This window comes from Cygnus olor, chromosome 1 (genome assembly GCF_009769625.2).
Source record: "Cygnus olor isolate bCygOlo1 chromosome 1, bCygOlo1.pri.v2, whole genome shotgun sequence".
Classification (NCBI taxonomy): domain Eukaryota; kingdom Metazoa; phylum Chordata; class Aves; order Anseriformes; family Anatidae; genus Cygnus; species Cygnus olor.
The window spans coordinates 4015940-4160118 of record NC_049169.1 but is presented as its reverse complement, the minus strand read 5'-3'; the positions used below and the strand labels follow the sequence as shown (position 1 = coordinate 4160118).

Sequence of the window (144179 nt, the reverse complement as noted above, 5' to 3'; positions counted from 1 at the left end):
TCTACTACCATGTATATTATACAGGTAGTCTAGTCTAAAGGCCTAACTCTTAGACAAATAAAGTGAGAAGAATCTGACACAACCTACAAATTGGTGAGCTTTTTCAACTCATTCTTAACCCTAACTTTTCACAAATCTGCTGATTCTCTTTCATTTCTTTTCCTTTTATCTCTTAGAGAAACGAGAGTTGGAGACAACAAATGAAGAGCATAGAATACAAGATAACACCCAAACAAAAGAATGAGAACAGCAAAAGACCTTTATCTGAAAAATGGGGCTATTTTAGATCAATATTTCACTTGAATTGGGGCCATCTCTATGTAGTTACAGCTTTGATATTGAGCGACAAGTGGAAATTCCTTTGGCCATCCTGCTGCAGTAATAACACAGAGTGAGGAGACCTTAGATGATGATGGTTTATCATCCTCACCAGGCCCAGCAAGGATTTTGGCCCCTGGTTCTGAGACCTCATTCTAACCTGATTTTCACCACTGCGTAGTGCACAATGCTTCTCCTCAAAAGAAAAATGAAGAACAAGGCCAGATAAACATGCATAAACATGCTTTTTTCCCTGGATAAACACAGTGCAGAGCATAATCCAACTGAAGCCCATAAAATAAAATAAAATAAAATAAAATAAAATAAAATAAAATAAAATAAAACAAAACAAAATAAAATAAATAAAATAAAATAAAATAAAATAAAATAAAATAAAAACAAGCAGAGCTATGCAAATCATTTCAAAGGAGTTGCACCAAGAGCAAACATCACTCTCTGGGACTGGTGCCACCTGCCAAGGTGTAAAGATCAGCAAGCGTCAGATAGCAGAAAGAGCTAAAGCTTTGGAGCATAGGCAGTCAATCCAAGTGCTGGCCTTACCAAGCTTGACTTCCCATGCATCTACTGATGTACATCAGTAGGCACATGCCTTTCCTCTGCTCAGTGATGGAGAGATCTTGATCTACAACATTTTTGGCTTCCAGCTGAGAGAAATAGGAAATTGTAATACTTGCTATACATCACAGAGAGATGTTTAGGGCAGGGGTGGTGAGTTGTGCTGATGCTGAAGGCCTCTGGAAGTCAGGTAAGATGCTTCCTTAGCTTCACTGGGGCAGTATTTTGCTGGTGCAAGAACTGATGCATTGCCAGGCTTTCAGGCTGATAAGTGATTAGCAAAGGATTATTTCTAGATCATTATACTAGGCATAGGCATCTAATTTCCACTGAAATTTTCACCTTTTCCCACTTCCTTTTACACCTTTAGAAATCCTTGGACATGTTTAAAGATCTCACATGGCATACTGTCTTGTTCTGAGATTAGTCTCAGTGACCTAGTGGGTTAGAGGAAATTATGTTAAAGGAAATCAGGTAATTAAGACCCCAATCCGCTGAGGATTATTTACTCATTAGCTGTCCAAAGCCTAATGTAGCATTTAACATCATATTCCCAATGTCAGTTTGAGTAAACCATGCCAGATATTTTAAAATACTAACACTGTTCGTGTATTCTGGCACCCCCAGACTCCATATTTTTGTTACAGGAGGTGAACTCCCCAAATCAGAATTCATAGCTTTGGGCTGAAATTGTGTGACAAAAGGCAGGATAAAACTTTCAGATAAGCAAAATCCCCAATCATATTTGTTGCTGTGAAATCACAGCTGGACAATGTCTGGGTTTTGCTTGGTCAGGCTTTCTCTTTTTCTATGTTTTGTCTTAGTAGATTCCTGTGATATAAGACAGCCTCATTCCACACGGTATCTCTCATAATCCCAGTCCCTAAAGACATTATCGTATTAAAGATTACAGCAATAGGCAGCGTGAATATTTCATACAATTTCAGTCATTTTCCCACAATGGATTCTGACACATTTTGTTTTTGATGGGATTGCTCTGTGTTTGTAAGGATGTTAAATCTCATAGAGTGAATGATTACTCTTAGTGGATTTAACCAGGATGCAGAATTATCATCACGAGTTTATTGATATCACCTTGGGCAGTTTGTTTGACTCTGTTTTTCTTTTAAGCACAGAAATTCCAAATACCATTCATTTCAGTGTCCCAAAGCCACAAAAAAAAAAAAAAATCGGACTTTTGGGGGTTGGATTACTCTATTTAATTTTAATTTTAAGTGCTTGCTTGAGGGTGTGGTTTTCTGAGATTCCTCTCTACTTCTGAAGAACACAGCTATTTTCAGAGGGCAATGCAAACTACTCAAGAGATCAGTCTCCTTGCTCTGTGAAGGTGCTTTGTACCCCAGACTTTTACCCTCAGTCTGGTGTACAAAAAAAAGGAAATAAAATGGGTCTTTGTGCCTGTATTCATCTAGCCTAATTTTAGATGTCTGCAATTAGGATGTATGAGAGTGGCTAGTCACCCTTGGCTCCCCTTATAGGCAGTGAGGAGACTCTGGAAGGTAGCTCATCTGACCTTAGACACCTACACTGGACTCCTTTTGGACATCTGAAGGGAATTCAACTACATGGCAATTAACATTATAATTAGAATCAGCCAAAGCAAATTTGTAGGCAAAATATATTGATATACCTGAAAGTCTTCAGCCTGAGTGGGTATCAATATAAACATACAAAATTGCTTGCGCTAGACAATGGGCAAATTTACCAAGAAGCCAAAGTCAAAGCAATGAATGTAGTGGGGCAGAGAGCAGGAACGAGGCAGTGGGTGTATTTGCTGGCTAAAGAAAATTGCTTTAATTGTACCCACTTAAAAATAATGAGAAGTGTGTCTGAGACACTCTCTTGCAGGCCTTTATTTTCAAAACCCAGATAATGATTTTCATATTCATTTACAAGCTTCATTTGCTGGAACTACAGCATATTTTTAACACATTTCCTTCTTCCCCCACCCCCAATATACTCTCCATCAGGAAACAAGGAAAGCAAACACATTTGAATAGCCTGTGTCAGCACTTTGATGGGAAGAATACAAGTGTAATTTCCCTGGAGAATGAACAACACTGCAAAATTTACACAAACAATAGCAAACACCCTATAAAACTGAAGCAGGGAGAAGAAAGGACTATCCAGAGACAATCTGTTGGAGTGTGAACTTAGCCCAACAACAGGAGAAAATCTAAGACAATCTAAATGTGTCTAATTACGGTCAGTTGTATTATTGTTATTGTTGCTTGTTGTTGTTGTTGTTGTTGTTGTTGTTGTTATTATTATACTATTTAGTGAGCATCCACTCGTGATGCTGGACAGTTTACGTTATCCTAACACCATCTATTTATGGCAAGGGTTAGAGAGAGAAAGAGATGCGGTGCCAACGCTGAGTAAATGTTTGCTGCCCTCCTGTGTACAACTGCAAAAAGACACGTGCAACGATGCAAGAGCCCTGGATTTGCTGCTCAAGACTTTCGGCTCCTGGGGCTGTGGCTGGCGTGGAGCGCCTGCTATGTATTTACCCTGGATTTGAGTTGGTGAATCATTCGCGAGTTGATCCAGATTTCTGCTAATGGCTCTGGGCCCTTGTTCTCCCACCATCTGCTTGTTGTATCCATCGCTTGTCATATATTTAGATACCATTTGTTGCTCCATGTGTGCAGTGGAGAAAAGGGCTGCGGGTGGGAGGCTGTTCTTTGATTGCGCTCTGTGAGAGCAGCCACAAGGCTACGGGTTTGGGGCCAGCACCGGCAGCCTTCACGTTGGCCAGACAGCACTGCGTTGTGGCTCACTCCCTGTGTGTAACACTGAGGGAGTAGTTAGTAATTTCAAACAGGAGAGTGATACACCAAAGAAACGACCTGCCCAAGGGAGTCGTGGTCTCTCCGTCACTGGAGGTGCTTTCTAAAAATACCTTAAGTACCTATTTTCAGGAACAGCTTAAGTGGAGTTCCTCGTCCCTAGGGGCAGAAGATTCACTGACTCACAACCTTATTCCCTGAGGTTCTTCTGTGATTTTGTTTGCAACATATTTGAATGAAAACCAAACATTTCCCATGTTCTTTTCTGACTGTGAATTATTACACAAAGTTACATGCTTGCCTAAGTACAAATCAAAGGGTAGGGTAATCATTTGGCATATTTGTCTTAGCACTGCATGGCAGTGAGAAGATAACGTCATCCAGAAACACTATGCCAGGTAAAATGCCAAACCTAACCTTACGCACACCTTTTAGACTTTATTTAATTTACAGTCCCTGTTCACTTTCTGTATTTCTTCATCACATTAGTTATTACATTTAAATGTCATTCTCAGCGGCTATGCAAGTTACTTTTATGAAACATATCTGTTCTTCATGTGCTAAGGTAATATTAAAAACAAATTTCTTAATACACACACACAAAACCAAGCCAAACCAATAAATAAATAAATAAATAAATACAATTTAAAAAAAAACAAACAACAACAAAATAATCAAAGCAGAAAGATATTGGAGCACACTAGCAAAAAGTCATTATAAACTTTCTAGTTAATAAATGAACTTTTCTTTATTGGTGAACTTGTAACTCAGTGCAAGCAAATTTCCTAAGTCTAAATTCCCGTGCTTACATTCTGCCAAAATGGGAACAGGAGAGTAAACACAAAAAATATGTTCCAGTACGGCATGCAAAGCAAATCTCTTCAGCCCATGCTTTGTAGAGGATGAATCCTCCCCCTTTTGTTTACTGAACATGTGGAGAATTTATTTTATTCAAGCCAGCTCCTTTCTGCATGGTTTCAACTTTGGAAAGTGAGCAAATTTTGAAGTGCTAGTTCACAAAGTCCTATCTGGGGAACATAAGCCCAAATCCTCTTCTCAACTGTGCCATCCTCCTTGGCTCCAGATTTCTGATTTCAGTAGGAAATCCAGTCATATAGGTGTAATCAGGGGAAAAGAATAGCCCAGTCCAAAGATTCAAAAGTCCCCAAATTATCTTAACAAGGATGATTGTTAAAAAATCACTGTATCTGGGAGCTGGGTTTTCCTGCTTGTTTCTGCATGGTTAAGCTCAATGTGAGTGCTTTACCACAAATGTACCTAAAATAAAAATAAAAATAAAAATAAAGCGAAACCTGTATGTGCGTTTGTTTTTCCACTGGTTTCCAAAGCCCTGGGGCTGAGGGCTTTCTTTTTCAAAACAATCACTTGTATGGCAGAGCTCTGCAAAGCAGCAAAATCTGGCAGTCTGACCTGGGAATTTCCTTAGCCAAAAAACCACTCTGTGGAATTATCTCAGGACAGAGCAACATGATGTTTCACAACTGTTGTGCAGAGTTAAATAAACAATCAGGGATCTGAACGACATTTCTCAGATAGGAGTAAGCTATAACAGCCCTGGCTGTTTTCACATCAGGGTTTTTATGAGTTGCTGGGTGGAGAACCCAGCTGACAAGGAGATGTTTCCAGCTCCATCACATTTCCTATTCAGCTGCTTTGGCTGGGGAAGTTTGTGGGGCTCTGCTGGGGCAGAGTTATGCAGTTGACACTTTCTTGGCTGCGTGTCCCTGCAGAGGGAAATAAAGAGAGTAGGATTCTTATGCCAAGCCTGTCACATCGTACTGGCACCTCTGCAGAGGAGACACTGAGGGTGGCAGGGTGAACAGAGGGACCAAGGGAAAGCATGGTGCTAAACTCTTCCTCCAAGACCTGCATGTCCATGCTGGGAGGTGAGGATGTGCTATGAAGAAGCCTGTTGTGAAACCTTCCCTGCCAGTTCTCAGCTTCTCATCCCTCAATCCCTAGCATATGCCCAAAAGGCACAGTGCCACCTTGGTGGGTTCAGGGTTTGCCTCCATGTGAGGAGCCCTCTGCCCCATGGAAGGGGCTTCAGAGAGCCCGGGGGGCTGGCCAACAAGGGAACAAACAGCCAAATCCCTACAGCTAATTTAAAGCTCCTTGGGTAATGTGTTCAATGTGTAATTAAAGGACTGAAGGCTTCAGGGAAACTGAAGCCACAGTAAAATTGTCACCATCCTGAGATGGTTCTAGCTCTGCAAGATCAAGCCTGGAGTCCTAGAAGGCTTCTCCAAGGGATTGCCATGTCACCTGCACTCCCCTGAGCCCCGGTGCCCTTCTGATATCAGCTTCTCCCCTTACCTTTTCACCCCCCCAGACACCGTGCATGGCAGACCAGGGAGCTGGAATCTGCAAGGGCTGAAGAAGGGGGACCAGTTTCTGCCTTCAGCCACAGCTCCATCTCCTTCTGTGCAGCCCAAAAGCTCTGCTCTGACCTGCCAGCACTTCGTTGGTGCATCTCTGGACAGAAGGTTGGTCTCACATACTCGTGGATGAGGTAAATGGAGGAACCTTTGGGTGCATGCCTTTCAGCTCTCAAGATGATGCTTATCACAGTCCACTGTGGCACAGGTCTTAGTTTCAAGGTTAATAAGGTCTTAAATTAGATCTTATTTGCATGTTGGGCAGTTGTCTTCATGTAAAAATCCCCTTCCTTCACTTTTCTGGAGAAGACTGAGCAAAACTGCCCTGATGTGCAGTAGTTCACTGCTGGCTGCTAACCAGCCCTGTGAGCAGCATCTCTTGGAAAAAAAATCTGCACCAACTGCCAGCCTGTGGACTGCCTTTGCTACAAGACGAACCCAGCTGGTAGTGTTGTTCTAGTCAAGCTTTTGTTTGTAGCATGGACAGAAAATGATCACAGCACAGGCACACAAATAATGTAAATGAGCCCTTTGCTGTAGCAGCCAGCAGAACAATACCCATCGAGAGGCTGTGTGTCCTCAGAGGGCTTGTTTCATTTTGGACTTGGAGTTGCCTGCAGGTTGAAAGGACCTTTTTGGAGACAGTCAGCAGACAGGGAGGGGAAAGGGATGTGTCTGTGCTGCCATCTTCTCTTTATGGTCACAGTCCTTCAGAAACTGCTATTTCACAACCCTTTATCTGAATTCCCAATTCTTTGTTCTCTTATATGTCAGGGTCACAGCTCTGTTCCCACTGTTGCTGCCCATGTAGGGAATAACTTGGGATCTCCACTCCTCATTTGGGAATCCTCATGGTGATATGTGCTTTGACAGGTGATGTCATTTGGCATAAATGTGGGTTGCTGCTGAAAAGGGCCAAGCCACGCCTTGCTGCCCCTCATTCCATCACTGCACAAAGGCATGGAAAATGGGAAAAGTGGGGCTAAGAGAGGTGAGATTCCAGTGGTTATCTGCCTGTAGCCACAGTGCACATACAGAGAGACGGATGTGAGCTTGACCCCACCATTCCCTTTCTAGGTGATCTTGGGCAAGCTACATCACTTTGTCAGACTTTTCCCCTCTCTTCTGTCGTCTCTTCATTGAACAGCCACAGAGATAGAGAGAAGCTTTCCCATGGATATGAAATGGTGGGAGAAGAACAACTTCAGCACTCAGCCCTCTTAAAGAAATCTGTGTCAGTCTGAGCAGGAAACATAAAAGAACATTTGGAGTGGTGGGAATAGTAAAAATTGAACTCGATCCCAACCATAGGGAGAACTCAAATTACAACCATGAGAGGTGCAAGCCATCCAGATGGATTTTCCGCTTGTGTCTACAAAAAAGAAATGCAGCGGCAAAATTTTATTGGATGTTTCTCTCCGCTTTTGCTAAGCTGTTTACATAACACTGCTTGCCACGTTTTCTCCCTGCTTTGTGGAGTGCTTTCCCCATGGCTTTTTCTCCAAGGCACCAGTGTTTCCATTCCTCTTCATAGGCGCTCAGCATCTTTGCACACAGTTGTAAATATCTTTCCAGCAGAAACCTGCTTGTATTGAACAATGCAACAGAGTGAGGCAGGCTTGAAATTTCCAATTTGTTTTTATGTGCAGCAGTGCTCAGATTGCAATTCTGTTTTGAGGGAACCTGTCCTCCTATAGGACTACTGCTCTGTACCGGGCGTGCAGACTTGTACAAGGGAGGAATTAAAGCACTTCTTTTCTTTATCTCAAGTACAGCAAAAAAGTCCATGGGAAGTCTTCTTCCCTGGGAAATATCAGCAAATGAACTCCAGGGAATAAAACACTGTCTTCAGCGTGCCAGAGCATGCAATGGAAACCAGGGGGTTCATCAAGATGTTAGTACTGGTGATAGTATTTAAGCCCTGTTCTCCATTTGTCATCAAATTTGGGATAACTGTGAATGGGAGTGAGGGGAGTCGCATCAGGAATTTGTTAAATGACTCGAAACTGTTGACACAGCTACAGAAATAAGGAAGTTAGTTGGACATCAGAGGTATTAAATTTTATCTCTTTCTCTCCTGCCTACCCAGGAAGAAAACATTCCAGTTCTGTCTCCCTCTCTTGCTTGTTCTGATGGTCCACACGTTGCTTCTCTCTCTATATTGTTTTTGGTTTTGGTTCGTTGGTTGGTTTTGGTTTTGTTTGGTTGGTTTTGTGGGGTGTAATTTAGCACCCACAGTGTAAGGGACCTCAATCTTTTTCTTTAAAATTGATTTTCAACCACGGCAAAGACACTCCTTAACCGTTGGAAACTGTGGTGTTTCCCAGCACAGCAGGTAGAGGTTTACCACCTGGAGAGTGATGGAGCAAGGGGTGAGCAACTCATGGAAGGAGGAAGAGAGAAAAGCAGTGATAAAAAGCTTGGACAAGCTTTGAAGAAATGGGTGATGGGCACAACAAGTGCTGCTGGGGGAGGCCACACTTCGGCAATGGACACGAGCCCAAAGATCCTGGCCCTGCATTCATCACTGGCTGCTTTCCTTCTTTCTTTGCCCTATAAAAAAAAAATTAAAAAAAAAAAAAGTCCTCCTAACATTTGTTATTTCTGGCTCCCTTTAATTTTGATAGAGCTGGAAGAAGGTGTATGGGACTCTCTGATATCCACTGTTTGGATGCTTTGTGTGTAGGCTGTAGCTGGAGGTAATTCAGATAAGGCCAGGGTCAGTAGATGGCCCAGTCACTTGGAAACAATTCTACACATATATTTTCTTAGGCTATCTCCTGCCTTTTTTATCTCTACTCTGGGCTGAATGAGAGAAAAACAACAACAACAACAACAACAACAAAAAATCTGAACAAGAGCCATAGGGGGGTGATATACCCCACAACTGATGGAAAGCAATTCCAGCATCTTCCCAGCAAATGTTTTTTCCTACACACACAGCTCTTTCTTCCAACAACCAGTTGCAAATAGGCTTTATTGCCCAATGGCCAGATCAAGTAGACATTTAACAGGCTTTAATTCTTCATCAAGCTTCAGATTTTCCACCCAGGAAATCTTCCGCCTTTTCACCCTCTCTCTTTTCTTTTCCTTTGTTAAAGGCAAGACATGACAGCCTGCAGGGTGATGTCTATTGTTATAAGTTGAAAGATCTAGCACACTCCGGAGTCTGAGAGCAGGAATGAATTATTAACATCCTTCCCCACTGTTCCTGGTAATGTATGCAACACTTGAAAAGGCTTTTCTTTTAGCTTAAAGAAGCATAGATATTAGTGGCTATTCAAAACAGCTTGACAGACGCTGTATTAATATTGCTTAGCCAGGGCTTGACGGGGCTGAACTTTGGATCTTCCTGGTTGAACGGGAGTAAGGATGTAGTCCGGGAACAGGGACAGCAGCTTTACAGCAGCAACTAACCAGCTTGTCCCAACAGCCACGGTAATTTGGTCGAGGGGAGGAACACTACTCAGTTTTCAACCAGAAAGGTGTGCCTTCTGCTATCTAGCTTTTTTTTAATATAACCAAGGAAGGTAACTTGTAAACAGTCACCTGCAGATCACTCTGTGGCCAAAAGGGGTTAGAAATACATCCCCAAAAGTGCTTTAAATGATTTTTCTGTAGTGCTTGCCTCATCCTCTGAGTGTATGGAGCATCACTGTCCCAGTCTGTCTCCTCCTTTGTGGCATTTTCCTGCATCACATCCCCAGATACCTGAGGATGCTGTGCCCCAGCTGTGGAGTTGTCCCTTGTGGTACCCCTCTGCCAAACAGCCCTGCCTGTGGTGATGCTGATTCTGGAGCCTGAGATGGAAATCCTTTCTGTTAGTAGTGTTGTGAAGGCTACCAAGCTCATTCATATGGGCACTTTTGTAAGGCTGCCACGTCTTGCTTGCTGGGGACAGAGCTAACACGATGGAGCCTTTCTGACCTCAGGCAGGTTTTACCTCTGCCCCATCTTCTCTCTGGCCTTGTGGCCAGGCACAGTCAGTACTATACATAGCAGGAGGGATTGTCAAACATTGGGACCCCCAGTCACAGACCCCCAGTCCCAATCTTCAGAACAACAGAAGAAGCTCTTAAAGCCAGTGGGACCACTTAGCACTATGGGTGAGCTTTATCCAACACACCGAGAGCATCTTCTGACTCATATTTTGACATTTTGAGTTCACCACATGACAACTTTCTCATATATTAAAAAAAAAAAAAAAGAGGAATTTGAGAAGGTTGAGAAGGGATGGACAATATTTCTAATCTGTTCCTAGCTAAAGAAAGTGTCATGAGAGAAAAAATCCCATGGGTTCTTATTTGTTCCTGAGTTACTATGTAAACACGAAAAACAACAGAGTGGCAATCAGGATCCATTCAGGGATAATTATTCTGGTCAATGAAGTCTGATGCCTTATGATTTTGTGTCATCAGCCTCCCACATACACCCCATCTTTCTGCCCAATTCTCTGTAAGCCTCACATCACAGAAGTATTTTGCCCACCCTACTTTCAGTTTCCTCTTAAGTCACGACATCCTTGCCTTGAAATATCTCAGCTATCTTCTCTGCATCCAACTGTGAATGTCTGTGGGCAAACTTCTGATGCTGCAATCCCAGCGTTAAGCTTCAGCTCACCTTGCTGGTGGGCTCAGATGTTAGCAGGGGAGGATGGACAGCAGATCAGTGCTCAGACCAGCAGGATGTGCTCTCAACCATATTTCCATCAGAAACCAGAAAAATAACTAAAGGGAGTGGAATTCCTCTAATTTGTGCGTTTGCAAAAGACAGTGATAGCTGAGCTGCTGGGCCATAAAGTTTCATTCTTCAGATCTCCAGCATTTCAGCTGGCTACCTGGTGGGAAAAGCTTCTGCTCCCAAGCTTTCCTTGTACATGGGAAACATTTCAACAGTTTGTCAAAAGAAGTGGCTGTGAGGAGGAAAGGAAGCAATAACAAACTAGAAACATTTAAATTTTTTCTTCCTGGGCAATTTTTCATGCTGAAAACAAAAGTGACTCAGCAAGGCTGGGCTCCTGCTCTCATTTCTGTACTTTCAAAAGCAGCCAGCTTCCACAGCACAGGCAGGAAAACCCTTTGCTAAAGCAGCTGAGTGTCAGTGTGCAGGTGTTTTCACCTCAATTTCACCTTAAGTGTTGAATTTTTCAAGGCCCCATGAGGGCAATGCATCAGACTTCAGCTATTGTGGCAGCAGAAGGAGCATGGTGATGGACAACAGCTGAGTGGGGAATTTCTAGAAGGTTTCTTATGTCCACAGCTTCATATACCACAGTTTTGAAGTGCAATGCATGGACCATCTCTCCCATGGCATGAGTAACTTTTTATTAGTGATTTCTTTTGCCAGATGCATCCAGTGCACTTGGCTGGAGACACATGGGTCAGGACGAGCCTTGGTGCCAGGCACAGGAGGTCACAAAGGAGAGCAGTGAGGTTTCCCTAAGAGCCAGGCATCTGCCTGTGAGTCATGCCCCATGCCTACAAAACGCTTCCCATGCCTGCAGCTCGTTAGAGATTCCCTCAGCAGAAAAAAAAAAAAAAAAAAAAAAAAAAAAAAAAACGAGCTCTCCTGGGCTCAGTCATGGCCAAGCAAGGGATCCCAATCCAGCTATGCTTAAGCAGAGACAAAGTGACTCCTGTCCTCTTCAACATCCCTGAAACCCATCTCCTTTGTGCTGAAGCAGAACAACACTAGGTGGCACTGACTTCATTACGTGGAAGAGCCCAAAGCCACAAAGCTGGACAGAGCTGAAAGGGGGAACCTCATAAACCCCACTTTGGAGGGTCTTCAGCCATGTGGGGACTTCTGCACCTTGTGGACATTTGGATTCCCATCCTCACGGTATAGTTACAGCAGTGCCAAGAGAAGCTAAGTAGACAGCACTGCCACAAGAAGTTACGAGCTTCCTCCTCTTCCTAAAGAGGACAGAAAAAATGAAGAGAAATTAGAGCTTTTGTTTTTCAGACATGCTCATTCTTAAATGCTTGGCACAGTCCCACAAATGCCCCTCCTACGTGCCCTGTGTCATTAAAGCTAATAACACACAAGTACATTGTGAATCAATGCCTCGCCCTGGCTACAAAAGGAGACAGGTTTCCTGAAGTCATAGAATCCCAGAATCCCAGAATGGTTTGGGTTGGAAGGGACCTCAAAGCCCATCTCATTCCACTCCCTGCCATGGCAGGGACACCTCCCAGCAGCCCAGGCTGTTGCCAGCCCCATCCAGCCTGGCCTTGGGCACTGCCAGGGATGGGGCAGCCACAGCTCCTCTGGGCAGCCTAGGCCAGGGCCTCACCACCCTCAAAATGAAGAATTTCATCCTAATATCTTATCTAAATCTACCTTTTTTTTTTTAGTTTAAAACCATCACCCCTTGTCTTATCTCTACACCCCCAGCAAAGGGTCCCTCCCCAGCTCTCCTGCAGCCCCTTCAGGCCCTGACAGACTGCTGTAAGGCCTCCCCGGAGCCTTCTCTTCTCCAAGCTGAACAACCCCAGCTCCCTCAGCCTGTCTTCATAGGAGAGATGCTCCAGCCTCTTGATAATCTTCATGGCCCTCCTCTGGACTTGTCCTAGTCCTTTGGGGTTTTGCATCAAGAACTTTGATATTGTCTCCTAGATGCAACCTTCTTCCACAGCATCAGATGAAATGGTTGTGAAAGGGCATAGCCAGTGACTGCTGCAGGTCAGGGTAAACCACTTGGTGGACACCACTGCTTCAAGAGGACTCCTTCAGAGTGCATAAGCATCATCTGCGCTCAGGTGCTGTGGGTACAGACTACATGTCATGAAGTAGCACGAAGCTGAATGAGGTCAAAGTAGAGGTCTGTTTAATCAAGCTTTGTCACCAGAAATGAGTGGGATTCCACTCCAGACAATCAAATCTAAGTGCCTGACTATGTCCCAGACTGTAGAGATGTCCTCACATACATTTGGTAGTTAAGCTTATTTTGTAGATAAGAGTGATGAAGTGATCTTAATGCAGAGGCAACAAATTCCTTAGGTTATCTTATTGCTGGGGTCACCGTGTTTAGGTAACTCGGTTGAGACAATATACTCAGTGGTGACCAGCTGACCATGCATTGGGATACAAGTTAATTGCCTAAATGAAGGCATCTTGGGCATCTGAGATACCCTGAGTTATCCAAGATGTCAGCACAGGGCTGATAGATATAGTATAAGACTTAGAGGAGACCAGTAACCATCCAGACCAATAGCTGGAGACCAAATGGGATGTGTCTAAAATGGTATTGGCCTTGTGTGACCTTTGTCATCTGCTTCAGGATGATGTTGAGTTGTTCTTTAGGCTCTGCTTGCTACCTGCACTAAATCTCGATGGACTGTAGTGGATGCTGAGCATCCATCAAACTGATAGGTTGGCACTTGTGCTCTAGATCACTTAAGTTGAACGTAAACTAGGGTACCAAAAAGATAGATAGGTATTATCTCCTTTTTTTCTCGGTATTACATTTGTTTGTTTTTCCAGCCCAGGTGGTTTGATCTTATTTCAAGACTTCTAAGGGAAAAAAACAAAACAAAACAAAACAAAAAAACAGTCTTCCCTGAAGCAAGAGAACCTCCCTCCAAGACACAGACACGTCTCAGTGCTGATGTGTTTTATGTCAAGCAGTAAAATTCTCATGTGTCACTGTTTACACATTAATGTGAAGTACAGGATTAGGCTATAAAATGAACGTGCTGATTTCAGTTCATTTGTCAACAGGGATAAATTACACCATATGTCAAGTAGTGGTAGAGACTCAGTGTAGAGCATTAATGGAACTATCTTTTAATAGCTAGGTACCACAGCCAAAAGAGAATAAACATTTGTTTCCTGATCGTAGTGCATGCTTCTCAAAAAGCAACAGCTGGAAATTAGCAGAATTAATAGCACTCAGAGTAAGAAATGTTAAAGGAAACCAAAGAGGCAAGATTCAGACTGAGATTTTAATAGTAATCTCAGCTAATTTTTTATTTTTATTTATATTTTTACTGTAGGAAATGCAATCGAGAACCAATCCAAGCTGGACTTGACATCAATCCTTCTCTAAGCTGGCCTTGAGCCACTGTCTCTTATCCACAGTCATATATACACACTCTAGACTAGTTCTCACACAGTTCTGGTTAGGAGTGGATAAGTCCCTTTGAATACAAGAGCTTTTCAACAACAGTGAGCTACAATGGGAAAAATAGACATACTATTCTGAGAAGTGGGGTAAATTTACTGGGGTAAAATACTACCACAAATTTACTATGGATGGCCATAGGATAAAAACATGTGCACTTACTGTGAATCAGTTTACAAGAGCTAACTTATTATTCACAGCCTCCAGCTCCAAATGGACAGAACCACGAGGCCAAATTCTCCCTTCACTGTGCACCATTGTGAATGTGACAATACCTCCACAACTGAAAGTTTAATGAAGCTGACTTGGCTAGATTGTGGTCTTACCTTCATCAATACGCAGGTCCAACATGTGGGTTTGGTTCCAGCATCATGGACTTTCTATTACAAAATTGTCCTTTTCCATCCTAACGAAACTTTAAGTCCACATCTCAGACTTATTTCCACTATTTTTTGGCTGCCTAACAGCTATTTCATTTCTTCCTGGAAATCTGAGAATAATGCTGGGATAATGTTAGGGGGATTCATTCACCCAAGTGAAGATGAAGGTAATAGACCAAAGGATATAAAGGTGTATAAAAAATGAAATTAAGTGTTCCTATTTGCTACTAGGAAAATCAGTCTTTAAGGGAAAGCAAATCACACATACTATTAGTATTCAATTAGAGAAAAAGTAAAGCTAGCATATATTTAAGAAAATTAGGCAGCATTGAGGAAGAAAGTATTCTTTTTTTCCAGTCTGAAGAGGTAACTTCAGATTTTGATGGTAGAATTTTTCGACTTATGAAGCACAGTGTATCAGATTTGTCATACAGCTTTCTCAACAAAGCTCTCATTTCATGTGATGATCTCTAATATTCCATAATGTTCTTCATATTATAATTAAATACATATCAATGCTAGGGGCACAACAACTTTAAAGTTATCACAGGCCTAACCTGAAGCCTACGGATCTCTAGTTCGTACTTTTGCTTCTACTTATATAAGAAAACATGACAGTACACAAAGGAATTTAGCTATGATGTCTTGCCATGGCATCTGTATTGTTGTTGTTGTTGTTGTTGTTATTATTACTATTATTATTATTGTTGTTATTATTATTATTATTATTTTCTTCAACAGTGGGTTTATGCAACTGAATTGAACAGATGGAGAAAAATCAAGGAGGTCATCTTAAGTTAAGAAACAACTGTTATGGGAAACAGACTCTTCTTGCTAACGCTCAAATTAGTTCCAGACTCAATTTTGCACTCTGAACCTCTTTTATTTTGGGGAGCATCACTCAGCAACATTGCAAATACCACCATAGACAGAACAAAGATGATCTATGTGAGGACAAAAGATGTCTTTCACTGAATGATGTTATAAAAAAATGGAATCTTCTACCTTGAAGATTACAGGTGGTGACTGAGGCCATCAGCACCCCAACTGCAGACCCGGATCCTCCACAAGTCCCTTTGGTCTGCGGCTGGAGCTGCTATTCCTGTGCACACACTGCACCAGGTGATCCACATTCAACTCGAATAACAGCTGAAGCCAGGCAGCCCCTGGGGCCAAAAGTACTTCAGGTAAATCGAGTCCTGATGCTGCTTTCCTTTGCTCTTCTCTTTCTGTTTTCTCTGTAGCATCTTTAAGAATTCAAATGCTTCTATTTGACTTGATCCTTTCATCTTTTAGCGGGTAAGGCCCTGCTATTACAATCCTCTGCATGTTGTATAATTATTGTAACAGCTCCCTTAGGGCTCAAGTCATTATAACTGTCATTTGATTAGCTTTTTGTCACTGGTTCTTTTAAAGAATAACTGCACCCTTCACACATAACATATGTTAATTTATTTCCGTAAACATCCAAGTGTCTCTGCTCAGCTTCACAGTGACTTGATAAGAGCTTGTTTCTTTTGCACATACTCCCTTCTAACTGACTGATGGTGACCAGATGGAAACCATGATCCCATGTCTGATCACATTTTTATTTATAATTTGGGCTTATCAACAAATCTAACACACACACACATTTAACCTACACATCCTAATCAGCATTGGTTCTTCAGGCATCTGTATATCATAAGGTTATCATTTAACAATTAACAGTTTTCCTATAAATTTTTGCTTTGGAGGACAAAGAAATTCCTCTTGCTCATTCTAAGCCACTTCAATGGCCTTTTGCAGGTTGCTTGTTAAACTTTCCATCAACTTCAGGAAGGGTCTAACTTCCTCAGCTGTGTCTGCCAGCTCTGGTGGAGCCAGACCAAGAACATCTGTAAGCAAAGCACACTCCACAAGGCTTCCTCGTGGTGATATTGCAGTGGTCTGTGGTTCCATCTCGGCTTGGTGACACACTGACATGTCCAATGTGCTTGCACTTTACAGTCCCATATGCTTCAGATGGGTCTGAGCCCAGGCTTGCAGGCTCACAATGCACACACAAGGACAAGAAGAAGGAGTTTATCACTGTAAGTTGTAATATAAGTTATTATCTGTTATCATTAGCCAACGGCGGAGATTCAGCCCTAGGAAAGGACCCATAACCCATATAACCAATAGTTTAGGGTAGTGATTCACCAAGCCATCTAGAATAGGATGCATTTTTATTACAATGAGATGCTTCTTCCACCACCCTGAAAAGAAATACTGACAGCTCCCATCCTGCAACAAAGCATCTGTGCAGAATTGTTTTTCACCAGATTCTTTTCTTCATGGATGGCACCTGCCATGAAAAAGAGACAGTGTCTTGTGATATTAAAAGAAGTCAGCATTTCTAGTTCACCAGACATGGCCAACTGTAGAAATACCTGCTGGGTACAAGCCCAGAAACTATTCCTACATCTATCATGGATGGTTTTGAAGAGATTCATATGTTTGAGAAATGCAGATATCTCTTATTTTGTATTGGTAATGGTTAATCCACTCCACTCTGAAAGCAATATTAGTCACTTAAAGGATGTGTAATATTCCTTTATCCCTGTTTGATCCTACTTGTTAAGCTAGGACCAGCCAGCCCATCGCAGATTTTTGGTTGCTCTAGGCTGTTGTCAAAAGATCTTTCAAGTCAGTTCATATTCATATTTGCTCTTCATATATTATTGTCTGATAAAGGTCAGAAGAACATCTCAGAAAGACCCAGAATTAGCATCCCAAACTTCCCAAGAGACCACAGAAACGGTTCAACTCTCAGTCCCGGGCTGCTGGATTGGAATCTTTTTGCACCCTACATCAGCAGTGCCATGCTGAGCCGTGCTGTGTGATGCACACATCCAGGCTGGGCTGAGCCTGGAAATCCCTGCATGGTGACCCACTTCCTTCCCTACAAACACAAGTGATTGACCTGTGGGAAACAATTGCCAGGTCTGGCCTGAGCAATTGCAGTCACTCAATTTTATATAACATTTTCTATTTGAGCAGCTGTTACCAAAGAACAATCTAGATTAGTTCTCTGATGGAAAATAATAATAACAATAAAAGAAACAGCATTAATATTCTCCAGTTGTCACTGCTCAGCTTTGCAGTCTATGTCCCACACAATGTCCCACACTGACAATCACAGTTTGGTAGAAAGATGATGCGAAACTAGCCAGACGTTTTGGAAGTCTCACCAAATGTGAGTAAGACTCCTCAGAGCTCACAAGTGACTCAGTGATTTGGGGAGTCATAGAATCATAGAATCATTAAGGTTGGAAAAGACCTACAAGACCATCTGGTCCAACCATCACCCTACTACCAATGTCACCCACAAAACCATGTCCCCAAGCATCACGTCCAACCTTTCCTTGAACACCCCCAGGGACGGTGACTCCACCACCTCCCTGGGCAACCTGTTCCAATGCCTGACCACTCTTTCTAAGAAGAAATGTCTCATATTTTCCAACCTAAACATCCCCTGGTGCAACTTCAGGCCATTCCCTCCAGTCCTATCGCTAGTTATCTGTGGGAAGAGGCTGACCCCCAGCTCCCCACACCTTCCTTTCAGATAGTTGTAAAGAGCAATAAGGTCTCCCCTGAGCCTTCTCTTCTCAGTAACTGTCCAGCCACTAAAACGTTGGTGTTTCCCTCACAAATGACCAGAATACATATGCTGCTTTTCTATGTCCCATGATGCCGATGCCAAAACCCCCAACATCCAAAAATACTCGCATCTCAGGTGCATTTGATATCGGCTCCACTGTGTGCAAGCACACTGCATCAGAAAGGGGGAGATGCAACAGAGACTTACAAAATGGTCCACGATGAATTTTCTAGCCCCCAAAAAGCTGAAGAAAATGGTTCCTTTAGCTTTGCTCACTGACGCGGATGAGTGAGGCGGCAGTGGGGAGGGCTTTTGTGATCTGTTCTGCTACAGAACAAAAATTGTGGCTGTTTCCTGTAAAGGAACCATCTGCTGAGGCAAAATGTGATGATTCGTGCCCACTTCAAACATTGTGCGCTCTGTCCTCCAGTTTTTGTTTCAGTGGCAACGGTAAGTCTGGGTGGAAATAATTTTTTTTCTGAAAGTGTCAATTTTATTCTCATCGACATATTTAGGAGCAAACCTTGTCTGTGCATTAGACATCTCAACCAGTAACCACCCTGTGCTGTCTAAAGCAAACTTTGGGGGTAAAAACATTATTTCCCTGTGTGTCCTGGGTCACGTAGAGCCCCAGTAACGGAAACAAGTACAAGGAATGACCTAAAAGAGGCCCTAGAAAGACAAGAAGACATGCAAAGCTATGCCTGTATTAGTCAGTTAAATGGGTCAGGACATTTTCTCTGTCCCCATGCCCTTTGCCATAGCCCACCTGGTGTCTGAGGCAAGAAATACACACATAGACATACCAACACAATTCTTGTGTGCTAGGTCAGCATGGAAAAGGTGCTTTTGGGACAGTGCATAGGTCTATGCAGAGGTGGAGGTTAGGGACTCTTGTCAGAAGGATGCTTTTCTAGTCCATGTGTAGAAATAAATGTGAAGAGTACCCGTGGAAAACGATCATAGAATGAAACATACTTATTTATCAGCACAGAGCAATTGAACTTTACATACATTGATCAAAGAGTTGAATTTCACCCATGAACAAAGAGAAAAAAAAAGAAAAAAGAAAAAAAAAGGAAAAAAAAAAGACTGAACATTCATTTTTCTTAGAAAGAAAGCAAGAAAGCAAGAAAGCAAGCAAGCAAGAAAGAAAGATGGAAAGAGGAAAAAAAAGAAAAAAAGAAAAAAAGAAAAAAAAAGTCTAATTTTCAGGCAGTTGCTTTGGTCCTCTTGTCTATCTTTCTCCTCTGGAGCCACAGGCCACGCTGTAAGAAAGGCTGATGCTCAGCCTCTGCTCTGCCCTGACCGAGGAGAGACCCCTGAAACCCTTGAGACAGAAAAACTTGTAAGTCTCTCTGTCTGCACGGAACAAAGAGCTGCATTTGGGTGTCACATTTTTCCACCTCAAACCAGTCTTTGGTGGGCCCAGCAGATAAAGCACTGCCGCAAGCTGTGATACAGCTCGTATGACAATTTGTTTCTTCCGAGGACTTGAACACAAGCGTTTGACACGTGTCTGGTTTTCTAACCACAGAGACAATATCTTCTTCCTCTGGGCTCCATGGGGAGGCAAAGGCTGGAGGGTTTCTCACTCTTCCTTCACCTCCCCTGACTCATTCACCATCAGAGATTCGTGGGCAACAGGAAGATACATCAGAGTAGAAACCTCATGAGCAGTTAGCCTGTGGTCTCCCAGCCTGTCCCATCTATTTCTTGGGGCTTTTGTCCATGGGGGTCTGCAATTTTCCCAGGCACAGCTGCTCCAAGTCCTGCCGAATCCACAGCTAGCCTCTAGCCACCAGTTCCCATCTTCCCTCCCATGCCTTCACCCCAGAGAAAAAAAAAAAAAAACACAGATCAGGGGAAGCTATTGGGGTCTGACAGGTGCTACTGAATCATCAAAACCAGGGTAAAAGAAAAACTATAAAAATATGTACCCGTACATCTGTGTTTTTTTTTCTGACTTGCCACAGGAAATAGGCATCAAAAGGCTGTTCTGAGGCACCCAGAGTGAAAGGTGAAACAGAACTGCTCTCATAACCAACATACTGCATGATTCATGATCTTTTGCTTTTCCTAGAAGGAAAATTGAAGATTATGGTACTTGTTTATGAGGAGGATAAAGAGGAACTACCCTAGTGGAAGCCTGATTGGAGGATTTCAAATTGGTGGAAAACTTTGTGATTCAGAGCCTTCTTGAGATCTGGGGAGATCCAAATCCATTGCTTCAGAGGTACAGGAGAGGGACTGGCCTGGCAGGCTAAATCAACATAGGGGAAGAGGGTCAGGATGCTTTCCTGACCCCACAGCACGGTAGCAGCACAGCATCTCATCTCTGACTCTTCAATGGAGAGCAGGAGTAGCTTAAACTCCCTCTGGCTAGCAAAGCAGCCCAGAGCATTTATAGCCTGGGAGGTCTCACTGACCATTAAGCTGTTATGCCCAAATCAGCTATCACATAACCAGCTCCTGCAGACTCCTTGCAAAAAGATGTCAGATGTTTAATTTGACCAAAGGGAGATATTTTCATTGCTCCCAGATATTTTAATTGCTCCCAAGGGGGTGTGCAGAGTAAAATGAGAAGTCATCATCATGGTAGGGATGCTGTCTCTGAACCTCAGACCGAGGTCTTTCCAGATCTTTGCAGCCACCATCCCAGGTGGTGCTGGTTCAGTTAAATGTGGGGTTAGAATGAGAAATGGTGAGTGAGAGTGGTGGGGTGGGTAGACTGAAGACAGAGGTACTCTGTCTGATAATTGGAAGTTTGCAAGGCAGAGAATGACAGGAAAATTGAGATGGACAGAAGTACTCAGCAACTTGGGCAGAATTCAACAAAGAAACTCACTGAAAATAGAGAGAAAAAAGTTAGGATGCTATGTTTCTGATTCCAAAATGACCCAGCAGGACTTCAAGCAGCCTGTTTCTTCTGAAAAGTGGAGCTAGCTGTGAGACTAACAAACAGGGGGTTAAACACAGGGGAAATAAAAGAAACCACTGAACCTGAGTTGGAAGAAAACAATTCAGTCTGACTTAAAGTGACCTCCTTCCGGTTACTTTGCTAATTTCCAGAGAATACCCCTCAACATCTTCCTCCTCCAAAATCTTCTCTCATTCGCACATTTTTTTTTCTTCTTTTCAGCCGCCAAACCTAGAAACTAACGACTGCCCCAGCTCTGTCCATGCATTCTCTCAGCTTGAGCTCCTGCTCCTCGCTGATGGGGAGGCAGGAGAACAGCCGAGAGGTTGCACCTGCAACCAAACCTCGGTTCTCAGAGAGCACAGGGGGGGGAACAGCCCCTCAGCACTTGTTTGGGTGGAGGGATGGGTGGTGGTGTTTCATGGTTTCATTCGGTGGGGCATAGGGCACAGCATCCTGCTCCTCAATGCTGCACCACATTGCCACGAGCTGTGCGATGTGGAGATGCTTTGGAGGGTGTCAGTTAGCCCAGGATGCTTCAGCAAAAGTAATAACTTTGGAAATTGATTGCTGAAACCAAAAGGAACCAGGGACATGACATCTCTGAGAGGTCCCTTTGTTCAGTAGTGACTCAGAGCTAAGTAATCCAGCAAAGGTCTACATACTTCAGGTCCTGGTTTCATCTACAGTCCTGGGTCCACCAGGCTTGTAAAAAAAACCTCTTACAAATATAGTTCTGCACGTATTCTTTTGCCAGACCCCCATGTCTGTAATAACCACAGTAGAGTGATAACAGTAACAACAGTCAACATTAACAGAAAGCCAAGCTCAAACAATGAGAGGCAAGCACTAACTATCAAGGTTTGGTTAAACAGTTCAGTGAGATTCCTGAGTCAGTGGCTTTTCAGATCTCCCATGCGATAATCACATTGTTGGTGGTGATGCTGGAAAGTAGATTAATTGCATGAGGCCAAAGCAGTCATTCTCATTGTGGGATGCAGTGAATATGGAAAGGTCACTAGTATTCAAATAAGCAACGAAATAAATTGGTGAAAGAATAATCAATGAAAGGGTATTAAATATAAAGCTACAACTACAGGAAGTCTCCGAACACCATCTGTTGCTCTGACCTAGTACTGGTTTGAGTTGAACTCTTATTCTCATGCATCTTCTTGGAAGTGTTTATGGGCGTCTTAGCCCATACTTCTTGACAGGTAATACTAGACCTCTGTGATGAGCCTTTCCATTTTCTGAAAAGTTTTGCAAAGGCTTGCATCCCATCTTGGTTAGACGCTGCTACAGAGTGACACTCCAGTTGGTTGTTCCAGTTGACGGATCGTGTTCATGGAGATATTCTGGATACGGCCTCAAGAATGAGGTGATGGACAGCTGTTCCACAGGATTTATGTAGGCATGTGTTATACTCTTGAGATCAAATAGCTTTCTGCATAAACCCAGTAGTGCCCATGCACAGGCTGCTTCTACGTCGTACCAGCCCGTGCAGACAGCCTGAAACTGCAGGCAGGGACGGAAACATGGGTTACCACCAGCGTTGATGATGCTAGAAACCCCTCACTACACCCTCAGCTGCACATGGGGTTTAATGATGTCAAGTAGTTCAGGTGCAAATTCAGCCCTAGTTGTGCTCTGAGAGAACCTTCTCCCACTTTTTGCTTACTGAATCCTAACTGTTGTCAAGGGTAAATTCTTAATCTGCCAATACTTTCTGACTTTTTAGTTTCTGATTACCACCACACTCTGATCTCCTATCAAGGTATCTAGCTTCCCACAAAGCAAGAATTTCTCTTCAATCTCAGATTGGTCATAAAGTCTTCTATGTTTCCAGCTTCTTTTGATAATAGTTGTTTTAAAACATCATTCTCATACGCCTCGTCTTGATGTGGAGTTCTGTACTCCTTCCATTCCTGCTGCACACTTTCATAGTTAACTTCCTCTGCCTGAGTTAGCTGAAAAACCTTAAAAGCATAAAGCATTTTACAGGCAGCTGCTGTCAGAAATAGAGCAACTTTCTGACTGTCTTCCTTTTAGTGCCATGCTTAACGTGGTGATACAAAACGAGGCAGTGGCTCTCCTCTCTCCCTGATGTTCTCTTAGGGTTTATAACCAGGTTTGTCTTCCAGGCAGTATATTGCTACTTTTTATTAGTTCAGTTTACTCCTCATACCATGAAATGTTCATTAATCACTCCCAAGGAATGTGGCAGGGTCCTGCTTTCTTCAGGGTTTGAGTCTCAGTTATTTTGCGTTGTATAATCAAGGTGCTTGCACACATGAAACATACTGTTTAGTAGAATAGTGTTATCATACACTAGCTGTTCCTGAGCTTCTGTGTTTCTTTTTTTTTTTTTTACTTCATGTTATCTTGCCATGAGAGCAAAGCTCTTTGTTCCCTGTACTTAGGGGTAAGCTAACTTGAAGCTACCTGACGTGTCATGCTCTTGGCTGGTGGTTTTCAGTAAATGTGATGTTGCTATGTCTCTGTGTTCATCCTAGGATACAAAGAATATTTTTCTCCAAAATAATGGCTTCCATTGTTTCTGAAAAAATATATTCTGAACACCTGACATATTGATTAGCTCTTTACTATTTTGTGAAATGAGATACATGACCTGATTTTTGCTCCTATCTACAATACACATGTATGTAAGATTGCCACAAGAATAATGTTTAAGCTGCCTGCCAGCCTTGTCAGTCAATAACTCAAAGCCTGAAAGTTTCTTAAAAGTTTGCAAAGCTAAGGAGGAGAGAGTTTCATTCCTTAAAACATTTTCCAGTTACTCAATCCCTGCAAAATTAATGTTCACAAGGATTCACCTCCATCACATTGCCTCAGTGATTTGGGAAGCTTCCCTTTAGGGTGCTCAGCACAGGAATTTTAATAAAGCATCACTTTCAGGGGATGACACTCAGCCTTTTTATAAATATTTCACTATAAGGAACTTTTCACGAGGGCATAACAGTCCATCAGCAGCTCCAAAGGGTTTCTGGAAGCCTCGTCCAAAGAGGACTGCTTGAATTTCCTTCTTCTTGGCTTGAATTTCTAGGGTTTGAACTCTGGTTCTCCAGACATGTTGAGCATGAATTATTTTGACTTCAAGTAAACATATCTCTGACATTTCATGGCTTATCTATTTCAAAGTCAATTTAAATATGACCTCAGTGTTGGCGATCATGTCTATTAAATGTTGCTATTTCCTCTTTAGTGCCCACTTTTCTGAAACAGAAAAACACCCACAACATTAAGATCAAAAAGGAGAAACTCTTTCCTATCATCAGGAAGGAAACCTTAAAAAGTTCAACATGTAAATCAGTAGTTTGCATGCTTAAAGGGATTTTTCATGCACTGTCCCATTACACTGTTGTAAATGCACATTTTAACTAGTCTTAGGAATTTAAACTCAGGAATAACTGCTTACAAGCTAACAGCAAAGTTTTGCTAAGCTAGCCATAATTAAAACCTTTTTTCTACAACATCCAAATGTACAGACAGTCCTCTAACACCTTTTGTTTTCTATGGCGTTGTTTGGTCTGTGACTCAGATGCGTAATTTCCATTAAATACAATGTGGGCTGAAACCCTGCGTAGTCCATTGAAATGCACTGTGCTTCTCATCTACAGTAATTGCTCTTATTTGTGTCGTACAAAAATATTTACAGAAAAAAAAATAGGCTAGATTTATAGGTGATGTAGGTCCAGGTTCGGAGAAATCATAAAGTCACAGTAAAATACGATCTTGAGAGGGTATCTCCTCCATCATCTGTCCCAGGGTACGATCAGCTCTACGTGTTTCAGTTCTCTGTATTAGTTTGCTTAATTCCTCATTAAAAATGTCCACACAACTTTTTGTACACATGTAAATTTGCCCGAGGTTCTTAAAACCTCCCATGATGGAGCCTCCGCAACACACCTGCAGAAAGTTGTTCAGAGCTTCTCATCACAGCTGATGAAACATTATCCCCAATATCTGTTCTAATTTCCCCTACTTGTGATCTAATCCCATTATTGCCAGTCCTATTCCTACCAACAGAGCCACTGAACACACAATACAGCAAACACTCTTTGGAGTTTTAGGGTTATAATTGCCTAGAGTGTAAATCCTTTTTTACAGAGTATATATAATATAATAAGGCACCACTTTTTCCCCATAAGTGCTTATTATCAAGTAGGAAATGGAAGGAGAAAGACACGTAAGAAGTGCTAGAACATTAAAAGAGAACAAGGTAGTTTACTATAGCATAGCCCATACTACTTCTTGTTTTATTAATAGCTCCATCCTTCAAACACTTGAAAAAATTTATTCCAGTAAGCTTGTGGACATATAAATATTGGCAACGTTCATTCATAGAGACATCTTTCTTCCCATTTAACGATTATCAGATGTTCATGGGCTTTGGCCGTGATTTATAAGCCCAAACATCTGCAGCCTGAATTGATCCTCACACTTCTGTAGAAATTAATGGTAAAACAGCCTTTCCTTGAATTATTGCATAAAAATAGAAGAATATCTGCATTCATTCAAAAACTTACATGAGTAATAGGTTACCAGAATGTGTCATTGTCTAGTGAATTTTAGAAATTCCATCATCAGTTTTGTTTCAGCATATTATGTTGTCAAGCAATCTTTAGAAATTTCACATGTGAGATTTGCTTCAAACACCATTTCTCTTTAAGCAGTGCATTTCAGGATCCTGTCCAAAAAAACAGCATCCAATATGTTCAGGTGAAATTCAAAAGAACGTACACATAACTATATATGTATACACTCACATACACACACACATACATAATTTTTACTGTTTGAAAGCCAGGTTAAACCATTAAAACTCTATTTTTTAATTTTTTTTTTATTTTATTTTTTTTCCGTAATGGAAATGATGAGTCAATCATTAACCCAGTGCTTGGGCCTGAACCTCCCCTCCCCAAACCTGGCACAATACTAGAGTAACTCCAGTGAATTATCTGGAATTACACCAGCATGAAACATGCAACTGGGGGAAGAATAAGTCTCCTCTGTGCATGAAACTGAGGAGGCTTATTTTAGTTTTATTTATTCCCAAGCTTTTCAGCTGGGAACATTATTTTTTTTAACTTCATATGGTGCAACATGAGGCTGCTATAAAAACTCCCCTATTCTTTTGAAAGTCAGGCTTCCTTCTGCTTTGTAGCATCCGTAACCCTTGACTGTCTCACAGAAAATGCATTCCTCAAAGACTTATTGCAAGGGTGATTGATTTGAGGTTGGTTTTTAACTTCATTGTATAATACGTAATGGGGAATATAAACATTGACCTAAACTTTTCACCTGAGGCACAAAACATCAAATAAATTAAAGTGAATGATTTGCATTTGCTGCAAGCATCCAAGATTGATTTTGAGGACCCATGGGCCCATACCCTGCAGGATCTGGGAGTTATATCTATATGGAGTCTGCATAAACCCAGCTCTGATTTATCCAACCTGTTTGGATTCAATGCAGCCAGACTGTGGCAGCTCAGTCTACCAGCAGATATTCAGAGCTCAACTCAACCTGAGCACTGTGCATTAGCAATCCCCAAAATGGTTATTTTCACCTTCCTCCAATTTCATCCCTACATCATTCAACGCTTTTCTAGCAGGGCTGAGGAATACCTACTGTGTGGACCATATCTAGCACCACATAGGGGTGATTCAGGGAGGACAGGTATCATACAAATATTTGCTGTGCACCTTTAGCACTCATATCATGTAGGATTTATTGGTGTCATGATGACTTTATCATATTTAACTCTACTGTCTATTCCCCATCACAGTCCATTAATGATCCCCATCAATCTCATCATCTCAACATACATGGGCCAGCTGATACCAGTTGCAAAATCAAAGAAGAAAAAAAAAAAAAGCTGGGAGGTGACCTAAGCACATCCAGAACTGTAAGTCAGCTTAACTGGTGGACAAAATTCAAGCCTTGTGATTCATACATGTGGCAGTTGTGAAGCCAAAGGTTGGTTGTCCTTGGGAGCTCACTTCCAGGACAAGTGTCTGGCCTGAGCCAAGGAGATAGAGATGCTGGGACTGGCCAGCTGCAGCCCTTCCACCTCATTTCAGTTCAGACATGTACAGCAGACACAGGAAATTGCTACTCATGAACACAAACCAAAATATGCACTGATCTTTAGTTTCATTTTAGCCAAAAGGCACATGATTCTCATTAAAAGTGTGATATCTGAAAGGCTGAAAAGATGAAGGCACAATTGCAGGAGACTGAGCTGGCAGGAGCCCTGTAAATCATCTTCTCTAACCATCTTTCACAAGGCAAGATCAGCCCTACTCAACACCTTCTCAGTAAAATTTTTGTGTAAATTATTTTGAAAATAAAAAGAAATAAAGGAGTTTCCATTTATTTTCCATTAAACGAATTCCAATATATCACCAGTCCTACCATTAAAAAGCTTTTTCAACATTTAAACTAACAATTCAAGATGAAAAGCTCAATATGATTTCTCAGTCACAAATGCTACAGATGTTTCTCTGTAAACATGCTCACCAAAATATCATTTTTACTATCATTATTATTATCACATTATTAGGATTATTTCACTTGCAGTGCAATCTACATATCTCAGGACAAAACTGAACAAAGACATCAGGTCAAACCATTGGTCAAAGTTATCAGTCTACCACAGGCAAACCTGGGCTTCCTGGAATACCTTACACAACTAAAGGCAAGAGGAGACAGGGAGGCTACTGGCACCATTTGCAAGCTGGGGACTTCTTTTCTAAAGATCAATGATTCAGAGGGGTATTAGAAAGTACATCCAAACGTCGAACCCATACAGTCCTGCACTTTCAGGCCAAGATGTTCTCAGCAGACTTGGAGAAAAGATACACTTTTTCTTTGTCACTATTATTGGCATATTTGAAAGCCGTTGGTATATCCTGCTTTGCTGCTTGCTTTTCTGGATCTCGACATCCCCATTTGCTTCCATCCTTTGCCATAGCCATGTTATCTACACCCTTATCCTTGTTACCATCTTCTGGTCTCCTTCTCAAGAAACCTCAGAGCTCATCAGGCACACATTGCTGCTAAAGAGATGACATCTAGGTGGTCAGGCCTTTCAATACAAGTTTCCCAGGCTGCACTCAAACAGCAAACTCTCAGTTTTCATGGGCCCTGTGTGTTCAATGGGACTTGTCCATTACATCCAGTCTGGCTGTATTTTTACTGTTTAAACAACAAATGAAATTTCAGTTGAAAGTATGAAAGTATTTCTTTGGTTTCCTCTTTAGTTCCTGTTCCCCTAGTTTTGTTCCTTTGCTTTGGTTGTTTTGTTTTGGTTTGGTTTGGTTTTATTTCGTTTTTAATGTAACATCTCAGGATAATTCAGAAACTCACAGGAACCCAAGAGGACTGCAGCCACCAGGATTTATTTCCTCCAGCACCCCTGTAATAAGGACAAAGGATCAAGCTATGTCCAGTGCTGTGTTTCAGATGTTGTTATCTCTTCCTGCCTCTTTCCACCAGATATTCCCAGCCCTGGAGCAGAGGTGGCAAAACAAATGGCCAGTCCTGTTCCTCTTCCTGAAAAATCTCTCTTCTGTACTGCTTTCAACTATTCTAGGAAACTCTGTAGTGAAAGCCACTGGTCAGGTGTGGGAGGGGGTGGTAAAACCACGAGTACGAACTTCTAAATTATTTACAGTTCAGACACACAGGCCTAAACTTTGTCAGCATGAGGAAGCCACTATGATATTGTTGAAGGTGTGAAGTGAAATTCATAAAGCAAAGTAAGTATAAATCTTCAAATGGACACTTATTTTGATGCAGGTAATTAATCTTCTCTTGTAGAGTAAGTTCAGGGAAACAGATTAAAGGCAAACCAAAACATATCAGTCTGTCCATGAAAGAAATGCATCTTCCCAGCAATTTGTATTGACAGAACTGTATTGGGATAATTAGCTTGGTAGTCAACGGCAACGCACATCTTTTAACCTTTCCATTGAGCTTCTCAGATATGTTTCTTTCTCTCTTAAAAAATAGAAAAAGCAAAGTTGAGGAAAGATGTTAAATCTTGTATGACTCCAGATAGCAGCTGGAAAATAGATAAGTTCATACTTATGAAAAACCACCTTTCTCTAAAACAAACAAACCTTTTAAAATTGGCTTTTATGCCCATATCTTGGTCTATTTTTTTTCCTCCCTAAACCTAACCATTGCTCAAATATAAACATTACCTCTCTTGTGTTACTTATATCCTCAGGACATCAGGGCTACAGCAACTCTCTATTAAAAAGTCAGATGAATAATACATTACAAAGAATTTCTCTGTAAACATGTCTTTCATGTCTTGTGTTTACTTGTAAAAATAACATGAAAGAGAAAGCTTTGCTTTACAGCTCAAAAGAAAAATGTAGAGAAGGATGACAGGGATGATCAAAAAGTGTGGAACAGCAACCCAAGGAATAACAATTAAATAACCTCGGACTCATTTCCAGGCTGAAGAGGTGGCTGAGAGAGCACGAGAAAGGTTTATCACATTCTTGTCTCTCTTCAAAACGGTTTTCAGTTGTTTGACATCAAACTGGCAGACTGCAAGGAGCATTCCCATAGTGGTTCTCCCCTCTCTGCATATGTTGTAAAACGAAAGAGGGACCAGGAATAAGCTTAAAGGGTGGGCTGCTGCCTTCAGGCTTCGTGACGCATCTTAAGGTATAAAATATTAGCCCTCAGGTTCCTGCTATGGAACATCACTCTAGCAGCCTCCTCTGCAGCATTATTTTTGTGACCTTGACCTGAAAACAAAATAATAAAGTATGCAGATAATAAAGATAATGCAGATAACGAATCTGTCTCAGGACCATGGGAAGACAAGACATGGCATACGGAAGACCTAGGGCCAAGTGCAATGAAATGTGGACATAGCCTGGAACCATCCCCAGGTCACTTCTATTTTTCAGATGTTATTCTCCTGTGTTTCTAGACACATTTGACTATCTGAAAACACTGTGCAAACATTTCAGTGCTTCAAGGACGGTCAGTGTGTTAGGCTATGTGGAGTGTGATCCTGTTTATTCTTCGAAGGAAAATTGTCTGACTAAGGGATTCACACACAAATAAAATAAAATAAAATAAAATATCATAAAACAAAGTAGGAGGGAGGAAAACCAAACATTTACAGGCAGAGAACCTGATCCATTAGTGGAAACAAAGACAATGACCAGGTATAGTTGTACTATAAAATAAGAGACAAAATGTGTTATTGTTTATTCCAGCAAGGTTGCCTGAACACGGACTTCTAAATCACGGTAAGAAGAGAAAACAAAGGAGGACCAACAAGCAAAACACTGAGACACAGACCTAACAAAGCAAAACTGGAGACAATGACAAGAAACAAACCTCCCAGCCACACCAATGATGAGCTATCAAAGTACTGTTGCCACTTGTAGGAAGATCAACCTGGACTGTGCAACTGGTAAGACTGTGAACCAGCAGTAGGAATGAAGGAGAGGGGTGCCTGGACTGGGAAGGGTGCAGGAAACTGCAGAGCTCAGCAAACCCATGGAGGGTAGATGTGCAGGGGGATATGGGAACTGCAGGAGGAATGAAGAGGAGCGAAGTAAAAAGGGAGTATAAAAAGGGACAATCACGTGTTAAATAGCACTGGTCAGTACCCTTGTCTGGCTAAGCTCTGTGCCTGATCCCCACAGTCTGTCCTATCTCATGTTTTTTCATTAAATCTTTTCTTAACTCTCTGTGTATTCTCAATTTCTCTCCCTTGTGTATGTGTCTTGCAAGGACTATGTGCCAGCTACTGGCAAGAGCTGTGTGTGTGAGTGAAACTGGTGCCAGCTACTGTAGTAAGGCCAGGGGAGCAGGCAGCCCTGGCCTGTGGTGCCAGCTACTGGAGTGAGCGCTGCATGGCTTCTCTGCCAGTCACTGCTGAGACCTGTGTGTGTGTGAGTGCAACTGGTGCCAGCTGGGAGTCAATCACAGAATTCCCTCAGGTCCTGTCGCTGTCCCCATAGAGCAGAGCTCAGCGCCTGCCCCTCCGCTCCCCTCGTGAGAGAGCTGCAGGCCGCCATGAGGCCTCCCGTCGGCCTGCTTTGCTCTGAGCTGAACACACCAAGGGCCCTCAGCTGCTCCTCATACATCTTGCCCTCCAGACCCTTCATCATCTTTATAGCCCTCCTTTGGATGCTCTATAATAGTTTTATGTCCTTCTTATATTGTAGCACCCAAAACCACGGACAGTACTCAAAGTGAGGCAGCACCAGCGCAGAGCAGAGCAACACAGTCACTCCCCTCACTCAGCTGGCCATGCTGTGCCTTAGGCACCCCAGGATGCAGCTAGCCCTCCTGGCACCCAGGGCACTCTGTTGACTCATATTCAACTTGGTGTCAACCATAGCACCCCGATCCCTTCCTGTGGGGCTGCTCTCCAGCCTCTCATCCCCCAGTCTGTACCCATAGCCAGCAAGAGCAGTCCTAGGCCAGAACAGCTGGAGGAGGCAGCCATGTTCCTCACCACAATGGACCTGCCTAGCTGATTTTTCTTTCAGGACCAAGCACACTGTGCCCAGTGCCTAAAAGGGACCCATAACCCTGCAGCAATGGGAACAATTTATTCTACTAATTAGATCAGTGTTTCTTTTCTCAGTGTGGTCTTATTCTGCCAGCCTCTTGGCCTAGAGGGCACCTCTGGGATTTACTGCAGTGCTGCACATTACTGAAGGCAGTATCTTTGCTTTCTTCCAGTTATACAAGGAAATACTTTCTCTGGAGGACATGCTCAGTGCCATGTCTCAACCTCAGTTCACATAGCAATACTGCTTAGGGAGCCAGGACCTATGTCTGCCCCTTGTCCCATACCTTTTGGACAGCTTCAGGAGGGCCAGACTGAGGGCTCTGAGCATTTCACATTTCACCAAAAGAGACAGGGGCGGGAGGAAAAGGAGACCTGTCACCTACTTGCAAAGGAAGCAGTGAAAACATAACCTTCGTTAGACCTTGAAGAATCTACCCAGGAGAAACCCCTTTGTTGTCAAATCCTGCAAGTGGGTGAAAGAAGCCAGTCCTCTGCAGCAAATCCGCAGGAAATTCATCAAATTATTTCTTTCTTCTTTAAACTATGAGCCTGGAAATAGCCCACCACAGCACTGCATTCTCCTGTGGGAAAGAGGGAAACTAAAACAGGGAATTTGCTCTGTGCTGTTGAAGGGAAGAAGACCCGAGTTTTCCTGAGCTAGGTGCTTTATCACCCACACTATGCTACCATGCAACAATTTAAAGCCACACAAGTGCCAGCTCTGCTTTCATGGGACAGGTAGATGCAGGGGACAGTTAAGAGAAGGAGACCCAAAATCCACCTCAGAAGCTCTTGTGTATTCTGCTAGCATTTGGACAGCCTACGGTTTCCCCAGTCTAAAATGATTCCCCCACCAACACCAAATATTTCATTTCCTTGATGAGGAGGAGGCCAGTCAATGTGGGGAGAGGAAGAAACCAGTGTACTTGACTGGAACGTGGGAGGTGGATAATCATGAAAAACCATGGTAGGAATCATCGTATTTAAGAACATTTTTCGGATGCCAGAGAATGGGTCAGTGAAATTTTTGCCTTCCAGGAAAATTATGCTGCAAGATTTTAGTTTCTGTCTGAGAAAGCAATTTTATTTCTACCTACAAGTTTAAGATTTGAAAGTGGGAGAGACATATGAACCGAAGCCATATCCTGTATTTTCAATGAGCATCAGACAGCCTTCAGTGGGGGAATTCCCTTGCCATAGCATGTTAACTCTGAAAACTAGTGGTGAAACAGGTACCATAGGCTAGAGGCCAAAAGTGTAAAGAAACACCTGGAGATGAGCATTTCAATGAAGAACACAGTACATGTTTTTATTGCTTATTTATTTCTGTATTTCAATGGAATGCTCCAACATCAGCAATTAATCAATTGAATTTCCATTGAAAAAAAGCTGGGGCTTGTTTCACTTACCCATGCATAGATACCTGGTGCCATCTGAGATACCCGGAGTACCTGAGACATTCAGATAAAGCTGGCTTTATCTGGACCCATTCCTTTCCAGACCTGTGGCTAGAGGCTGAGTGTGATAGCATGGTACCGAGTCACATCTAAAATGCCACTGGATACCTACAACAGAGCAACCGTATGGCATCTCCAGGTCCAGGCACTCTGCTACGAAATCAGTTCAATTTTCTGCAGCAAATGTGACATTTAAGTGCAATCCAGCAAGTGAGAAGCCAGTAAATGCTGAGAAAAGTTAAAGAGCAGTCTGGCACTTCACAGCCAACCGGCTAGTCCCATACTACCATATTTTACTAACTTTCATTTTAAGCTTTTCTTTAACAAATGTAGCATGTCTGAATACAAATTATCACAAAGATCAAGATGTTCAGATCTGAAAATACCTCACGACAACTGTCTGCTTTAACCTTTGCATATTTTACATAGTTTTTTCCTTATAATCACATTCCACCCACTATTGGATTTCAGAAGCACTGGAAGGCAAAGCTTCTATAGGGGGTATTTGTTAGATTATAATATCTGCTATAAAATGTAGCTGGGAATTATTAGAAAGCATCCTGAAATAAATGTTCTTCATTAGACCTATGCTAATTTAGAGGATCATATCATTTTGAAGCAAGAAAGTATATGCGAATAACATCTGTCTCATAAGTAGGAAATGGCCCCAAGCCTAAAGGTTTGAGTCTGGCACTGGATCTTACAACTTGCAAAGTGTCAGGAGCTCCAGGCTTGTGATCTTGCTGAATAAAACATCAGAAACAAATTAGGAATAAGACTAACAGCAACACAGAGAGGTCTCAGCATCCAGGGTCACTCACAATCCCAACAGGCAAGGCAGGTGTGAAGACACAGGCACCAGCTAAATTCAGGCATCAGGAGATGGAGATCATACAGTAAGTCGATCAAGTAGATTAAAGAAATAAGTGTGGATGTCCTATAACCATGCACTGGGCCTTTAACAATGTATAACAGGCATTTCTCTCCCAGCTGCTCAGAATACCAGCCACATTTACCAGGGACATGGCAGTACATAGTGAGAACAACTACAGGTGGATAGCTACATCTTCAAAGGAATGGATTATTTATTGGATATTTATGGATATTTATTTATCCGGAAAGTTCAAAGGACTTTAAATCCTTCCCTTTCTTTACCCTATGAGCATGCTGGCAGATGTTCTTATGTCACATAGATTTGCATACCATAGATTTACACCAGCACACATCTGTTTGTAAGAGATATTTATACTCAAAGGAAACAGCATTTTGGGGCAATTGGGAAATGACAGCAGTGATTGGGAAAAAAAAAAAAAAAAGAGAGAGAGAAAGAAAAATTAGTTAAATATTTTGTATTTGGTGTCAGCTTGGTACCTGTGGAGGATGTGGTTCACTCTGGAGCCTACTCTTCAGGAAAAGTGTGGAACAGAAAAGGGTGGCAAGAAAGACCCCAGAGACTGAGAAAACATCATCTACAGGGAAACAATGGACTAAACTGGAGTAATTTAGCACTAAGACAAGACAAACAATGCAGACAAGCAGGTGCCCAGTTCCTGAGATTTACTAACAACAAATGACTAATGAAAAGCATAATAGGCCAAACATACAGCTATACTTCCTGCAATATTCCCATTCTTCACCAATTTGTGTTTCCAGGGTTTCATAAGCCAGAAAGGGTCTATTGGAATGTAATTTCAAGGGATTTTTATCCATATATATGTCTAGGTGCTTTTTGAACGCATCTAAGCTTTCAGTGGCTGCAACATCCTCCAGTAAGATGTTCCTTGGTTTAATTACAGATCTTGCGCATTGCATGAAGAACTACATCCACATGTTTACTTGAACCTACTTTTATCTTTTGATTTGATGCTGCATAGTTCTTGTACTGAAAAAGACCGGGCAGTTCTCTCTTACATGTTAAGAAAAACAAGCTTGATTGAAGATGTGTAAGGAAGGCAAGCAATCAATGCTGTTCATGGTGCAGTTCATCCTACTCTGATGTAGGTGTCCACATTCAGTTAACTAAATTGCATTTTAAACTTACTGACTATTGACTAGATCTCCAATGACAACCGTGGAGCCTCAGCAACCTCCTTACGGGAGAGTAACTGAAGTTAGAGAAGAATTCCACTCATCTGAGTCAAACAAGGCAAAGCAGAGCTTCCATCCTTAGCAAAACTAGCGATCATTAGCAATCAGTATATTGGTATGCTGTGACAATGGTTTGAGCTATTGCCTTCAAATACTTGCTTTTCCAATGCGTTCTTTGATGCCAAGCACACATAACACCAGTTCAATTTCCATATATTCTTCTGACTATGCAAACAGTGTAACAAAGCTGCAGACAGTGCCTGTGCTGTGCAAAACCATGGAGTAGAAATGAAGACGAGACACTGCACTGTGGTAGGAAAGGAACTCAGGAGCATCACCCGAGTTCCCCTGTGCTCAGTAGAGCCCTGTAACAGATGCTTTTCCCATCAATATCTAATACTGCTGCTCTGCTCACCAGGATGCTCCCTCCTGTCCCAAGCTTATAAGAACTTGAAGGATCCACAGCAGGCTCCCTCCTTGCCCTTCAGCACCCTTTCTGTCTGAGTGTTGTCCTTCAGACCTCATTTAGGCCCTGACCCTAAGCAAGCCCTTGTTGTCCGTGAAGGGACATCTACTGACTTGGGGGGGCCTGGTTCACCCAAAATAACTTCCATGGTGGCGATGACTAAAAAATGGATCTTGATTTTGACAGGCGTCACCAACTCAGTTAACACACAGCCATCCTCAGCACCAAGCATCTACCCAGATTCCACAGCCCACATCCACACAAGTATTCAGGCTCCTAAATCCTACTTTAGTATCCATTAAAAGCAGTAGGAAGATGAAACCTCAACAGGAGTTCAGTGTCCAAGATCCATTGCGGAGCTGACTCTTCAGTCAGTGCAACCACTATGGCTAATTCCATATCAGATGGCTAATTCACCACTTCTCCATTCCTTCCAGGTAGCTTTCATTATTCCTACCTCTAATGAGCTAGGAAGGCTAAAATAAAATTCATTGTGAATAATGGTTCCTCTTAAATGTATGTACCATAATAATAATGGCAATTAATTTGAACAGGCCATTTAAAAGCTATTGTATTGAGCTCAGCACAAGCCCAATTGACATGCAAAAGCCTTTTATAACTTGGTACTCTTTGCACTATAATCAATTATCTCCTAATTAAACAACAAAGTCCCCTTGCAATGCCCCAATTAGACATCATTACTAAACATTTTGCCATCGCTTACCGGATTAATGTGACTAATTAAAGAACTTGTTGCATGGAGTCAGGACCATGTCAAGACACTTGAAATGAGGTGTGCAAATCTCCCTATAAATTGTTTGAAGTCAAAACCTGCTTGGATTTTATTGACAGAAGTGATTACTTTAAATGTCAATAACAATAACAATTCTTCTGCTTTTTTTTTTTTTTTTTTTTCTGTCCTGAGGGAATAAAAACCAAAAACTGCCCACAAATTTCAGTGACAAGTTGCACTGGAAATGTTGGCTTTTCCATGCTCAAAGAAGAGACTGCTCATTTGCTCAAAGTTTGCAGGGGGTTGGTAGGTGAGGGTTTCAAAACAAGGGTGTGATCAGAAATCCCCCAATAGGTTTTTCATCAGTGATTAAACATGAATCCTTCAGCTTCACCTATGCATCCACTGGGATGACCTTTCTCCATATTGGAGCTCAATTTCAGCTATAACTGGGAACTCCTGCTGGAAATGTTTGTATCCCACTATATCCAGTAGAAGGAGTTTAGCTGGGGTTAGGTGTGTGACATTCATATGGAAAAAAAATCAGAAAGGGAAGTTTCTTACTGATCACAGCACCAGGAACACAGGGTTTCTAATTCACGATGAGGAGCACATCAATAATGAAATACTAATAATCTTTAAAGAAAGAGCCTCACCCAGCATGGTAAAGTATTGCTATATTCTATCTACAACAGCTTAGAGTGTGGCCTCTAGGTTTGTTCTTAAGTGTAAAAGCTCTTTTAGGATGTTTAGGATTCCTCACTGGAGTTGCACCAGGAACAGTTTTCGTGTCCCGTGACCATGATGGCTACGTAGATGCTCAAATCCATGACAGCAAACAGTAAATTCAAATTGCTGTGTTTCAACCATAGGAAGTAGTAAGCCAACAACCTTTCAGTGAAAAAAATATCTTAGAAAAACATGATTTGGTGGTACAGCAGTAAACAGCTCGCTAGATATTTTCATGTCCTAAGTGATATCTAACAGTGTGTGCAGTGTTCAGATTTGTATCCAGATAAGGCAATCACAGTGAAACTGAAACTCTCTGCATGATACCTAGCTTTTACAAATGTCAAGGATGTTGCCTGAATTATTATAAAATCTGATGAACCTAGCAAAAGCAAACATGCCCAATAACATGTTGTCCAGTGGCACTCCAAAAATACCCATGAAAGAGTTGGCTTATGCACTGTCCACCAGGAGGCAGTCATTAAATCAGTTTTCATTTGCAAGTGAAGCCCTTGGTTTTTCATTTCGCCTGCTGGGCTGTGCTGAGCAGTAGTAGTTGCTTTACTCTTCTCTTTGTGTCAAATTGAACGCGGAAGGATTCAAAGCGAAAACCACACACACACCCCTATGAAAATGAACCCTTTAGCTTTTCTGTCTTCTACAGTTTGATCGCTGAGCTGCCTAGAAAGACTGATTGACACTTGTCTGGGTCTCTGGCAGGTCAGACGGAGCTGTTTGCCCATTTCTATTCTGCTTTGGCATTCAGTGTGCTCACCACACTAGGATGTCACTGCCTGACCCCAGACTAACACAGTCAGATGTCACATGAATTAGAATAAAACCTACTCATGTAAGAATGAGCACTTCCTGCCTTCTTTTCAGCCTCACATGTATCATCACCCTCTGCTTATTATAGTGCCCAGTGCCCAGCCACAAGTGATCACTTCCCCTTTCTCCCTTGGTCTTGCTGAACATTGCACAAATGCAGAAAACCAACCCCTGCCCAAACCGATCACATCTGAACAAAGCGGTTGCAGAGGTTATTTGACCAGGGGATGCAAATGGTTGTTAATGGGCTCAGCAGAGCAGCCTGAGGAAGAACAGGCAAATAGATGTGCAATTATAAAAGTGACACCTCAAAACTTAGGCAGCAGGAGGAAGGTCAGATCCAGATCATGGTTAGTGAGTGGACTGGCAGCGTAAGTTAGTACAACTCCTCCAGCAGATTGGTGGCAGCCCTCTTCTTGGTCACCTGGGGAGCTAGTGTCATCTTTGCTGGAACCTGGAGAACAAGATGTGATGTGTGGGGACACCTGGCCATGTTAGACAGGAGCAGCTCTCTTGTCCACAGCCTCACAGTCCCCATCAGGAAAACCATAAAATAAAATTGCATCAGCTTTTTATATGACAAGCACATGGTTGTGCAACATCAGCCTGGGCCAGTGCCGTAGTTCCCAAGCATCTCCCACTCCTGCTCCATTTATTCCAGATTGACGCCCCAAATACAGACGTGCATCCTCTGAAAGCTCACCTACACTGACTCTACCTGTGAGTGCCTGTGACCATCTTTGCAATTTTTCTCAGTTTCCCTTGTGTCCATACATCTCTGCTGAGAGACTGATGGCAACTCAGACACTGCACTGAGGCACTGAAGCATGGATTAAAGGTTCAAGCATGGAAGAGTCAGTCTGTCTACGTCCATACATTAGAGAGGGAAAATGGTATAATGGCCTGAAACGGCTTCCCTGGCTCAGTCACATTATTGTTATTGCAAATACGTCCCCTCTATTCTCCACAACTGCTCTTATTTCTCACACCTTCCAACATCTGGACATGTGCAGTAAGAATATTTGCAAAAACGATGGCAAGACTGGTGGAGAATGCAAATATACTCAAGTATAAATAGTCACATTGGCAGATGGGACACAAGACTGTTCTACTACTACAGCATTTTTTGTCCTCTGGGCATCTCTTTTTATATCTCTAAGCTGCTGGCACCTCCTGCTTGCCCTGCTGCTACAGACAGCAAGACCCTCTTCTTGGATGCAGACGCAAACACCTATGGGTATATCCTGGGGTGTCTACGGTTGTTGTTTATATATACAGGCTCTTTTGGTATCCTACATAGGCAATGCCGTTGCTGCAACCCTACATTTAGATGTTTCTGCAGGTTACACGTGGATATGTATGCATGGGGGTTTGAATGCATGAACACAATTGCTTTTGTTGTTTATATGCCTTCAGATGATTGCACTGCTCTTTCACTTTTCAAAGTTTACTGGCTGTTAAAAAGCATGTTTTTCCTCTTAAACTAATCTCTCAGCCTGCATCTCGCATTAGACTCCTGGTAAACCCCAACACAAACCAGTTCTTCATTTAACTTCTGGTTCCCACTACTCTTTCTCCTAAAATCACACCCCTCTCCCTAGAGGCTCAGAAGTGACAAGTCATTTCACTGACACTGAACTAAAATCATGGGAGCGTTTCTATTGATCCAACTGTTTAAAACGACTAGAGGTGTGCTTACCATGGAGCTGTCACTTTGACTTTACCATCTTGACAAGTTGTCTGTGAATCGGACTGGCAGTTTTTCATTAAAGTCAAATTCGACACGAATTTCAGAAGCCAAGGGTATAGGGCTAAAAGGAATATATACTGCCTTATGATCACAGTTATTATTTAGCATTCATCTTTCACTAGCATCTTGACACGTGCCAAGGTGAAAAGATATCGTGCTAGAACTTGTCCAGACCTGTAGAAGTAACAATTGCTGTCCTAAAGATCTTAAGGATTGAAATCAAAAGGAACTGGGGAAAGGGAGGACACCACGAGAATGAAATTACAAAACCACCTGCATAGTCTTCAGTGCTAAGTGTATTGACATTACAAAGAGTCACGTCCCTGTACGTAATGTGACCTTCCAATTGCAAGACGGAGCTGATTCCCTGTTACTGAACATGCAATGGCTTAGGATGAATTGAGAGTTTGTGCAGTGACATTTTTAAACGTGCTCTGACTTTTAGGGAAAGCCCACAATGAATATTAAACAAGCGCCTGCACTTCCTAGGGTTGGTGTGTAGGACCTGAATTTCCTTTCTCGGTTATGTGTCGTGATCTTATAAGATCATTTTTGGCACTGCATGATTCCTGTGGTTCTTTAGCAACGTTCATTCTGGGACTTCAAGAGAATTAAATCACTTCTGTTGCTAATAAATGGAGACCTGGATTCCCTCATCTGGAAGAGGACTTTTGACTAATGCTACTGTGCATGGGAGAGTGCTCAGCAATTATTAGAGAGTATTTGAGTACAAACTAGAGGCACAAATGAAAAAAAAAGTTGTTTTCAATCGTTACTTTTGAGATGTTTAGTGTTATTGCACCTTGATGCCTTTCACAGCACTCAGATTAAGTCCAAATCTGCAAGGCTGTACTGAAAGATAAAACAGAAAGCCTACTTATTACCTTATATCCCACTTAAACTTTCGGAATAGACTTCAACTAGAGTGCTGCATTTGCCCCCTGCATGCGGGACCTTCTATGATATAGTCTTTTAATTTCAGAGTCTGATTGAGGTTTTTCTTCTGTATCCTAAAGGAAATCACAGGCCTGGATAAATACTTTGGATCGGACAGCAGAAAAGCAGCTGTAGTTTTGTTCTTCCTTTCCATCTTTTGTTTTTACTTTCATTAGCAGGCACTGGCAAGCAGGCTTCAGCTATCCAGGCTTTGTAAGAATCAAATGAAGCTGTAGGTAAAAAGATTCATATGCAGTCATGTTTATCATTGGAAAGCAAAGTGCTTCAAACCAACTCCACCAGAGACAAAATAGCCCCAGCTGCTACCATGATGACCTACTTTTAATAACAAGCTCCAGAACTGGGTGGGTGGAATAAATGTGTAAGGCCCCTGAAGCATGACTAGAAGAAACCCTAAGGGAAAGGATGCTGGTGGATCTTTTCACCCTCCTGTTCCTCACCCCCTCAAAACAGAGGTGTGACTACGTCATGAAGTTCTACCACTGGTTGCATCTGTCACCGGCACACAAGAGCAGCGAAGATGCAGCGGCACAAGCTTTATTGCATGCCAAGGGTCCAGAGGATTTGCAGCCAGCTATTAGGTTATTATTAGGCATTTTCACTGCCATAGCGTTAAGGGCAATTTATGAAGAAGACCATGATCTAATGCGCAGATCCTGAATTCTCAGTACGATCAATCAACCCTTCCTCCCCCACATCTGTACTGTCACAGAGCAACTGCTTGAAATAGCTTCAAGAGCGTGTTTCAAATGAGCTCAGGTATTTCCGCACTGTACTGCAAGGCAGGCAGTGGCCCCGGCATCCTCGAAACCAACACAAGTGAGGCAACATCCTTTGTGTTCTTACCTACCTAAAGCCAGCGTCCTCACAGCATGTTACCCTGAGTCACCATCACAGTGAGTGTGTGCTCTTCTTGTCCCCTCCATCACAACCCTCTTGGCTTCCCATGTTTAGACAGGGCCCCAAAGGCCACCTACAGCACTAATTTGTCCTTAATTTCTTTCTGTTCTCCTCTGGTCTCCTAACTTGACTGTGGAGGGTTTGGTGCTTCTCTCTACCCTGCCAGACCCCTTGACCACAGCATACACAAGGATCGCACAAAGCAGAGGCATGTTTCTGAAGGGTTAGTGGGGTGATCCTCAGCCATTCCTAGGAAAGCCATAAAGAACAGCGAGCACATATCCAAGCCACAGCCATGAAATGCTTGGGGATCTCCCTTTTGCTTCTTCCCTCACTGAAACCACATTTCTGCTCCTGCTAGCAATGCTGCAGACAGTTGGCTACCTAAGTTGGTTAAAAAACACTGGATGTTGACAGTGATAGAAATACAGGATCATTTCTACTAGGGCTGTCCATGTCCCTTCCTAATGTTGCAATTGCTTAGGACATTGCTCCAAGTTTCCCTTCCTGATCCTAGCTGAGATCTTGGTAGCATCTACCTCTGAGGACCAGTTTCCTGGCTGCCAGAGTTGGCACTGGGGTTTCAGAGGGAGGCTGATGTGTTCCTGCATCTGGTCTTGCTCTCTTTCATGCTGCAGAAAATACAGTCCGTCATGCCTCTTGCTGACTGTCCCAAAGCTGATGTCACTGATGAAAAAAAGCATCCAGAACACATAGCCTCCTCTTGTGAACAGCGGCTACCATGAAAAGCCATCATTTTGAGATTTCTGTGGCCCTAATAGAAAGGATGTGACAGTGGTTCCCTTAATCAGAGCCTGACATGTTTCCATCAACCGGCACTGATGGTAAATGCGCTCACACCAGACGTTTTCGTAGCGCTAAGAAGAAAAAGTTTTGACCTTTCACCTTAACCACTAAAAGAAACAAAGGCAGCAAACCCACTCCTCACCCAAAATATTCACCACAAGGAGGTCATGTCAGAAATGTTACTGTCAGCAGCCTCTGCTCACCCCAACTTACGTTAACTCTGCAGTGGAGAAAACAGATTTCTGGGAAATTTAGAAGGAGCACACACACCACAGAACTCAACTGAATAAATAACTCATAACTAGCAAAATTTCAACACCGCCTGCTGGCCTTCTTGTTTATTTTGAATAGGTCAATTCAAAAGAATTAGCAGGTCCATTCACAAGACAGACATGGAGAATTCAGAGAAATTAAACAAAAACTTCACAGATCATCTTTGGTTCATACTAAAGTGATTGGTTTTTTGTTTGTTCATTTGTTTGTGTTTTGTTTGTTTTACTGTTTGTCTATTTTTTGTTGTTGTTTTTGTTTTCTTTTGCTGGCTGCTCCCAGGTAGGAGCTGATGCTGGTGCAAACCAAACACAGGGGTTAGATCAGAGCTCATTTTGCATGACCAAGAGGGTGGCAGTGTGGTCTCAGCACGCATCTGAGAGAAGAAGAATGACAGCAGAGCAAGGGGCTGCTCAGCATCCTCATTTTGTGTCTGGAGGGAGGCAGAGTGAGCTGAGTAAGCAGGATTTGGCCACCATGCCTTTGGAGCTGTCTCAGCTTCACAGCACAATCTGCACAACCACTGATGGCTTTTCTCAAAACCTTTCTTGGAAAAAGCACCACTGAGATTGTGAAGACCACTAATGACTATCCGCTCATGCTTTTGGTGATGGAGTCCCCTTGGTGCTTATGTTCCCAGCAGTGGCTGTGTGCACATCTACTGGATATCACAGCTTCTGAAGTCGTGCACCAGAAATCCAACACCAAATCAGTTCTTTCCTTGGCTAAGCCTTCACCACCTTGAACTGCCTCTGACATTAATTCATACCATGCCTTGCAAAGGACTCTCCAGTGGGACAGGTCTCTGTCTTCTCCCCTACCAGGCCTGACCCATCAGTTCTCACCCTGTGCCTTCCAGATGGATCCAGGCACAAAACACTCTTTGAAACAAGACGTTTGGGACTTTATAGTGTTGGGATGTATCTGTATATTCTCAAGCCATTCAGTTGAAAAAATGGCTTTTGGACTTATGATCAGAAATAGGGCTTTGCAGCTGTATCCTTGTGTGAAACAAGTTCCCTAAGGACCAGGTCCCTCTTAGCCCCGAGATCAGTGCCAGTGTAACTAGTTAGAGGGCAATAGCTGAAAAGGGCTTCCCACCAACAGGATAACAATCTGGTCATTCTCCAGCAGTGCGGGAGACCTTCATCCATGTCCTTCTCCAAATGGGAATGAGTGTATGTTGAAAAAGGATTTCACATTATCTAGGGAAAGCCTGTAACTGCAGGGCTGTATCTGGGGAGAAGATGACTGACTCTGAGATCTGAATTTCTGCACTGGGATAAGAAGCCCCAGCAGGGAGTGACAGGGTTATTTAACTTTACTTGCTTGTTCTCTCCCTGGGAGCACCCTACTTCTCTCCCATGAAATTGCAAACTTCACTGGGTGACTGCTTACCCAAGAGCCAGACATGGCCCTTCTCTGTCTCTAGGCTTCAGCCCCGTGTATATAAAAAGGGAAAAGCTGCTCCTTTTTAGGGCACACATTAAAATCCATGAGGTGCTAATAAACGGGATATGAGAGACTTTGATCCTGCCTAGACAACCTATTGTTCTGGGCTTTCCTCCTCTAGACTTCCCTGCGTAAAGGAGGCGATTTGCTGTTAGGAGATGGTCCCTTTTTGGGTTTTGTACAGCACTTAGAAGAAGAGGTTTCTGTGCTGGACATGCAGAACTTCTGAAATGCTAGATAATGATATAAATGCTGAAATGATAAACTGCTTTGAGTTATTGTAGTGTGTAAGCCAGAAACAAAGTTATCAGCCAAAAAGCCTCTCAGCTCCTCATCATTATGAAACAGTATTTAAGACCCAAATTTGTATTAAACTTACAATGTCTTATTGCTCTTTCTGACAAACCATTTTATTTGAAAAAAAAAAAAAAAAAGGAAAAAAAAGGAATCTGTGACTGTCTACTGAAAGTGTGTGAGTAGTGCAAAAAAAATATATAATAAAAAAAATCTGGAAGGCTCAAGCCTGTAATGAGTGCAAGATCACTAGATGAACTGCAAGAATCCTACCAACTGGGCTGCTGGAGCCCATTCATTTGAAGAAGGTAATTATGCCTCCAAGGAGAACATCTGCCCCCCCTTGGCAGGCATCATGCGCATCATCTAGGTATGATGCTCATTTCCCATTTCATTTATGCTGCAGCTTAAATCTTGATACAGACATCAGGCGTGGGAGGACACCATGGAGCGAGCTGTCGGCAGCAAGGCTCAAAACCCAGACATCCAGATATAAAACTGGAAAAGCTTCCATGTTGAAAACAAAAAGCACAGCTTTTTTGTTGTTGTTAGCACAGCGACAGCAGAAGACTGATCAACTTCCCAGTGTTCTTGTCTTTAGAATACTCTCTAAGGAGGTGCAAATTTCTATCGTAAAAACTAATATGATTTACAGACAAATGTGGCTACACTTGAAATCCTGCTCAGCTCTTAACCTCTGTAACCCTTCCTGGGCAGTGAGTTCTGCTAATCCTGCTGAATTTAAACTGAAGTTCATTTAATTGGGAAAACAATACATACAGAAGATATATAAACACATTACAAAACATGTCCAATATAATTTGGTTGCCCAGACAGGTTGTGGAGTCGCCTGCCTCAGAGATCTTCAAAAGCCACCTAGACATGGTCCTGGGCAACCTGCTGTGGGTGGCCCTGGGGTTGGACAAGATGATCCCCAGATGTCCTTTCCAAGCTCAACCATTCCATGATTCTGTGATTTCAGAGATGGCTACTGTAGACTCTGCTTCTGATATCCCAAGAGTTTCCAAGAGTGGTGAACAGCTAATGGCCGGGGAGGGGCATAGGGACATGTCAAGCTTCACTCTGGCCTTCAGTGATGTCCATTTCAAGGAGACTTACTAGCTGCGGTGCAGAATTGAGTGAAGGGTTATTTTTGCAATGGGACACTGCTCTCTGGGAAAAAAAGAGCAGCTTTTGCTCACAAATGACTTCGTGCCTTTTCTGGCAGTTTCAAAGCACCACACCTCTGCTGCAGCGTAAACTGGAGCATGCCGTCCCACACCACAAACCTTTTGGCTATCAAGCTGTCTGGGGAAGTTTTCACCCACTCCCACACCCAGCTCACCTCCACCCCACCACACTGTGCCCTTCATGTGGCCATGCCCTGTGAAAACAATCCCCGTTGCCGTTTTGCTGCTCTGGCTCAGAGCACGGTGATCGGTTGAGTCAGCAAAGCGAGGGGTGGCAGGGCGCAGGCATTTGGGGAGGCAGAGTGGCAACCAGCAGGCAAGGGCTAGAAGTGGCTTTCCCCTTTTCCCGTGCCCTTATCATGCTTCTTATGTAGCTGCTTAAATTCATTATTTCAAATGCCAGCAGCTCTCGGTGTCTAAGAACCCATAGCATCCCTCCCAAGATGAAACTTTACAAAATTACAACTGAGCAAACTTTATGGACAGGGACTACAATTTGTTCAGGTTGTCCTTGGTGCTAACAATTTTTGGGAACCCACACTGTAGACGATTTATTTCCCTTTACAGCTTGAAGGGGATAATGCATGCCCAAGGAAGCAAAATCAGACCGTACCCTGTAGAAAGGTTCTCCCAGAATTACCCAATCTTTTCTGGTGAAGTGCCTGCAAGATGTGCACCGTCACACAGTATTTTGCAAGTGGTTTGATTTGCTCACTGCATTTCCTGTCCTCTTCTGTGGAGGCCAGGGAGCTCCCGGGCTGGAAGTGTGTAATGATGGCAGGGCAGGGGCAGACAGACCTCACGGGAACCTCCCTGGTTTGGGGAGTGCTGGACCCACCGTATAGCAGAAGGGACAAAGTGACCTCCCTGGTTCTTTCCAAACCTGTTTTTGTATGACTGAGATAATGAGACTGAAATATAAACCTCATATTAACATGCAGCGCATGCTGAGCATAAATGGAAAGCTTAAGGGAGAAAGGAAAAGGGGAAAAAAAGTGAAAAAAAAAAGCTCAGTTTTAGTATTATTTTAACATTGAAAATGACCTAGCCTGCTATATTTTCTTCCTCTTTTTATTTTCATGTGCATTAGCTCATTAACCGAGCTTCAATAAATTCAAAGCAAAGGCAAAGAGGAATATTTTGCCTTCTTTCAGAGAAGTTATTACATGCGTCCCCTAATTATTTTTTTTCCCACACTTCTTTTAAATTAACAAAGAACTGTAAATAACCGTCCTTAAAAAACAAACAACAGAGACCAAATATTTTGAGAATGAAACTCTTCAGAAAGGCCCACTGCCTGGGCAAAATGCTCAATCAGTTTAATTTTTTTTTGTTTAATTTTTTTTTTCTTACTGAAAATGTGGGTGGTTTTCAAATACAGGAAAGAAAACACGATGGCTTGTGGTGATATTTTCCACCAGAAAGATGCAGCTTTAAGGGCTTTTGGTTTCCAAATACCTACACCCACAGGAGTGGCCTCGTCTGTTGTAAAAGGCAATGCCTGATTAGTTGTGCAAGTCAAATTAAATGACAATAATAACATACAGCAGTTGATGTGTGTTTCAGTGGAAGCTCTGTGTCATCTGGGTAATTAATATGGTAGCTACCTCCCAGACTATGGCGCTGCCATTTTTAAATATGCAAAACGCTTTTGTGAAAAAGGGAAAAATCTGTTCTCCCCGTCCCTGGTGGACAAGACAAGAAGTGGGCTTAAATCTCAGCATGGATGGTTTAGTTTACACGTGAAGGAAATGCTGTTTGACATTAAAGGAGAGCTCCTGCCAGGGGCAGGTGTGGAGATCTGGAGGGACGAGGTGGGTGAATGCCCCATAGAAAGGGCTTATGTGGATTTTTTCTTGGGGCAGGGGATAGAAGATGTCCTACTGAGGACTTTTTCCTGCTCTGAGACCTTGTCATTGCAGAGCCAAATGTTTTACTAGGACATGATGCTAGTCTTTTTGGGGGGCTTGATGTCCCAGTGCACTGTGCTGTGTGTGATATCCAAAAGCTAACCCTGAGCCTCCGTGGTTGCAGACCTGCAGAATCTCCTAGAAGAAGAGCAATCCTTGTATAAGGTACTGCTGGGTCCCCTGATAGGATCTGGTACGTGTGTGTTGGGAATGTCAAAGGGGTCAGGGAATGGGAGAGAGACCACGGGGCTTCATCGCAGTTGGGGATATGCCACCACAAAGCTTGTGCTCATCCAGTCTACATGCAGGCAGATATGACGGTCCTTCACTCATCATGCTACTGTCCAAACTGTAGCAACAGCATCAGCAACCAGTGGATCTGCAAAATTAAACTTGGGGTGGGATTACGTGGGATTTTAATTATCTGCAGCTTGCCTTCACTTAGGTGAAAGAACTTCTGCATGCTAGCAGTATCAAACCCCCCCGTATAATGCTTTCCTATGCAGACAGGAAGGATGGGTATGTAAGTTAATGGCATGTGAGCAATTAAAATGCAAGATCATCTGCCTCACAAAATGCCTTTTCCTCTCCCGCTGGTAACAGGGATGTGTATTATACTCAGCTCAGATTGCTCCAGCGAATAGAAGAGAAATGATCTTTGAAAACAACTCATTTACCTCAATTTCCAAAAAGCAACCTTTCTGTTTGCCTTGCTCTACCTTCCCTTACTTTATTTTAATGGGTAGCTTGCATTTTAGGAATTACCATCAAGGGCAAAACAATCACATCTTCCCTTTTCACAGCAGTATTCAAAGAACCATCCCAGCCTTTCAAAGTGAGCACTTATGGCTCCTAAATTTTCTAAGAACTTCATCTGTATGATCTCAAAGAAAACATCCCTTTTGCAGCTCTGGCAAGTGGCATGTTCTGCATGTTTGATGGTGCACTGACATTTAGGAACCAGCATTTGAGATACTTCACCAAGGTGTTGGGACTCAGAGATGGTACCTATGTATTAGAGCTCTATTTAGCTCTGTAGGTCTGTATGCTAGACCTTCCTGTCTTCTATGGGTACTTCTTGCCCATGGTCAGGGGAGTGAAGGACATCCATCAGTCTGTGACACATCTGTAATAATATTTGGATGACCATTACCGACAGAGACATCCACTAGTCTCACGGCTGGCGTGTTCCTGCAGGATAGAGGGGATTCTCGATGATCTTCTCCAAAACCCTTTCATGCCCACATTTCTGGGTTTCCTTTCCTTCTTTTTGCTCCTCTCCCAGGATCCCAGGCCAGTGTCCCTCCTTCAGAACCACCTGCCAGCAATCCCCAACACCACACCTTCCAGTACAGGAGGAGGCCGTAAGAATGGAGCTGAGAAGGTCCCTAAAGGGATGTCCTGGTCAAAACCCATCTCTGATACCCTCAAGCCCCAAAAAGGCTGCACCAAATGGGGACCACCCATCCTTTTTTTCGGCTAAAAACCTGGTCCAAGGTTGGGCCTGCCTGGAAGAGCTGCATCTCAAAGACCAATGACCGAGAATGCAAGACGGTGGGACAAACTGACGAGGAGCATGAGCACCTCTTTTGCTGCCATGGTTCATGTGCATATTCATCTGGATAGGATGCTCACCTCAATACTCACCTCGATGCTCACCTTGCAGCCTGCTCCAAGACCCCGGGGATGGGGTCCTTTGGGGGCAAGCCCGGGGGGAGGCAGGGGGAGCCGGGTGGCGCCGACGACGAGGAGGAGGAGGAGGAGGAGGAGGAGGAGAAGAGGAGGAAGAGGCAGCGAGGGCAGCCCCGGGGGGCGGGGGCGGCCAGGGCTGCTCTCAGCCGAGCCGAGCCGAACCGGATCGGGCTCAGCCACGCCGAGTCCAGCCGGGCGGAGTCCAGCCAAACCGTGCCAAGCCGAGCCGGGGCGAGCTGCGCTCAAGCCGTGCCAAGCCGAGCCAAAGCAGGCTGCGCCGAGCCGTGCCAATCCGAGCCAAACCAGGCTGCGCCGAGCCGTGCCAAGCTAAACCAGGCTGCGCGGAGCCAAGCGGAGTTTCCCCGAGCCGAGCCGAGCCGTGCCGTGCGGGCAGCAGGTATCCCCGGGCCGGGCATCCATCCATCTCCGGGCGCGGGCAGTGCGCGGTGCTTGCGCGGTGTTTGCGCGCTGGATGCAGGCAGCAGGGAGGAAAAAAAAAAAAAAAGCTGGCTAGCAGCGGGCCCGGAGGAGGCTACCCAGGCACCGGCAAAAAGAAAGTTTGGGGCGCTGTTGGTGCTGTTGGTACCCGGGATGCTGCTCAGGATGCTCCGCTTCAGCAATCAGTTTTGGTTCTGGTGCAGCATTTAGAGCCTGACAACTTGAAATCTAGCCAGAGTTTTTTTTTTTCTTTCTTTCTTTCTTTCTTTCTCTTTCTTTCTTTCTTTCTTTCTTTCGTTCTTTTCTTTTGTTCTTTCGTTCTCTCTCTTTCGTTCTTTCGTTCTTTCGTTCTTTCGTTCTTTCTTTCTTTTTTTCTTTCTATTTCTTAAATAACAGTTTATATTACTTTCAGGTCCTACACCTGATGTCTGTTGCAAGTGTTTGTGGTTTCATAATCACATTTTCCTCCCTTTAAAAAGTGTTGTTTTCTCCCTTGTGACTTCATGCAATACAAAGAAGAGGGGAAAATCGGAAAAACAATGAAAACTGATTATAACCAGAGTGTTATTCAACACACACACACAGTAAACAAAGAGGGAAAAAAAAAAAAAGAGAGGGAAAATAATTTCCTCTGCTAGCGTCTTTGATGTATTTTAGGTGTTTCTTGGCTGCAGCAGTATGTAGTAAGACAGCTACGAAGAAGTTGAGTTTTACTGTGGATGATGTATCTCACTTGCTGGGTAAATCTTTTTTGGATCAAAATTGCAATATTCAACAAACTAGAACTGCGATAAGTTTGAAAGCAGATTTGAGCGGTAAAGAGAAAGGAGCGGCGTCCGTCCCTCCTCTGCTGCGTAGTGTTGTGAGCTGCATTTCCTTCTGAAGGAGGGGACTCGAAAACCCAGCCCGGCTGCTCGGTCTCGAGACTCGGGTTATGTTCCCTCCATGCACGTTGAATGCTAATGAAGTTAAACTCTTGGGTGTAATCGGATCCTTTTTAATGAGCCCTTATCGCTGTATTGCAACTAACTTCTCAGCTGTACTTTTCTCCAGTCTCCAGTACTGTGATACTTTGCCAGGGCAGAAAGCTTTTTACGGGCCCTTTTTTTAATTTCCACCAATGAAATGGCAGTGGCAAAGAAAAGGACATGAGCAGCTGAAAGCCACTCAATTGAGTCATGCTAATAGCAGATTATTTAGTAAGGTTACTAGGGCAGGAAGAGATAAAGTTTCACTGAACTCGCTATTTTAAAAAAAAAATGGTGGGGGGAGGGAGAAGCAGAACTGTTTGAAGCAAATAGGTCAATGTTCTGACTCTCGTATTTTTGAACAGACAAATCCTTGAGATCTTGGACCTGTCCTTCGATATTTCTTCTTTGTTTGTTTCTGATTGGGGAAAAAAAAAAAAAAAAAATGACCCCACATCCCAGCTGAGGCCACACAGCATTTGGGGGTTTCTGGGGAACGCATGCGAGGAGCCCAGTGGAGGGACCAGCAAGGAGCAGCTGCTCCAAGGAGGTTCCTGTCCCACCTGGTTGTGGTGGAGCAGGGCTGCACGGAGCTGGAGGCATCAGAGGGGCTCCTTGGACAGTCGCTTGCCTGAAGCTCAGCGACCCACCGAGCTGTGCACCTGACATCGGTTGAATCTGGAACCCAGTGGGGGCTCTGGGTACCTGCTTCTGTTTCTTTGTCGGTGTTTAGGCTGATCATGAGACTTTGACGTCCACCAGCCCTCACTTTCCCCAAGCTCCCCGAGCCGTGCTGCACCTCTTAGTTTCCTTCCATGACTTTCTGGCCGGCTCCTAGGACACAGGATGAATGAAGCACGTCATGCTTCAGAGGTTTCAGAGTTTGAAGACTCCCCACTTTAAGCCGGTGGCACAGCTGCACTGGCATAGGTGATGCAAAGCTTAGCTGGGCTTTCTCCCCGCTTCTACATATCCTTTGGGATTTTTTCCAAAGCCCCGTCAAGGCTTCAGATCTCTGTCCTGAACCTCCACCCTGCATCTCAGCACTCCCCCTCTGCTCAGGCTGTTTTTGTAATCACCCTGCTGCACTGGGCAAAACTTTTTTTTTTTTTTTTTTTTCGCAGCAAGGAGAGCTATGAACAGAGGGTTGTTCCACAGCCTGGGTGGAGCTAACACTTTTTTTTTTTTTTTTCTGCCTCAAGGGTGCTTCCTTTCAAAGAAAGTCACTCAGTTGGCTCTCAGAGCTTCTCACGGATGCACTGTGCGCCTCAGCATCACGTCAGAGGTGGAGGGCCTCAAAAGAAAAGCTTAGAGGGAGAGACAAGGAAGAAGGGATGGAGGAAAGGAGAGCCCCAGCAGCTTAGTTTCCCAGCATGACAAGTTCTTGCTTTTCCTCCTTTGAAACTTTTCCAGGTTAGTCCCTCTGTTATCCTCTCACTTCGCTTGTTCCGAAGGAAGTGATACGGTGAATGTAACTTTTGGTGGCAACTTTTTGGTTCCTTCTCTTACTGCCTGGGTTTAATTGCAAAGAATAGGCAGCTCTGTAGCAGCCTAGGAAGGAGGAGAAACATTAACTATCTTCCAGGGCTTTGTCAGAAGGGCTGCTCTAAAAGCTGCTCTTGGCTTTTTGCATATATGTTTATAGATCTAAGTTTAAAAACCTGGCTGCAAATTCTGCTGTTGCTTCCCATTGCTGAGACCAGGATTTGAGTAAGTGGAGTGTTGTTGTTTGCCTAAGCTTTGAAAAAGGGATTCTTGAAATAGAAAAGGAAGAGAAAGTCAATACAGCGGTATGAACGCCCAAAACCTGTGTGCATGAAAGTGTTTATAGGACTAGCCAGGACTTTGATCCTGTTATCATAGGTATGTGCATCTTACAAATGCATGAACAGTTCCTTTGCAGGGTTACTCACGTGCCACCTGCCAACCCTCACACAGAAATGTTCACGGGATCATATTCTTGCTGCACACCAGAAGGCAGTCTGTGAGATCCTACAAGCTCATCTGGAGTTTCTGTTCTGCCGTATTGTTTTCTGTCTGTACTTGCATCCTAACCAGAGCATCTGACTCCTGCTTGTAGGCCTGCCTAGAAGGAGAGCACTGACAACTGCAGAATGCTTCCCGTATCATTGCTTGTTTGTGTTCATTTTGTGATTTATTAGGCCTGCTGGAAGTTTTTATTTTGTCGTCACCTACCAGATCACATCCAGCAGAAGAGAGAGCATTTATTAACTATGATGTGTGAAGAACAAACCCAGACTGATTTTTAAATTATGCACAGGTGTCTTAGGAACAGATAATTCCTCTGGTTTGTATGGTACCTTACAGCAACACCACTACTTTGAGGCAGCTTGCTGGGGCAGAGTTGTGCCATCCCATTTGGGGATATTTTTAGTTCCACCTATGTGTAAAAATACTTTCCTGTGTTTGGTCTTTTGGGGTAGAAATGCTGAATGGAAGAAGTATGTGGTGGTATAGGATGTATTCAGGATGAGATGAAAGGAAAATGGTGCAGCTTTCACAGAGCCGTACCTTGTCTCTCTCACCCCGTCAGCATGGTGCCGTGTGGTACAGATGTAGGGTTCAGTTATCTCTAAAATGAATTTATTGATATTCATTTGAGCTGTAAAGAGCCCTGAGATTTACAGATGATAAACTCTATGTAACTTTTTCATGGGTTTTGTGAATGGTCATTGCCTTATTGACCTATTTTGGGATGCTTCTCAGTAGTTAGCTGCCTCAATTTTTATATCTTTAAATTTGTTTGGCTTTCATTCAAAAGATGCTCTTCCCCTTTTTGCTATCATTGTCAAGTACAAATGCCCTGCTTATCTCCAATAGATGCAACAATGTAGTCAGAGCATATGCATAGGAAATACCAACCTCAAAAGACAAAAATTTTCTATCGATAAATGACAGAGAACTGGGACATGGTTAATCTTGTGGCCATCTGAGCATAGTACTCAATCTGATTCTGTTCCTCCTGTGACTCCTGTTTTGCCTGCATCAGGGAAGTGCAGGGGGTCCTAATGCTGCACCCAGTTTAGGGCATCCTCACTCTGCCAGTTCTACAGGGATAGAAGGGCTGCTGCATACAGCTCATCATGTCAGAGCTTCATGCTGCATCCTCTGCAATGCATTTCCTGCATGACCAAGTGTTTTAACCTACAAGCGTTTGACTCACACCATCGCTAAGCTGTTGAGGACCTAAGCTGTGTGTCAGTCTGGACCTGGATATAAAACAGAAATAAAACTTTCGTGTTTTGCACAAAGATTACAGAGAAAGTAGCTCTGAACTGCCTGGGAGGTTATGTAAGCAAAGAGGAGCCTCAGCCACCAGAACAGTGTGAAAAACCTCAGCATATCTACAAAACCAGGCCATGAACTTCACTGAGCAGTGTTACTGGGGCTGTGTGTAGACATCAGATGAAACAGGACAGAAAAGTTCATTCTGCCCCATTCTGCCCAAGGCCAGGGAACTTTTACCCTTCCATCAGGAGATGACTCCACTTCTCCAGGAGCTCTTCTGCTATCTATTTCTAGAGAAACCGTATCTTTCACTGCATAATTTTTTGATTTGTATCTCATCAGGAATGCCTGATGAATACCCGAGATTAGAAAAACTAAAAAGCCCTGCATGTTATCCGTATTAGTTATGAACTAGAAAACAGAAAGCATAATTGTGTCAGATTTTTCATGAGAAATATGTATTTTAGCAAATTATTGCTATGTTGAAATAATCTCCAAGCATAAACAAGGCAGCTACAGTGATGAAAAAATTCAGACAGTTTTCATTCAGGGTTGCCAGACAATAAACAGTTAAAGGAAAGAATGTGATGTGACATCAAAAAGAGGTGCCTATAGGAGATGGTTGAAAGTCTTCCACAGTGTGTAAAGGCATTCAAAGACAGCAATAACGACACTTCTGTACTTAGCACATCATAATTGCCAGCAAACATGACAGTAGAAGGACTCCGTAATTACTACAGCCCTGATCAGGAGACGAGGATGAAATAGTGCAGGAGGAAAGCATTAGAAAAGATCGTCGTAATAAGTTTAAAATATACGTAGGAGCAAAGGTACATTATAGCAGCAGTAGCAAAACCATTATACGTATGGAAGTAGAAATCATGAGTGAAGTTGGTGGAAGGAAAAAGGAAGCTTCAGGGTTACAGCCTTGGTTGGTTTTAATGGACAAGAGAAACAAATAGTAAGAATAAAAATGTTTTCCTTTCCAATGTACAGAAATTATTTTTTTTGTTGTTTTTTTAGTGGAAATATTTTGGTCCAGAAAAAAAACATTTTGATTCTGAGTGCTGTTATTGTGTGACACAGGAATTTAGTTAGGGATGGTGTGCACTCCTCTGTTCAGCTGGTCTCCTGGATGCACTGTGACCTCTGTTATGTGGTGCAGAAAGATGCTGGCCCTGTCCCAGCACCCCTGGAAATAGTGCTCATGGGAGACGTGATCCTCTGGATGAACCTGCCTGGCAGAAAGAAGGAGGATATGAGGGAACCATATCTATAGTTTCAGCCATGAGGCTGGCTGAATCAAAACATTTGACTTCGCACCATCAGTTTCCTAGAGCAAAAGCTAACTTTTCTTCAGAAAATACTTCTTTTTTTTTTTTAGTTGAAAAAGTGGTTCTGTATCAAAAAATTTGACAGAATTTTCTATGACAACAAAAACCACTGCCTCACCACCAGCTGTCCATGGAGAGTTTTATTATTTAAAAGGAAAAGGGTTGAAAAGGTCATTTGAGGTGCTGGGGGTAGCATGGGAAAAGATGTGAGCCTGCCTGCAGAAGTAGATCACTGAGTGGAGGAGATAGGGTAAACCTCAGACCCAACACAACAGCAATCTGGGACAGGAAAATCCCTGTATAGACAGACTAAGAAGAAGGAGATGGTTATGAGATGGGTGGAGGATAGATAGGTATATGGTGAGCGGTGACTATGGGGCTGGAGGTGGCTAATAGGTTTCTCCCTGCTGCCAAAAGGTGACGGTTTAAGCTGGAGAATCATGTATTTAGGTCTAGCATGCAGTAGGGAAGTACTGTTCAGTTTCCTCTGCTCTTTCCTTGGCTTCATTAGCATCGTTCCCTGGCATGAGGATTGATGCCTACACACCTTACCAGAATGGCTAAGACTAAAGCACTCTTGTTCCTTGCTCCTTGTAAAAAAAGAAAGATATTTTAGTCCAGCCTAGGCACATTTTCTGGAGGTAACTGCATCCTCTTAGGTGATATACAAGACAAAAGACATTTTTGCCTGTTACTTCTTCACAGAAAGGAGGTCTTGTAGCCCCACTACTACAGCAAAGCCATTCAGACTCTGCAGCAATGCAAGCATTCCTTTTCCTCAAACTCCCAATTTGTAGAGAACATGGAGCCATTGTTTATTTTCAGGGTGGTCCCTAGAGATAAACCTGAATTTAGTAAACTCATATGTTCATCTTATATTGTCCAAAGCAAATCCCAGTCCCAAAATAAAACACCGATCTCTTAACATGTCTGCAGCAATACTGCTCCTTGCTGGCATATCTTTGGTGTTAAGCAAAGGATTGGGACCTGCTACCCACCCTTTCCTGCTGAGCCACTAGATTAGGGCAAATGTGTCCAGTTCTTTATCACATGTCTGGATTTACTGACAACGCTAATAAAATAGGAGGCTTGAGCACTGTGCCGCAGTCAGTGAGAACATGTATGTGTTAGCACGGTCCCTGGTTGTGGTCTGCTTGAGCAGCACTCTGGCAGGTCTGCTTTAAGTCACAGCATACAATAGGAACTATTCCCTATAGGCAGGATGGACAAGGATCTTCCAAGGAAGGAAAATATACCCAAGGAATGGATGTGCTTTTACCCTCAGGACCAGAGGAAGCATCTTGGTCCACTCAGTGTAGGACATATGTGCCCACGCACTGCTAATCCCAATGATATTAGCTTTACTTCACGTGCTCAAACTGCCCAGTTTGGGTTCAGTGGGACCTTAATGACCTCGAATGGCCAGGCTTATGGTACATGTGCCAGTCAGGACAGAAAAGAGATATGCCCTTGCTCTCAGGAAGGGCTGTGGCCAGAAAGGGGTAATGAATCTGATGAACTGCCCTTGCGTGGCAAGTTTTGGACCTCAGCAAGGAAGGTAAAAAATGTCTCTTCCTGGTTGTAGTCTAAAGCATGGCCCTAAAAAGTCATCTATGAGGATAGGGCTGTGGATGGAATACTCTGTTTGCTTGTGTGAGGCATTTGAAAGATCCAATAACACAGTAGAGGAGAAAACTTTTAATCCAAACTGTAGCTCTAAGTCAAACACATTTTTCTGTCGTCACATCTAGATATCTCATTCCAGAGCAGACACCCACCCAGGCCAGGAAGTGCAATTCCTCCCCTACGTGTCACTGTACCAGATGTTTTCTGGAAACAAACAAAGACAAAATAAGCACAGCCCATCCCAGTGAGCATAAGTGCTGTTGCACCACTACAAATGCACACATTAGCTGAGAGCATGGATTTGAGGCAGTTCATCCTAGGGGTGCATGGATCAAGAGCGATATATTTTCAAAGCAGACTGGCTGTAGGGCTTTTGTTAACTAGCTGTTTTGTGGAATTATTCTGGTGTTTTGTGGGAAAAGAACCCCTCTTAAAAATGTACCTGTAGCTTTGGACTGACAGTAAGGCTTTTTTTTTGGTTTGGTAGATGTATACTTTGTCTGTGTTGTCAATTAATGCAGCAGCTCAAAACTTCAGAACAAATTCTGTCCTCAGCACCAAACAGACAGCAGCAGTAGCCTCACTGTGTGCTGAATGTGTGAGTCTGAGAGGACAAATTTAGCCTGTAATCTAAATAAACTGCCCATGTATGTGGCTTTAATACTATTTTTAAGAGAGAGAGAGAGAGGGAGATGCTAGTGGCAGTAGGATTATTTGCAAATACACAAGTGTAAGTAACTTTCTGAAGCCTGCAGACTTGTTGCAGCTTTGCTTTAGCACAAGTGAAGCAGTAATACAGCTTAGTCTTTTAGTGACCCCATGACTTTATGAAGTAGCAGACAATCTTCAGGGATACCCAAGGACACCACAGCCAGAGACAGGATGGCTGTCACAATAATGAGGAGGCCAAGCTTTAAAGTCACCTAGTGCCAAGATTCCCTGGGAACCTCACTCCAGACTTCTGTGAGCATTTTGGGAGCAGAAACCTAACTTCAATATTGTTTCAAAAGTAAAATTAATGTTTAATTTTTCACTTGCATTCAAGCCTTTTCTTTTCAGGAGGTTTTTGATGTGGTCATTTGAATTTGCTGTGAAGTTTCTGTATGTTGGTGAGCATATAACACAAGTCAGGAATAGTTACAGTGGGAGAAGAATCCATCTAAGTGAAAGCGGACGCATTTTGGACTTGATATGTTGAGAACAGATAGAACAGCTGAGGCTTACAGACATTTGTTCTGTTTTGTGAATGGGATTTAGGCAAGGTTGTACCCTACTTATCCATGGAAACCAGAGAGACAAATGCTGATGTGGGAGTCACCATTATTTCTCTTGAAGCACTGTACACCTACTAAGAGCTGAATTTAGCCAGGTTTTCCCCTCCCACTGTTGCTTTCTGCAACAGAGCAGTGACAGTTGCTATTTATGTTCTGATTTATAACATGGGTAAAACAGTAAAGAACATGCATCCCCCAGCTTCCGTTTTCAGCTCTTCTGTCCCCTCCTTCCCTTCCTACAAGGGGAGGGTGTTTGTCAAGGCAACCGTAGCCATTGTTACTAAAACTTTTGAGTAAATTATTTCCAATATACAAAGTATCTGAAAAACAACCCTCTTTCTCCCTGTCCCCCCTCCAAAGCAAGGTGATTCTCTGTAATGTATTTTCTAGCAAGACTTGAAAGGATGGTGCATGTACCAAATCTCATCATTAGAAAACTGAGTTATACAGTTTTAGCTCAGTTTTTCCAGTTTCTAGTTTCTAGCAGTGTCCTTTTCATTATTTACAGACAAGATTCAAAACCCATAGAAAGTTAAACAAAGATTTCAGTGAGTTTTGTTTCAGAGTCTACTGCACTTAGGTGAAGCTGTAGACCAGCATCATGTCCTCGGTTTGTTCATCTCTATTTGGAAAATGTGTGTTAATTCATTTGGGTCTGCATGCAAACAAACTAAGATGATCTAAGATGATCTCTGATTTTGTTTAATTGCTGACTGGTGAGACACAGCTGGGAGCCATGTGCTCATGTCTCCAAAGCCACAGACAAACATCTCCACCTGAACTAACTGCCTGGTCTCTGCTGTGGGCAGAAGGGCATTCAAGGTGGGCAGGCATTTTGCCCATATTAGACAGCCACATTGGGAAGAGAGGAATTGAAAACCCAGGAGTCCTCTTTCTTTCTGTGTGGCGTAATGACCACATGGACGCCAGGGTTCTTTTAGGATCAGTAACTGCTGCTACTTTATTGATGACATAACTTCAGCTGTCTCTTACTGAGGGCCTAACTTTATCTCATATTGAGGACATACCTTCATTATCCTTGTTGCATCCCCATATTGAGGACAGGCTCCCTTCTTATACCATTCACCCCACAGCAGTACTTTTCCACTAATTATTCATTGGTCAACAACTTTGCCCGGGCAACAGTAAACACCCAGCAACTTCCATGCCTTAACGGCTGGAGAACAAGCAACCTGAGACAGCAAGGCATCTCCTGTCACCCTTCTTTGTTCCCTCTAAACTCTTTACATTCCTGATGGTCTCAGCGTTAAGAGTCCGATGCTATCACCAACCATGGGGCTTGTCGACCCCCATGGCCACACTCCCACATTTCTGCTGTTCCTGAAGGGAACCTGGGATGACTAGTCCGTAAGCAGATTCATACGGAGTAGACAGTAGTGTGACGTCAAGTGTCAGGAATCCCAGACGTACAAAATCATACAATGGCCTGAGTTGGAAAGAACTCACAAGGATCATTGAGTCCAATTGGCTCCACACAGGACCACCCCAAAACCACACCCTCTGTCTGAGAGCATTGTCCAAATGCTTCTTGAATGCCGGCAGGCTCTGTGCCGTGACCACATCCCTGGGGAGCCTGTCCCAGTGCCCGATCACCTCTGGGTGCAGAACCTTTCCCTAACCCCCAGCCTGACCCTCCCCTGTCCCAGCTCCATGCCGTTCCCTCGGGTCCTGTCGCTGTCCCCATAGAGCAGAGCTCAGCGCCTGCCCCTCCTCTCCCCTCGGGAGGGAGCTGCAGGCCGCCATGAGGCCTCCCCTTGGCCTGCTCTGCTCTGGGCTGAACACACCAAGGTTCCTCAGCCGCTCCTCATACGTCTTGCCCTCTAGACCCTTCCCCTTTGTAGACTTCCTTTGGACACATTCTAATACTTTTATGTCCTTCTTACATTGTGGCAACCAAAACCACACACAGTGCTCAAGGTGAGGCAGCACCAGTGCAGAGCAGAGCGGGACAGTCACTCCCCTCACCCAGCGACACGATAGACAGCAATAAACAGTCCAGTGACACGATAGAGGAACAGGACACAGAGTTGGCTCAATGTGCTTTAGACTATGGTACTGATCTGAGCCTCAGAGATTACTCCTTTTAGGTGTAATGCCTGAGGTTCTTGCTAAAATTTCAGTGATACTGGTCAGCCTCTTCATGGTGTAGCTCCCAGTTGCACAACACCTCTGAAAACTCTGGTTCTGCAGCTATACATTAGACATGAGCTTTGCTTTCACCTCAGAAACAGGGATTATTTTACCTTTGGGACTGTGATGAGGAAAGGTCATAACTGATTACAGCCTTTGTATTCTCTTTTTGTCAACCTTGGAGCAAAACACCTCCATGATTTCTTTGGTCAGACCTTTCTTTTCTGATCATAGTAAAAGGTACCTCATTTGACTGCAAGAAACAATTGCTTGTTGTATCTTTGCAGTCACTGCCATGGCTGTAACTCATACCATTGTACAGAGGTGACATGGCTTTGTTCTGGATTTTGTGAATGTATCAAGGGTACCTCTGTACAGCCCTTGAATATCCATTGCCAAGATGCAATATATGAAAAAAAAAAAAAAAAAAAAAAAAGATTCTCAGCACTTTGGTCTAAAATAAATTTTGTTTGAGATTTGTATTCCTTTCTTCCATGCACTGTGCCTCCCATATCCCCCCCGAGTTGGGGAGATAACTGAGGGCAGAAGCACAGAAATAAACTGCTGTAGAAATGACCTCTCAGAGTTGGTGTGAGCTAAATGTTAAGTGGAGTGAAAAGGTACAGAGGGAGAGAGAGAGAGAGATGGAAGGTCTCTCAAGAACCCTCATGAGTCTCTGATGCTGAGGAAAGGACACCAAACTCTAAGTGGGAAGAGGGTTTTCAGCCCAGCTGGAGCCAGAGCTACTTTGTTTAAATAGAAATGTGGTTTTAAACTGAGCTCTGGTATGACTGCAGAAGAGGGAATAACGTGTCTTATGAGTTTCATCAAGAAGGTGTCTGGAGTCCAGAGCCATTGGGAGTAGGAAAGGCATACAGGTTGGTCCTGCTGTTGTATTGAGAAGAGAGGGCATAAGTGTGGCATCTACAGAAAGAGCCCTGAGACTGATGGAAATTAAAAACTCATAGGGGGTGATTTTGGTGAAACCTTTGTGGCAAAGATTGACAGAGCAAAGAATGAAGGCAGAAAGTGCAGGTCTGCCAGGTTCTGTCATGCAAAAGGTATTCTGCTTTTAAGGCATTTAGCAGAGTAAACTTGAAATATGTGGAAAAATCTGAATTATTTGAAATATCCATGGTGGTGTTCATTTTAAAGTGTGAGCTGGGCCAGGTGTTCACGGGAGTAAAGCCCAAGTTGTTGGTGTGCCTAAAATGTAGAGATCTGGCAACCAGGCAGCTTCTTGCAATTCCTGTCCACTGAACCTGAGAGGACATGTCCAGTGCTGGAGAGAAGCAGGAAGAAAATGCTAATTTGCTTTAAAATAATAGAGCAATCTGTAGAGAAAACGGGGACAATCCTAGATCAAAATTAATTTTCTAAAATGTTTCTGAAGTCCTTTGTGTCACACACAAGTAAGGTGTGGTTGTTTAACATGGATTCCAGTTACAACTTGAGGCTCCTCTGTGACAAATTTGGCCACGTTTTTGAGGAATATGTGATAACACTAAGCACATAAGCTTCGTTCCTGACAGATGGCTAGACAGATACATCAAGGATGATGTAGACATAGTCTGCCAGGAGGCAGAGGGATGAGCAAAATGCTCTTTTCCAGCCCAATATTTCCATGATTCTAGGTCCAAATACCTTTAGCAGATTTCCAGATTAAATAAATACATGAAATACCTCTACCGCTGAACAAGGTTGAACACAGGCGTGAAACTCTGCCTGCAAAAGGAAGGATGTTAATATGTTCCATTATGGTCTTGCCCTTTCCTCTGGACTTTATTTTATTTTATTTTATTTTATTTTATTTTATTTTATTTTAAGGGAAAAAAGTGAAAAAAAGAAGTGCAGACTGGCAGGAAGGTCAGAACATTACTAACAATTCTGGTACATGATGGTGAAGTATTTCAGGAAAATGCCACTTGTGTCATTTAAAAACACACACACAAATAATACACAGCAAGAGGTCTGTTAACTAGTATCAAAATCTTACAAGAAATACAGGAACTGCTGGGCTAACGAACAAGAGAACAAAGGAAAGGCGATAGTGACATAGGAAAGGAGATAGCTACATCTCGTTCAATATATTTTTATTTCCCTCATTACACTGGATAGCTCTTTGAAAGTGTTTTGTGTGCAGTGTTTGAAAAGCTAGGCACTGTCATTTCAAGTTTTGCCTGTGTTTGTTAGAAGACAGATAAAGCCGGAAAGAAAATTCAGTATTAAAAATTATAAATAAATAAAATGGGGATAGTTATTTTTTAAATGTTTCTTTGGTGTTTGTGTGGCTTAAATGTTGCAGAATTGAAGCAATGCAGGAAATTAAACTAGCCAGAGCTATCTAGGAAAATAAGAAAGTAAAACCAGTAAGTTGCTTTTAATAATCTGGGCCCAAAAGCAAAAACAAACAAACAAACAAAAAGAAAAACCACACACAAAGAAAAGATATACAAAGGAGAGTCAACTGAACAATTGTGCTTCTTTCAGATAGGACAGGTAAGGGTGCAAGTTTGCTTTGTTTCAGGAGCATATATGACAAACATCTACTAAAGGTGGAGTTAAAAGGGTTCAGACCTAGCTTCAGTGATGGAAAGCTATTGCCAATAGAGGTTTGGCTTTCTCTTTTTGGTTGGTCTGCTCTGCTCCTCTTTCTAGTTTACAGAAATAACAAGGGCTTTAGCTTTTAAAATCTTGCCTCTCCAGAGAGAGAGAAATTCACTGTCTCCTGGAAAACAAAAGGTGTATCTGAAAGAGACTGTCCTTTTGATGGGAGAATTTGGCTCTTTTACATGAGAAAATTAAGAAGCGCTGAGGAGCGTTGCTCCGGACCCTCTTTACATTTTTAGCTTGCCTCTCAGAGCGGATGGTTTTGGCTCAGCCAAGCAGAAAGAGTGGGGTCCCCACCCAGCTGTATTTCACTGTTCTTTCAGGCTATTACAACTGTTAGGCATGAATGCACCTGCTCCCAGATCAAGCCCTAAGGTCTGTGCCCTCTACACTAGACATCAGAAGTAGGACTTGTCTGATGTTGGGCTTCTTTGGGGTAGATGTAATCATACTGGCTAGCAGGGAAATGGTGATTACAGGATGGGATTGGCCTAACTTATTTTAGATGTCTTCTTCAGGAGGGCATGAAGCATGCCCTACAAGTACTTATATCTCTTTAATGGGTAATCATAGAATGAGATGGGAGTTGGGTTGATGAGCTCTTCAGTTGTCTGCATATATTCATGTGGATCCACTCTTCACCAGCAGAGAGGCCACAGTTTCCCAGTCTCTATATCCCTACCAACACACAGTTGCTGCATGCCTTCCCACACCGTCATTTCTGCTTCGTGCAGTCCCCCATGTCTGCACAGCTGCAGGATCAGTCAGATCAAGGAACTGATCCAGCTGCAAACTCACTGGTCAAGTAAAGAAAAGAAGAAGGGCTTTTAGAGAAACCTGTTCCCTGGTCCCATGCGCTACACCGACAGCTGACACAGTGCTGGAGGAGGTTTGGGAACCTGCCCTCTGAGATAGGGTGGAAGGCTTAACAGTATCTTGGGACACAGCCTGCATTTAGGTGTGCTTAAAGCAATTGTCAAGTGGTAACGTAAGGATAACAAAGCACAAACTTCCTGTTTTTAAGACCCACCCATACAAGTATCTGCCTCAAGTGTTGTAGATCCCATTCTAGAGTCCATGCAGTGACCACTGGCACTACCAGCATCCTGTTTTCTGTGGGATGAAATACCAACCTTCACACAACTGTAAATCTGTTCACCTGCTTAAACTCTGCCTTAGCTAAATTACTCGTAAGGAAATATATCTAAGGCTCCTGTCTTGTCTTGTGCACAATGAATGCAACAGGAAGAAACCATGTGAATTCAGCGGAGTCCAAACAGCTTTGTTTTAAGGCTATGTATAGGATACCATGGCCAGTTAGCAATACACTCAGCTTGCCCTAAACATAGCATCACAAGATGGTTCGCAGGCATTTAAAGGGAAATCCCCCATTCACATGCCTGCTGTGGGGGCCCCAGAAAAGTCTGGAAGCCTGATTTTCGCATGCCAGAAGAAATGCTTTGCCTGGCTCTGCCAGCCATGGGGAAGTGTTTGCATGGTGAGCATCACCTGTGTGTTGAAATCAAGTCATTCCAAGAAGTTTTGGGAGGCTCTTTAGTTGGACAGGGACTGGTACTGTACCGATCCCATCAGGGATGGCAGTTGGTCCTGCCTTTTCTCATCCACTCCCTCCACTGACTGTGAGCCTGGCTGCAAATGGGGTAGCTGACTTTGGAGAGCAGGGAAATTTAACAGCTACTTACATTTCCCTCCCTTTCTTCCTCCCCTGATCCAAAACCATTGTAAAAGGAAAGTGTGAGAAATACTAAGTGCAACCCAGAGGGCGTCTGAACTTCCTCCTTTGCAAACGGGCTGTTTTGATTTCCACTGAAATAACAGATGGTACAGTCACACAAAATGAAAGTCACTCAAGGGAGTTATATGCCTGTTCCTACTGCATGGGGTATAGAAGCACAGAATAACAGAATATCCTGAGTTGGAAGGGACCCACAACTGAATCCAACTCCTGGCTCCACACAGGACCACCCAAAACCAAACCCTATGTCTGAGAGCATTGTCCAAATGCTTCTTGAACTCTGTCAGGCTCGGTGCTGTGCCCAATGCCCTGGGGTGCCTGTCCCAGTGCCTGACCACCTCTGGGTGCAGAGCCTTTCCCTAACCCCCAGCCTGACCCTCCCCTGTCCCAGTTCCATGCCATTCCCTCGGGTCTGTATGTACAGCCAGTGTTGCCCCATCCCAGGTGTAGAATCTGGCACTTGCTTTTGTTAAAATTCATGTGGCTGGCGATTGCCAAGCCTTCTAATTTGTCAGGATCTCTCTGCAAGGCCTCCCTGTCCTCAAGGGTGTCAACAGCTCCTCCCAATTTAGTGTCATTTGCAAACTTACTTAGTGTACATTCTAGTCCTACACCCAAGTCATAGAATCATAGAATTATTAAGGTTGGAAGAGACCTCCAAGATCATCTGGTCCAACCATCATCCTACTACCAATGTCACCCACTAAACCATGTCCCTAAGCCCCAGCTCATTTATGAAAGTTTTGAAAAGAACAATGGTTATGGGATATCCAGAGTCAGGGGCATAGGCAGGGACCATATCCATCAATGATGGCATCCAGTATCACTGATGCGGAGCTTCCTTGAAACCTGAAAGAAGACCTTGATGTGTGTTGAGTTATGCTGATGTGCAGGTCTCCACCATCCATACAAACTGATCTTTGCAGGGTCAGGATATTCTTTTTTGGTTGGCAAATGTCTGTTGGGAGGTGGAGACAAGTTCATAGCCTTCAGCTGTAACTCCTGGCTCCTTTGCCTCTTGGTGATGCTGATTCTCGGATAATGAATTCATTTTGCATGCACAGCTTTGCCTCAAAAAAAAAAATTTAAAAAAAAAAAATGGAAAGAGCTGAAATTATTCCCTCTGACTTCTAGAAAATGAGAGTTTGATGACATTAGCAAAACAGCATCTCAAATCCAAAAGTATTTCCACTCCCCTCTCAGTTGGCTCTCATTCAGTAAATTGCCATCTTTCCTGCATCATGCGTGCATCCATTTTCATTCAGTGAAGCACAGAAACATCAATCCCACTAAAGACAGCTGTCTTCAATGCAGTTCTGCTGACTTGGAGCAGCAGCTCAGTTCTTCCTCTCTCCTTAACCACAATTGATTAAGGATATCAAGGAGTTTATTACTTCTTAATATCATCTGAGAAGGGTTTCCATATGTTGCATTATTCTCCAGAGTGGGCAAAACTCCCTTGTGCCGATGATGCAAGGTGCAGCATTGATGAACCCCAAGTAAGCTTCATTGGGTAGTTTATTGGAAGAGAGGTTTCAGGTGGCCCTTTATAAAAAGATGTATTTCATTCTTAATTTTCAGATACCTTATAGTATCTTTTCCACTGGGAAATTAAGCAGACACTCTCCATATCCATTGCAGCTGCTTCTAGTGTTAAATTAAACTGCTGCTATTACAGTGAGCCATTGCTGGAGCTGAGTGTGTTGTTCCTTAATTGTTTATGGCTGTGGATTTGAGCCAAGTAGCAGTTCTGCAGTGGCAAACGCTGGAGAGATGACCTGGAAAACAGATGTTTGGGCCAAAGCCAAGGTGGTTTCAGGAAAGACAGTGAGAGAGAAGCAGGAAGCCAGTTATCTGTCTGATTTATTGGACAGGGTGAAGAAATTCACTACAGGGCAGAGTGCTCACACAAAGCTGGTACAACACAAAACGCTGATTCTGGCCAGTTTTTGCAAGGTTTATGTGGGCAGCTATTGGTTTTCTAGTGCTAGCACTAGGTGAGCCAAACCTACATGCTTTCATGGTGGCTGCAGAACATTTCATGTGATAGAATGGTGTATATGAGGTCCCAGCACCAGTCTTTCAGATCTGATACAATGCAATGGATTTTTTGAAAGCTATACTGGCTTTGGGAACCTGATAATAGTTGGGGCAGTGACATTGGTATTTCACAGGACGAGGTGTTTTCACAATTTTATCTGTGTTGCAACTACATTGACTTCATGGAAATATGACGAATGCCAGGCTCAAACTCTGCTTCCAGAGACATTTTGATTTGCTTTTCCTTTTGTCTTTAGACTAAGTAGGCTTCTCATATTTTGAAAAAAAGGAAATGTCTAAATAATTGCAGAAGGGGAATAAAATTATATATAAAATATATGTGATATGTATTATATATGGTGTTATATATTATTATATACCTAAATAGTAATATACTTTTAATTCCTGTTAAAGAGATTTTTCCCCACATAATTTGATCAGATTTCTCTGCTTCTGTCAGTACAGACAAAAATTTGAGCCTTTGTGCCATAGACCACTCATAATCCATTCACTGTATTACTGTGCAATGCCACAAATGCCCTGTCTCACAAAGCTGCCCGTACTTGAATATCTAAATACAAGTGGTTTTCCAGAGCAAGTTCTTCAGAAACTTGGCTAATGTCTGTCTGCAATCCCCTTCAAAGAGATGCTGCCCTCACCCTGAGAAGAATGTGACTATACAAATCTCCGACATCCAGCCTCAGATGGAGCTTTGCTTTACCCAATAGTTTTCTTCTCTTTTCAAGTACATTACCAAAGAGGGTATATGAGTCCCTGCTATTTTCCTGCAAACTCAGTCCAGTTTTTAGTTAATTTAACTCAGGAGCTCAAATGGGAAGTAGAGTCTTCCTATGTTGCTCATTGCATGGATTGGCCTTACGTAAGGCAACAAATTTAGGGAATCTCCTGAAAAACATTCCCTACTAAAATCTCTGTCCGAATATACTTGCAGTTTGCTGCACAGACCACCTGTTTGCAAAAGTCTCAGAAAGCGTGGCAGTGTGATTGCTCAGCACTTGTGAACATTCAAGCCAGAATAGCTGGCGGTTCAGTCCCAGTGCTAACTGTAGCCATTTCTCTTCATTTTATAAAACAGGAAGAAGAAGAAGGTCTCACAGTATCCAAGAGACAAGTGGAACAACCACCTGCTGAGACCTGACCATGTGCTAACAGAAAGTTTTTCTGACTTTTACTCTCACACTAGACTTTTGCACAGGGGGCTGATGGAAACTCATCACTCCACACTGCTGGGTAAGAGGGGAGAAGCTTAAGTGAGGGATTATGTCTTGGTTTCTCCACTTTTCCTCTCTCTTTGATGGTCCTGTCTCCTGTTTCTTTGAACAGAGAGTCCAAGTTTTAAAGTCAGACCGGCCAGGGGAGCTCGTACCCTCATTCTTTCAGCTGAGAAAATCCTTTCCATGTTGCCCGCAACTGTGATGACCAGAGAAGCCCCTCTAGCCAAAGACTGAGCTTCTATATCAGGAAATACGATTTACAGGTAAGAAAATGTCATTCCCAGTAATGAACGTGGATCATCTGACATGTAAAGCTGTCTTTAGGATAGAGCATTTCATGTGTAAAAGGGAGAAAAGGATTGTGCTGCATCCCACCCCACACGTCATTCAACTTTTTGCTTTTGTAGTTGAACAATTTATTTGATTGTTAACAGCTGGTGGTAGGACTCATGTCATTTAACTATGGTGGTGCAAGACACAGACATCTAAAGATGACTTCAAAGTGCCTCTTGCTCCCTGTTGACTAGAAGGGGAGCCAAGAATAACAAGCTCAGGAATTTACACAAAAGTTGTTTGGTAAATGCCAGTCCTTGGGTCCAGATGGCACAAAGATGGGCACCAACTACAGCGGTTAATAGTTGTTGACTTCACTAAATCTTCTCACTAGGAGCTCTGAAAGAGCCTGCAGAGAAGACCAACCCAAAGGCTTTGTTGTGTTTCCTGGCATCTTGCTTTTATGTGTTTCTGTTTTCAGCTGCTTAAAATTATCCTGAGATCCTTTTTTTTTTTTTGCTCCACCCCCTACACAGTGTGGTTCATACGAGCTGAATTTTCTCTTTATAGCTTCACTGATGAATATGGGTCAGCACCCAGTCAGCTGGATGCCTGAGATCATTTCCATGCTGTATATAAATAGTGTGCAGTTATTTCACGGTTTCGTGTTCAGCATGCAGGCTTCCAACAGCCTTGTATTCCCGAAACCCTTTCTATTCTCATAGCATTCAGCTTCGTGAATGCGTGACTCAACATCAATTACAGCAGAGGTTGTCCCAGCCAAGAAAGTCCTGATTTGGCTTCTATGTATTGTTGTTCTCATTTCTGGCAGCTGGTGTCGAGTCACTAGTCCTCAGAGCTTCTACTGCGGGTCTTTCCAGCCTTGCAATGAGTTCAGCTACATGGTTAAGCTGACAGCTACATTACATTACCTTGTGCACATTAAGCAGTGCTTGGTCAGTCCATCATCTCGCTAGACAGTGGAGGAAGTCAGAGAGTCTCCAGTTGGATGGATAACTAACGGCTGGCATACCCCTGTCCAGTGGAGATAAGACGCTGGTTAAAACCAAGGGAATTTTTAGACTCTTCCCAAATATCGCCTGTCTTTTGTTTGACACAGGACTTGTCATGTCTCCCTTTCTGCGTATTGGTTTATCCAACTATGACAGTGGCCCTTACCTGCCATCCCAGGGGGAGGTGATTAATCCTTACTGTGCTGTGATGGTTAAAGAAGCCGTGGAGTCAGGTAAGTGGGGAGGTGTTAAACGTGCATGTGAACTTTTATAGAAACGTGTGCGCTTTACTTTGCAATTGCTGGTGCGTAGGAAACACGTGGTAAATCTTTATAAGAGTTTGTGAAGTGCTTTTTGAGTCTAAACACAATGCAAGTTTGGGTTCAGAACTGCCTGCAAAAAGTCTGATTTGAAGATGAAGCCTAACAAAGTCTCTGTCTTCAGTGTGAGGTTATTATCAACTGAATTACAGGTCCGAGCATATGACACAGCTGACAAGCAGGGATATATTCAGTTTCACTTTTATATGAGCAGTTGCTGTTTTGTCAGCTGGGGCTCTAGACAGATAAAGTCTGTGTGTCCTAGAAATATCCTGGGAGGGCTGTCCTTGTTTATCACATTTTTTGAGGAACAGACAGGTCCAGTAACTTCCAGCCTAAACAAACAAACAAACAAACAAACAAAAAGTAAAAATAGATAGATAAATAAGAGCTTTCAAACATCCCCAGGCTTTGCAGAGGGAGTTAATTTCCCCACATAATTGCTGTACTGTGTGATATGCTTGGAGGTGAAACCTTCTGCTAAGCTGTTTTTTTTTTGTTGTTGTTGTTTGTTTTTTTCTGTGTCTGGATATATGGATTGTTGTACACTTTTCCTAGTTGAACAGGAATGATGAATCCTCATTGGGAAAACATTTTGTATATGTCTTATGCACGAAAACAGTCTCAGTGAGAGGATGAAAAGTTTTTCAATTCTGCTTTTCAACAGTCATTGAGATCAAGACCTTCAATGTTAGGGAATTTCTCATATTGGCTGTTATTTATCTTAAATCTTGGATAAATTCCTAACACGACTGTTGTGATACTTTTAAAGATTAAATTGACTCAGAAATCCCTTTTTATGTCTTGACCCTCCCTCACCACCATCACCCCGACTCAAACCTCCAGGGGATGTCAAAGTAATTTAAAAGAATAAATTTTAGAATTTTAAAATAATTTGGTATTTCATTGTTTTTTGGTGGTGGTAGTAGTGTTTTTGTTGTTGTTTTATTTTGTTTTTAAAGAGTCAACGTTTATCACATTGAACTTTGGCTTTGTTTAAATTACACTTTCAATGATTCTGAAAGATGTGGTGATTGGTAAATTCAGAAGGAAAGAAAATGTTGCATGACAAGATATCACTAACATTTCACTTTTCAGTGAAAATGTGACATTTCACCTCTTTGCTGTGCTTGGTTGTTTGCTTTAATGAGACCTTTGAAAGAGCCATAACTCAAACTGAAGCCTCTGTCAGTTCAAAAGTGAATAAAATCAATTTGGGCAGAACAAACCTATATTTATTCATCTTACACAAAGCTGAAAGTGTTTTCTGGCACCTAACAAACAAAAATGTACTAACTAGTGGCTATAATTTCTGTGGTTTGGAGAACCTTTAATAATAATAATAATAATAATAAATAATAATAATACTCTACCACTGAGAAATGAAAAATGTGTTTGGAAAAACTTTTTTTTCTTTTTCCATTAGTGAGGGTCAAATACAGAAAACAAAATGACATGCCTCTGTTAGGTGGGGTGTAATTGCAGTTTTCTGACAGTTGCTCAGAGCATATTGAAACAGCCAGAGGGATTCTTCTCTTGAGAATTTGGTCTCTGGTCCTCGTCATGTCCATGATAGCAGCAGAATCCTCACAAGACTGATTCATCTTAGAGTCTTGGGGAATCACCCTTGGAAGCTGTTGCTCTTAGACACCCTCTGTCACTACTAAATTGTGTCCATGTCTAACCTCACCTGAAGGTGATTAAGCCAAGATGGTGGGATCCATCTCCCCTATTTCCAGCCTTCTGCAAGGATATTAATATCTGAGCAAGTTGGCCACCCTTGCATTACAGCCCAGGGGAGCAACCAGATATAGTGGATTCATCTCATCTTAAGGAAGACACCTAGAATGGATCTGGTGAATCACACCCTAGAAAAGCCCAGTGCTCTCCGCTGACTCTGCGGGTAGTTTAGACAGTCTGCTCATGCCTGATATTCAGTGAGATGAGTCTAGTGTTAAATGCAAGAAATGGTCTCAACATGACCATCCACAAGGGTTGTGCTCAAACAGGCTCAGAGAAGGCAAAAGGCAATGAGGATCACAGGACGAACGTTAGTTGAGGATATCTGAAATAGCTGCATTTTGGTTTGTGATTTTTTTGTTCACTATTTACTCTCCAATTCCCAGATTTCACAGAGCACTTGTGGCCCAGTAGTGATGAAATTCAAAACATTTTTATTGTGATGCCTCGTTACGCAAATTTTGGCTGAATTGGCATGTCCAGGAAGCAGAAATGTGTCTGCTGCAAAGGCTTTAAGAGATACAAACAACCCTGACTGCCAGACTTGTGCTCTGTCTAATACATGCCAAGTATTTCTTCAGATCAAATGATTGCTATACAATAGTAAGAGCTGAATCCATGATGGATCCAATCCCAATTTCCTGCATTTTTTTTTCTGGAACTATTTTGGTAGATGTGTCTACTCTGGCTTTTGCAAAGTCCTTCTATGGACTGGATATACTGTGCATGGCACTAGGAAAGTAAGGGTATTGGTATTTGTTTGTTTGTTTGTTTGCAAAGGGATAAGTGATAGATGATGAGTATGTTAGGTTCCCAACAAAAGGAGTTTGATTCATTTTGTGTTTATGCCATAAGTTGCCTCATGTGCACCAGCTGTTATAATTAAGTCACGGGGGCAGAAGACACAAGGTCTGGGAGTAATGCCCATCATCTGTGGACACAAGGATGTCACAAAAAAGGGCACCCTAAAGAATTTCAGGAGCCCAAGAAGGATCTTAGACTGTTTTACCTGTTTTATTTTTTTGCCACCTACTTATGTCATAAAAAAGATCTTGGCAATTTGCGATATCATCTAAAAAAAAAAAAAAAAAGGAAAAAAGAGAGAAAGAAACAACTCCACATAGCTAGAAGTATTATAGCAATTTATTACTGATGACAAACCATTCTAGAGATCATAGGCACCTCTGAGGTGTAAAAATATCTGTCCTTTAAAAACGGCTTCTGCCTTCCCAAGCCACCTGGCCTGGTGCCATTTTGACACCTGTCTTGGTGACATTTACTTCGTGAAAGATCCTGCTCTGTGTTTGAACTCAGCAGGCCTGCAGGAGAAGTGCTTCCAGCTACAGTGGGAGCTGCTCCCCGTTAAAGACAGATGCTATTTCATTATTCAGGAGCCAAGGGTTAGACTAATCCTTGGCAGGACTCCACAGACGTCAGTGGGGTTGCTCTGGGGATGCGTGTCTGATCCCATGCACTGGCCAGTTCATTCGCATTCTAGGGTTTGTTTGTTTGAGCTGTACGTTTTGGAGTGCAATGCTAACCAAAGCACTTGTTTTGCAGGTGGTGCGTTTCACATCCTTGGAGTGGTTTGCTGAGGTGGCAAGGGAATAATGGTCCTTACTGAGATTTCTGTCCTCTGTTGCACATTTTCTGCCTTATTTTGGTTGCTTTCATTGAAAGAGTGGCTTAAATATGTATTTGCAAGTTTGATGGGAATGAGTTATGCCTCTGAACAATGGTATTAGACTGCTTAAATCTTCATACTTGAAAAGTCAGCCCCACTTAACTGATGAAGATTGATTCACCTTAGATTGAGGTGCTCTAAAATTCGAGGGCACTGAGTTTGAACATAAGATTTAGCTGCACAGCTATTTGTCATACCAGAAAGTGATTTTCTGTTGTGGGAGTGACCTCTGCTTAGCTTTGTGTTACAAGCCAATGGTGATGGTCGGAGCGTCCTGCAACTCAAATCAAGTTTATGTGGTTAAAACAAGCATAAAACTGATCCATGAGAGTCAAGTGCTGGGCTGTGGAGGGAAATTTCAGCAAGTTGGTATTGATTGTAGGATCATCCATAACTTCTTGGCAAGTTGCTTTCTCAAATTATAACTATCTAGTGGTGGCGAGACATTTTTGTTATGGTCTCACAGCCCTGATGTTTGTTTTATCCCCAATAAATGTTCTCTCATTTCCTGAGAAGAATGTTGCACAACTTTAATCCATCCTGTAGGTGCACGACAAGCCTCAAAAATCCCTGAGTTCCTGCCTGGGGAAATCAAAGCTGATTAGAGGAAAGAAACCTGAATTAGTTCTCCCATGAAGGGAAAAGTAGATAAAGATTTCTTCCACCACATGTCATATTCCAGGCTATCGGCTGCATGTGCTTTTCCAGCTGGTGGGTTAAGGGAAAGGGCTGGGATTGTTGGAAATAGGAGCAGGGTCTTGAGGAGACAGGAGTCACAGCTCTACTGCTCACACAACTGTTTTTTATTCTCTTGTTCCATCAGCTTTGACATTTGATAGACTGAAAGTTTGCAGAGGGTAACTGTGAAGTAGAATTTTCCTTAATTTCCAAGCCTTTTACAGAGTATAAAGCTGGTCATGTGAAATGAAGCAAGCTGGCTGAGAAGCTTTTAATTTGACATATCAAAGTAAAGAGATGACTCTTTGCCACCTAATGCTAGGGCTCTGAGACACCTTACATCATTTTAAGATGTGTCTGTTGTAAAAGAAGAGGAATGAGTGCATGAAGAGGTGCAAGAAAGGTCTGCTAGGTCAACAGCTCTACCTTGCTGTGGATATGATTGCAGGTTTGCAAGAGAGTAATTTATTATTAACAGACCTGAGGTATCAGAGAAGTAACATCTGACTGGTTGTGTACTGCAGCTGAACCTAATCACAAAGCTTTTTGGGGCATTTAAGTAAACCCATTCATTTTGCATTGCAGTGGGCCAGATGACACATGTAACTTGTTATCTGTGATGAGATTCATGTAATTAGATGTGGGAATCTTATGGTGTCAGATTCTACATTTGAGATCTACTCAATAAAGTTAATGTAGTCAGGGTTGGAAATTGTGTTTCTCTAAGATAGATGCCTATATTTGGTCAAATAAATGCACCCTAACTCCATTGATGTATATATACTAAATTCCTTTCACTATCTCTGAAGGCAGCCGATATTCAAATAGATCAGATATTGACTTACACATTGTAGACACCTAAAGTTAAGTGAGATGAATCCTTTCCCAGCTTTCACTTCACACAGTAACTTCTTCAGACACTCTAACATCATCCATTACACACCTTTCCTGGAGAGAGAGCTTAAAGTGTGTAAATAACACAAATCTGTCTCAGGGATTGTAGAATGGTGGCCTTAATGGAGACGAGAAAAAAATCTAGTTAATCCAAACCACTTCTTGTTGACAGAAAATGGCCAAGTGTACGTGCAGAAGAAGCCCACCATGTACCCACCGTGGAACAGCACTTTCGATGCCCACATCAACAACGGCAGGGTCATGCACATTGTCGTCAAGGACAAAAGTGCTGAAATGGTCTCAGAGACCACAGTGGAACTCAAGGTGCTGGCGGAGAGGTGTAAAAAGAGCAATGGGAAGACAGAAATATGGGTGAGCATCATTATCTCTTCTTGCAGCATGTGATGGGAAGCTGAGGAATAATGTTTTGAGTCTGCTTGGGTTTATCTTGAGGGAAAGACCTCCATGCATATCACAAAAGAAGGAGCACAGCACATTTGTATTACCCACTGCTGTTATATTGAAACATATGCTCTCTATTAGCAAAGATTCTGGTTCATGTGAGCTGTGCCCATGTATTAATTTTTGCTTAAGGAACCCACTGGAGACAAATGGTAATTTAAGTGGCTAAATGTGAATTATTTTATGTGCTCTGGGGAAACAGCTTTAAAAATTTAATCTAATATCAAGTAACTGATTCACAGCTACCTGATATCAGAATTGTGCCAGAGAAACTCCTTTAAAATCACTGGAGTTACAGTGGAGTAAATTTGAAGTATCAGTCTTCATAAGGATGCTAAGTGTAAGGTTGTATTCCCTGACAGTCCAAGCAAGAAAGCTGCTGCTAACAGTCTTTAACATGTAGTATTCAGGAGCCATGTCATGAATAACTAAGAAGTGGAAAGACATTTGGAGAGAAAGTGATTTCCTGGAATTGTTTTGTTTTCCCTGCCAGTTATCAAGTTAAGCTGCTTGAGTTAAGCAGTGAGTAGAAACGTCAAAAAGGCCTTGGCTTCTTAAAAGACTTAAGGGCATGATTTGGTAGAGAACTGCACTTTTAACACAACACTTGGAAGGAATGAAGATACTTAGGGTTGAAACTGAAAACTGGAGGGCCTTGCTCAGCATCACTCCAACTCCAACCCAAGGCTTCAAAGGTTTGTGAGGCAGGAGTGTGGTGAAAAGGAGAGGGGGCACACAGGTGGAGTACTGCTTGCTCATAGCAAGAGTAACTAATCTGAGACCAAATAAAGTTGTGAGACTACAGTCCTGTTTTTTCCTAGCCTGGGAGCATCTCCTGAGGTCTTCACTCACTCCCAGATACAAGTTATGACCTAAGGAGGTTGGTCCCAGATATCCCATCCCTCAAAGATCAGGATGGGAATGAAAAACGTTTTTCTCACCTTTCTGTACAATGTCACTGCTTCACCTGGAGCATAGAGAGGTAGCCCAGCTCAGACTGTGCTGGAGATGGGTGGGAAAGACACTGCTGTAGTTTTCAGCCTGAAGAAATCCTTGAATTACTGCTTCCTAGACAAGTGGACCCAGATTTGAAAAAGGCACATATGGATGATAGGTGGGTCCAGTAGGAAGACCTAAAAAATACCTGAGAAAGTTTGTAGTATCACTCACATTGACTAATGAAAGTTAGAATTCCAGGTGCAAGTTTCTAAAGATTTCAGAGATTTCAGTGTTCTTTTAGCACCTGTCTGAAGCTGGCTGGATATTTAGAGGACTTCCCCCTAGTATAATCCACTGGGAATGACAAGTTTTCTCTATAGATGTGTTGGTCCTGACCTGCTGTCTAAAAACTTGCTTATACTTTCTGTTTTAGTCACTTTTATCTGTTCAGTCATGCAGCTCTGAGAGTTTGATAAGAGGTGATCGATCTACAGTTGCTCCCCACTCACCATATACCCCCACATCAATATGAACAACTCAACTATTAGCATTCATTGACATTCATCAGTTCCCACTGGGAAATGGAGGTAGCTTGAGCCATCTGAAGTGACAGTTGTTTCTTTGAATGTCTGTTTAACGATCACACTTGTCTTTTTTTTTCTTCTTTTTTTTTTTTTCTTTCACTTATCACAACCAGCTAGAACTGAAACCTCAAGGGCGAATGCTGATGAATGCAAGATACTTCCTGGAAATCAGTGGCAAGTGATTTTATTTGCTAATTGATAGATGTGATTTCTGGTTACGTGGGGCAGATGTGGTGTCTTCACTGAAAGCAGAGCATACTTTATTACTGATTTATTCATAGGAACTATCATAATGTTTTGAAATGAAAACCACAGAAAAGCAATTACTATTGCATGGTGGGGATGAAGACTGACTGTTCATCTGTGATTTGCAAGGCAAATTTTTGGTAGTTTTGTCACTGAAACAGTATGTTTTTCTTATTATACAAAGTAAGATGGAATAGATACATAAGGAGCCTACTCCCTCTGAAATCATTGTACATGTATGTATGCATACAACATGTACCATGGTGTGCATGATAGTGCAGTCATAAAGGATAGGTTATGTTTTACAGCTGACAACACCTAAATACATGTGAGTTGGGTGCCTAAGAACAAGAGCAATCTAGGCAAAACAGGAAAAGAACCTAGAGAGTGATTCATCGGATCAGATGTAGGTGCCTGCTGCATGGTGAGCTGAGTCATTTGCTAGGCTCCATTGCCTGCACCAGCTGGACCTCCAGGGATGTAGCAGGGCCTTAGTCACCCTGCACAGGACACACCTTTGTTTAGGTGTCTTCACTGAGAACTGGATCTCATCTGCTGAGCTCAATGTCCATGGGAAATGTATTTGCTTTTCTGAAAGAAATGGGTTGCAATCAAAATGGTCAGTCATGATCTCCTTTCTTTGATGCTAAAGTTCTTACAGTCTTTCATGGATGTGGGATGAAGCTATAGGTTGTAGATATCTACAAGGACCTTTTATTTCCAGAATCACGGAAGTAGTGAAAGCAGCTAATAGAATGTGTATACCAATATTCTCCTCATCAATTCCCAACTTTAAAATAGAATAGATTCTTTTTGCCTCCTTGTGTGTTATAAAGCACTAGAGAGTCCAAAGCATAGAAAATGCAAGTTGCGTTTGTATTACAAATAGCAGGATCATCATCAGATCAGTCAGGAGGGCAGTTTCCACAGAATATCTAAGTAATTTGCTGTGTAATGCATGACTAAATCAAGACAGAAATTGAGAGTTAGATGTTGTGTGCATATCAAGATTTGTAGACATGAGCATGTACTTAAGTGCACATGCATATATGCATGAGTAGCCAGAGTTGGTGTGTTTTCTGTTCTTAAAAGTTTAAATGTGAACTGTGAATAATGACATGCACACAGGAAACAGCAAAGCAACTGTTGGCATGGAAAAATAACAACAACAAAAAGAATATCATAAAAGCATACATAAATGTTTACTCACAACCATATACACGCACACATTACAGATTCAGTTAAATACCCATGTTTCAGTTCAGTATCCACGTATCTATCCATCTATCTATGCATGTGTGTGTGCATTTATAAATAGATATTCTTACGTAATTTATCTTTTTTATTGTTCTTCAGTGCTATATAAAGTTCAAATGTAATATTTAGCTGCAAATTACCTCTCCTTGGGAAATTTCTGGTCTATATTTCAAAATAACATTACGAATATTCAAGGGAGCTTAAAATCCTCAGTTTGAAGTCATTTTAGTGTCCCTGTAGGAATGGTAGATAAAAACATCCAAACAAGCGTTGTGTAGATTTCAGAAAGCAGTATTTCCTTAAAATATTCATTCCCGTGAGTGAATCATCAGCTTCAGTCAGTTAGTATCTTTGGCAAATGCATTTTCTCAAGGTGCCTGACCAGGACAGTGTACCATAACAAATCTTCTGCTTCCTTTCAGATGCAAAGGACCTAGCTGACTGTGAGACCGAAGGCTTTTTCTCCTTGCATCAGCGCAGGGGAGCCATCAAACAGGCCAAAATCCATAATGTCAAGTGTCACGAGTTCACAGCCACCTTCTTTCCACAACCTACCTTCTGCTCCGTCTGTCATGAGTTTGTCTGGTAAATGAAAATAGATCTGTGCACATTTTCCCCTTTCTACTTGAAGGAGCAGCTCTGCTTGTATAGTGAATATCTGTGTTCCTGCTGTCAGCAGGACTGGAGGCTTGGCATCCTGCATGTAGGAGTTATTGCATCACTTCAAGGATGTGGCTCACAGTTGTAATTCCAGCTGTGAAAATTCCTTTCATTTTTAGTGTATTATTGTTACAAATACTTTTTTCTTTGGCCAAATGCATGGACGTTTCTAATCAGCCTAGTTTGCCATTTAGATATTGCAAAATTCAATATGTAACTGTGGACTGGAAGGGCTGTGAAAACCAGTTTCCAGCAGTTAGAGTGCATGAAGACAGTTAAATTAGAGAAACTCTGTAAAGATGGATAAAAAGCAAGACTGTTTTATTCTGTTTCTTTCGTAAGTGTTGCTTTTCTTTCAAGTGTAGAGGCAATTTCAGAAAATTCAGAATTAACCATTTCTCTGTTTATTTTAGGGGTCTGAATAAACAAGGCTATCAATGCAGACGTAAGTTTTTGTGTTTGTTTTTTTGTTGCTGTTTTGTGTTTTTTTCCTTTTTTTTTTTTTTTTTTTTTTGTTACTATCATTATTTACCTAGTCTTTTCTTAAGGGATTTTTTCATGAATGCCATGACACACTTGTTCTTTCAGAGTGTAATGCTGCCATTCATAAGAAGTGCATTGATAAAGTAATAGCCAAGTGTACAGGATCAGCAGTCAATAGCAGAGAAACAATGGTATGTGTTATTATTTGGTTGCTTTTAAAACACTTGAGTGTCATTCATATCTCTCCTGCATTGCTGGAGAAGCAATGCAATAGAAGCAAAGCATGCTACTGAACTAAAAATCTGTGTGATCTGATCTGCATCCTTTGTTTTTTGTATGCCCAGTGGCTTCATTACCTCCTACTTGTGATTTACTTGAATCTGCCACTGAATAAGCAGTCACTGAATCAGGACTGATGTTTTCCTGATGTATGAAGTATAGCTCAGGGAAAAGTCATGGACATGAGGTGGAGAATTGCTAGAGGAAATTCTTCACTATCCAGTGTTAGGCAGGATGTCATACTGAATTTTCAGAGCAGTACTTTAACATCCCAGTCTGTGTCATCTGAGATTTCCAAACCATTAGCGGAAGATCTAACATCTCCAATATTATTTATTTTATTTTTCTTTTATCAGTTTATAATAAAACTTCTTTTTTGGTGGGCAAAATTAGAGTTTATACTCTTGATATTACCTTTTTCTTAATTGTGTTCTACAGCTTATGTTTTTCTCCAGTCCCTGGTACCTGTTATCTTTTTAAAGTCTTTAGAGATGAGAATCATCTCTCCTGTCTTCTGACACCTCCAGTGTAAATGTATCCGGCTTTGTCATCACATTTAAGTCCCTATATACCAAAAGAAGAAAAATAGGCTTTTCTAAGGAGTTATTCATGGCAACAAATGTAGACATCCATTTTCAGGATGAGACGAATATTTTTTTGAATTCCCTCTGTTTTTCCATTGAGCATTAGAAAGTCTGGGTGAGTAGCTGAGATGCAGACAGCTACCTGATCAGATAAATCAAGCCCAAGGATTAAATTACCCAACTTCCAATGAATTACACAGATATTACGTATCAAAATTTGGCTTTGTATATCTGAATGTTAGAGTTTCTTCTTGATGATTATACCCAAGAATAAAGCAGCAGTACATACCCCACCTTCTTTGGTACAAGGTTGGGGGCTGTTGATTTTTCATGCTGAGCTGAGGCAGAGAGAAGTGAATTGCCAACATGGCTTTTCTGTTACAGTTCCACAAGGAGAGGTTCAAGATTGACGTGCCTCACCGCTTCAAAGTCTACAACTACAAGAGCCCAACGTTCTGTGAGCACTGTGGCACGCTGCTCTGGGGCCTTGCACGGCAAGGACTGAAGTGTGATGGTGAGTCCCTGGTGTATGTGGCACAGGCTGAGCATGGGAGCAAGCTGCTGTCTTTAGAGAGCTACAGTTTCTGAAGAGCCAAATCTTATTTCTCTCTGAAACCTGGATGAGACAGTGTTAGGGATGGTGAAGGTGTGGTCAAGAGGACCATCCTTTAATGAGGATCTATAGAAGAATCTGTGGTCCACGAGTCTGAGGAGTGAATTCCCAGAGAGACAAAGGAGTATCTCAGTGCCCACATCTGATCTTCCAAAATCACTCCTAGAATCAACTTCCATACTCCATTTTCACTATCAGACAGACCCAAGACACTTCTCCTTCATGATCCTATTCCAAAAGGGAGATCCTGTTCTGTGACCACAGATATCTCTCAGCTGAAATGCATTGTAGAGTTTTGGTAGTCTGTAGTTGCCAAGGCTGATGAATGTGGAAATGCCCAGAAGTAATTATAAAAGTCCCCTCATCTCTGCAGACTAACCAAAAAGCAACATGAGCGCAGTCTAATGAGACATAAGCCATGCTGTGGAGCCCAGGCTTTGAGGTGTTTATGTGGTTGGTCTTTGCCATTGGCCAAAGCACATTCCTTCCCAACCTGAAGTTAAATTCTTTATAGCCCAGAAACCTTCTGTTGTCCTGACACCTCTGTTCTTTCTTTCAGCATGTGACATGAACGTCCATCACAAGTGCCAGACAAAAGTAGCAAACCTTTGCGGAGTTAACCAGAAACTAATGGCTGAAGCTCTGGCAATGATAGAGAGCACCCAACAGGTATGTACTTCAATCCATGAGTGACCTACAGAATGGAGGATCAATTGTTCAATGTTTGTCTCAGTACAAGAAATAAAGGCATTGAGTGGAGCACTGTGGGTAGCTAGTTCAAAACAGAGAATGGAAAATGGGTCCCCATGGGCAGGGACACCTCCCACTAGCCCAGGCTGCCCCCAGCCCCATCCAGCCTGGCCTTGGGCACTGCCAGGGATGGGGCAGCCACAGCTCCTCTGGGCAGCCTGGGCCAGAGCCTCACCGTGCTCTGAGTGAAGAATTTCCTCCTGATACCTTGTCTAAATCTACCCTCTTTTAGTTTAAAGCCATCCCCCCCGTCCTATCCCTACACCCCTGACACGGAGTTCCTCTCCAGCTCTCCTGCAGCCCCTTCAGGCCCTGGCAGGCCGCTGGGAGCTCTGCCCGGAGCCTTCTCTTCTCCAGGCTGAACAAACCCAACTCTCTCAGCTTCTCTTCATAGAAGACATGCTAATTAATTATGTTAATGGAAAAGCATTGTCTTTGAATCAGGAATTCTCTGAGCCACATATCTCTGGAGATAGGGAGAATCATTTGAGGAGCTGGCCTGGCATGCTTACACTCTCCTTACATCTTTACAGGGTGTCTGCTTGATGCCTGTCTCAGAAAGGACATGACCTGGATGGACTCTCTGATTCAGTACAGCTGTAGTTACATTATGTTTGTAGCTTAAGTTGTGTAACAGGGTCCGAGAAACAGGGAGAGGAACTTGGTTTGGGTCCTTTGGTGTCATGACCTTGCTCTGCGGTTGTCACTCAGCAGTTTCTCCTGTGTCTCTCTGACCTGTTTGTTGTGAAACTCACCAGAGCAGGAACTCTCCTGAAGAGACCTGGACCTTGAAGAGAGGATCTAGATAATACTATCATGTAAATAACACTGAGCGAACACAGCAAATTGACTTAAAAGAAGGAAAAATAGACTGTCACAAGCCCCAAACTTCTAGAGAAGATTCTAGTTCCAAATCAGGATTGTTAGGATGCCTCTCAGCTCTTGAATAGCCTCAGAGGGGGACAAAATCTGTAGGTTCACAGTCCTGCATATTTAGGTTCTTCCAGTATACCAAGGCAAAATCTTCATACACACAGCAGGTGTTTTTCCATCTGTAACTTCCTGAGAGTCTACCTACAAGGTTTAACTCTGCATACAGCTCACCTTTATTCAATAGGTGGTGTTGCCAAACCTTCAAAGAGGAATTTTTTCTGCTTTTACTTCTCCATTTCCTATCTGCTGGCTGTCTGCAGCTCCTTGCACTATATACAGGTTTCTTTGAGTCACCATTGAAAGGTGAAGAGGGCAAACGCTAGATACTTCCCCCCAAGTATTCTTCTTATCTCCAAAAATTTAGGCCATGGGAACTTCCTGAGCTGTAGATGGGGCCTTAAGGTTTTAATAGCCCTCACTTGATTTCTCTTCCATGCTTTTGTCTCATTACACTTGAATCCAGATGAACTCTTACCCTCTGCAACATGAGGAACAGGAGTTCCTCAAAATGACATCCAGGCAGTGTGCAGAGATAAGACTGCAGTATGATCCCGCCTACAGTGTTTTTCCAGGTTCCCCTTCAAAGAGAACTATTAGGAAGGAAGATGTTAATGAAAATGTCCTTTGTGAGGATAGCCAGGGACACAGACCCCTGTGCAGAATAGGGTATCTCTGTATTGGCAGTACAAACACCTAGTAACACACAGAGACACATAAGAAGCCTTGCTGAAGGTTGTGGGTCCTCTAGGTCATCAAACCCCGAAACATTGGGTACAGTTATGCTCCTTTCATAAACAAAGACCTCTTCCATATTTTGGCTTGTGTGACAGTCACAGTCAAGAAGCAACAGTGTCCATAAGCTCAGAACATAACATTTGGCTTAAAAGTCATTTTCTGTTTTCTGTAATCCAGGCTCGATCTCAGCGTGACACGGAACAGATCTCCAGAGATGGACCTCTCGAAATTGGCCTCCCAGTTCTTGTGAAGGATATAACACCTCTTCAGGCAATTCCAACATCTACAACAGGAAAAAAAGGTAGTTTCCCCTAGTGGTATGGTACAGCAGGCTTTTTTTTTTCTTCCTATTGTACACAGTTTGGTGGGGGTTGCAAGGGCAGAGAATGTATTAGCCAATGAATCTTTCATGCATCTTACCTACCTAGAGCCAGACATATCCTTCCTCATCCCTGGATATCTTCAGCTCTTTCCAAGTCACTTAGGCTAGGCAGAGACCCTAGATCTCAGCCTGGTTCCTTTCTTCGCTGTAAACTTGCACTTTCCCTGTTCCATCCCAGCCTCTAGCAACATAAGACACCAACCACTACTCATCCGGCTAGTCCCTAAACTCTCTGATCCAGTACTTCAGCATAACTCTTACCTCCACTGGCAATAATGTGTTTATTCTTCTCCTGGGACTCATAGACCATAATATATGAGCAATTTAAAGAAAATTCCAGCTTGAAACAGGAGGTTGGGAGACATTCTGATCACCATGGCTAATTCTCTTTCTGATTTCTGATTTGTGGTTAGAGGTTGATGTCCAGTCCTTTTGAAAAACATTGACAGATCCCCACTTCATTCACCCAAGGAAAATTACCCTCCTGGGAAGATCTCTTGTTTGTCTGCTTTATGCTCAGGTCAGAGAACTCTGGATTTTAGGATCAGAAATGTCACGATTCTTTCATAAGACCCACATAGGTCTTTTCAGGACCAGATTCATGGTTTATGGTGCCGCTCCAAGCACCATACTGAAAGTGCATCAGACCTATGATGGTACTGACACAATGTTTTTGCAGACTCCCACAAGCTTTAAAATACCAGAAAGGGGAGAAAAAAAGAAAAGTACAGGTGAATCAATACTTAAAACAAAGGACTAAGACAGTAGGTCTTTAGCTCTATCCCTAAACAAAGCTCAAGCTCACCATCATCGTCTTTCTCAATGCAAGTACTGCCCTATGTGGAGTTAACATCCTGAAACCACTCAGAAACAGAAACTAGAGAGAAAGCCACATGGCACAGGCTAAAGCATGTCAGAGCTACATTACACAAGCGCTCTGGGTTTGATCCAGGCTATCGAGACTCAGAGGCTGGTTTTGGTACCATATATGTTGTTAGACCCCTGAGAGAAAATTAATGATGTCCCCATCTATTCTTATTTTCTGTGGGTTGTAAGTAGAACTGACTATGTTGATGTGAATAGTAAAGCCCAAATGGATTCACATCTGGTTTACGTATAAGTCTGTTTGTCTGATGAGTAGTGTTCTTGCTGGTCAGTGATTTAGGACAGTACAACAAGTGTGCATTTGAGTGTGTGGGATAAATCCAGTAAGGGACAGGCCCTTTTAGAAGTTCACGTACATCCAAGTGAATGGAGTATTGAAGAAACTCAGTAATTCCACTCCAGAACAGCTGGAGTATTTGATCAGAACATCACAACCAGAGCAGGGACCCAATATGAAGATGCTGTCCCTCCCATCTGTTTCACATGCTAGTTTTGCCAAGGGCCTTGAAGAGGTCTTAGAAGAAATCATAACCCCATCATACCAGCAACCAGCAAGAAGGAATAAAGAACACAGGCTGCTAGAAATGAAGGATTTGGTCATATTTTGCTGCTATGAAGCAGACAGACAGATGAAGAAGTTTGTAAAGTGGCAGTAATGCCACTGAAGAAGGTGCGTTTACACTGGAGTAAAATTTCCTGTGGAGAGAAGGCAATGTGAGAGCAGAGACAATCTATTCACCTGACATGGCCACCACATTTCCATGTGTTTGAAAAGACCTTTTTAAAATTCTATTCAAAATACCTTGTAAGTATTCTGGGGATTTTCTCCTTACTTCCAGGGGTTTATCTGAATGCTTTGATGTGTGTTGCAGAGCCACAGGGCATCTCGTGGGAGACTCCAGTGGAGGGCACAGGGAAGGGAGAGACTCTAACAGAATCAGACCTGGGAGGAGAGCAGCGCCAGGTACAGCAAGAGGACCAAGTGCAGCTAAAACTAACCATTGAAGATTTTGTCCTGCACAAGATGCTGGGGAAGGGCAGTTTTGGCAAGGTAAGCATTAGGAGACTGCAAAGCCACTGCGCAGGTGTGCATATTGCTTGTTATGACACTAAATTACATGAGGTTTCAAGGCCACTTAGGGAAAAACAAACATCTCTATGCCCTCAAAGAACCCTTGTTCCAGCATGGCTGAGTCTTGAACCCAGTCTTCTCCTCACCTGTTCCTCTGCCCTATGCATTGCTCTCTCATGAGCACCCATGATAGGAGAGAAATGACTCCTTCCATGCAGGTTGTTAGGCCCTGGGCATCCACAGAGAGATGGTGAGAAAAGTCTTTTTGCTGTCCTCCCTCATGCAGCTAATCCCACCAGTTTAGCCAAGTAACCTTGGTGGGAGGCAGAAGCATGAGCCAGAAAGGTGAGTGGGGATCACCTCCCTCCCCCAGAGCAGCAGGTCCCAGCTGGGAACACTGATTTCCCTTTCCCAGCTCTGATCTGTGCTGGAGCATAATGCAAATTTCACAAAAGCCAAGAATGTGTGCTTTTGAAACAAGAGCCACCTGTTTTCAGTAGTTTCACTAAATCTTGATGAATGGTGGATTGTTCCTCCTTCTTGCAGATGTCCCCTGGAAGGGGACTCCTGTTATTCAGTGCCAGCGCAGAGCTGCATGAAATAATTTCAGAGGAACTCTCATTGTGTTTTCACATACAATAAGGAGAAAAAGAATTGTTATGTATCACATTGCTCAAATCCCAAACCTTTCCAAGGTGAAAGCTGCCTTAAAGAAGGCCTGCTTTTTGCCTGCTGAGTTGGAGCAACTGCTGCAACCAGTTCTTAAACTGGGAAGATATTTGCTGTGTTGGCTTTCCATACTTGAAAACACTCGGCACGTCTACATTTTGCATGTGAAGCAGAGCTGAGACATCTGAATTGGAGCTAAGTCACAATACCCCAAATTCGACAGCCCGAACTAACCTGGACTCAAGAACATAGATGTGATAGAAGCATTTACATTGAAGGAAAAGACCTCTGTAGGTCATCTAGTCCAGCCCCCTGCCCAAAACAGGTCTCCTCAGATGAGCTTACTCAGGAGCTTGATTAGTTGAGTCCTGAACATCTCCACAGAAGCAGATTCTGCACCTTGCTTCAGGCCCCTGTGCTAACATGGACTCTCCAGCCTTGCAAGCATCTGCGTTTCTCTGCTATGCACCATGTGGGTGTGGAGAGAATGGGCTAGTTCATGCCTTTTTGCAACAAACCTCACCCACAAGTTTCCTGTGTAGGTATCGCTCCCGGTGCTCTGATCTATTTGGAGTGAGATTCACTTCCTCATAGAGGAGACGGGGTGTGCAGATCTCCACGCCTGAGGGATCTCTCCAGTTCTGCATGGACCTGGGGAGGTTGAGGGCCATACCCATGAGAAATCACCCTCTGCATCAAGTCTAACATTGCCTACCTGTGCCTTGGAAGTCACAGCACGAGTCACACATGTATTGCGCTCCCCAGTTTGCTTGGGAGAGCAGAGCCCTGCACAGAAAGAAAGTTTAAAAGGGTCCCTGCAGCATCTGCAGTGTTAGCATTTCTGGTCATTCACTGCAGAGACAGAGGGAGGCTCTAGGCTCTGTCTACTGCAGAAAAGTGAAATATAACAGTAGCCAAAAAGGTAAGTAAAATCTTTGTGAGTGTTAAAAAACATCTGAGCCTGTTCAGTAAATAGTGTCTGGTAGAGAATTTCAAAGGTCTCTCTGATGAATCTTAGATATTTATTCAGTCTATGGGAAACACTGTTGACAGTCTGTTAGCATCAAGGTCAGGACTGGTACTGCCTTCCAGCAGAGTCTGTCTTGATTTGTGGCCTCTAGAAATCCCTTCCCTGCTGCTTCACCTCTCAGTTTCCCTGCCCACAGAAAATAGAGTGATGTCTCCTCTGTGATGTGTTTTGCTCTTCTCAGAGAAGTCCTGCAGAAACACAGGGGGCCCGGTTTTTCTGTTCAGACTTCCTGCCAACAGGGAGGAACCACTACTGGTGGACACTGGTTTACACCTACTGAGGATCTGGTGCAGGGTATTTGCATTTCACATGTTGACAAAGCAATATTTTATGATTTGTTATTTAAAGTCAGAAAACAGGAAATGTATCTCATGAGCATTTGCATAAAGTTGGTTTCTGTTGTCAGAAGCGCTCAGCTTTCTGACAAGTCCTGTCCACATGAGCATGTAGCCCATGCTCTTGTAATTACCCAGACCTACTCATTCTTCCCCAGAGTCCAACTTCATAAAACTGTTCTGGATATGGAGAACAAGGTCAAAGTCTTAATAGCAGAATCCAGACTTAAATATCAACCTTTTTAAGGTCTTCCCTCATGAATCCCTCAGAGATGTTTACCCATGCAAAATTTTCTTCTCAATGCTGCATTTCAACCCATCTCACTCAGCTCCCGTGGCTGTGTTGCCAGCTAAGAGAGAAGAATGTTGGTCTTTCTGAGCAGCTGTTTCCATCCTAGGTGTTTCTTGCTGAGCTGAAGAGCACAGACCAGTATTTTGCCGTGAAAGCCCTGAAGAAGGATGTGGTGCTGATGGATGATGATGTTGAATGCACAATGGTGGAGAAGAGAGTCCTCTCCTTAGCTTGGGAGCACCCGTTCCTGACTCATGTCTTCTGTACATTCCAGACCAAGGTAAGACAAGGATTTGTCACCTTCCTCCATGATGCCTGGCTAAGATAGGGAAATTTGGTGAAGTGCTTAATCTGCTAGATGTTAGGAAATAGCTTGGACATGAAGAGGTGCTAAGGGAAGGGATCTTCCAATGGAAGAAGTGGCTCCAGAAGGAAGGAACTCAGGAAGTGGCCCCAGAAATTTTGTCTACCTTTCCTATATTAACCTGGAGGGGAGGACTTTTGAGAATTATGGCATCCAAGACTCATTGAAGCTGCTATGCAGAGCCAAACTATTAACATCTGCATTCTGGTACCCTGGCCAAGGATGTGCAAAGGCCACATGCACAGCCAGGGTACAGATGTGCCCACACTGGTGTTATCTGAACCTCTTGGACCATGAGGCAGTACCATTATGCTGCAGTGATTAGTGTGGATCAGAACTAGCTCAAGAAGTTCTGGTTATAGAGAATAAACATGCTACCACTCACTTTGGGACTCTTCTTTGACCTCAGTTACTGTTAAATTGCATCAGATGCTTCCTACTTCATCCAGGACCACTGGTGATGAAGGCTGCAGTTCAGAGGGGCGGCACACAGTATCTTCACCTGAAATCCCTCTTAATACTCCAAACCAAAATTGAAGTAGCATTTAAATAATGTATAAATCTGGCCCTAAATGACAACGAACCACAAACTGATTATCTTTCCAGAGCCTTTTCTACAGACACAGCCAATCATCTTAGTGCTGAAGCACACACATTGGAATAGGAAAAAATAATAATGGAAGGAAATCTGAGAGACTGTTTGCCTGTCTAAGCTACCAAAACAACTCCTGATAGACATTTGCTATCCCAGAGCTCAAATTCAGAGCAACATCACTCTCACAAGGCTGCTTTTTCAGGATTTTGCTAGTGTGCTCCCAGCTCTCACTCAACACCAGGATTTAGTGACACAAATTACTGCTGGGTGTGAGGTTAGGACCTGCTCAGCAAGCAGCTCGCTGCTTCTGCAGGGTCAGGAGAAATATAACCTCTGCCATATACCCCAGTTGCCCAAGAGATGAGGCACCTGTTTAAAGACAGATTAAATTTATAACAGGGAATGTCTGGGAAATGCTGTAAGGGGTGTGACACTGAGGCCAGGCATTTGTGTTTAACCCCACCATGGCTGTTGGTGAAGAGGACAGCAGGTCCCGGGAATTGCAGGTCCCGGGAATTGATCCTTGCCTGGAGAGGAAAGGAATTAATTCTCTTTTTTTTTTTTTTTTTTTTTTTCCCTAGCTTTTAGTGGAAAAATTAAATTACCCAGCAAAGCAAAGAAAATCAAGACTTAATTAAAAATACAAAATACTCGCCACTATCACAGCTTTATGAGGGAATTATACTCCAGGGAGAACTGCTTGGGCTGGTGGTCACTCCAGGTGCCCAAGGGGTGGCTGGCTGATACCAGTGGCTGATGAACAACCCTTGCATGCAGCAACTGAGCCCTGTTGTCTGCCATCCAGCTTGGTGCAACCCTGTTCTGGAGGACAGATTAGGGTTGGATGTAGAACGGGCAGCCTGCAGATCTGTTTTTTGTTAAGCACACATGCAAAAGTCCATTTGCCTTGTGAGACCACAGCAAGAAAATCACAGACCGAATGGGGTCAAGCCAGGAGCCAGGTGGGATTTTCTGACTGTTTGGGGAGGGCTGAGATGGGGCTGAGTCAAGGAAAATCTTCAGGATGGAAAAGCAATGAGTGCCTGAAAAATTTGTGGGTGCCAAGTGCTCTTTTCCCAAGTGATCTTTTCCTGCTCTCTCTCCTGGGCAGTGTCACAGCATTGCCCTCTTGACATATAGAAAGAATCTCCATCCATCTCATCCCAAGTCAACATTGCCACATTAAAAATATTGGATCTCTCCATTTTGCCCTCAAGTTCACAAACACAGAAGGTGAAAGGTGTCTGTCCAGGCCAAAGCTGCTCTGGGCTATGATTGATTTCTGGCTTACGTTTTTCTCCTCTGACCTTTGCAAGCCAAGCGATCCTCGCTCAACACGTGGGAGTCATTCAGAGCAGGAGAGCTGTGACAAGCCATGGACTGTCTTTCATGGCTCAATGGAGAGCATGGTTCATTCGTAATATCTTTTAGAGCAATCATTTTAGAAGCTGGGGCAATGCTGTTTAAGGCCCTTCTCTGGACTTTAATATCAAAAACTTCTTTTCTTTGGAAGGCTCCACAGGACAGATAAGTAGTTTCAAACAGAAATGCATGTGTCAGTGACTTTCTGAATCCCCAGTGCTTTGGTTTGCAATGTTTCTGAGCTGCTTCGGGTACTGAAGCTGTCCTTTACAGTGAAAACAGGAAAATTCCTACACTGAAACAAGAGCCTCAGCGGTCCCCATGTCTCCAGAGGGGAAAAAAAAAAAGTCATATAATCTGTTGACAGTTCTCTGAGCTCTAGGTTGAATTTCTTCCTGGCCTCAACCCAGGTAATCAGTGAATGCTCAAATATATAAAGCTTGACAGCCTTTCAGACAGGTTTTTGTAGGCACCAGGCACCTAATGCCCCTTTGTATTTCTATGGAGGCTCAATGATCAGTGCTTTCAGAACTCAGAATACTTGTCGTGTTTTGCTACATTAGAATAGATTCAAACACATGTTGTTGTTTTGTTGTGTTTTTTTTTTCCAATCTGTTTTTGAACTTGACTCTTTTACTTTGCTTCAGTCGTCTTTATATCCCGATATTCAGCTGACATAATTATATGGTGTGAATTTTAACAGCAAGCTCAGAGAGTTGTCCTGTTTTATTACGTTTAAAGAGACACTGTTATGTTAAAGAGAAGGAAAAGCATGTTTATAATTCTGCAATATCCCAAAATGTTAATGTGTAAACACAGTGAATAGCACTCCAGTGCTTGCAACTTATTCTTTTTACATTTCACTAACACTCTGTGATAAGAATAGTCTTTCCCTTTTTGAAAGTCACTTTCATTTCTAACTGTTTCTTTACTTCATTGACCAGGCTTTTATTCACACTCTTCACCTAAATGCAAATTAAACCCATAGGTTTTTTGGCTGGTAGTACAAAATAGCAACATAAAAGACTATCTCAACCCAGAACATAAGTAATCTTTATTGTAATTTAGAAGCAAATGTTACAGAAACATTTCTATTCTGCTGAAGTGGTATATTATAACTTTCCAAAATCCTAGTGGTGAGACATTTTCACATGCTTTGTTGTTTTAATATACTTCATACTGACTTTAAAATCTCTTACATCGTCAGGAGGGAGAAAAGGATTGTAAATAAAGAGCATAGTCTTAATTTACAAATTCTTAGACTTTGAAGTGTTTTACCTGAGTATTTCCAGGGGGATCTCATCAAAATGTCTCGTCAGACAAAATTATAATTCCTGCAAAATTTTCCAAGGGCAATTTTGGTTCTCTCCTCTCTTTGTCTTGCCATTAAAGAAACAGGGCTGAATTATCTGACATGAATCAAAGCATGCGGGTTTGGCCCTTGTGTGTATAAAACCCACTGGATGTTCATTCCCATTGCCTGGCTGTGCCACAGACCCTCTGAAAAGTCCTCATCACAAGATGAGATGTCCTGTGAGGTCAGACCAGATATCTTTCTAACCAGCATCTTTATTTTAGTACTGACCAGCAAGGAAGGCTGGAGAAGAGAGTACAGGGTCAGGCAGTGATTTTTACCATGCACAAACCATCCCTGGCTTTGGTGTTCAGCCATTTAGGAGACAAGATCAAGGTTTCTAAGTGTCCACCTTCCTGGTCCTATGCTGGGGATAAGTCATCTTGGAAATTTCTGATTCAGGTCTCGTCAGCCAAATGTTAGCCAGTTGATGGAAAAGTTGGGGAAAAACTGGGAAGTTTAGGGAGGCTTTGGGGATCTTACGTCTTGCAACCTGCAAAGCAGGCAGGAAAACTGGCAAGGTCTTGTTCGATCCTGGCCAGAATTTCAACATGGTACAGTAGAAATAGCAGCATCTCAGCAGAGCTTTGGGATTTCAACAAGATTCTGCCAAAGTACATGTGAGCAGCTGTAATTATAACGTCAAAAATCTGAAGTCTTTAAAAGACACTTCTAGGTGGTGTCAGCCTATATGGAGGGAACAGGTGGATTGTCTTGGGAAGGAAAAGAGGGGGCAAGCTCACATACAGGCTTTTAGGTGATAGAAGATCGATCTATTAAATATACATATTCTAATTGCCTTTCTGTTACCCAGATCTGAGGTTTTCCTGGTCCCAAAAGCATTCAGCTTTGACTGGGATTTCTAAAAGCCTGCAGTATAGCTGCTCAGTTCTTTGTCCCAAAAACAATCAACTTCTTAAAATAAAAATATTATTTTTTCTCCCTATTTTTCAGCTGACAAAATATTCAGGGTTTCATGAAGTTTGCTACTTTTTGCTTAGTATTTGGTCTGGAAATTTTTTATCCCCCTAATTTTCACAGAAATTTGTATCCAGACTGAGAAAATCAGTGTCTTTCCAAGCTCCCACCCTATACTGATAGGAGAAGCTACTTTCTCTTGCAAGATGGGGCTGACAGTGACTCAGTTTACCACTGCAAGTGATGTACTCTGTTTGCTCTGAACCATGAAGAAGGGTCCTGGCATACCAGAACTTGAGTGAAAGGAGCTATTGCCAGCCATGTCTGCACCCTTACGTATACCTATATGTCTTTATATCTGTATATAAAAATATTCATATGCTTTATAGTAAGAAGATGGCCACATATAACTAAGCATCCCAAATAGCAGTTTAGTGTGCAGTCAAAAATGCTGGCAGTGCAGAGATTAGAACAAAAAAGAAATCATGAGATGAGGGACTGGACTGAATTACCTGACAGCTGAAAGAAATGCTGCCATCTCCAGAAGGTAGACTGATACTACACAGGGAGAAAAAGAAACAGTCTTTAGACCAGAGAACAAAATTAAACCTGGGGTTGCTTTAATCTGTAACAATTTGGCATTGCTAATCCAGATGATGAAAATAGCAAGGACAATACCTCTCTTGGTCACCTACTAGCAAGGAGCAACCCTGAATTAGCTGTTCCTCATGGGAGCAGATGCGACAGGGACTTTGTGCATTGCTTGCTTTCCTATGGGATGGGATGCTGTGAATGAGACAGCAACAGTCACTGGGTGAAGTGATGGAGAAGGGCTGAGAGATTGTCATTTATCCCATGAAATAAAATAGATCCAAAGCATGGATGAGTACCCAGAGGACTGAATTGTTAGGGTGCTCCTCAGCGTGGTTGTAGCCAGTGATAACTAGCAATCCAATGTGCAGGCACGGTTCATGAACAACATGGACTGGGGATTCAATACGCATTTTGGACATGACTATTATGTTGCCTATTTAAATAAATCCTAGAGACTCAACCTAAGCAGGACCTGCTTTTCTGCAGCACAGCATCACAACCTCTTCTGGTGTCCCCATCTCCCCGCAGCTTGCTGGGATGGGAGCCCAGGTCACAGCACCCCTTGGAGTCAGACATGGGGGGGTCCCAGGGCAGGGGAGAGACCACTCAGGAGGGCTGGGCTGAGCTGATGGAAAATGTGAGACGAGAAGCAGCTGCAGGAGCTGCATCATGACAAACCTTTGTCTTGCAAGGGCCAACCTAATTCAACAGGCATGCAGTGGAGTGAGGGCACTTAGTCTGCACTAAGGAGCCTTATCCACAGGGTAAGGGTAATGCTACACTGTCCTGCAACATTAATTATTCCAATATTCATCCCCCTGGGAGCCCTGGGAAGAAGAATTTTGCTCTGCAGTAAACGGTGTTAAATAGTATATTTGTATGTGTGCAAGTGCTTTCAAATGCAAAGAAAACAGAATCTGAGAGTCCCCACAGAAAAGTGCTCTGGAGGGCTTCCAGCTGCTTTGAGGATTTTAAGAGCCTGTTCTAGGCTGTACCTTCAAAAGATCGATTTAAATGCTGCCTGCTTTGTACTCATTGTTTATAAAGTTGAAAGCGTTTCTGATGGTGACTATTCATTCTCACAGTTGCGTGCAGAACAGAAGCAGGTTGGTTTAACTCCTTCCCTGCCACATCCTGGGAAGATCAGGTGGCTCTGCAGAGAGATCAGCTCAGCGCAGGCACTGAGGGACTTATAGGTCAAGAAATTAAATTCCTGCAGTAATCAAGTCTTTCAGCACCTGGTGGGATGGAGTTTATCAGGGCACCGTGTTATTTTGCGTTCAGGATGCGTGCTTGTATATGTCTGTGTTGGACGGCACCGTGTTGTACAGTTCTGTCTGCTGTAGGAGCAGAACTTCATCCTCCCACAGAGGGGTTTGTCATGTTTCCTCTGCAGCAATGGAGAAGGTCTCTAGAAGATGACCTGCCTGTAGGGAAGAATTGACACATTGATGTCCTCAAGGCAGTGCCAACTATCCTGGGGCAGCACCCATTGCAGAGTGTAGGAAATTCCCTTCCAGTCTACCTTGAACTCCGTGGTTATAAAAGATGGCCCGAAACTCTGCCGTAAGAGCAGACTTGTTCTGTTCTATCATGAGTTTGGAACAGTGACCAGAAGTTTAGCTTGAGTGTTTCTACCCAAGGATGCTCTCAAAGGGGGTCAGCAAGCTGTCCATGGTCTGTCTGCAAGGCAGCCAGCAAGGGTGAAGGAGGGACTCCCCCCAAGGCTCCTTCAGAGCTTTGTAGGTCTCATCGCTGAGGGACAGCATTCATGTTTTCTTGCTTAGCACCTCTGACTTGGGGCCATCACAGGGGATACGGGCGTCTTATCTTCTTGTCAGTCTTGCCATCCCAGCTGCAACTTCAGACGTACCTTCTCAACTCTCTCCCACCTGCTCTAGACACTAGCAGACTTCAGAGCCTTGTAGAAGCAGACTCTTGAGAAGGAGCCATCAGAAAACTTTCCCAGGACAAGAGGAAGTGTAGGTTGCAGCCTGTTTACAAACACGTCCTCCGTGCCATTCTAACCCTTTTTGCCCTCTAGCACACTGTTAAATTTTCAGTGGTTTCAAGCATGTTTTTTTCCACTTTCCATTTTTAAGCTGTTCTATGGCTCCACAGATCTCAGGCTTAGGAAACTGTCTCTAATAGTGCACTGCAGTTTGCACTGCTTAATTACATCTTACTCCTCATAACTGTGTACTTAAGGTTGATCTCAAGCAGTTTTTCTCCATAGGCCATGCCAGACAATGGACCTTTGTAAGAAGAAAGGGGAACTCCCCATTTCAGATTAAAAAGCTCAGAGTTATGCCATCTTTCTTTTCATCAGCATTTAAGTAACATCCCTAGCACCCTATAGACCATGAACTTCAGTAGTAATCATGCCCAAATCAGGTTTGTAGTCTTCAGCTTCATATCTTTAGACAGTTCAGAGGCTGAGCTCACATAATGATTTTTGAATGCCAATTAATCTGAGATGTTGTCCGCTTTTTCTTTCCCATCATGGTAGAAGGATGTAATAAGAGTCCCCAGTTCAATTAAATGCGTACATTAGATGGTTGCTCAAATCCATGAGCAAGCAGAATGACTCCTCGTTCTGCTAGGTGTGGACTTCAATTTATGCTTAAAGAGGAGCGATAAGATGTAGCCAAACTCAGTGAACCTCCCAGGAAAACCCAGGGTTTTGTCCTTCCCAGTCCACTGAGGCTGAATCTGGCCAAATGAAGACCCATGAGGTTCCTCCTGTCTCAGTGTGATCCATGCAGCTTCTGGTTTGTTGTTAGCTAAACCTCATCATCTCCCTGTGTATCTTCACAATGAACAGCAGTTAAGTGTTTTAACTGGCTCCTGAACTCATGTTTCCAAGATTTGTGCATTTCTGTACTGAATTGCCCATCTCCATTTGGTCTTCTTACTTCCTTAAGCTGACTTATTGTGCACAGACCTCTACAGATGCCAGACCTTCAAAATGAAAAACCTGCACCCAGTTGTTTATTGGAAAAAATGTGTATTCTTACCCTGGGAGACTAGCTCTGGCCCTGTGCTTTTTGGATGACAGGTGGGGTTTCCAGCCAGACTTCCATTTAAATAAGAGTACTGTAATTAAAAGGAGCTGGCTAAAGAAATTGCACAAATTAGAGCAGACAGCTGTTATTTGAAAAGAACAAATGCTGTGTGTTTTGTTGTTGTTGTTTTGTTTGGTTTTAAATGACCAGCTCTTGGCTTGCTGCCAGAGATGCTTACATTGGATTTTATGGACAAAAATCTTCCTTCAACTGTTAAAAATATACATGAAAAGATCTCTCCCCCCTGCTCCAAATTGTGATGGGTGCTAGGCAACAAAAGGAGCATATTCATAAACTTTAGCGTAGCCTGGAGATAACTAACTTCAGATGTTTAATAAACAGAGAAAATAAGGCATCCATTTATTTTATTCATGCATTTATGCACAGAAGCTGAGATTACTGAAATAGAAGTTTAGACTGGGAGCATAGCTCATTGCACAGATACAGAGAATGGAGCCCCTCCTGCTTTATAGGTAAAGTGATTGGTTTGAATGAAAAAAAAAATATCTGATATCTCCGTGGTGGTGAAGGCAGTGAGGGGATCAGTATGGCATGCACCAAGGGCTGGAAGGGAGACCTAGGTGACATTTTCTGCTTTTTTTTTCAGTTCAGAGATCTCCCCCATCCCTCTTATGTACCAGGAAGAGAGTTTTCCACTGCCCTGGTAGAATAGCTGATGGTTGCAAGTGATTGGGAAGGAGGGCTGGATATTTTCTCAGTCTTCTCTGGCATGCAAGCACCCAATGAGCAGCCAGAAATATGAGTAGTTCATGAGTATTCCCACTAGCACGTTAAATCCTGCCTTATTTAACAGAGCAGCTCCCAGGCTTAAAATCAAACTTGCTTCATTTGGCCAGTGTCTCTGGTAACTTGAAAAGGGCAAACCCTTGTTCACCTATAAAAGATATGTGGGAATGCAGGTAACACCAGCCTGAGATCACTCCACTGGATGGGTGATGCCCAGGGCTGGGATCAGAGGAGACCTGGGTTTTGCTTCTGCCTAGTCCCCCAGTGAACTTGTCCCTCTGTCCTTGCATTAAACAAGCACTCTACAGTCACTCATCCCCTTTTAGTGACCCTTGAGCTCTGATGGTTAAAAACCAATGGCACTGACTGGTTATTAAGTGGATTCACAATGTTTGCTAATGCTGTTTATACAAATTAAAGCACAGAGGGTGAGTACAGGCTTGGAGAACAAAGAACAGAAATGAGGAATTTGTAGAAGAAACTGCTTTCTCTCCAAAACCTTGGCTGTAATCTTTTCCTTCCTCTTTTTGAGTGATTGCTGGGTGTGCTTTTTCAACTTTATTTCCCCCTTCCCCACCCCTAATGTTCATCTTGTCTTATTCTCTAGGAAAATCTCTTCTTTGTGATGGAGTATCTCAACGGAGGAGACCTCATGTTCCATATCCAGAATTGTCATAAGTTCGACCTTCCCAGAGCCACGTAAGATGTTATGATTACCTTTTGGCTTGCAGCTCTCACACATGGTAGACGCAAAGGCAGCAGCTGGAGACACCAGGGCTCTTAGTTTTATTCCCAGCTCTGCCACTGCCCCGTGAGGGTAACCCCGGGCACATCCCTTGACCTCTCTGTGTCTTATCCCTGTCTTCAAAATGCTCTCAGCTGGATTTTAGTCTGGAAACAGAACCACTTCCAATCCCAGCTGTCTCCAAAATGAACAAAACAGACGCACAGGTCATCACCCCAACTCACTGGCTGACTTGGATCAAGTCACTTCCTCTCCCTGTCATTTTTCCCCGCCTACAGAAGGCTTTTTAGAGCACATCCACGCAGTTCATTGCAGTCAGATGTGAACTCGTTTTGCATTCTTGGTCAACCAGGGAAGCTATTTCTGTCTGGAAGCATTACAGATGCTGCTACACCCTCGTCAGCATTACATCTGCTGGCAGTCTCATCCTTTAGCTTACAAATAATGGGCCTCCTTCCAGCATGTGAACTGGCTCCCATAGTTTGTGCTAACCTCAGAATATTCCCCCAAACACTTGCTCACAGCCAAGAGCTGGGCTGGACGGAAGCTGTGCCTTAGGCTGCTTTGCTTGCTGGATCAGTCCCTTTCACCCGGGGGCTCTTCAGCTGAAATCTTACCTCTGAAAGTGCCTTGAGTGTCTACAAACAGCCTTGAGCATGCCTGAGATCTTATTTAGATGGCTCATGGATGAGGTTCATACTAAAGCAACCTACAGGTGCCTGCTTTGAATTACAGCAACCCTGCGGTCGCTCTACAATTGCGCTCATTTAATTCTTGCTCAGCCCAGCACCGGAGGCCCCAGAAATGACATCGTGCACCCAACCTCCACCCTGGCTTTGCCATCATCAAAGAAATCCCACAGATGCATTTTCAGCCATCTCAACCTCTTGTTCTTTATAACACCACTTCAAATGAAGTTCACAGTCCAGTGATCAGAGGCAAAGCTCTTGTTTGTTAGAAGTAATAGAATATGCTCGTTTTTCCTTTTAAGGTTTGAGTCAAAAAAAAAAAAAAGATAAAGCTCATCAAAACTGCAAAAGGTAAATTCAAATCAAAAATTAATACACCAAAAGAGAATTAAAAATGTATTTAGCTCTTTTTAAAGTAAATAGAAGAATTCAAATACATGAAAAGTGTTTTTAATCCTTCTGCGAACAAAAGGTATTTGAAAAGTCAACACTGAAACCACTATAAGAATTAATTTCTATTTAATAATTTAAAAAAAAATAATCATTTAAATCAGTGTTTAATTTGCTGGGTGTTTTCTTTTCCAAAAGCATGTGAATGTTCAGAATTAAGCCCTCAGGCCAATGCACTGAAGACTGGTGAAGCGAAGGATACAAATACCTGGAGGATATGACCGGTGGTTACGTTCCCTTCTGGGCAGAGCACTTTCATCGTGCAGTGATGCTTCATCTTTATGCTGCCTCTTTGCAGCAGGACGTGTTTTTGTCCTTTAGGCAGAAACGTGTTAAGAACAAAGTTCTAAAACTCCAAAAGACTCCACAGGAAGGCCACTGAACTGCTAGCTTGTCCACATCTTGGGTAAAATTTCAAAAGCAAGTCATTGATGTGGGCAGTGAAGAGATCTGTGTGACAAGCTAAGGAGCTTGTTGTCCCCAAGCTCAGATGTCCTCCTGCCTGTCCCCATGCTGGCACCACTCAGCTCTTTGTGCAGCAGCCACTGAACACAGCTATTTCCAGCTGCCTTTTTGAGTTCTGAAGCATTAGCTGTAAGTCTGATGCAGTCTGGTGCATTGCTGTAAATAAGTGATTTACATGAAATATGTAAATAAGGGAGAGGCAGACACCACCCACTCTTCCTTCCTTGCTACAGGAACCATCTCTTGAGGCAAGGCAGGGTACGCATTTGGAGCTGGGTAATGGTTTATTTGTTTGTTTCATTTATGACCTTGAGACATCCTTAGGTACTTAAGGACATGTACTCAGAAACTGTTACACATCAAAAAATGTCAGCTAGCCGTGTTTTGTTGTCTCCTAGACTAGTGGGCTTCAAATCCCTGCCATTTCCCAGAGTGGTTTCAGTGCTGGATGGAGGGCTAGCTACATGGAGTGCTTTTGGGAATTCCGCATTGTCCATCGGTTACCTGTAAAATCCAGTTACTCCAAGCCTTCTGGAGACACTCCAAGGTTTCTGGGGACTTAATGAAATTTTGGCTCCTATGAAGGCAAAGTTTCCATCTTTTGGGGGTCTAGCTGAAAGCAGCTGCTGGAAAGCAACCATTCTAACTTGTTCTTTCTGTCACTCAGGTTCTATGCTGCTGAAATCATATGTGGGCTGCAGTTCCTTCATTCAAAGGGCATAATATACAGGTAATTTTACTCCTCAGTGTCTGATATGTTAAACCTTTCTTCTTTCCCTGCAAGCACTAATTGTGACTGAGAGACTTTCCCTTGGATGCACTTACTGTCATCAAACATCTATGCAGATTCACTTTTGACAATGGCCTGCTGTTTTCTTTTGAAGAGATAGCTCAGAAAAAGGCAGTTTTGAGCCCTTCTTAGGAATTCAGTCCTCTTTCAGTTAACATTAAAGCAAACTCTTTGATGCATTTACACCAAGTCTTTCATTTAGCACTCAGCATAAGCACACAGTTTAAGCTTTCCATGGATGAAGATACATAAGGTCAAGCTAGCCATGAGAAATGTGGTATATCTGCTGTACTGCTTACCCTGGAATAGTGGTGAAAAGGTCAGCTCACGTAACAGCAATGGGGAGACAGCAATGTACCTTAATTTGGGAGTTAGTTATTAACAGGTTTATTCTACACAGCCCCATGGGATCCATCTTATCATCACGACTCTGAGCTAGCCACCCAAGCCTTTCTTGGAGTAAGTGGAGTAAACAGAGAAAAATCCATTTTTTCAGGTGTCAGTTCATCAAACTTGTGTTAGACTGTCCATAAGAAGTGAGCTTTCTATCAGTGGGCTCTGTAGAGAGCAGATGGATACTAGGTCAGGCACTAAAGGCAGCTGCACTCAGACAGAAGAATCTTCTCCCAGACTTCCAAAACTGGGAGGAACTTAGTCCGTGATTCATCAGCCTGCCAAATCCTGCAGAGAAAAAATCTTCTACTGTAAAATTGCCCATTCCAGTTTCTTCTTTACTTCCCTAAGAGCTTGGAAGTTATGCATGAATGTTTTGATCTAATACACAAAGGTTGTGCTTGAGACCTATATGAAAGGGCAAGGGACAAGATGGAAGCAAGAGGGGCTGCAGAAATCAGGAAATGGTCTGTTTTCCGATGGCTGAAAGGAGAAACTGAATTTCTGGGGAACCCTCGTCTAACTCATCTTCTTGGCAACCATTAGTTACTACACTGGAGCATTTTGTGAAAAAGGGAATTGAATAGCTTGTAACAAACACATGAGAAAGCTCACTAAAGCAATGTTTGCTGAAACCAAAATGAGCTTATTTCAATGTTTGTCACATAGTGTGAACACTAGAAAAATGCTAAAAGTGAATGGCTTGTTTACAATTCACTCTCCCATTAAACTCAAGCTTTGATTCATATAAACTCTCATTATTCATTATTAGTACTCATGTGAGAGCTGTTTATTGACCAGTGAGGGTGACTGCATAAACATGAGATCGATATCGATAACATTAAGCCAGGATGATCTCTGGGGTCTCAGCATTTTGTGAAGTGCCCAAACCACTTAGCCGTGTCTGTTGTTAGAAAAGTTGATTAAAAATATCTGCAGGATGTTTTGAATTCATGACAGGACTGTTAAAGATGATTTTTTGCTTATAACTCACATTTTTATTTGAAACTGCTGTACCAATACTGTGCCAGGTTTTGGGGCCCATTTTCCCATGAAACAAAAGATCATGAGAGACTGTGCTGGGAAGTGGGGTCAAAATGGGATAGCTAGACATGGTGGTACAAAGAAATAGCTTATTCCCAGGAGTCAGTGTGGCTTTCCTTTGGATATCAGGCTTTGATAGGAAATATTTGACCAGTCCTACTCCTTTTTCCTTTTTTTTTTTTTTTTCCTGAAGGCAATGACCACAAGGTCACTTGAGAACTTACAACCATCAGTATCTCAGTCAGAGCTAACTAAGCATTTAGAAAAGTGAATAGAAATCATTTTTGAAACTACATCACTTGTGATGTAGTAAGAATAACGAATCCAGCTGTTCTGTCTCATGCACCCACGTCTGGAAATGTTGGCTTAAATTTTAATGAATGAGCCGAGGCATTTTTGGCAGAAAATCCAATCCCTTGAGCCAATGAGTTTGAGGCTCATCAAAATAATGAAAGTGAACTGTAGGTGATGGGTTTTTTGTTTCGCTTCAGACTACCAGATGAATAAAAGCAGTGCTGGCAGCCAGAGATTGATCTCAATGGTGTAACTAGAATAAGTCATTCCAGCTGGAAATTGTGACAACATGAGTGTCTGCCACTTGGAAAGCAAATGTCTTGGTTGTCTCTATATTTCTTTTTGATTGATGACTCCTACTTTTTCTTTGGCTGTATTCTAGCAGCAACGAACTATTGCCCGATGACAACAGTTTTGTAGACACTACAAAGGAGCTTTGCAGAGGGAGGATGAAGAGACACATCTTCCCCACAACTGTAGGTGACTGAGGAAAATTGTGCATTAGAAGTGACCTTCTTGAAAAAGTCAAGTGGACAAGGTCATTTCTGAGAAAAAAAAATATGTATTTGTAAAACTGTTGTCACCAGGAGCGTGGCTATATAGCAGCCCTGTGGTAAGGACTCTTGCCTGAGATGTGGAAAATGTGTATAGGCTGTGAATCAGCAGATGTTGGAAAAGACCAATTGTCACCTCAGCGGTGCACAAATCCAGTTGTTTTATCTGTGTGCACTGGGAGTCTTGAGAGGCAGCAGTGATTGAGAGCATGGTTCAGGCAGTACAGGAGCATGGGTGCTCCAAGAGCAGGTATGCAAATTCTACCTACATCCCAGGTGAGGTGGAGCATCACTGATCCAAACATCTCCCTGAATCATTGTTACAATGAAAATCAAAATGTTTAGGTAAGATGCAAAAATCTAACACGGAAGCTATGCCAGCCTTCCTTTCTTTATGCCTTTTTCTTTATTTCTTTACATTATTTTCTATCCTTTCAGAAGTTATTCCCACATGGGGGGACCTCTTTGTTCTCTGTAAATGACCATGATTCATCAGCTCACTTGCTTTTATTTCTTTCTTTCTTTTTTTTTAATATTTGATTATTATTTTTTTCTCTCTTTCTGGGATCTTTGCTTCCCACAGCAGCTCTCAGAGTCTGAAACCTCTGATAACACCTTGGCAGCTATGTGTGAAGGGCTTGTAAACCTCTGGGGCCCATGAGTGAAAAGTTGGTAGATGTTCTGCTGATGTCCAGCATTGTTCTTACCCTCTGCAAGCCATGGAAGGCTCGCAGGTCCTTACCTCATCCAACATTTGTAAAGCCTGCACTGGAAGGGAAATATGGGAGTAGCTTCAGAGACAGTACTGAAGCTCCCAGGAAAGGGGGGAGTGAGAATTAGCCAGTCCCTTTTTGCTCCCCTTCTCCAGGCAGTGTTAGAGCAGAAGTATCAACCTGGACAAAGCATTTTTAGCTTCACTATTCTGCATCCTCCAAGGAGAGATGCAAATATCTTGGATAAAGTTAGATAAAGCAAATGAGTCAGTGCTTATACAGGAGGAATGAGGAAGATGAATTTTGAACTTCTAGAGAGAGCAGCTCATCCTCTAGCCCTCAGCCTTCTTTTGTAATTGGAACATGTAGGCAATTAGTGAATTAATGAGTGTATTTTGCTAAAATCACTTGCATGGCTCTGTAACACTTTAAAAGAAGGTATTCCTTTCTCTTCCTCCACAGAGACTTGAAGCTAGACAACGTCCTCTTGGACAATGAGGGGCACATCAAAATTGCTGACTTCGGGATGTGTAAGGAGAACATGTTTGGAGATGCGAAGACAAGTACTTTCTGTGGGACTCCTGACTATATCGCTCCGGAGGTAGGTGCCAGATCTGGGGAGGTCAGCAAGCTGCTGTGGGACAGAGAACTCATCTTCAGACATGGCTGTTTGTCAGTGGTGGTGGTGCATGCAAAAAGCAATAACCTGCTTGTGAATGGTTTCAGGCTAGGAACCAGATTTCAGCTTGACTCCACAAGCTGCCTCCAGGTGAAGGAGGCCCTGAAACTATAGGTGATGTGGCTGTGTGAGGGCCAGGCCATGCTTGAGTTAATGAGGGCACGGCAGAGCTCACACCTCGAGTTAAGGGCCTGCTCTGCCCTCTTTACTTAAGATATTTGTGCTACATGTGAGGTACTGCCCGCTGAGGCTGGGGCTTGCTTGGAGACAGTCTACAAGGTCCATGCATTGTAGACATATCAGCAGGTGCTCTTCTTCTTCCCCAGCTAATACACTTCTTGGAGAAAAGCTGAAGCTGGCCTTCATGTGTCCCTGCAGTAAAGCTGGATGGTCACAGACAGCAGACTTCAGTTTTCCCACAGCAAGATCCCCTGCCCTTCCCCTTATTTTTTCATGTTTCCCACACAGAAGCTTGTTCTCATTTTCTTTTTCTAGCAAATGTAGATTTTTTGGTCTAGATTCATCCAGAAAAGAACAAACTCCCTTAACCTGTTGAGTTCAAACAATGACAGCTCTCACTGAGGAGAGACTTTGACTAATTAGATGGCAAACTGAGGCCAAAGAAGACATTCGTCATCCTGGAGGAAAACCAAGAGTCATCCATGCATCATGTTCGACATCACTCTGAAATCCATTTATTTGCCTTTCAAGCTCCCATTTCATGATTTCATGATGGATATCAGTACTTTCCAAATGGCTTTTAAAGCTCGTGTTTTTTTCCCCTCCTCTATAATTCATTGATCATTTAGCATGCACCAAAGGCCTCGATTCTGGTCTAAGTTACACCACTGCTGACACAGGGACAGGTCTCTTCAGTAATTGGATTTGTATTGCCTGAGAACAGGTGTAAGTGTGCTCTGCCATCAAGCTGCAATTGTCTTTTATTCCATTTCAAAATGCTTTTATTAAATTAAAAAAAAAAAAAAGGAAAGAAAAAAAAAATATTTTTTCTGATCCTGAAAGAGAGCTGAGTGATAATCCATTATCTGTGATTTTACTTCATAGGAGAGAGTCGAAAATAGCTCAGAGGTTTTATTTCTGTGCTATCATTTATTTTGGAGATTCAACGAGTGCATATAAGATGTTTTACCTCTAAATTGAAAGAACTGCTAGAGTTTATGGATCACCTCTCCTGCCAGAGGTTGAAGCCATGGACTTCTTGTCAGTATTTCAATGTGGCTGCTAGCACTGTAATTTGTTGCAGGCACAGCACCTTGGCTACAGCTGTGCAAATACGGGGATTTGGGGTCAGCAGGCAAGCCATTTTTTATCTCAAAAAATATTTGACCAAAAAAAAGAGTTAAATTAAATTTCTAGAGTTCATTTTGTTTAGAGAACACAAAGCTAATAACTTTTTTCCTTGACTAACATAAATCATTTAATTTAGTTTTCCAGATACTTTAAACTTTGAAAAGTAAGGCCTTATAAAAGAAATGTGTCTTTTCAGGAGGAAAGGTTTGGATGATTTTGTTTATTAGCAGCCCAGAAGAAATGTATTAGGGAGACCTGCTGCTTCCCTTTTTTCACTCTGAATGAAACATATTGTTTGTATTGCCTCATGTTCAAATAGTTTTTTTTTTTGTTCTGCTTTATTTTGTCATCATTTTTTCTCTTTTGGGATTTTGGAGACAGATATGTTAACCATGAACACTCTACATCAGCTTGGGTTTAGACTTCTGATATTAAGGTCCTGCTTTGCTAGATGCCACAGATACATCAGAGGGGGATACTTCTCACATTAGGTGAGAAAATTCATCTAAAAAAGAAGCATCAGATGGCACCTTATAGCATTGTAGGAGGGCTAGCTTTGCCAGAAGCCAAGTCATCCCTTCCTACCTTAGATATGTAAGTCAGATAAATCACCATTTTTCCTCCATTGACTGTAGAAAGACTCTGGATAACTAGCTTAATAATAAGACAAATAACTTTTAGGAAATAAGATGAATCCAGACCCAAGTGGCAAACTCTGTCCTAAAGCATTTACAAGCAGTGAAGACAAGGTATGAAATCACTTTAAAATGACTCAGACAAGTCTACAATACCTCAGAGCCAGGAGTAAAGATTCTCTAAATCACAATTTTTCAGCTATCAGCAATTTAATATACACTAGTCTAGATAATTGTTTTCACTGGTGTTATGCCATGTTCGTGTTTTGCTATTGATACCTACACTGTAATTGTAGTATAGAGGATGGCAATGCAACCAGGCTGTGGGTGCAAAAGCAAAGATCATGGCTTAAAATACATATTACTCAGTTCTTTTAATTTATACTTTAATTTTAGTACCTTTAATTCCAGCTCTAAAACTGCAGTGAGGATCCTAGACATCATAGTCTTCGTATGTATCATAGACATCTGCAATGTAATTATCTATATATGAGCAAGTTGTCAAGGTTCCTTAATAACTGAAGGAGATGAACAGGGGTAGATATTTAGCTGGATGTCTAAAATTTGCATAATTTTCTTATTTCCAAACCGTATATCTAAAAAGAATTTTGCTCAACCAGAGGGAAGTTTGAAAGTTTGGTGGTATCTGGCCAATTTTGCAGGGGAAGAAAATTCCAGATCTGGTCTTTAGGGAGGTCATTACCCCAACCAACCTGTCCTGGTCACTGCACACTGGATGTAACCTTCATTTTATAGCTGTCACAGAAAAGCACAACCCAATGGACTGGCTGAAGGCAAACTCTCATTGCTCTACCTGTAACTCAGTTCTGACATTTGATTTCTGTCTTCTTTTCCCGTCCCACTGGCCTAAATAAAATGTACCTAAAGTTCCATCTCCCTGCTTAGCACATAGTTTATTCTTCATCAAACTGACATGGTATGCTGTTTGAAATTCCTTTTGCTGAAATTGAAACCTCTTGGAAAACCTCTACTGGCAGATGCTCTGGCTCAGGGTTCAGGTAGGGGAGAACGCCTCTGCTATCACATTCAGTGCGAAGCAGCTTTTGAAGGATCAGGGCCTGGCCACCTTTCTGAAGTTGAAATACTGATGACAGACATTTTGTGTCTGTCTTTTTCACTCCTCTCTTTGGGCAGATATTGCTGGGGCAGAAGTACAACACCTCTGTTGACTGGTGGTCCTTTGGTGTCCTTCTGTATGAGATGCTTATTGGCCAATCTCCTTTCCATGGCCAAGATGAAGAGGAGCTTTTCCAGTCTATCCGTATGGATAACCCATTCTACCCTCGCTGGCTTGACAAGGATGCGAAGGACATTTTGGTGAAGGTAAGAATTACCATACATCAAATAAAAGTCTTTTTGACAGAACTGTCATCTTTGGCTCGTGTATCTCCACCTGTTGTTCAGAGAAACAGCTTTAGTATGATAGGGCCTGTGAGAGTCACTTTCTCTTTCATGTTTGGGCACCTCAAAGCTCATCCAGACAAAAGCTTTCAAGTGCAATACAGAGATTTCAGCTATGTAGTTGCATGCTTGCACACTCAGACACGTATGTTGTTATCACTGCATCAAATCTACTCTCTCTCGAGAAGATGAAATATGGCCAGATCTTGGCCATTGTTTTTGGCATGTTAGTCTAAGAATCCCAATCAGAAATTTAGTAAGGTAGAAGAGTCCTCACACTCTCACCAACGTTGCTTGAGTTTGAGATCCTATCTGGTAGGACTGTCCCAGTGAATACACTGTTATTGATAAAGAGTAAAGTATTTCTTTTTCTTCAAAATTTTAGCTTTTTGTGAGAGAACCTGAGAGGAGACTGGGAGCAAAAGGGAACATCCGCCAGCATGCTTTTTTCCGGGAAATAAACTGGGAGGCTTTAGAAGAAAGAAGGATTGAACCTCCTTTCAAACCAAGAGTGGTAAGGACGTATCTTGTTTCATTTCCACCCATCTCATGCCATTCTTTCCTGAATCATTCCCTTCCCAAATATTTATACCCTCCAGCACACGCATGCAATAATCCAAACCCAGAACCCACGGTAATACTTTAAACCACTTTATTTAAGGATCCAAACTCTTCAGACGTGGGTCTTTAATGTCACATACCTCAAATTCCTAGCATCTTAAAGGTGGATGTGAGCTGACTTTATACTTAAACTAGGAGTTTAAGGCACCAAGTTAAGGCTTTCAAAATGCCCTCAAACTTTCAGGGCCATCTTCTAGAGTTGTTCTGCACATCCAGCAGATGCAGGTGGTCAGCTAAGTCAGGATGGAATCAGTCCTATTAATAACAATAACAAAATTTAACTTGACAAGTGCAATTACATTTTGCAGTCCTTCACAAGCATTCTTTACCCAATGTGACCAATCTGCTGTTTTACAATGTTGTAACATCCCTTCAAGGCAGAATTAACGGGTCACAGCCTCAGTGCCTCCTGCATAAGATGTATTCCCATCACTACTTCAACAGGACAGTAATAAGTGATTAGCATTGGTTGCTGAATATTGAGAGTTCAGACAGACAGCAGTTCACTGCAGCTTAACAAGTTACTGTGCATCGTTGGGGCTGCAGTAGCCAACTATTGTGGAAAAAGACTGAGAGCAAACATTCTGTGGTTTCCTTGGCTGAGCCAAGCTTGCTCCCAGCTAGTTGAGCTGAGCCCATAGGAAACAGCCTGATATGGCTCATACTATTATAATGAAGACCTGAATATTAGTGGTTTGACACTGTTTTCTTTTTCCTTTTCTTGAAGAAATCGCCAAGTGACTGTAGCAACTTCGACAAGGAATTTCTAAATGAAAAGCCTAGACTATCCTGTGCTGACAGAGCACTGATTAACAGCATGGACCAAAATATGTTCCGCAACTTTTCTTTCGTGAACCCTAAAATGGAAAAAATATTTTCCTGAGATCTGTCTTACTGAAGAAATTCTCTGTAATGGTTTGAGTAACACTTTGTCAGCTGAAGACTGGGCATGGTTATTTTAACCAAGAACCCACCAGAAAAACACGTCAGTGAAAATTCATACCATGCCTGCCTGGAGGCTTTCAGCTCGTTCCAGTCTGTAGCAGATGCCAGCCACGCTTCACTAATAATGAAGTCTCTTCATGGTATCTTTTGGTCTCTATTCTCTCTTTTCCCAATGTTCTTGAAGTTGAGAACATCTGAAAATGAAGAGGTGCCAAAACCTGTTCCTCTTTACTTGTACCTACAGCCAATGGGTTCCTCTATAAGAAAAAGCAAGCATATTTGTTCTTCTAGTGTTGTCAGTGCCCATTTCTGCAATTCTCACTTAGGCCCACCTCCTTCTGAAGGATGAGTGGTGAACTCAGGGCCTGAGGGCATCTGGGAAGACTTCAGGTTGAGTGTCTTTGCAACCTCCATTTGTACATATGCAGAAGTGTGTCTGTGTTGAGTTTTGAAGAAGCAAATTAACTCCCCTCACACTTTAAAAATAACCCTCGCAGGTATTGGGATTTAATGCTGTGCCATAAGGTCCACTGAGACAAATAAACTTTGTAGGTGCACATTCCAGCACTCATATGTCTCAACCAAAGGCCATGAAACTAAGGGCTCAACCATGAAGGAAGATCACAACAATAGCAAGTGTCAAGATCCATACAGAAACCCAGAGGTTTTATCTTAGTACTTGAGCAGAAAAGATGGGAAGCTGCAGTACAGAAGAAAGCATTGAAAACCCCTTTTCTAAAGCTTTAACTGTCCTCAAACTCACCAGATTCAGAGCAAAATCTGCACTGGTCTTTCTGGAGTTTTACTCTAAATGTGCATCAGAAATATGGAAAAGTTTTCCTCAAACCATTCTTTAAGTATCATAAAATTGGCCTTTCAGTCACAGCATTGGCATATTTTCCTGGAATGCTAATAACCAGTCCTTGTAAAGGTTGATATGCTTCCTATAGCTCTAAATGGTGTCCCGACTCCTTGAAGACATGATGGGCATTGCAGACATGACGGGCACACCGCAGGAGAGCACACCAGGAGAGGGTGGCCCTCTCCCTCACCCCATGATATTTTGCTGCATATTCTACCTCTTTGCAGTCTGTGGATACGTTGGTGGGTTAAAAATAATCTCATCTGTGATCCGTTCATGACAGAATCCTTTTAAATAAAAATGCACTGTTTTCAGAGGTTGGAGAAATACAGAACCTCCCAATTACTGCTTGCCATGGAGACATTAGATAAATACTGGGTCAAAATTAAATCAAAGCCCCAAATGAGGATTCTGTAATATATATGTAATAAATGCTAAGGAATTAAGCAGTCATCCCAGCTGGTGTTAGGCTGTAACTGAAGCATGTAAATTTGGAGCTTCATTGCAAGTACTCCTCCAGCCCATTAAGAAGAGACGTTCTAGAAGGTGAGTCATCCCAAATTCGGATTATTTTTGGAGGTGCCCTTCTGGATCCACTGGAATAGGCACTTAACATCGACCTCCCAACAGGACGAATGCAGCCTTGAGGGCTGTGCAGCCACTGTGGGATATCATTGGCAGCAACTGCAGGCACTGAATACTGCAGGACCAACAGCAGAAGTGCCTAAAGTCAAAGAGAAAAGCAAATTGCCTTGAAAAAGGATTCATCCTGGTGACTTTTGTAAAATCCTTGCTCGTGCTGTATGGAGTACAATGGGGTTCTGTGCACAGTTTGTGCAGCTGGTCATCATGTTTAATTTGAATGGTAAACATGGATTTCTAAAATGCCAGTGCAGTTTGTACAGTTTAATAAAATGTTGTGTACAATTGGAAAATGTAGAAGTGATTAAGTTGGGACAAAAAATGAGGATGCTTGGAAAAGCTGTTAAAAAGGCTCTGTGCTTTCTGGGAGATGTTCCCCAGGGGAATTTCAACCCATAAATACACGGGATCATCAAGCATTTGGACAACTGTAACTACTCTGTGGCTGCAGGAGCAATTAAAAGGCCAGATGCTACCTGCATTTTCCACTGATGCCACAAAATACACTGTAGGATCAAACTGTCCCTGGATGTGACTGTGTTTGTTTCTACAGGTGCGTGGAGCTCGTAGTTTCCGTCAATGACAGGTCAGTATCTAAAGCAAGGATCTGGTGCTGTGCAAAGGTGCCCAAGAAGAGAGTAAAATGACCCTTTTCACTATCGGCAGGGGATACAGCTGGTAACTGGGGCTGCAGAACCAGATGTGAGGAGATGGGCAGTGTTAGAGGGCAATTAGGCCACCTTCCTTCAACACCCAAATGAGGATGGATCAGCCAGCTCCTGGGAGAGCTTGAATGTCTACGTGCTATGGAGCCTGGATGGCACAACCAGAGGTTGCATGTCAGTGCATTTGAAGATAGTTGAGCAGCATCCCTCTTTAAACACCTGTTGGGGATATTTTCTTGCAACAGCGTGGTGGTTCATGTTTGACACCAGTGCAGGGACAGCCTAGGAACACAGCTGAGGGAGCAAAGGTGCTGAATCACCTCTCATGCTTGCCTAACTGAAGTTCAGCAGGGTTTAACACCTCGCTGACCACAGACAGGGCTCTCTGCACTCCAGCTGTGGTCCTGTCCATCAAAAGCAGACAAACAAGAGTGATTTGCAAGCAAGTCTACGTTTGGTTAACTGCTAGGGCAGATACATTGTTAGGCTTACTGCAGGGCTTTCGACACAAACCACAAGAAGTGGCTGCTTCTCTCTGCAGAGCATCTTTGGTTTAAAAAAACAAAGGAGACCCAGAGAGGATGGGGGGAGGGAGGCAGGAGGGCTGGGTACAAGCCACCGCGTGTGCCATACGTCTCACGGGGGCCACAGCCTGAGAACCCTCCCAGCTGTGCCTGTGGTGTGCACGGGGTGACGTGGCGAGCAGCGAGCGTTTTCCTGTGGTGAGAGCGATGGAGAGATAGGAGTTGACAAGGGCTGAAAGCCAAACACTCGCACGGAAATGAGCAGGAGCCCAGGCACCCACAGAACCGTTCTTTTCCCTTGGCTAAACCTGGCACATCCATAGCTGTCTTCTCTATTTTTTTTCCTTTCTCCTCCTCCAAATAATGATCTTGGCATAGTAGATGGGGCTTGCTAGGTTTGGTTATTCATTTGCTAAAAGCCCAGCCCTGTTCTGGAGCCCTGTGGGACCACAGCACTGCTGTAGGAGCACGGTGCCTGCAAACATCAGGGTCCTTCCTCCTGCACCACCTGCTTCAGCTCAGGCTTTGGGAGCCAGTCTCACTGCTTTGCTTAACGGATGCACAAATCCCTGCAGTTGGCATTCACCAAACAAAACCTCAGGCTAATAGATAAGTCAAGCTAAAAGGAAGTCACCAGCGAGCGACAGCTGGGGTTTCAGCCCTCCTGCAAGGACCAAGCTGCCTGCAGAGAAGGGTGGTTGGCTCTCAGCTCCTCGGCATGAAGCCTGGAGGTAGGGCTGCCACCCCACAGGGAGCACCGAGCTCCATCCTGCACCCTGCCATGCCTTTTGCTGCTTGTGCTGAGAGGAGAGGCAACTTTACCCCATGGTTACCAGACACATCTTGAACTTGTATCAGTACAGCTCCAAACAGCACATACTTCAGGTAGGTATGCTCTTCCCTTTACTCTTGTATTTGCACCTCAGACACTTAAAACCCAAGAAGAGAGATCGCAGCCGTGATCTAAACCGATCTCTCACTCCACGAGGTGCCAGCTCAGCTAGAGTATCGTGTAAAGCAGCTGAGATCGCAATCAGCATGTGCCCAAAGTGTGCCTTGCGGTGCCGTGAAGCCAGTAGAGGTCTCAGTGCAGACCACAGGAAGCTTTACTGCTTTTTTTGCTTACAAAGAAGTTTTATCTTTGCTGTATCACAGCAGTCAAGACAATGCATGTGCAGCTTGTGAAATAAGGAACTAACATGGTTCTGGCTGTACTGTAACTGGCTCTGGTTGTAAGCCAATGGTCCTGTTCAGCTCAGCAGTTGTACCTGAGCGTGCTGAGGTCTGGTCTACTGTTGGAAACAGGCACAATGGAGTCCTTTATCATCTGTGTTAACTTAATACTTATATTCACAAGGATATAAAATAATAGGAAAATTAAAAGAAAGGGGAAACAAAGAAAAAAAACGTTAAGTTATGGAAGATGAAACAGTCACAGGAAAGGAAAGTAGGGGAAAAGGGAGGGATGCAGGTTGGTATACTTTTATGCAACACTTAAATTCGTTCAATGATTTTAACTACAATTTTGCTGTTTTTCTTCAAAGCCACCAGTATCTTCCCAGAGATGCATTTGTAGCAACTCCAAAGCACAAGATTTCCTGAGATTTCAGAGGGTAGGAGAGTGTGAGATTAGAACAGCTAAACAGCTCTAATCTGTCCTCCTGGGTGACACAGGACAGCCACTTCTACCCTGACATCTCCTTCAGTTTCTGTCCTGAATCTGAGTTCAGATCCCAATTCAAATATGTGAATTGAATAAGTCTACAGCATAGGAATGCATTTTACCTTAAGTCACGAATCTTCACTGAGACATTCTGGGATATCATGGAGGACATCCCAGTGCCCCTTCCATGAACCTGGGTCTCTCCTACAAGCTTTTGTTTGTCCCTCATCCTTGTTACACCAAAACACCCCAAACTGCAGCTGGACACCTCTGTAAGCAGCTGAATCAAGCTCAGTGCAGGCAGTGGAGTCCAGACAGTGACTGAGTGCACCCTACAGCAGCCTGGAGGAGTTCAAGGTTGGATATGGTATTTAGGGACATGGTTTAGTGGGTGATATTGGTGGTAGAGGGGTGGTTGGACCAGATGATCTTGGAGGTCTTTTCCAACCTTAATAATTCTATGATTCCATGGATTGATAAAAGGCCACCTTCTTGAAAGTAAGTGAAAAGGGCAGCATGGGATGTTTCATGTCTTGAAAAGCACCAGAAACAAATTGCCTTCACCGTGGTGCTCACCAGCCTTCCAGCCAGAGGAAACCAGTCACTGCCAACAGTGACTGGCGTGAGACCCATGGAAGGTGGGCTGGATCTGCATCCATGCAAGGGCTGTTTGGGAGACATTTACCAGCACTGTACTGTGAACCAGGCTGACCTATAGACTGGAAATGCCATCGTGCTTTGTCGCTGTCAAGGAAGATCCTTGCAAGAAGTGACATCAAAAATGAGTCATGAGCATGTCGCCTGTGGTTACTGAAGAGACTTCAGGAAGGAAATTATCAGTCACCATGGTACATCTTCATTAAGGGGGACCTGAGGACACTATATCCCCATTCCCTTTGGGAAGCCTCTCCCCTTCTCCCACACTCAAGCGCTGGTAACCAGAGAGGCACAAAGTTCGGGATTTATGGTCTTTTGAGGACTGTCTTTGGTTTCAATCTCCACAAGGACATTCAGTTTCATTTTGAATCTGAAGTTCTGCTGAGTCAAAAATTCAAAGCAAAACACTACCATAAATCTTTGTCCTCATCTCCATGAAAAATTTGTAGAAGCTCATTGTAAACCCTTAACACCTCTTGAAATTTCCTCAAGAGGTCAAGTTGATCTCTCGGTGGGTTTAGGTTAGAGCAAAACTGTGAACTAACAATATTCAACACAACTTCGCAAAGAGACATGACTTCGGGGAAAGAAGATCTTGTGGTTAAGGTGCTATTGAGTCTCTGTAGAGCTAGGTTTATTACTCAGTTCTGCTATGTGTGTCTCTTGTGACATGGTGCAAACTGTCTTGCAAGGCTTTAACTTTTCCTCCTCTGAGTAGGCATAGTTCATACCCTGTTGCTCCGAGTTGTTCAATTGTCCTGGAACAGCTGAACTAAGCAGAGTTGCCTAAAAGTCTCTCATCTTTAAAGTTCATTAGGATTTATATAGGTGCATCCAAGTTAATCATCTAGGCTTCCTCTATTGTCTGCGTAAATAATCTAAGACTGTGATTCATCCCATCTTAAGACAGACACCCAGAGTAGTCCACTGAACTTTCTCTACCTTCTCCTTCCAGAAAGAGGAGGGAGTCCTGTTCTGTGTGTATTTGCACATCACTTTGTGCATCACCTTGGGGTTCAGTGGAGCCTTACTCTTGGACAAATATAGTATTGCCACTATATAAATAAGAAATAAATAAAATTGCCTCAGCTGGCTGCAAATGACAGTTGGATGTCCTAAGACTGGTCCTGAATAAATGTGCTGTTTGATGGGACTGAGGTCTTTGCTGTGACACTCTTGTTTGGTAACCAGAGCTAGGAACAGCCAAAGAGCTGTTCCATCTCACCATCCAATTGCCTAGGTTAGACTTCATCTGTTTGTCCATAAGGCTGTTATGGACACTGTTGAAAGCCTTAAAGGCAAGATAAACAGCATCAAGTGCTCTCCACTCATTCATTTCTTCATAGGAGATCTTTATGCAGGTTGGTCAAACGTGATCACCGCTTTATAAATCCACGCAGACTCCTCCTAATCAGCTTCTCATCCTCAGAAAGTTTGGAAATCACTTCCCAGAGGATTTTCTCCCCCACCTTACCAGGAATAGCGGTGTAGTCCCCCTCAGGCTCCTTCTTGACCTTCTTGAAGATGAGAGTGACATTTGTTTTCTTCTAGTCTCCACACCATATGAAGAGGAGGTTAATGAGATAGGGCTTAATCACTTCAAAAATAGTAATAATAATAATAATAGCCCTGCATGTCTGTCTGTATGCCAGGACATAGCCCAGTTGTAGCCTGCCTGCAGAAGGCAACTGGGATCTGTCTGGGACCCAACTGTTGCTCTCAAACCATGCTTCTCCACTGCCTAAACAAAATCCTGTCGGTGTATGGCAGTTGGAGAGGTGAATTATGATTTTAACAGTCACCTAGAGGAAAACCTGTTATTTGAGTGGAGAGAAAATAAAAATTAACCATTGCAACTAATTTATGTTGTGGCCCTTTGTCTTAAAGGAACATAAACAGAAAATATGCAGACATCAAAGGGAGAATCTCAGCTTTCACTTCAATATTCTTTTTTATTATTGCTGTTAGCCTCCCAGTAGCAAAGGAAATGAGTTCTCTGGTAATCATTTCCATTTAATTTTCAACTCCTTTCTGTTGATAACATTGTGTATAACCTTTTTTTTCTAACAGTTACTTTAAATTGTGTACTTTGATATTCCATTCAGCTGGTGAGGAAAGAAAAATCTGTTCTAAAAAAGCCATTTTATCTCTGCTGTACATGAGCTCAGCAGGGTAATGTGATATCTCGGAGAGTATATTTATTTTAAATCACTGGTATTTTCCACCAGGGTGAAATTCTTCAAGATATAACCTCTTATTGCTTCCTTCCTTCGTCCCCAAAATGTCATGGGGCCAAAGTAGTGGAGAAATAGGGACAAAATAGCAACTCTTTTTCGAAAGAAACAATAATCCACCCAGCAAATCAAGTCAATTCTGGTCATACTAGGCATAATGAAAAGAGTAAAAAAATGATGGAATAGGGAAAACGGAGCATGCTGTTATCATAAGGATAATAAATCCCATACCACAGTGGCATTTGTGAGATAGTGAGGTAGGAGTCAGCAGTGACACAAAGTGACCTTTCTTGAAAAAGATGATGTTAAAACTTAATAATGCATTTTAGTTCTCCTGGAGGTCTGGTGACACTGGAATTCAGATGGGAAGAGGAACATTAGCTGTTTCTTTGTGCTGGGCTGTCTCCACACCAAATCACACACTTGCTTGTCTTTGTTTAGGTGGACAAAAAAGAAAGGAATAAATAGAAATTCCCCACAGCAGATTTGGCAGAACATCAGCCACATCTGGGCCAAAAGCAGGGTCAGAACCTGCTACCTGAGCTGTTGCCTTAAGATTTCAATTAAAATTCTTGATGGAAAACAGCAACCATTTCATACCTTCACATGGGCTAGCTGTTCAAGGGATACAGACATATCAGCTCAAGCCATTACTTTTAGCAGCAGCAACCATCTTGAAGCAAATCTCACCTTCCAAATGGAAGGTCCTCTATGGACCTCTTGGGAGCTGTGAAGTGGTTCTTCATAATCATGGGAGCATACAGGAGAATAAGATCTCCATCACCTAAAGCATGCCAGAGTTTGGGTTTTGACATAGCACAGGAAGTAACTAGGAAAGCTCACGATACAAGCTGGGACTGCAAAGGACCACTGCAAGAGAAAAGATGCATTTGTTCTTGGTATGGAGAATTAACAAAATCTGGCCTAACTCCGAAATACGCATTTCTTCCTTGATATTGGAGCTCAGTAAAACACTGACCCTAACACGGAAGGCTTGTGGTAAAGCTATAATCAAGCTCTTTTCAGTTTAGGGAGAAATAACTTAGAATTCAGATGGAGCCAGCTTTCTACCATGCCTTACCGCAGGTATAACTCTTCGTGTCCATAGAAAGATGCCTGATTTACACAGGGAATCAGACCCAAACAGCTGCCTATTCCTTTGATTGGAGATTTTTGATTAACCTTGTGCTTCTTCAGCAGAGGCTGCTGCTAAAGTGACCTTGGCCAGATACTAAAACAGCAAGCTGAAACCACAGTCTAGAAAGTATTTCTATTTGAATGTGGCTCTACAGGAAATGCAAACCTTGCTTAATACAGTGAAGATCTGTTTTCTTCAGGGTCTGTAGACCCTGAATTTGTTGGGTTAGCATTAGGTTCTTGGATTCATTTTCTCTGACAGTACAAGCTATATTTCTCTCATCTGACTTTAGCTATCTGGATGCTAGGGTCTAGTCTAGCACGTCAGGTACATTGTCCCTGCAGCCAGTGGAGACTCATTTGGATGGTGATTCATCCCATCACAAGTGGGATGCCTAAAAGCAGTTGAATGAAAGACTCTCCAGTTTCCTATAAAATTAACATAGACTAAATGCCTTTCAAAGACCAAAAGCTAGTTAGGAGTGTGACTGTCACACTTGCAGTCTGGGTAACACAAGTGGAAGTGTCATAGAAATCAGACCTGTGGTTTACATATATGCAAGAGTACACAGTGTAGGTGTTTGTACCTGAACAAATACAGCCTCAGCTCCCTCCACAGTCACTGAGGACTAATTATTACTGTCAAAGAACTTGCAGCCCACGTGAATTATCTTTAAGTAGATACCCACATAATTCCTACCCCAAATTTCATCAGTGGTTTTGACTAGGTGTCCATGGACTATCAGAGGACCAGGAGAGCTGTCTCCCAGGTAGGCACCTAAAGTCACTTTCAGTTAGGAGACATGAATCCCTTTTCAGGTGACATCAAAACAAAGAAGACCATAATCTGCACTAATTGTAGTCCACATGGACCAACCATGCCCACCCCCAGTGCTAAGTATTTATTAACTAGATAGCGACCATTGAAAATGCTGTTTGGTCAGCCTTTGTGATATCTGTGCTACCTTCGGCTGTGTTCCTGGTGGTAACTCCAACAGGCTGAAGTTATCACCCCAGTCCTTCAATTCCTTTGCCTGCAATCTCTAAATGTGGACAAATCAACCACATCCTGAAGTGATCTTATCCCAAAATTTCACTGCTGTTGTTCCAAACTTACACCACTGTAAATTAAACCAGAATCCCTTGGCCCCCATCATTTCCAATATCTCCTGGGGCCTTAACAATGGCAAGGCAGCAGTGGGCTGGGACCTATTCCCTTCACCTGTGCTTCTGGATCCTTCTGCACATGCTGATGTTCATCCTCCTCCCACCTTTCACTATTTAGAAGGGTCATTTCATTAGCCAAAATGGTTTCAGAATTTACTTCATGCCAGTAACGTCTGATCAAGGACAAATTAAAAAACAACAAAAACAAAACAAAACAAAACAAAAAAACTCATTTTTGAGAAGTCTCAGTAAATTAATTTTAAGGAAAACTCATTCAAGAAGCTTTAAAGGCCAGCAGAGTATTCTTCTTGTCCAGGACAGAAGTCACTTTAATTTACTACTATGCATAGCATCTTCCTTCAGTGCTCTTAGAGGTGTCCTCAACAAGTTTAGACCATGGATTCACAATTCCTGAATTCCTGGCCATCTTTGGACTTGAAGATTTCATTCATATCAACCTCTCTCAGACTCCTTTTTTTTCTCCTTCACTCATTGTGTTTAAATTATTCCTTCCTTTTTACCCAGTCAGCGGAGAATCGGAATTTGCTGATGTCAGGATCTCTGAACAGATGGGAGAGCAGTATTGATTATGCAGTCAAGAGTAGGACATAAATAGCTTGTTAAAAGTAAATAATAATGGTTTAAATGCTGTGTACAAACCTTTATAAAAGCCAGTGAAGCAAATAAAATAATCTTTACAGAAATCTATCTGAGTTTTTAACAAGGTGATGAAATTCAAGAGCCTTTTCCACTTACTTATGTTAGTGCTGATATAAGAGCTGATTGAATTAACAGACTGGAACTGCTGGAGATGAGTCTACCTTCAACATCTCTGCCAAATGAGATGTTTGCAGCTGATGTGTGAAAGGGAAAAGGGAACTGATGAGGAAAAGAGATGCGGGAGGACAGGAGCTGCAGACTACAAGCAGGTTTTGTTCAGAGTAGAGAGGGAAATTTATTTTTTGTTATAAATTCAGAATCTGGGCCTGAACTCACTTTGCTATGTGTGACACTAACACTGGTGTCTAAGGCAGGGCATGGTATAAAGCCACGTAAGAAATGTGTCCTTGTTGATTTTGGTTGAGGTTTGATATGTGTGAAGTCCTTTGGAGCTGAGAGCATTGTGAAGCCCATGCTCAAAGTCCATCCCTCCCTCCATTCACTAACCTCCCAGCACCTGACTGCTCCAAATGGTCCTGTTAGGTAGACAGATAGTTAAAATTTTAAGGTTAGGCAACAAACAGGAGATTTGAAGAAAATGATTTTGAGCTTGGGCAGATCTTACCACTGGTGTAAGTTCAGTGTTTTCCTGATTTACATCTATGCCAATCAATCAGAATCAGGACAAAATCTGCAGTAGAAACTCTCAATGGGAGTGTTCAAAATCGCAGAATCACAGAATGGTTTAGATTGGAAGGGACCTCAAATCCCATCTAATTCCAGCCCCCTGCCATGGACAGGGACATCTCCCACCAGACCAGGTTGCCCAAAGCCTCATCCAGCCTGGCCATGCACACTATGATAATGATCCCTCAAACCAGGGAGCAGGATATTTGAGAGAAAGCAGAGTTTTCTTTGGGACCAAGTCCCTGTTACTTTTACATCAAGCTCTTTTAGCTCCAGCTCAACCAATACCCAGGAGATGGCCCAGCACCACCACCACATTTGCAGACACTCAGACAGGTGCATGAGATCAAGCATCCACGCAGAGGCACCTGTACACCCACACTTTTGACAGGGTTGGTCCTTTCCCCTAAAATGACAGTGGTCTGAAGATGTCTGCTCCAAAAGGACATTGCTTCCCTCAAGTGTTCATCACTGCTGCTGCAGAAAGAAACGTGCTGGCACCATACTGCCTTCATCTCCCTCGAGACAACTGCCTGAACAGAGTAGGGGTTCAAACCAGACAGGGGTCCCCTAATTGCTAAATAATATCCACCTTTTGTCCTGAGCCTTGATTTTCATCCGTGATGTGTGGTTGGGCACTGTGAAGTAGCTCCATGCTTTCTTCCCACCTTGATGCAAGGAGCTAGGAGGAAACTGTCTTTTGCTCCTATGGCATTTCAAAAGCTTTCCATGGCTGGTTTCAGAGAAACAGAAATAACTGTAAACAGGCTTTATTTTCAGAGCACATTTTTCAAGGTGCTTTGGAAAAGTCCCCACTTAAAGAAAAAGTTAGAGATCCCAAAGGCAGGCCTTTCAAGCAGGTTTGCCTTTTCAATGAAAGGGCAAATTCTTGACCGCAGGACTTTCAGCAGAAGCCACAGTCTAGAAATATGGAATATGGATAAGGGCAGTGTAAGCAAAAAAGGCCATGTTCTCATAAGAAAAAAAAAAGGGGGAGGGGGGCAGGGGGGGAGGAGGGAGAGGGAAAGGGAAAGGGAAAAGAAAAGGGAAAGGGGAAAGGGAAAAGAAAAGGGAAAGGGAAAAGGGAAAGGAAAAGGAAAAGGGAAAAAGGTCTATTACAAAATTAAAATAACATCACTTTCAATCACTTACTAACCTGTGGAACTAGCCTCCAAAGGATAGCAAAGAATTTATGAGTACACAGTTATTTCTGATGAAACCCCTGTGTAACAGGAAAAAAAAGCCATAAGAAAACTCACAGCTGGGTCAGATCTATTGTCCTCCATGTGCACAAAGATCTCCCCACCCATGATGGATGCCTACACAGGGAAAAAGTCTGAGGACAGAGTGATCCTTCCTATTTTTTTCTCACTTTCAACTACAAAGCATAAAGTAAAAAAGGAACAGGACGATCAACAGAAAAAAAAAGAAAAAAAAGAAAAAAAAAGTGGTAATAGCAATACAGGAGAGACTGGAGTAAAATTTCATTTCCCAGATTTACTAGAGATTTCCAGGGTATCTTAACAAAGAGAAAATATTCCCTCTGCACTGCATTTCTCTTCCTATAAAACAGAGATGATAAATCTTCTTTAACAAGGAGGTGTGGTAAGGGTAGAGCCCTAACACTTTGGAGACGCCCAGCTAAATGGTGATGAAAACACATACATCTAGATGAAAATACCAATAAATGAAAAGTTGTTTGGGTCAAGGTATTCCTGATTCACATTAAAAAAAAAAAAAAAAAAAAAAAAAAAAAAAAAAAAGGAAGTTCACACAATGAAGAATTTTCCTTTTGAGCAGAAGGATGCTGTGTAACAACACCAAGGCATCACATCAACATTAAAATGAATTGCTGCTATAAACAAGTTATTTGATAAACTGGGAATCTTTTGTTTGTTTGCCTTAATTATTCACAAACAGGTGGTAGTTTTACTAATTTGTTCTTCATTCAAAATAGTTGGTGTAAACATAGTTTTGTCTCTCTGATGGCCAGGCAGTAGTGCTCTTGTTACTCCTTCCTGGCTATTTGTGACACATGTTGAATATTAAATCACACAGCAGTGATGATGATTGTGCTACTATAGCATCAGCTGTCTCTAAAAGAAAGAGAGAAAAAAAATCAACTTTTTTTTCTCTGTTGGCAAATTATCTGCAAAAAGCTCAGCATTGTTTGAATAATAAAAAGCTTTTACAGATGGCCACAAAAGCGTTTGCAACAAGAGTGTTCTCATGAATATTTATTCTCACCAATTCTCCTGACAACTTAACTTTCTGCAGATATTCCTATGAGTAAACACTCAAAGTCTCAAAAAAAAAAAAAAAAAAGGAGGGGGGGTTGCATATAAACAGAAGAACACTTATAGATTATTTATTTTGCAGCACTATGTACAAATCTCACCCAGAATAAAAGCCCTCTTGTGTTCAAATTTAGATTCACAGAGGGAAAAATCACCTCCTTCCTGAAGAGCTCAGTGTAAGTGCACAAAACAAATGAGAGGACATTGTCCTAATTTTAGACAAGGAACGGATGTTTAGCCTCTGATCTGAAATCCCATGTTTGCACAATGTTCAGGTCTGCATACTTTTTACCAGTGTGTTAGGGACTTTCCAGTGCATTGATTTTTGGCCTTATTCTCTTCCACAGCTTCAAGCAATGCACTACCCTCTATAAGTAGTGTTTAACTACCTTATGGTTGGTACCAGTACACTGCATACCCTTGCTGAGGCAAGAGCTGAATAAGCATGGACTATTTTACCTCTTCCCTATTCCGCGTATACTACATGATTTTTGGAACAAAGGCAAAAAAGTTCTATTTAGGGATTGCCATAGTAAATATTAATTGAACGGCACAGCACATCAGTGCAAGGCACAGAGGCTGGAGGTACGGAGGCTGACGTATTCAGCTGGGACACTTGTACCCACATGGTTCTTTTACAGGAGTTGAATCATTGCAGATTATGTCTGGCTGAAAGGAAACAGCATATTCTGTGGTGTTTAAAGATGTCACACTCATTACAGAGCTTTTGGAAACCAGTGAGTCAGCAGGAGGAACACAAAGCCAGTTCCAGCTATTAGGCAGTTATTTAAAACAAAACAAACAGAAACAAAAACAAAAACAAAAAAAGCCTCTTGTGAATTCAACAGATGCAGTGAATTCCCTGCTTTGCAAAGGCTAACGTGTTTGCACTGAGGCAAGGGGCATTTTTATTAACACAAAGGTGACTCCAGTTCAATTATTTGTTCAAATGAATTATTCAGTATTTTCCTTTAATCTCATTAAATGTGGATGTGTGTAAACAATTTCTGAAGGAGCGGAGAAAATCAAAGACCAGCAAAAAGCACATGCAATGGTGGAAAAGCAGCAGGACAGACACCCTATGGATGTACAGAAGATCACAGCCAGAGTCTAACCCATCCAAGGAAATGTATACAAGGGTTCAAAATGTCATCTGACTTATTGTGGACCACATCCCTTCTCTAGGATACCTCATTTCTCTAGGATATTGGGCTGCTTAACTCCTTTTAAGTAGAAGCTGAAACCTGAAGATACCTTAGGTGATATGGCAAAATGTGATTACCCAAAGTTCTCTTGCACAGATCTAAGCTCCACATGCCTGTACATCTAGCAAAAAAAATCAAGAAAGTCTTGGGTGGACTCTGCAGACTTAAATGGAACTTAAGAAACAATGTTTTCATCTTTTCCCTATCTGGTATCTAATATATGACAAGGGCAAAAATGTGAGAGCTGCACGTCCAACATCTGACCACTGGAGCTCTGGAGCCAGCTAAAAAGAAAAAAAGAAAAAAAAGGAAAAAAAAGGAAAGGAAAAAAAAGGGGGAGGGGGAACATATTTTCTCTTCATAAATTGTCTGTACTAAGACTTTTAATTGTCAACAACTTATTTGACAGTCACAGTTATTTGAGGGGTGCTTTGTGCAGCCATTGCAGCCTATTGTTTTGGAACAGCTGTCTTCTTTTTCACTTTAGGAGCCTTGTTGTGTGATGATCTCGCTGTAAATCCTCCCTTCATCCACTGGTTCTGGGTGCATAACACACTTTTCTAGGCAGCCTCGTTTGGCCAAAAATTTGAACTAATTCTTCTGGTTAAGAGGAACACTCCATTTGCAGGAATAACAGTGCACTGTATCTTCATATAATAAATCCCCATTGTTCAGTTACTAAAACCTCTTGATTTTACTTGCAGCCCTGCCTAAGGACAGGGGTAATCCTCAATTTCAGCCCTATGTCCATTGTAAGCCACCCCCTTAATGTGCTGGTGGATGGTGGTCTGGGCCTTGGTACAAGCATGCTTTTATCTATGGATTTTTTCTTGTCTGAAGTTGTTCTCCTCAAGCTGAGAACAGAATGAATAAAATAAAATAAAATAAAATAAAATAAAATAAAATAAAATAAAATAAAATAAAATAATAAAATAATAAAATATAAAAAAGGTATTAAACAAGCTACAGCTGCAGAGATTTGCTCAGTGTTAGTCTAAGCTTGAAACCAGGGGAAGGTTCAAGCAGATCTGAAGCCTGCTCTTGCAGCTAACTTTTTATGAACTTCCTAGTTTTTGAGTGCCAGTGTCCCCTTTTCTCAGAACTCCTCTTCCTTGCAACTGCACCACTTACTCATATGGCAATGGCACCAGCCTTTTTTTTTTTTTTTTTAGTTCAGGGATTCTTTTTCTCTGAAACAGAAAACACAAAACACATTGCAAGTAGCTGACCCTTGTGTATAGCTGAGTCAAGTCCAAAAGGAAGAAAAGAACAGACCTGTTCAAAACCAAACAATGGCATGAAAAAAAAGCTCTCCAAGACACAGTCGGCTCATAAGCAGCCTCATTCCAGTACAAACACAAAGAAAGCCTTCGGAGAGACTAATCTCAACCATATTCAGGGCTACTGCACTGGCTCCAAATAGCTCTCCCATTAACCCCCTTTTTACATAGACAAGGACAAATCCAGCAATACCCTCTGTTGTCTTATTCGCCTCCTCAAAACACTGTCATGTCATAGTATTATAGTATGTATCACAGTACGGTTTAGGTTGGAAGGGACTTTAATCATCGTCTGATTCCAGCCCCCTGCCATGGCATGGACACCTCCCAGCAGCCCAGGCTGACCCCAGCCCCATCCAGCCTGGCCTTGGGCACTGCCAGGGATGGGGCAGCCACAGCTCCTCTGGGCAGCCTTGGCCAGGGCCTCACCTCCCTCAGAGGGAAGAATTTCTTCCTTATATCCAATCTAAATCCCTCCTCTTTTAGTTTAAAGCCATTCCCCCTGTCCTGTCACCACCACACCCCACCCCACAGAGTCCCTCCCCAGCTCTCCTGCAGCCCCTTCAGGCCCTGGCAGCCCGCTGGGAGCTCTCCCCGGAGCCTTCTCTTCTCCAGGCTGAGCACCCCCAGCTCACTCAGCCTGGCCCCACAGCAGAGGGGCTCCAGCCCCTTCAACATCCTCGTGGCCTCCTCTGGCCTCGCTCTGACACGTCCCTGTCCTGGTGCTGGGGCTCAGAGCTGAACGCAGGCTCCAGGTGGGGTCTCAGGAGAGCGGAGCAGAGGGCGGACAATCCCAATCTCAATCCATTCTCAGCCCAGCCTGGATTTGGTTTTGGGGTTGCCCCAATCCAGACGCAGCACCTTACACTTGGCCTTATTGAACCTCACGAGGTTCGCACAGGCCCACCTCTCAGGCCTGCCCAGGCCCCTCTGGATGCCATCCCTTCCCTCATGACAAGGGAAAGAAGGGGCTGACAGACAGGGCAAGGACAGATGTGGTGGGTGATCTTTGTCAACAACGCCAAATTAGATTTATTCAAATCTAACATCAGCATGATCCAGCTTTTCCAAAGTCACTGTTTTTGACAAATCCATCTATTTAAGGAAGAGCGAGCTCTTTGGACAGCAGTGTGGTTACAGCTGACATAAGATTGGGATGTACAAAGTCCTTTGATAAGAAAGTAATACATGTGCTTAAAATGATGTGAGGAGGCAGGCCAAGTCCAGCAGATCCTGGTGGGTGAGGGAATGCACCCCCAAAAAATGAACAAATAAATAAATAAATTTGCTGCCTCAGTTTCTCACCTTTAACTTCACACTCCTGTCACACCTCCCCAAGGAAACAAATTGCCTCCTTTCCTTTGAGGCTGTCTCTCTCTTGCTCACAAGGGGATGCAATATTTATTTTTCTTCTGTTTTCAGTTTGTTTAAGAACAAATTTTCTTTGTCAGAAGAAAGCTATGTGATGAAATTTTAACAATCTATTGTTTTCAGTATTGCCTACTAGCATAGCCTATAGCAGCTCCCATGCAAGGCATTTTCCTCCTTCTCCTTTTCTAGCTAAATAAGGCTTGCAGGTTCTGTGGTTGCCTCTCTCCTTATCTCTTTCTTCCTTCTCCATTCACCTTCTTGGCCTATTTCAACCAAAATAATTAATTTTGGCCCTTTCTATGGTCCTGAGGTCCCATGGGACAATCTGGCCTACTATGGTCCTGAGGTCCCCTGGGACAATCTGGCCTACTATGGTCCTGAGGTCCCCTGGGACAATCTGGCCTACTTCTCCACTCAAGATCAACTCTTTCACAGGACAAGACAAGGACCTTTCTCTCAAGACAGGTTCCATCAAAACTGACTTTTGAATTGCTTATTGACCCATATGAAATTTTGGACAATTGCAGTTTTCTGGAAGAATGTTAACCAGCAAAGGTTTATTTTATTTTATTTAAACATTCTAATAACTGAACAACTACAGTTCAATGCCTGGGAAGATCTTCAGCTGTTTAATTTCTTAGTGCAGACACAGCCACATGGTTGAACAGACACACTGTAAGAGCTCAGCTATCACAAGTTTCGCTTTGCAGCATCCATCTGGCCAGTTAGCATGTATGGGCTGGCAGGTCAATAACCTATTTATACTCCCAGATTACTCCTTATCTCTGATTTTGGCCAGTGTGAGCCTCAAAGGTTCACAGAATACTGAAGAGGAAAGAGGAGAGGTTTTTTTTTTTTTTGAAATAAGCTGTTTCTTACCAAATTGCTCTAACGTGGAGAACAGCATTAGCAACACAGAGGACATGTGACAAATAATCTCCTCAAAAGGCTTTTTTTGTTGTTTTTTTGTTTGATTGTTTGTTTGTTTTCCCTTCACGTGTGTGTGTTCTGAGCATCACCAGATGGGGATTTTTCTTCAAACTCAGACCCAAGCTGATGGTCAGTTACTGCTTAATTCCCCTAAATCATTTGTATTTCTTCCATGAGCAACACTTTCTGACTGTTACAAATTCAGGCGGACTGTAGGTGTATGTCACATGAATTGTGATTTGATGCTGCTTGGTCAGAAACAGGTCTAACTTCATGACCTTCCAGTGACGTTCCTTAGCAAAGTTTTTGGCTGAGAAAACGAGGAAGTTAAGGGGATATTTTCTTTCTCATTTGTGACTGCTGGCTGGCCATCCGTGTAAAACAGTGAGGCCAGATGACGTAGATACCAACATTTTTTCTTGTCCCCACCTGAGTACTGTAAACACTTAGAACATACTTCCAGCATGCATCATTTTATGCTTGCAAATTTGCAATTTGTTTTTCTAATGAATTGCTCTAATTAACTCTTTGAGTGGAGTTTTCACACAGCAAACTCGATTGCTGAAATGCATATGGAAGATAAATGGAAAAGGATATCAGTTGTGAGTGTGCCTCAAAATCAGAGTGAATATTTGTGGTACCTATTTGACAGTAATTGCTATGATGTAGTAAATCCATGCTGGTTTTTTTTGGTTAGTTGTTTGGTGTTTTGTTGTTGTTGTTGTTGTTGTTGTTTACTTGTTTTTAATGCCTGGAATCATGATTCCTGACTACTGAGTGTGTCTAAGGCTGGTATATATACCCACTTCACTTGTGTAGATGCTGAATCCACTTGAGGTTGAGCATGACAGAAAGTTATTTCCATCTGAAACCCAGTTGTTGTCTTAAATAAAATAAGCTGGGAATCATACCTAATTCCCTGCTGCTGAGAAGCCATACCAATAATTGCTAACCCTTATATCATTCCCTGCAGAGGAGCCTGAAGCTGGATGAGGAGGGGTGATTCCTCCTCGTCCCCACATTGTGGGAATAACTCAGCCTCCCAGGTCATCACCTCTGAGCTCAGGGGCAGCGGGAGCTGCCACCCCTGTTGGGGACACATAGTACTCACACCCCTCTGAACTATTACATATTATCTCTTTCCTGCAGACTTAAAATGAAGAAGCTGGCCAGTGATATGACTAGTGATAAATGAGTGGCCCTGGTCAAGTTGGAAGCTAAACCTTCAGGTTGTGTTACACTGCCCTAAGAGGGTCCCAGCCATCCTCCCCCGTTTGGGTTCAGACCATACTCATAACCTTACCTTCAGTGTTGTTCTAAACCCCTTTATCTCTCCCCTTGAGGTCCCTGTGATATCAAACACCTTCATGGATGGAAACTATCTCCTCACCACAGATTGATAAATTGTCCCGATGGATATAGCAGTTCAGCCTAAGCTTCCACCCCTGAGTTCTCTCGTTAAGACCAAACCACTCCAGTAAGAGATTTACTTGTCCAGGTTGTTAACACTCACTAGTGAGTTTGCTAGAAAAAGATAAAAAATAAAAAAAAGGCAGAGAGAGATTTGTATTTTTTTTTTTTATTAAGATGTGTAATAGCAACCATCCACACTAAAAATCTAAATATGTAAATACACTAGATGATGTTCCTGTGTAGTGGGATCACCTTGCATGTCATGGCTTGGCTCTAACCTGCCAGCCTTCAAAGCAAGGCTGTGAATAAACTTCCAGCTGAGAATAATCCTTGAACTGGACTAATTGCCAAATGTGGGAATGGCTTAGGGGTAAATCTTAGTAGAAATGGGGCAAATTTGTGCCAAGGAATGTTCTAACACATGGACAGCAAACAACAATGTTCCTAAGTCACTTCAACAGTTTTTATCTATGTAGCTGTACCTGGTGTGTATATCTGTATTGGTACACGTAACTCCAGTGGGACCTGGTGCATGTCTGAAATTCCTGGGTATGCCTCAAAACAGATCACATAACCAACACAATAACAGTGCACTGTCAATCTTATCACCATCGCAGAATCTCAGACTCTAATCTCACAGTTTTCACAAACATCAGTTATGATATATGTATTTTGTAACCAGCAGAAAATCTGTCATTAATTCAAATCTGGCCAAACATCACCTGTTTTTTGTTGGTGATGGTGGTGGTGTTTTTTTTTTTTTTTTCAGGTCAAAGTCAAAATCCTGGCACCTGAGAAGCCGTGTAGTAGAAATGATGTAAAATGACATGTACAAACCTTGTTAGGAGAACTTTTCTTGTAGATGGGGGGTTCATTGGGCAAGATTTAATATGACAGTGCCTCAGTTTTCTGTCCAGGTGGTACCAACTTTGGTTTCTCTTGAGGATACTTTTCCAACACAAAAGATACTGGTATGTGAGGCCAAGGGATGGAGAAACAGAGCCCACCTCTAAGCTGAGCCTGGTAATGTGCAGCAGGGACCATTAAAAGCTCAGCACCTTGTAGAGTGTCCTTTTCAGTGGGTGCAGAGCTGTGCCCTGGTCCTATAAAATACTCGAAAGCTTTGCACATCCAGGCACTCAGAATATTGTTCAGTGTTCCCCTGCAATGAAAGTGAATCCATCTGTCCTATCACCATTACCCCTAGTTCCTTTGGTCTATCAGCCTGGAGAAGAAAACACTTAGGTGGTATTGAGAACCTCTTTGGTCAAACTGGTCAAATCTTACACCCCAAGGAGGTCTTCACTCTCTTTGCTCCCTCCTGGTGTTCTCCCATTTTCCTGCTTGCTTGTAGCTCAGACTGAAATTGTCTTTATTTGTTCCAAGAGCTGTTTCTGGAAGGGAATTGCTGGTTGGTTTAGTAGTGTGTGATAATCAGATCCAGGCATAGCCCATCAGATTAGATGATAGAAAGTTCCTGTGCACTGATATCTACATGGTGGGAAAAGTTCTTAGATGCCTGGCTTTAAAGGGTGGATCTAGTGACTTGCTGGGCCATATGTGGTAGGACCGACCATGACACTGAAGCACATCTGGGGATACCCGTGGCATACAGCTTTAATTCATTCTCATGTGCAAATGAAAGGAAAACCCTGGGATGATGGAGGCTTGGAGCCTGGCCGAGACTTTATGCCTCTGCCTTGTGTCGATCCAGTGTTTGCTAACAGTTCCTATTTTTCTCAGGAGAGCTGCCAGAGAGATTGGGAATCTGTAGCCTGTTCAGGGACAAAAACTGTCTCATTCCCCTCTCCAGAAGTGAACACAAGATGGTGCTGCCATCCACCGATAGACAGCTTTGTGTGTAACAGTTTCTATTTCTCAGTGTGTTTAAAACAAGCCCTGTTTGAATCCTTTGTTGATGAAGCTTGCCAAAAAGTCTCTGTGCTCCCCGAAAGGACAAGCTCTAACAACCCTCTGGCACCCTGGCTCAAGACAAGCTGGGATAAACACACATTACACGAGAGCTGCAAGTGAGATGCAGTGATGTATTTATCAAGGACTCATGCTATCTCTCATCCTGGAGAGAAAATCCCCCAGGGGACAATATCCACTGCAGTTATCTCCTGTGATGAGACCCCAGCGGTCCGTGTAGGAGGTGCTGCCTACCATTTCTTCTTGATATGGGTTGATGCCACAATGCCCAGCAAAATCCCCATCGGGCTAGGCAGAAAGTGCCAGATGGCAGATGCAAACACGAGCTGACCAAAAGCTGGAGACAAAAAAATGCACTGTCCAGGATTATGCTGTAACCAAATTCAGATCTGCTGTGTCTGCAGTGTTCCCACCGCGGTCAGCGTTTGGGAAAGACTTCTCAGTCCACTGTGGATGCAACACAAATCCTCGGCTAGCTCTTTGCCCCTTTCTAAGGAAAAGCTAATGACTGATGCATACAAGACCTGAGCCACTGGACACAGCTAGGCCAGCACGGGGAAAAGAGACATGACTTACTGGGGAGATGGAGCAGATGGCAATACGCTGCTCGCAGAGTTGTGTGATTATGTGATCACTGCAAAAAAAGATGCTTTCTGTAAATGCAAAACTAACAAATTTTAATGTGAACAATTCCCCACAGGCTCAAAAACCTGTGACTGAGACATTTATGAACCATGCATCTGCCTGTCCATTGTTCCTGTATGGGGCTTCCTTGTGTCCTGTGACTTTGCCTTCTCCTCGTCAGGGGCTCGTACGATCCCTTAGAGACTCTCCTTTCCACCCAGCTTGCAAAATCCATGGGAATGTGAGTGGCTGGGAGACGTCCCCCTCTCTGCTGACTGCGATTAATACCAGCCAACTGGTTCAATGGTTCTTGGTGGGATGTGCAGTATTGCATAAGCCAATTTTCAAAGGAAATGAGGCTAAAGGCAGATTTCTTTCCTCGCTGGGAAGACGTGCTTGAAAAACATAATGCAGATGCCCTCTTCACGAGGAGGGAGAGTGCTGTGCTATGTTTTTTGAGCTCTGAGGCTTGCAGTGACTCGTGCTGCATTAGCCCTTTCCCACTTCTAATTTTTTGGCTTCCAAGGGCAAAGTAGATCATTTACATACGTGTCTTTCCCACCCTCGTGGGGACTTTCCTTTGGCAGTACCGGGCATTGTGGTTTGCAGGGATGCAGCTTGGACTTTTTCTTTGCATTTTGTCGTTGTTGTTTGATTGTTTTGTTTTGTTTTATTTTGCTTTTCACACAGCTGTGGATCAGTGGAGGGGCCTCGTGTTGCCATCTTGGTAGCATCCCAATGCCAGTGACACAGGAGAGACAGGCAGGCTGCTATTGATATTTGCACGGCAGCTCCCAGGACTTTGAGGGTTAAGGCATGGTAGGAAAGGGAAAAGGAAAGGGCAAGGAGTCAGAAAATTTGCATACAAAACTTCATTTACTATTAGTATTTGTGAATTTATTTTTCTCAACAAATGCTTAGCTTTTTACTTTCTTATTCGAAACCACCTGAAAATTTTTTGAATCTCTTTTAAATGCTCTCTACAAAGAGCTATTGCTCTTTTCCAGCCAGCTATGATTATTAGTTGCCCTATGACAGAAGCAGAGCAGCAAATCCAGACAGAAAACCAGTTCACATCATTCATTTTTCCCTTAAGCAAGAAATCAAAGTGTTTCTTAAATGCAAATATGGAATTGAACTGGAATAACTTCATCATAACTGAACCTGAACCAAACCAATCTTCTCCTCTCAGCCCCCACAAACTGTTTTGATGCCATTCCTGGAAGTCTCCACTCCAGGTTTCTTCCTACAAGCCATAGACAGGCATTACTAATAAAAGTCAGTCCTCCCCTGCAAGTGCCTATAATTTTAGGCTAAGCTTTGAGGCTCGTTTGCAATTTGACAGCATATCAAGTTAATAACCGAGTGGTTGGAGCTGAATAAACCAAGCGGTGGAAAATTGCAGCGTGGCTTAGATGTGCACCGTTTCAGTGGGTGGACCTTGAATACGATGGTCTAATCTTCACCCTTCTTTAGCTCTCTGCTTAACTACCCCTTCCCTGCAATTGCCTTGACTTTCAGTAATAGCCAACCTTGAGCTGGTTTGTCTTCATGGCCCCTTGTTGGAGAGACCTGCCCCTCCTGAAGAGGCTGCATGCAATTACCTGATACTTTTCCACTGACACACAGCACCCTCCTTTCTGTCCCTCTTTCTATGGCATCTTATAATTTTAAAATAAATATAGCATGGGCGAGGGTGGGGTAAGAAAAGCCTTTCACAGGCAGACCCACACAGCTCGCTAGTTTTAAGATGTGGAGTTTTTGAAAAATATTTATACAGGTGACCAGGTTTTAGAAGGAAAAAGTAGAGCAAGGAGAGCTGCTGGGGTACAAAGCACACCAAATCTGAGAGCTTCTTGTGGTTGAGAGAACATCTGCTTTCCTGGGATACCTCCTGGCATCATTTCAGCTTGCCAGGGACAGATGGGGGATCATAATATGCTTTGGAAATCTCTCTTTTTGTGGCATTTGGGGTCAGGCCCTGGCATTACAGGAAAGCTGATGCTGAAGGGTAAGACCCTCATGCACTACTGTGCTGCTGATAAGTCACGGTGTGTTTGAATCCGAAGCTGTGATAAGCACACACCTCTTCCTACAAAGGCCCCGGCTCATTCACCATCTCATTCACGCATGAAACCAGCAAGGGCAGCTCCAAGATGGGATTGAAACCAATGGAAAAGAGATGACGAAGGTACACATTTGAGTTTTCAAATGCCAAAACCAATTCATTACCAGGGGAGCTGTGAATTCTCTTGATACCTCAATTACACTTCATGTCCTACCAGCTCTTCCTACTGATGAGGATGCATGGGTTGCAAGCTTTGGCTTGTTGTGTTGAAACCCTGATTATTTCAGAAAAACCCTAGCAAAGTGTGAAGGATCTTGGACAGCCTGTGCTCACCTGGCATATCCCTGTCCCCAGCCCGCTCCCAGTTCACATTTGCTGTCTCCAGCCCAGCACCAACATGATATGTGGCAAGTATTTGCTCATTTAATCTGACTTTGGGTCAGATGCTGGGCAGGGATGTGTAGTCCTGGCCCCACTGATGGCGAGACGAAAGAGTTGAGACTTCTTCCCTCAAAGGTCAAGCACCTCTGTACTCACTGCCAACAGGTCTCATGCATCTGGGAATACTGCCAGCAGCAAAGTGATTGCTCTCACAAGCCCTCTTGATCCTTAAAGGAAGGCACAGGACTCTGGCTCTGTGATGACATGAACATTTTCTGTCTAAGGCTGTGCTGAGAACTGTCAAACTCATTCATCAGCTGCCCCTGTGCAGATGGCAATAGCATTCACCCGCCAGCCGCTTGGCAGAGGTTTGGAGCAGTGACCTAGACGTTAAAGGCGCTTTGTTTATTACTAATCCCTGGAGCTATGCGGTCCCAAAGCCCTTCCCTTTCTGTGCAACACAAGACCAGCTTTCATAGCTGTACCCCGAGCCCAGTGAAGTCAACAGAAAGACTGTCATTGTCTCTGGTGACCAATGTACTGTCCCTGGATTCTGCAAAATTAGACTGGATTTTGCTTTTGTTGCAATCAATGCAACTGTGACCACAGCTGAATGTAGCTGGGACCTTAGCATGTGTCTCGTAGGGGTCCTAGTGATGCCGAATTCTGTGGTTGCCTTTTTCTGTGTATTTCAGAGGGTTCCAGACATAGCCTTAGACTTCCAGCAGTCATTTAATACTTTCTAAGTGCCTTTTATTCTCTGAGGAAGAACTTCTTACAACACACCTGGATCATATCCTTCACCTGCCTCTGCCTAAGCCATTTCCAAAGTTTGTCTTTCATTTTCTGAGAGTTGCTCCTTGCATGGTGTGAAAGTACTGTTGAAGTATAGCAACACCTTTTCTGCTGAGAAGAGGAGCTGGGAAATGAGAAGCTAGGCAAACAAGCATCAGCCAGTTAATTTAAACCATCCAAGAGCCTGTGTAAGCATTAAAAGCAAAAGTCGATCCCCTGTTCAACATCCTTGAGAAAGATTTTTCTCCTGGACAGCTGGAAACTCTTCTGCTTTCCCTGGATTTGCATCAGTAATAACATCATGGATATTAACTGGTCCTTGATAAAGACTAGAACAATTCTCAGGTCTGGAAAAAAAATAATAAAAATAAAATAAAATAAATAATAATAATAATAATAATAATAATAATAATAATAACAACAACACCATAACAGTACGAGGTCAATGAATATGGCCCTGCAAGTCTTGCAACCAGTCCATCTCTCTCAGTCCTTTTCTGGAGAACCCCAGGTGATGGAGAGCTTGCATGGAGATGTAGGGTTGCATTATTATGGTACTAGGATCATGTCACAGGGCATTTGGGTCCCTTAGAGAGGCAGCTGGCTCTCCTGGCAAGATGAATGCCATCATAATGCCAGCATGCTTGGCCCACTGGTGCTGGCCAATTGCTCGTGACATGCTGCCTATGGCTTATTCCCTTCCCCACACCCACGCAGGTCTTCTTTCCATCTCTGGATGTCTCCTGATCCTGCTTCCCCAAACTACGGCTCTCCAGGGAGAGGGACAACCATGAAACCTTGAGCCAAGCGTCCCAGAGAAGGAGGAGGAGTTGCCTTCTGTATATGTCATCCTCTCCTTGTTGGCTACTAGGGGAACCAAGACAATTTTTTTTACATTAAGTCCTTAACTTTTTAATGGCAGAACCCAGATGAAAACTAACCCATTGAATATTAACCCATCCCACTGACCAAGACCAAATCACATATCTTAATTTTCTTCTGTAAGACTACGCCACAGTGTTTTAGGTCAGATTTTCCAAAACTTTCTTCAGTTTTGGGAAACTGTGGCAGGAAAAAAATAGCTTTTCTAGGTGGAGCTGGAGAGCAGGGTACCATCTTCCTCCACAACCCTATTAACACGATATACATTGGTATCAGTTTCTGCATTGCCTGTATTGCAATGAAGATTTCATGTAGTGTGTTGTGCATAATTTACCCTCTATTTTAGGCTGCTTTGCTCTTTCCTTATTAGGTGCTATTTAAATGAGATGCTCGAGTGGACAAAATGGATGGAAAAAATATTTGCATGTTGTCATTTTCTACTTCCTAGGGATTTTGAATATCTGGAAATGATAATTTTCACTTTTTTTTTTTTTTTCTCCTTTAATGAAAAGCAAACAAACGAACAAGCAGACAAAAAGACGAGTGAGTCATTTCTGAGTTCAACTTGTACAATGCATCAGCAAAGGTCCCAGTACGGATCCTGGTGGAGGACTGACATTTCCCTTTGTGGCAGTAGATGGAGCTATATCCCCAGCAATGCTCCTTTCCACCCAGGAGAGCACAAAAAAAGCGTCGTGATGGTTGTGTTGGGATGAATAAGCAGGGGTGGGCCACCAGTCTTATCCAGGAGTTGCTTTACCCTCTCCTGTTCACTGGGAGAGCTGAAACTCTTCATTAAATTCCAGGGATTCCTTGTATAATTGCAATTTAAATGACTTTACTAGCCTGTAGCTTCAGTGTCTCAGTCTGGAAAACCCTCCTTTCTCCTAGTCCCTGAGCTGTTTTGCTGCTTCTCCTTTCCCAGCTGATGAAGTCTTGCAGATCTTTTTAGCTTACATGGGTTAAAACCTCCTCCAGAATGCGATCTTATTTCATTTGCAGAAGATTTCCTTCCACATACTCTTCCAGACCTACTTCTGGCAACTTTTCATGCATTCGGTCTCCAAAGCAAAACAGCCAGACTCCTTCGTCTCCGCACTAGCATAAGCCATATTTTTTAATATTATTTTCTTGCAGTGGTCCAAAACCAAAGCATTGTGTAAGCACAACACATTATCATTTATGGGTAGGGAAATCACAGAAATCCATTGTAACATTACCATGTCTATCATCACAAATGCACCAGCAAAGTTTCCGCAAGATTGAGCAGCTGCAGCCCAAGGCCATTTGGTTATTGTGAAAGACATTTATGAAAATACAAGACCCTCTTAACCTCTAGCTGATCCTAAGCTGGGTGGGACAGGAAGAAAAGTTCATTTAATTTTTTATTTCTAAACCAATTTTACTCTAAATAGGGCTAAATGAGGTGTTCCTGGATGACAAAACCCACCTGGATTTGTTGACTTGAAGCTCTTGGTTGGACTTGCAGTGTCTGTGAGCTCCAGAGGGGCTTTTCCTCTACTTTAGGTTTACATTTAGATTCTCTAGTGCCTCATAAGGACTGAGTTCACAGCACAGTCCTTCCCTCAGTGAGACTATTATTACAGTGATCTGACTGCCTGTTTTCACTAAACTCCTCAGAATGAATGCTTCTGCAGCCTTTACTTCCCTGTTGAATTCAATTTAAACTTGCAACAGCATCCCACAGCTATTGGGGTGGAAGGACACGCACACACTCAGAGGTATAAATCCTCCTTGAAAACCAGGCAAGCCCATGGGAGTTCCCTGCAGAATCAAAGTGGTTTGCTGTGGAGTGAGTAGCTGGAGGCAGTGACAGCAGACACCTCAGCTGCCCAGCATTGTGGCAGCCAGAGACTGGGAAAAAAAAAAAAAAAAAAAAAAAAAAAAAAAAAAAAGGTATTTTGGCATGGGTCAAAAATGAGGTTCTTCCCATGAATGTGTTGGTGTCACCAGCCACCCAAAGTCCAGCAAAAAGTTAGATTTGCTATGGCATTAAGAGCAACTATTGTCTTAGCCTTCAATTTACCTCGCCTGTCTGACGTGCTACAAATACCTGGATGGAGAGATGCTGGCAGAACTGATTGCCCTTCTTGAATGTATTTCTCCTTCTTTCCTTATCCCCTGCCAAGAAAGCAGAGGCAAAGGGATTGTTCTCTGTTAATCATCCCCCACCTATGTATTAAAAAGGCAGCATTGGGCTTATATAGCTTTTAATATAACTAGAAACAAGTTGGGGCCAGGCAGAGAGAAACAAGCTGACAGGCCAGGCATGTGTTTTACCCTGTTGACAGATATCTAGGGCCAGTACCCAAGTGTGGAGATGGTTTTTGAAGAAGCCACAAGTCTGCAAAATACTCAGACATTTCCAGCTTGGAGACTTCAATCCCCTCTAGGAAGGTTTAGCATCTTTGTGAAGAGAGGAGCCAGGTAAGAAAGGAAAAGCACTTATGTTTTTTTAATCATGCCATCATTTTTAATCACTACCAATGTTTTTTCCCCACCAAGAAAAAATGTTCTGTATTTGCTCTCCTACTCAGATAAGATCAAGCAGTGCAGGGCAGAAGGGAGGCACTGGCTAAAGGTATTGTAACTCGCTCTGAAGCTCTCAGGTAGGAGCTGTGTGAGAGCAGCACGTGGGAATTAAGGCAGGAGGGGCACTGGGGCTCACTCTTGTTTGTTGTTCCTGCCTGAGTCCGATCTGGATACCAAGGGGTAGCTGAGCAGGACTTAATGTACCCTGCTCCCTTCCTGTGTCTGCTCAAAGGCAATTTATTCTCAAGCTGAGCCGTGGCCCCAGAGCAAAATAAATTCCTGTGATGGGCCCCAAACACTAGGTATGCTGCAATTAAGCAAAGCTTCAGTGCAAAAGGCTTCCAGTGCAGAAACATTGATGGGAAACGATTGACAAGGTCTTGTCCTGCATTAATCCTTATTAGCACTCCTGGCTGTAGCTGCGGTGTTCTCCTGGCCTTAGGTGCTCCTCACCAATATGTTCCTTCTAGAAGGGTTTTTTTGGAGGGCTCATGCTGTCGGCTGACCTTCAGTTTCAAGACAGTTTGTAAATATAAGAGCTCAAAACGTGGCTGTCAGGCCAGCAAGGTGATCCCTTCCAAACCATCCTCCTCCTCTCTGTTTTGTTTCACCAGCTGGCTTGTGCCCACAAAGCTCCCTCCGACTGTGGATCATTTTCAAGGATCATGAGAAGGTCTGGAAAGGATCCCTGGCCATGCTGATGCTGTAGGCATGGGCTTTGTGTCCCAAAGTCCTGGTCCTCCAGTTGTCCAGGCTACAGCCTCGTGCTCTTGGTGTCACACTGCAGATACTGGACACGTGGGAGCCCACCAGGCAGCAAAGGCATGTTTGTGGTGGCTGGGGCTGCAGGATGAACCATGAAGGGTGCTGCACCTTTCAACCCTTGTGGCTACAGTGCCTTAACATCTTCCTCTGGACATAAATACAGAGCGCAGGTATTCATAAACCTGGCAGCACTGGCGGTGAAGTGTTCCCTGCTCAAACTCAGTTCATCTCTTGAAAATATTCCCCTGACCACCCCAGGGATGTTCAAAACACATTTTTCTCTTGGATTCGGGGGGAAAGGGAACAAGTGAGAAAATCTGAGAAATTTATCCCTAATTACCCAAATAGCACATAGGAACGTTAGGCTGGTAGGGAGTGACTGAGAACGAAGATGAACTTCGTGCTAGCAAAATCTGAAGAGTGGGACAAGCATCTGTCAGTCTGTCCTTCTGTATGTTTGTTAAAATAATTCAGTAGAGTTTGCTTGCTCTATAGAGTCTGAGCCCTTCTCACTGCAGTACCCTGTGATGGAGTTCATCAAACCAACCACGCATCGAAGTCTTGAGTGTAAATACACTGGGATTAGGTTCCCCTCATGGGGAATGAAGCCAACACTTCTAGCACACAATTCATTCAGTAGACATCTGTATTTAGAAAACTGAATAAAGCACCTAGACACCGTGGTCAGTAGTTTGGAGAGCCACATAACTCACTCTCCACCAGACACCTGCGTGTGATTAGCTGGATCCCTGCCTCTGCTCTGTGAGCTATTTTAACTAAGTCTCCACTGGGCTCCCAGATCACATGGAGACACTTCCATCCAGGCACCTACACCGGGTGTCTGTATCAGTAAGCTGATCCTATGCTGGCTTCCCAAGATGCAAGGAATATCATGGTCCTGACCCCTGTGGTCTCCAGCACTCACAGGAGGGGAGTAGAAAAAGCTAAGTGGAAATTTCTCCCGCCTTGCAAATGGCCCTGGGATTTGCAGATCACTCAGTGCTTCATTTGTGGACTCAACAGGTGGGTGTTCATCACCGCTGCAAAAATAGAAGTTGCTTTTAAACCAGATTAGATTATCTTTACGGTAGGTTGCATTACAGGATTCCAGCGTGACGATGCAAGAAAGCAGCATTTCTCCTTCCTTGAAATGGCGGCACCTAAGAAAATATCTCCACACTTTCCCACTTGAAAATAAGGGCAGGAAGCATCTGGGGAAGTGAAACTGCTGCTTGCTTGGGGGGTTCAGTTGTCTGGAAATGGTGACTTGGTTTCCAGATAGGCAGTGAGGAGAAGGCAGATTCTCCAGGAGTCCCAGAGCATGGAAAACAGCATCCCAGGGTGTTGGCAGATAGGCTTTAGAGGAGGAGGACAGTGCTCCACAAGACTTTGCTTTGAGAAAGAAATTCCCCCAGAATTATCATATTGGGCCCTATTCCCAAAACATGTCTAGACAGAGTTATTTAGGATAGGCTGTATTATACTGTCCTGCCCTAAAAAGCTAACCGCTGCTGAATTGCTTATTATTTGTTTATTGAGAATATTGCAGTTACACCAAGGGGATTGGAGACCCCTTCTCCACAAATGCTGTTCAGAAAAAAAACTCAAAGTATGGACACCCGCACCCCGAGGAGTGTACAGCCTGGAAAAGATGAGTGAATACAGAGAGGAAAGAAACAAGCACAAGGGAAAAGGAAAAAAAAAAAAAGAAAAAAAAAAAAAAGAAAAAAAAAAGTGCAAAATGATTTATTTATTAAAGACTTTGGAGCAAGTACAAATACATGCAAGGACAAAACTGTGATATTTTTACCTGCATTTTGTCTACCCAAAACTCAGGCATTCGCTTTCAGGGCAGGTCTTTGGTAAGAGGGAGTGGGGAAAAGTATGAGGATTGTTTAGGTTTTGTAAATCTTTTGAACTTTCAAACTTAGGAGAAAAAGAAGGCAGATATTTTGTGAAACTCAGGGTATCATGAAACGTTCCTCCCTGCAATTTAAGACGTTGTTTGTACAAGAGAGATGTCCTGATTGGTTTACTTGACTTTGTAACTGAATGCGAGACTGTGTTATGCAAGCTATAATTATTCTTATTTGGAAACAATTTTCTCTTTTACTTCGAGAATTCTTTGGGGAATAGGAGGCAGCTGAAAACAGCGTGGTGTGCCAGAGCTAAATATAACAAAATCTTCCAAAAAGTTTAATTCTGTTCTAAATCTGTATCATTGCAATTCTAATGAACTGTAAAATCGTCGGAAGGTCTCTCCTCCTAACCTCCTATTGGGTACCGCATTATATCCCCGTAGTATTGCTTCAAACTAAACCTCACTGGGGATCAGGCACAACTGAATGCTTCAGGATTCGACTCAATTTGAAGAGAATGACATCAACTTCTCTGAGAGTGGAGAAACAAGCTTGCAAACTTCAGAGCTTATATGTTCGACAAGAAAATTAAAGGGGTGATAAGTCTCAGGCTGGCAGAAAATTCAGCCAGGGTTCACGGAGGCATGATAATTTGCATAAATACTCCCAGAGTGCAAAAAAAAAAAAAAAAATGCAATACACCCCTTGTGCCTTGAAATGGAAACTGCCCGACTGGCTCGTCAGGTAAGCTGCTGCTCTGGAATTGAGGTTTGGCTCCTCATTCATTAATGAGAGGGTCACAGGACTCACGGTGTCGATCTCTCCATGCCTATGAGCCTCTCAAGGCTGTGAGGTGGCTGGTTAAGCCTCCACACTGAGGGCTTGTCTACACTAGACTTCTGGTTAAATTCTCCTCTTGCAGCCAAGTTTTGTGCTCTGATTGGGCAGAAGAAGCATTTCTGTGGTTAATCAGCGATATTTATTTTAACCACCATGCAGAAAGTACCATGAGAAAGTAGAAGCATGCCTGTTTAGTCTTTCTTTTTTTTGAGGTGCTCCATGGAGAGGAATATGAGCAGCCTAGAGCTGTGAGATAGGTTAGCCTTCTAGGCCAAGGGATGGAGGCATGATATTTTTAATTGCAAAGCTCTCACTTCATATCCTACTTCAGAACCAAATCAGGGTTGTGATAGTTAATGATTTTACTTTTTTTCTTTAGTTCTGGAGCAAAATTATGCTGAACTTTCAGATAGTTTCCATAGTTTTCCAATAGTGTGCTGCCATAGTACGTGCAACATGTGCATGCACAACCCTGCAGTCAGTCCCTGCGCTTGGCCACTCTGCTCCTAATGGCATAAGGGCAGTTTTCTAGGGAGAGCAATGGTAAACGGGAGCACTGGGAATGCCCTAAATGTTGATAAGGTCATCTTGTATCAACCTGCTTCTCTGGTCCATGAAGCCACAATTGCATCTCCAGGTACTGCACCTGCAGGACGTATCTACACCAGAGGACATTGCTGGGACAGCGATGGCTCCCAGTACAGACTGGGACAGCCACAGCCCACAGTGGACAGGGACATGATGTGTGCTGGTCTGAGGCACTGTGAGGGCCTTCAGAGAGGGACCCAGATGGCCAGCAGAGCTGCTGCCCACCCATTACCGCACCCTCACCTCCCACCCGCCTGGGGAACGCAGACCTGTAGAGACAGCATACGCTGACAAAGGTTTTTTAGCTGCTGAGGTAATTCTGCTGCCTCTTTACGAGGATATAAACTAGGCCAACACAAGCACTGCTAACCTAATTGCCTCTGCACCAGGGATTTTGCCAGGCAAGCTCAATCTCTTGGGCTGGAGCATGTTTTTTTCATGCCTCTCTGAACACACCTCTTCTCACAAGATGGCTTTGAGGCGGTTTGCTCTCTTGCTTGATGCTTACAGGGGCTCATTTTCTCCTGGTGGCGCAGATGGATGCTTTCTGGGTGAGCATCTGGCTGTGAGCATTGTGGCCTGTGCCCCATCTCCCCCTCTTTTTTCTTCTCTGGCTGCCAGACCCTCTGCAGAAGGGCTGTGATGCCCAGTTAACATGGTCCAGCCCAAGAGGTCTGCAAAGCCCTGTGCTGTGGCTTGATCAGACCCAACCACTTGGGGCAAGGTCTGTGCAGTTTCCTTTGAGGGTTTCTCCTTCACTCCATCCCAGCCAATGCTGCTAGAGACATCACAGAGGAAAAGGAGACCCAGGACTATCAGAACAATGGGGTTTGTCTCCAGCTCCAAACTGTCTCGAGGCTCAGAGGTGCTCAGCATCAGGACCAGGGTTAATCCTGCCTGCAGGTTGCTGCCTGGATGCCCTAGAGTTCAGTTCTTCCCTTCTTTCCCATTTTCACAGCAAACAATGGAAAACCGAACCCCTCCCAATACAAATTTCGGACTTTTCCCACCACTACATGCTGCAGACCACCAGGCACGCCCTGCCAAGAGAAGACACGAGGTCGGGATCAGCTGTTCTGAAGCACATTTCATCCAGACTGATGGCTGCATCCCCATCCTGCACGTCCACACTGTGCTTTGGACAGGCTGGGTGGCACTGCACTCACCACCATTCATGCCCTCTTCTCTGCCCAGCTGCAAAACCAGTAATTTTTCACCCAGACCAAGCAAGGACAGCCACCCCCAGCTTGGCCCGTGCCAGCTTATCCAAAAATCTGTCTGAGACCCTGAGTTTTCCCAGTCTGGGCAGTGGTCTCACATGCCTCGAGTGCAGCCCCCAACATGGGTGTAGCCTCAACCCTCCAGCCTTACCCCTCTGCCTCCCCTGGAAAATCACAGCACTCTAGACAATTTACTGTCACGAATCAATAGGATTTAACAGAGCCAAACACAACCCCGAAAGAAATAGCTGATGCCGCTGTATCTTGTCAGCAGCGAACGGAAGCATGATCTGCCTTTGTTGGCATTTTCTGCTTTGTCTCTGACTGGCATTTGCATCTCCTAATTAAAGAAGTACAGGCAACTGTGTAAATATATATATAGGATCGCATTAAAGCCCTGGGATCTATCTGACAGCCCAGCATGATGCAGCAGCATTAGTAATGATTGTTGTATCGTTTCAAATGACCTCATTTGGAGAGGAATTACAGTCAGCCTGTGCATGTTCTAACCCAGACAGTTGCAGGCACATGAGTTTTAATAGAAATACACCCACTGAACTGCATTTGATTATCCTTTTCTTTATAAAGACCATGAGTGCTGCAAATAAAGCTAATATGTGCCTACATGGTAAGGTATGGCTTATTTTCTTGTATTTGCCATCCGATAAATTTGCTCAGGGAACTTTCAGGTTGGGAGTGTTGGGAGCTGCCAGATGCAAAGGGAGCTGCTTGGGGAACTTTAATTTAATATCCTCATGCACTAGAACAAGGTTTTCCCCTGCCAGCCTCATCTCTAAAGATGATCATAATTAGTTCCATGAAGTTTTAAATATTATTTCCATGCCACCTTTTTCTAAGCCACCAATGCTATTCTGGAGGTTACTTTGGTTCAGGGCAGTGCCAAGTGCAGTCCAGGCTGGACAAGCTTTTCCACTGATGTCAAGAGTTGAATTTGGTCCAGAAGTGCCTATACCAGGAGTCACCTTTCTTCTCCACCGAGCGTGGCAGCCTCTGTCCCCAGAGCAGCGTGCCCTGTGCCAGCTATTGCTCAGCAGAAAGCAAACGAGGAAGGATTTGGATTTCTTGGGTTACCTACAAAGTGGTTCTTAAAGCATCACTAGGGGTGAAAATTAACGATGCCCTTCCAGCTGCCGGTGCTTAAATAAATTTCTGAGCCTCACCAGCAGGAAGCAAGGTGATCAGTTAGATTATCTAATCATTATCTCCAGTAAGGAGGGCAGCCAGGTCGGGACAGCACTGCTCAGCGTGGCAGCCGGTATATAAATAGGATGGGTACTTACAGATCAGGAGGCTGTGGGTGACCCGGGGTAAAAGAATAACTAATGTATAAATACACCGCTATCCTGCTCAGAGCCTGCTTGTGTTTCATTGGAGAACCTGTGTGAATTGCTGAGTGTGGGGCTGGGTGCCAGCAGCTGATAAGTGACCTTGCTGCGTGCATCAGGGAAGGGTGGGTGCACGCTCCCCGCTGCCATCGATCCCCCCACGGTGATGGAAATCGGCTTTTCCCTCTCCGTGACCTGGAAAAGGACTGTCACGAGGACCAATTAGTGGGTAAGATGCCATCATCCCTATGGCAACCAGAAGGGTGGATGGATGCACGGGTGTGCTCAGGCCGTGCCATGAAGGCAGGGACACCGGCGTGGATCTGGAAGACTTTCCCTGGATTCATGCTTCAACACAAGCAGTGTGTATCTTCTAGAGCCCACAGCACCATTCACACAGCAAAGGGACCCCATTTTGTCACCAGGACTGCTGCAGAAGCCAGGAGGGATGGAAG

At 43.0% G+C, this 144179-nt stretch overlaps 1 protein-coding gene across 4 annotated transcripts; it reads left to right on the top strand.

Annotated features, from left to right (window-relative positions):
• The first annotated feature begins 49321 nt into the window (after window positions 1-49321).
• Window positions 49322-112579, top strand: PRKCQ (protein kinase C theta). 4 transcript variants are annotated; one of them, XM_040546564.1, is made up of 21 exons: window positions 49322-49652; window positions 51864-52074; window positions 67798-67952; window positions 68046-68199; window positions 69330-69455; window positions 74711-74910; window positions 76637-76697; window positions 78449-78611; window positions 79100-79131; window positions 79275-79360; window positions 80417-80546; window positions 81205-81314; window positions 83241-83364; window positions 85203-85381; window positions 87835-88008; window positions 97335-97426; window positions 99744-99806; window positions 103327-103465; window positions 106645-106833; window positions 107297-107425; window positions 108260-112579. In XM_040546564.1, the coding sequence occupies exons 5-21, from the start codon at window positions 69338-69340 to the stop codon at window positions 108413-108415; spliced, it is 2145 nt and encodes a 714-aa protein (XP_040402498.1). In that variant the 5' UTR covers window positions 49322-49652; window positions 51864-52074; window positions 67798-67952; window positions 68046-68199; window positions 69330-69337; the 3' UTR covers window positions 108416-112579. The 4 variants fall into 4 exon arrangements, with proteins under 4 accessions (XP_040402498.1, XP_040402508.1, XP_040402517.1 ...); XM_040546583.1 differs by having other exon boundaries at window positions 49350-49694; XM_040546574.1 differs by lacking the exon at window positions 51864-52074 and having other exon boundaries at window positions 49324-49652; window positions 108260-110504.
• The last annotated feature ends 31600 nt before the right edge of the window (window positions 112580-144179 follow it).

What these genes read in the sequence shown, in the direction of transcription:
- PRKCQ (XM_040546564.1), top strand. Translation starts at nt 69,338, where the DNA reads ATGTCTCCCTTTCTGCGTATTGGTTTATCCAACTATGACAGTGGCCCT. An exon ending in GCAAGGACTGAAGTGTGATG is followed by an intron (nt 80,547 to 81,204) that starts GTGAGTCCCTGG and finishes TCTTTCTTTCAG; the next exon opens with CATGTGACATGAACGTCCAT. An exon ending in GGAAGGGCAGTTTTGGCAAG is followed by an intron (nt 85,382 to 87,834) that starts GTAAGCATTAGG and finishes TTTCCATCCTAG; the next exon opens with GTGTTTCTTGCTGAGCTGAA.